The sequence below is a fragment of the Lathamus discolor genome, chromosome 6, assembly GCF_037157495.1.
Source record: "Lathamus discolor isolate bLatDis1 chromosome 6, bLatDis1.hap1, whole genome shotgun sequence".
NCBI lineage: Eukaryota > Metazoa > Chordata > Aves > Psittaciformes > Psittacidae > Lathamus > Lathamus discolor.
Window position 1 is genome coordinate 11,571,446 of NC_088889.1, and position 144,179 is coordinate 11,715,624.

Genomic DNA, 144,179 nt, shown 5'->3' on the forward strand with positions numbered 1-144,179 from the left:
TACAGCTGATGTGCTTCCCTCTAGAGCCTGCAGCCTTCAAACCCTTCACAGGAAAGACTTATTTCCTAACAAGTGCACTTTGTTGTGCAGTTCACTGAAACCAGAGAAAACAAGTATGTGTGTCTAGCATTTGTGTCAGATTGAAACCAGTTATAATAGGTAGGTGGAAGGCCAACACTTAATAGAACATTTATTTTGTAATTAAGTTAAAAAATATTATTAAATCATAGCTTGTGTTGGAAGGTACTTTAAAGCCCATCCAGCTCCAACCCCCCGCCACAGGCAGGGACACCTTCCACTAGACCAGGTTGCTCCAAGCCCCGGCCAGCCTGGCCTTGAACACTGCCAGGGATGGGGCAGCCACAGCTTCTCTGGGCACCCTATACCAGTGTCTCAGCACCCTCATGGTGAAGAACTTCTTCCCAATATCCAATCCAAATCTACCCTCTGTCAGTTTAAAGCCATTAAAAGGAAAAAAAAAAATAGTTGTAGCTTTCTCAAAGGCTTCTTACCTTATGAAATCTAACCGGGGGTTCAGATTGGCCTGTTGGCCTTTGCACAGCACTTCATCAAATACATGCAGGAGGGCAGTGGAGGGTGGGCTGCCGGAGGAAGCCTGCGGCTCTCAGTGCATGGACGGTCCCTGCCTGCTCGCAGCCTGGTGCTCAGATGCTCTGCAGTGTCTTGCCAGCAACATGCTGTGAAGCTTTTGAAGTCATTAAATAGTGAATATATCTGACACCACAATTAGAGTCACCTCCAGTGAATAATTGTGCTATAAAGCACAACTGTGAAGACTGCTATTTTAGAATATGCTGCATAGTAGTTCCTGTCACTTGTGCTGGATAAACTTTTCTCTGTAGGTACACTGAGTAACAATGCTGCTCTTTAAACAGCGGCATCCTACTGTTTTAAACAGGGTTGAAATATATTTGTATATTTTTTGCTGATGTAGTAGATAAATGCTGCGCACAAGTATCTCTTCTGTCCCTATTACTCCCTAACATTAAATGAACAAGTAACTACTGTAGCTTGTACATGAAGATGGAGGTTATACTTCAAAGTGATACAGCAGGGTACAAATTGCAAATAACGCTTGTGACAGGCTGCAATAAACTGAACTTAAAAAATCCCTGCAATATAGAAGAGCTGAAGCTGTGTTTCTGTTTCTTGTTTGGAAATAAAGGCAGCATTATGAACTGCGCAGTGACCTGGCCTGAGGGACATCGGAACGCTGGCCATTGTGTGCTGTCTCTGCAGAGGTGCGAATGCATGCCCTGCTTCTGGCATTTCCAGTGCCATTGGGTGTGTGGTCCCATTCCCCTGTCCTTAGCACAAGAGCAATTAGCCAAAACTGCTGCCTAATCACACTGTAGAAGAACACATTGTTCTATTGCATGGTTTAGAGGCATGAAACGGGAATTTGACTAATAAATGGCAGGTTAAATGAAACAGATAGATTGAGGGGATGCAGGTAGTACTGCCACAGCCCCTCTGTTCATGTTGCCTGTTGTAATCATAGCATCACAGAATGGTCTGGGTTGGAAGGGACCTCGAAGATCATCCAGTTACAACTCCCCTACCGCAGGCAGGGACACCTTCCACCAGACCAGATTGCTCAAAGCACTGTCCAACTTGCCCCACAGATGGGGCAGCCACAGCTTCTCTGGGCAACCTGTGCCAGTGCCTCACCACCCTCATAGGGAAGAACAACTTCTTTAATAAAAACTGGGACTTCGGTTTACAGAGCACAAGAAGATTTCAGGTGAGACCATGCGGAGGAGTCTGCTCTGTGTGCTGGTGTTGGATATGGTGCTTGGATCTTGATGTGTGCGCACAACCGCAGCATGCTGCTTTTGGGCTGTGGCAGAGGATGTGCCTGTGGCTGGACTGTGATGATTAGCACCAGTTCTGTGTGTGCTACCCCTGATGCAAAGTCTGTCTGAGAGAGTGAGGAGGTGAGGCAGGTGGGATGGCAATGCCTGGGAAGGGACCTCTTGGTTCATCAGCTGTTGCAGCTGCTGGCAAAGGTTGTGTTTCTGTTGCTGTAGTTAAAGGCAGATCAGCAGTTTCTTTCCAGCCCTCACTGGCCAGGATCTGAAATGTAAATGCTAAAATAAGATATAAAATGTGATGCAGGTGAAGGGAAGAGGTTTCTGGAGCAAGGGCATGCTAGTTTTGATGCGGTTCGGCTGTGCAGCTTCATCCCTAAATGCCTCAGAACACAAGGATTTTAGTGATACTGAAGGGAGAACTTGGTGAATAGGAACACTCAGAAATAGCCTCATGGAAGAGTGCATTTCCCTCAGTGCTGCTGCAAAGGGCCAGGTCCTGGCAGATCTGGCAGATGCATGGCTGTGTGGTGCAGCTGGGGCATCAGGAGAAGCACAGCTGGCTCTGCATGTGTCATGAGCCTGGTGTTAAACTGCTTCTACTACTTGCTTACATTCAACATCACTCCACAAATGCAGGTATGGGTGCCAGGCTGTGAGGAGCTGCAGGAGCTGCTGTGCTCACTGTGGTTGAAACAGGTGTGGGCAATGAATGCACACGTGTGCGGGGTCCTGTACCTGTGTGCTCAGCACACAGCAAGGCATGCTCTTTGACCAGGCTGCCAGCCAGGGATGAGGCCGAAGGAAATGGCAACAGCACGTGTTCATATGGACATCTCATGTCCAGGGGTGCAGCAGCTGACTTGGAGCTTCATGCACACACCAAGTCAGAGTTCCCTTCCTCTGCCCACACAGTAGCAAACCCCTGACATTCTGTTGAGACACAGGCAGGTCCCCTTGGACAGCTACTAGCCCTAGCACGTTGTGCGTGTCTCGCTTGTGATGGGTAAGTTGCTTGCTTTATTCTGCTCTGCTCTTTCTGTGTTTGCTTCATGAAACCCATCCAGATGCTAAATGTATTCTACCTTCACCCATGTAAATAAACAACAGCAGAAGCTGCTGTTGTGTGGTGGCAGATGGCGTTTATGAAATGCTGTCTCTGCTTAACATTTGCATGGTGCAGAGCAAACACTGCGGTTCTCAGTCTTCAGAGGAGGTGTGAGGTCAGGGCTGGGGCAGGCTCTTAGGTGCTCACTAGCCAGTGCTGCAGAGCACATGGTCAGGGTCACTGCCTGCTCAGTGGGACTGGTATCATGATCTGATATATGTCATGGTAAATGCCATACTGAGAGACACAGGGAGGCTTGAGGAACAGACCCTGGGGAGATGGCAGGAAGGGCTCTGGCCACTTGCCTGGTGTCCTCAGCTCCAGGGGAGAGGTGGTTTTGGTCTGAGGGCTGTGTGTGAGCGAGCAGATGGGTTATCTTGTGTGGCCTGTGCCAGTGGTGACTCGCACTGACTCCTCCTGCCCTGGTACCTGTGGTGCCTGGGCCAGTGGCACTGCTGGCAGCAGCTCTGCAGCTCCTACCTCTGCCTCTGCAGTTTCCCCTTCTACTCTGTTTTGCCTGTTTGAGTGTTTTTGGTGTTTTGGGTTTTTTTTTTGGCCAATACCTGGTGCAATTTGGAGATTAACAGGCTTCCTACTGTAGCATCAAGTACTTGGAATACTTGGCTCTGTCTCCACCGCCAAGATAACCTGCATTAACCAATGTCAAGCAGAGCTCAATTGCCCAGGGAGTTACACCAGCAGGAGTGCTGGTGTTTCTTCCTCTCCAGCGCTGGATCACCCCTCAGCACATGTAACCCCACTGCAAACCGAGCCCTCAGCCTGCAGAGAGGCAGCAGGAGACGGAGAGCCCTATTTTTACGTCTTGCCTGCCCATCGTGGCGGCATAGATGTGGTGCTGTGGGCTCGGCTCAGCCCACACAGAGGTATTTTTGTGCTGGAGGAATGTGTGGGTTTTGTTGCCGTTGCGTTTCTGGAGTGCTGACAGGTATGGCAGGCAAAACACAGCCCCCTGCTTGGGGGGCAAGGGCTTCATCTGGGGTTTGTCTTCTGTCAGAACCTGGGTTTCAGTGCCTGCTGAATGCTCTGCTCACTGCCCTCAGAGTCTACATCCCAGTTTCATATCTGGTGTTGAGTGGGCAATCCTAGGCAAAGCTGGCTGGAGATGGACACTTCTGCATCCTGTCCCCAAAAGAATGACCCCTGTCCCAACCCTGAGCAAGAGGAGTACCAGGCCCTTGGCCATAAGCCAGACTGGGTGTCAGCATTGCTCTGGCAGAGAAGAAAGAATAAATGGATGTCTGGGAATTGAATGCAGCCTGCATTGTGAGCTGAGAGCAAGAGAGGACTTTGGCTGATCCGAAACAGCATGTGTGTGATCCAAGCTAGGCTGCAGACCTGAAGAAAGCAGTGTGAGGAGCAGGGTTAGGAGTGCTGCATTGCGCAGTGGTGGGGGACATGGGCTGAAGGCAGGACTGCTGTGAGATCCCCACAGGGCAGCGAGAGGGCACAGACCATGGAGGCTTCGGTCCTGCAGGATGGACAAGCTTGCTTTTGCTCCCCAGAACACCACAGGGGCTGGGAGTTCTCCTTGGGCTTCAGGTCCCTCTGTGGCTCTATTGGGACATCATGATCAGCAATCTGTGAAAGACAGTCTCTCAGGAAAAAGCAGGCAGTTTAATATTTGGATTAAATGTAAACCAAGAAATGACATTTTGGGACTGAGGGCTATCAATTATGGTAATAGTCTTCAAATGTGCTTTAAGGAAAAAGTGGGGGGGGTGATTGAAAGAGGAAAGGAATAATCTGCTTGGTGTCTGTGGTGGGCAGGGAAGCACTGTGGATTTGCAGAGGGGGTGGCCCAGGGGAGAGACCTCAAATGGCCTGAGGTAGTGGGACTGAGGGCCTGGGGCAGCTTGCCTCGGGGGGACTGTCAGGTCATCAGGAACTTCTTCCATGGCAGACATCTCTGCCACAAACAACACAGGTCCTGCTAAAGCAGGGGGCTCTGAGGTGTTTTCCTGTGATTCTGTCATCTGTGATATGGAAAAGTACTTCCTTTTAAGCAGAAGTCTTCTAACTTTGGAGAGAAACCAAATGAACTGAGGGACTATTACCCCTTTGGTGCTTTTAAATAGCTATTTGCCCAGCATGCAACATGAAGATTAAGCCAGTAGATGAAGCCTCTTGTCCCACTGAGCCAGCTACAAAGTTTCCTTGAAGTAGATCTAGGGGAAAAGTCTTAAATCACACTGTTAATTCCTTTTGAAGGGAGGTATGGAAATGGTAAGTTCAGCTGATAAGTGAATGGTGGTTTTCTCTTCAGAAGACAAAGGTGCACATGTAGGAACTTACGGAGCTGTGAAACAAGACCCCACTACCCAAGTGCTTGTGTACCGGGCAAGCACTGCTCTTTGGCTAAAAAGGCTTTCCTTTGTCACGCTTACTGTTCCAGCTGTAGTATGTCACCTTGGGCTTGTTTGGAAGATGCTGACAGTGACTACAAGGAAACCATGTAGGAAACATTATGAAAACTGGGCATGAATCTTGAGGCCCCTTTTCTAAAGCGTAATTAAACTGTACTGACAGTAAGGTGGGCGCCTGTGATGCTCTGCTGTAAACCCTCAGAATAGTCATGGTCACCATGTGGTTGAGTTCCAGCTCGTATGACTTCTCCAGGTTGAAGGCTCCAGGGTTTTTCTGTCTGGATGGAGGTAAAGATGCCCTGGACTGTGCACGTGTGATAGCTTCACATTTCAACATACAGCATACGCCTATGTGTTCAGGTACCTCCCTAGGAGCTGCCTCCACTTGCTGTGCTGGGTGTCCTTGCAATACTGTTGAGGTCAGGTATGTCTGCTGCACCGGGGAGGAGCTTGCTGCCACTTCAGTCATTCTTCCCACTTGCTTCTGATGTCAATAATACCTGTGGAGCAAATTTAAGTGTCCTTAGTAGGCTCTTATGGGGTTCTTATCGAAAGGCATTTCCAATTCTTCAGGCATTTTCCTTCTGCTTTACATAAAGTATGTTTGTGTCACGAAACAACAGCCAGTGACTGCCACTTATAATAAAATACTGATCAGCATGCACAGCAGTGCTGCCCACTGTGAAGCAGTGCATAAAGACTGGAGAATACTGAGTGGGTGCTCAATCATGATAGTTTTCTTTTGCTCAACAGATTTCACAATGAAGTTGTCCAGGATTTCTGTTTTAACAAGCTCTCTTCCTCCTTCCCCTCAGCCTGATCGTTAAGAAGGATCCCAAAAAGCTCATTGTGTCTCCAGTCTGCAAGAAGCACAGTCTGGCTCTGGCAGTGGCTTGGCACTGCTAGCCCCAGGGTCCGAGCCCTTGGTGCCTTCTGGTTACCTGCCGCGTGCAGCTCAGGGGGCCAGGATGGAAGGCTCATTTTGAAAACCCAAACCCCTATGGTTCCTTAAACAAAATCAAAAAATAAATGCAATTAAGAATTAATGGAAACACAGAATCCCAGGTTGGAAGCGACCTCAAGGATCATCTGGTCCAACCTTTATAAGCAAAACATGTGTAGATGTCCAGAACCCTGTCCAGCTGAATCTTAAGTGTCGCAGTGCTGGGGAATCCACCGCTTCCCTGGGGAGATTATTCCAATGGTTGATTGTTCTCATTGGAAAAAAATAAAATTCCTCTTATGAATTGAACAGCTCTGATCAGAGGTTTGTAGAGGGTTGTACGCTTGTAATCTTTTTGATGTGGAGGAACTAGGGAAGAGTAAGGGATTTTTTCTGTTAGATTCCATCCTTGCATGGTGAAATAGTGGCACTCTGACCCAGGCACACACATTCCAGTTTCTAAGCACATACTGATGCTTTAAAGGAGACAAAAAACAAAAAAGGGGAGAGAAGGGGAAGAGCAGAATCTACAATATTTTAGCAGTGTGCTTTTATATTAAATCTTCATTATTTTTCTCCTGCTAAGTGTGCAGGGTACTGATTTGTTTGCCTGCTGCTGAGCAGGTAGATGCTTTGGAGCCTGGCAAAAAATGGAGAGACAGCTGATGGCCTGGCAGTGTCCAATGGAGGGAGGGGAGGGTTGTGTTGTGGACAGGGGTGTCTTGGTTCCACTCCCATCACCCTGCTGAGGTCCAGCCCAAGAAATGCGAGGTGTCTTAGTGAGGGAGGACAAGACCCAGCTGCTCTGCATCACTGTCTTGGAGCATCCTTGGTATAGCCTCAAGCAGATGCTTCTGAACTCACTGCACTTCCCTTCGCTCAGGGAGGCAGAGGTGATGGGGAGAGCACCAACCCACCCACCACCATCTCTGATCATTAACCTGCTGCTGCTCTGAAGCTGAGGCTGCCTTGCCCAGGCTGTGCCAACAACCTGTGGCCTGAGGACCAGGTTTCTCACTTGTCCTTTCTTACTAATAGCTGCCATTAAATAGGCTTTAGTTCATGCTGTGGCTATTCATATCAAGCCTCTTTCCCTTCTCTCCCAGCTGCAAGTCCATGTCTGAAGCAATAAAAACATTTAAGAAATAATAGCGTAAGAGGGACAAACATGTTTTTTTCTGCTTTTCCAGATTATCTCCATTGTGAATGTAACTATTTGATGTGGAAAAAGAAATTGTTGTTTTCACCAGCTTTCTTTTTCATCTCATCGCACCTTTTTTTATCCTTCCCCCCCCCCCCAAAAAAAAAAAAAAAAAAGGTTGTTTAGTTTTTCCTATTTGGTATATCTTCCTCTGCTTTAAATTTATCTTAGCATTGTTTATCTTTACACCCTATTCAGAATCAACGAGGCAGTAAAAAAGGGAGATTTACATGAGAATCGGTCTGTGTATTTTAGGCAAGGGTACTTGAAGCCTTCCTCTGACAGTAGCCTCTGGTATTTCAAAAGTGGGAAAACCAGCTCACTTGGTGTTTCAGTTTGTTTTCTAAAAGTACTTGCTTTTTTCCAGTTCCTTTGCTGTCTGGAACCTGGTCGAGTCTCTTATGTTTCTCACTGTTGTTCTTGCTATCAAAGTCATTGCAAATGTGGCTTACCCATCAAAATGTGTTAAGAAAGAAAATAAATCGCCATTGTTCATGTGTGGACTTTTGCCTTCACCATCTTAACTAAGGTAGAGTGAGGAGTTCCCCCAGCACCTCTTCTGGTGTTAGGACACATGGACTTGGCAAAAATGGTGATGGATGGGACAGGCAAAACAGGTGTTAAATTTGTCACCTGTACATTTAATGTCACATGTGGTTGCTGCAGACCCCTAACATGGGAACCAGTGTGCCATTGCACAGGCATTTGTCAGTGTGAGCACCAGGTAGGAGCAAGTGCTGCTGGAGGAGCAGGATAGTGCTGAGCATCCTCCCTCAGTGCTGGATAGGACAGGAGGAAGGACCTGTAGGAAGATGTGCGTGCTGGCAGAGTCGTTGAAAGCAAGCAGCTAGGACTAAAAGGGAGATTGAATTCTGCTTGCCTGGTTATGTTAAACACTTTACCCACGTGAGCAAGACAGGAATTATGTGTTGACTTGCGCATGCACCTGAGTACTGTCACATCCCCCTGATCTGGCCTGTCTGGTGATGAACTGACTTTCCACTAGTTGCTCTTTATCATTTTTGGGGAAGGTACTGGCTTCTAACAAAGGGAACAAGCAAGATCACTGCACTGCTGGAGCTGTTATTCTGCACAGGCTTCATTTTTTTCCTGCTGCATTCAAGCCCAAGACATGAATCTTGTGCCGTGAGTTGCCATATGGCCCCAAAGTCAGGCTGGGTGAGTGCAGGGAGTAGCTGGTGTGTCCCTCAGGGTATGACACAACATGGAAGACAGCATCTGGCTGCCCTTGGCTATACTGGGGCAGTCATCAGGGTTATTGACTGGTCTGAGACCTCACATGGGGTGGAATCAAAGGTAGTTCTGGGCTGGAAACATATTGTGATGGACTACTTTAATGTTTTAGTTCTGTTCAGAAACTTCTGGCATGCTGTTTGCAGTTATTCCATTGTAGAATGCTAAAATGCTGTGTCCCTGGCTGTTTATGAGTAAACTTGGACTAACAATGTTTCCTGACTTTGGAAGGGTGAAAAATACCAGAGGCAGGCAAATGTGTCAACGTGATGTTTGAGAAAGTCATAAATTCAAGCTGGAATGAAAAGTAATTTAGTCATCCCTTTGGAGATATTTTCCATAAGAGAATACATACCGAATATCAAATTTACATACAGTTGCTTTGATATCAATGGTACTAGACAGTATGAATTTCTTAAAAGACAAAATTTAAATTTATACCCTCTGCCTGAGTTTCTGGGTAGATCAGAGCTGGAGCCAGCACAAGGTGAGGCAGCTCTGAAGGCTTTGCCTTGGATATGATTCTATAATTCTATGTGACAAGCCAGTTTGCACTGAGTGCGTTCTTTGAAATGCTGCTGCCAAAATAGTTGGGCTAAAATTATGGGTACGTTGTGTTTAAAAGATTTCTAAACCAAAGAAAATTCCTAATTAGTCCAACAGTTAGCTTAGATGTAAAATGTGATGTTGTAGTGCTAAGCACCTGTGTGAAAAGCTTTCTGAACTCCTGTTGCTCATCTATCAACACCTGACTGATTATTTTCATTGTCTTACAATGGTAAATAAATGTTAAATAAATCCAAAAGGGCAGGCTGCTGGTTGATGCCTGCTGTGCTCCCATGCCAGAGGTTTCCTTTTTCTTCTGTGCTGTCCAATATCTCATTACTTTTGCTACTGCCATAAATGTGTACTGACCTGGCAGCCGCAAGTCCTGCACAGGCATTGGGTGGTGTGAATGGAGGTGGCCTGTGTGCAGCAACTGCCTGGCTGCTTGGGTGCCTGTTGCCTGAGTTTATTTGGGCTGTACTTTAACTTGCTTTTTATTAATGACTTGCTAGGGCTAATGAGGAGCTCTGCTGGCTTGAGTGACGCATCTGTAAACCCGCAATTGAGGCAGACAGGGTGTAGGTGGGTGCCAGCAACCTGGGGTGCCCATGGGTACCAGTGAGAGCAGAGCCCCCTTGCAGAAACACCAGGAAATTTACCTGAAAAAGTGTTAGCTGTATTTTTAATAGATTTTTTAAAATAATAGTTAGGTAATTTGGAGCGTGTTAATGCTCTTGTAACTGGACTAATAATAGCTGCTTCTCATATTTTGATTAGGCTAGTAAAATGGTAATTGGACTGGCAATAAATTCCTGGTACCTCAGATGCGTTACTCCCTTTTGCCCATAACAAGGTTTGGAGTATAACAAATGAAGTGTATATATTTTTATGGCAAGGCATAACACTTCCTCTGAAGTATCTTAGGTTTTACTAGCTGATTCCAGCTAATTGTCCTTGAATTCATTATGGAGAAAACTCTCTTCTGTTATTTGAAATGACTGAGGCTTTTAGACAGTGAAAGTGGTTGTTCAATGGCAATAACCTGTCAGAAATTCTTACTGCACAGTCCTGTGTTTAATATCTTGGCATTCCTCCTTTGTTTCTGCTAATGTAAGGCAATAATTATCATTACTGTGTCATCTGCCTGGAGTGGGGCTTGTCTTCTGAATGTCTCTTGGTAGAAAACTATCTCCATATTTCCAAATTGCTAGAATGATTGAGGTGGTGAGGATGAACAGCAGCAGGGCGAGATGGAGCCCTGCAGGGCCTGCATGCCAGGAGGGAGCTGCTTGCCCAGGACCACCCAGCATCCTCTTGAAGGGCAAGGATCTTTAACCCACAGCAGCTCTGATGTAAGTTACAATCCATTTGTTAGGATTGTTTTGTAAACATGTGAAAGTGATTGTTTGCATGATTATATACACACATGGAATACATAAACGGAAAATGCGATTTGCAGAGGTTGGTGTGACAGCTGTACCTCCTACTGGGGGCATATCTCCTCTTTGAAATGATTTCTTTTTTTCCTTGTTCACATTTCAGTGAAGAAATACAGCGTATTTTAAGGGTATGAATAATCAGTCATTCTCACTATCTGGTTTATGTTAAGTTATGTAAAGACTAAGAGCTTAGGAAAGTCATCTGCAATTTAAGGTTTTGTTTAATTCTTGTTAATTTTTGTTGAAATGTTTTGGATAGGAAAACAGATGCAGAGTAAAGTACACGTAAAGAACACACTGACACAAGACAGCCACAGAACTGATGTTTTGCAAATCCTTTAAAACTTTACACTCATTGATGTAAAACCTGTGATCAGACTGCCCCAAACTGTTTGAAAAATGCATCTCGGCCATTTGCATCTGTCAGGAGTGTAAGAGATTGCACAGTGATTCAAACACCATGGTGTCTGAGAAACAAAAGAGTTCTGGTCCTAAGAAAAATGGGAATTAATGAAGCCAGGGTACAGGCCATGGGAACCTGTGCTCTCTGAGCCCTGCTCTAGGGGCTGGATGGAGGGGTTGTATGCGTGCAGTGACTATTTGGTAGTCAGGATGGGGAGTAAAATAAAATGGACAGAAAATGCAATACTCTGTGTCTATGCCAAGACCGTGTTTAAGTGTTACCGTGGGGATATTCCTAGTGCTGCTGGAAGCAGCAGCTGATGCCTCGAAGAATCTCACTTCTGAACAGAAAAGGACTTCACTTCAACCTCAGGGGCCTTCATCCACCGTAGCTCATTGAAATAACAGAGAACTTGTCCAGCCAAATCTGCATTCCAGCCTGGGCAAAAAGCTGCGCTCCTCTTCCAGGGCCTGCAGCAATGTCCCCTCTGGACATAGGAGAGGGGTGTCATGGAATAGGTAAGTCTTGTCTCAGCTCAGGAGAGTTGCTGGTGCAAGCTGCTCGAGGTATTCCTCTAATGACCAGATAGAAGGGACCAGCCCTGCCTTGGAGCCAGGGCAAGAGCTAGCTGTGTAGTGGTAGTGTAGGACACTGAACATGCTATATGTGTGTTGAGCAGGGGGTGTACCTCAGCTGACAGTTGATGTGTTTATATTAACTTGTTAATGCCACAGGAGAGACTCATTAATTGCATTGAGAATTGATAGGCAATTGCTGAGACATGTTATTATCTAGAATGATGCTATACTAGCTGACATAAGGTTTCAAAAAAAAGAATGATTCTGGCAGTCATTCTCCTTTATACCTGTGTCAGTCCATGTGCAGTGCAGCACGTGCTGCAAACTGGCTGTGGGGTGCAGTGACAGCTCAATGGTTGGTATCACCGTGGTTCTTCAAATGCCAGGGGCAAAAACTGAGTGTCTCTCCCATGGACAGCTGCGGCACTGCTCTCTGCCTGTATTCCTGGTAGGGCTGACATCCTACCTTTGGCTGGTTCCCATGACAGCTCATCCAAAACAGAGGGAAGCTGAGGCTGGTAAATCAGTGAGGGTGTCATGGTTTTACACCAGCCAGCACCCAAGCCCCATGCAGCTGCTTTTTAGGACTTACAGAATCACAGACTGGTTTGGGATAGAAAGGACCTTAAGATAGTCTAGGTCCAGCCCCCCTGCCATGGGCAGGGACACCTTCCACTAGACCAGATTGCTCCAAGCCCCATCCAACCTGACCTTGAACACTGCCAGGGATGGGGCAGCCACAGCTTCTCTGGGCAACCTGTGCCAGTGCCTCACCACCTCAAAAGGAAGAACGTCTTCCCTATACCTAACCTAAATCTCTCTTGTTTAAGTTTGAACCCATAACCCCTTGTTTTAGCCCGTACTGCTCTGTTTCAGTTGATGATGATATTGCTGCAGTGCGGTGGCTATGCAGAGCAGCCTAGACCCTTTCTCCTTTTCCAGAGAGAGGAGCATGGGCTGCTGCGGCACTGTTGTCCTGTAGCAAAAGCAGGCTCTGCCAGGGGTGGCCTGGCAAGAGCCTTCATAATGGAAGGAATGAAGCTCAGCTGAGATCTCCTTCCCTGTCTGTGCAATACCGTGTGCCAAGATCCCAATAAATTAGTTCATTTTTAGGAAACACTCTGGTTTGTGTGCCTGTGCAACACAGCAGGTATGCTGTGCCATTATGGTAATGGTTTCATCTGAAGGCTTTTCCAAGAAAGAGAGAATGGAAAATGCTTTTCAGTACATACACTTCAAATGCAAGCAGCAACTTCATCCCAGCACTCAGATCTGCTCTGCTAAAACACTTATATAAAACCCATCCAACACAGGACTGCCTCCAAAAAGGCATTCACTGAGGACAGTGCCTCATTTAAGTACCAGCTGGAGACCAAATTCCTGTATAGAGATAAACTGAGCTCAGAGACTACTGCTTTGTAATGGCACTGCATTAGGCATAAGTGATTTTCTCCCTCTCCTCCTCCTCCTCCTCCCCCTCCTCCTCCCCTTCCCCCTCCCTCTCCTCTCCTCTCCTCTCCTCTCCTCTCCTCTCCTCTCCTCTCCTCTCCTCTCCTCTCCTCTCCTCTCCTCTCCTCTCCCTTTCAAACTGGGCAGTCTGATATGCTTTCTCTCCCTGCTAATCTGAAAACAAAGAAATTCAGCCTTTCCTTCACTTTCCAGAATGTTTTTTCCCAACATTACTCTGATATGAACCTGCTAAATGGTCCAGAGACCATCGGCAGACCACTGAGCATGACGTGCAGTGGGCACCATGGTTCTCAACACTGGCCATAGTGCAAGTGCAGACGCTGCTGCAACACAGGTAATGTGTTCTTGCACAGTCAGGGTGGTGCCGCAGATCTCTAAGCTCCTTGGCACCGCAAGTAGATCACTTCTGGCCACCATCCTGCCCTAGACTGGGCAACATGGGCTGATGCCTTGCAAGCAGAAGGGCTTGGGGAGCACATCCTGCTGCAGAATGAGCTTCACTCAGAACTGCTTTCAGACACACACAGGACTTCCAGCAGCCTGCAAGTGCACTCTCAGCTGTTAAGGAGAGACATGCAGAGGCCACACAGGTGAGCTAAACCAGCTAACCGCACATCTCCTGACTCAGCAATTACCAACCACGAAGGTGACTCTATAAAACTGGGTCCAGCTGCTTTTCCTCCTCTTAGTTCTTTAGGTCTTGCTTGGGTTTGAAAATCATAGTGAGGCTTGCTTAATCTAACATAATATGTTATGCTTGTATAGGAATTTATGAATACCTGCTTGCTCTTGGGCTATCTAGAAAGCTGCCTCCTGAGGCTGGAGAGGGCCTGGCACCTTTGAGGGATCAGGACATTCATGAGATAAATACTCTGGTGAATTACCTGGCTGCAAGCTCAGCACATACAAAAATAAATAATCCGAGCTCTGCAAGGTAAGGCTTCTCCTGTGTGTGAAGATGGGAAGTGTATGTGGGCTGGAAAGCAGGTCTTAATTCTCTGTGGTATCTACTGTCTGTGTGTGGAAGAGAGAGTGTCTACTAAAACTCACTTCTAGGTGAGTTAGTGCATCTAGTTCTGCATATGCAGAGAAGTGCTGCTTCTTTTACTCTGTAAGTGCAGTTCAGTTGCACTCATTGGCACAAGAAGGGGATTGTCAGGGGCTTGTCCTTTGGCAGTGCCAAGTTCCTGTCTTCAGCTCTACTATAGCATTCCATTATTTCTACTGCTTATACCTGAATTCTTAATCTTGGAAGACCCATTGGCTCTCCTTGCTTGAGGAAGCGCAGGTGTTATTCTCTTGGGCTAGTTGGTCCCCTGCTTGTTCTGTTCTGCACTGGTGGTCCTGGCGTCAGCACAGCAGCCCTGCACCCAGGACCACTTAGCACCTCCCTCAGCCACCTTTGGGTTGCTCTGGAGCAGCTGGTAGGGTCCTGTGAACTCTGGTAGGGTCTGTTGGGCAGGGAGATGTGGCCCACCCCCTGGCAGGGGCACAGGCAGTTACCTTGACAAACCTGCACAGGCTTTTCTGGTGGCTGTGCTGATGATTTCCATCTCTGTCAGGACTGTTGAGCCTGATAACTGGTGGTGGTGGTTATTGCTCAAAGCCTTCTCAAAGGAAACCATCTCTGCTGAAGTAAAGCTTTGCTGCTGAGCCAGGAAGCAGAGGTCTTGGAAAAAGCTCCAGCTCCTTTAAGGAGTGCTGTCTACCTCCTGCTGCTTTTGCAAGCCCTAGTGCTGAGAGGGCCCAGCTCTGCACAGGGACCATGGTGCTCAGTGCTGAAAGGCACGCGGTGAGGGATGGCTTCTGCCACAGCAAGTCACAGGCAGAACTAGGGATGCTGGAATGAGCTTCATCCTGCCTTCTCAACAGCATCATCCTGCCTTTACAGTGCTCTTGGTGCTCAGCTCAAAAGCTGCGCAGTTGTATACCAGGCTGGAAGGAAGTCCTCTGGTGCTCGGGACCAGCAGTATACCATGGGGGAAGCTTGAGGCCCAAACTGCCTGTGCAGTTGCCAGTTGCAGACCTGTGCATCACCCAGAAAGCAGAACTGCATCTCCCTGCTCCAAGTGGCAAGAGGTGTGAGGGTAAGGATCTAACACTGCCTCATTTCCCAGGTTCTGAGCCTGGTGAACCCAGCCCTTCCCCACTCACAGGCTGCAGTGCATCCCCCAGCTGTGTTGTAAACTGCATCTATCATCTGTGTGTGTAGGTTTTGCATACAAGGCTAGTAATAAGATGAGTGCTCCATCCCTGGCAGTGTTCAAGGCCAGGTTGGATGAAGCCTTGTGTGGGATGGTTTAGTGTGAGGTGTCCCTGTCCATGGCAGGGGGGTTGGAACTAGATGATCTTGAGGTCCTTTCCAACCCTAACTATTCTATGATTTTATGATTCTATGAATTCCTGCAGTAGGGAAAATACTCTCCCACTTACGTAAACAGGCACAATAGGCTCCAAACCTGAGGTTTAACTAGATCACCTCCTTCAGAAACCAGAGGTAAAAAAATCTCTTCTCAATTTGAAGACACCAAGTGCTGATCAAACGGTACTGGCCCTTTTCAGAGGATTTGTTTGATCCTTTCCTAAGTGGCTTAGTCTCCTTTACGCTGAATATACAAAATCTTTTCTTATATCCAATTAAGATTTCTTCCAGGTATGGGTAACACTTCACTGCATGTTCAAAGGATCTCCGTTCCCTGCTGCAGGAGAGCTCAGTGCACAGAGCAAACTGCCGCTTGAAGGCATGAGGAGGGTAGGAAGCACCTCACTTGTTTTTCTGGTCATTTTGTTGATTGAACAGAGCATTTCACAGAGGCACAGACACAAAAATAATTTGCTAGTCTGTGTTTTTCTGAGTAAGTACCTGGAAATCACAGTGTCTAGAGAAGCTGGGTCTGCTGGGTGATGCTGTGGGTGAACAGTGAGCAGCCTTGGGGCAGGACCTTCACCCTGCTCTTTGCTCGTGGTGCTTATGGAGGCACACTGGGGAGATCAGTGTGGTTTGTCTTCCAGCTGCCAGGTCCAAACAGGGTGTGCAGAGCCTAGCGAGTTGCCTCACAGGGCTGCATATGCTGTCTTGTGCCCTCACCCTTGCCTCTGTAGGGGTGACCACTACAGCATCCCCACAGGGCTATTGCACCCATGCAGGGCTGATCCAACATCCTTGTCAGCTGTGGATCACCTCTTGAGGGGGGAGATGGATGCACTAATGTGCTGAGTTGACACTTTTCAGAGAGATGTCTCACCCTGATGTCCGAGTGACAAAAAATGTGCCTGCGCTGTCTTTACTCTGCTGCTGCAGACCACACACAGTGGAAGCAGTGAGCTGAGTCTTCTCTTGCATCTTCAATTGTTTCCACTTGCATGGCTGATCAATTATATCTTACTAGTGCCTTTGAAGGCATTCTATTTGCACAGGTGTGATTGAAGATTAAGTTTAATATACAAAGTCGCAGCTCATGCTTCCCCTGTACCCAGGAAGAAACTTGGCTCAATTGTCAGAGCCTTGGAGAGGTTTGCAGAGTTGGCAGATAGAAATATAAACATCTTTTAACAGCTCTTTTAATCTAGCAGAAATAAAGCCTAGCAAAAGCCAGTCAGTGAAAGCTAAAACCTGACAAACTCAGACTAGACATAAAACACAGGTCTTGATGGCTGACTGAGATTAACCTGAACTGCAGCTCACCCTGGGGTACAGCTGGATCTCTGTCAATTGAAATCTTTACATCAGAATTGGATGTCTCTAAATAGCTGAGAGCTGGTGGGTGGGTGGGTTGGTTTGTAGAAGACAAAGTTCTGAGGCTGAGGGGACTTTGCTCCTTACCCGTCTGGGGATCCTTCTAGGAGCTCAGTGAGCAGTGACTGGTTTGGCAGAGTGGAAAAACCGGAGCCGGCTGTATTTTAGTGTGGTTCAGAGCTGTCATGACACGAATGCCGGTAGAGGAATATGTATCTTGACTTTTTATTGTTTCCCTCTTTCTTTGGGCTTAATGATTGTTACTGACCATCTCTTTGAAAGGTGGCTGAAATGCACAGTAGGATAAACTGGAGACTGGCAATCTTTCTTCTATGATACATCAGGCTGGCAGATTAACTACAGATGCAGGGTATTTGATAGCAAGTGAGAGATCCCAGAGCTGAATCCCCTGTGCTTCAGAAGATGGGGGACATCTCACATGAAGAGTGGTGATACAAGGCAGTTGGTCTTTCTTCCTAAGGAGACATCAGACCCCAGGAATTTCAACAGTCTTGCCATAATGAAGCTCCTGTTTCCCTCCTTGCAAACTTTTTCAGCCCTGCCATTAGTAGCTCACTTCATGGCTGCTCTTTCCCTTCCTCATGATTGCCTTTGATATGTCTGATAGTTTTGCACGTTACAAAACTGCATCTACTTTTTGTTATGCATGACCACAGTTTGTATTAAGTTTCTATTTATTAAAATTATTTCACAAAGTGCTATTGAACAAGGTTAGAATTTTGAGGTGATTAGCTAATATATATTTTTTCATGTCAATAGAAGCTGATGCATCACATAGTTTTCTATGTGATGTATTTAGATGGTGAGCAGTCAGTACTTGATACAATGTTTTCCTCAATGTAGGTGAAGAGTCTAGCCACTATCATGTATGCTGGTAATGGTGTCAATGAAAGGTAATCCCTAAGGTAACTGAAAATTGAATACTCCTAAATCTGAGATTGATATGGAGCTTTATATTGTTTAATATATCCTTAGGACTAAAATGTCAGGCTTGAAATTCTCGATGGGGTAAGTTCAAAGATCCTTAATCCTTCTAAAAGTGGGTTGCTTGGTGTTAGCCTGGTTAAGCGCTTGCAGATACACTAAATTCTATCATGGGGAAGTCTGTACTGCAAAGCTGGGTTTGCAGAGGGAATTTGCTACTAACTATTCCTAATAAAATTTTTCCTAATAAAATAAATAATCCTAATATTCCATCACATCCCTGACCTTCAGCAGGGACATAGTATCAGGAACATGATGCGGGTCACAGCAAGCTGCCAGCTCTTGCAGAGCAGAACCTCAGCATCAGCTGCGGACCAGGTAGCTGGCAATGTGTACTAAAATAAATCAATTTTAACACAGAGTGGCTGCTGAGAGTCCATTGCTCGGACCATTTCTTCCACTGTCTAGGCTCCTAGCTCTGCTGAGGCCAGAAATCTTAAAGTTAGGTCTTTAGTAAAGCTTCTGCCCTGACAAAAGAAGCAGCATGTGCTGCCTTTATCGGCAAGGGTGCCCTTGCTGTGGTTTAAGCCCAGCCAGCAATTGAGCACCACGCAGCTGCTTGCTAGTGAGCATCTCCAAGGTGGGATGGGGAAGAGAATAAGAAAAAAAGGTAAGAACTCATGGGTTGAGATAAGAACAGTTTAATAATTGAAATAGAATCATAGAACGGTTTGGGTTGGAAATAACCTTAAGATAATCTAGTTCCAACCCCTCTGCCATGAGAAGGGACCATCTTCCACTAGACCAGGAAAGTAACGTCCAGGAGGTGTAACTTTCCTGCTGTATTATGCTGATCCCAACAGTGAAATGGAACTTCCCTTGGAAGAAGTCCAAGCAGGACTTCAGTGAATATCCCTTCAGAACAACAGCCTTGCTGAAGGCTTGCACAAACCATCGCTGCCCTGACACTGTTGTGTGTTTTCTCCTCCTGTTTCAGTCTGACAGTCCCTTAGGGCACCTCTGCAGGCAGGTCCAGACAGTAGAGCCCAGGACTGCCCCAAAATACCTCACCAAGCGGTGGGAGCAAGCTGAATACAAATGCTAGCCTGCAGTACTGAAATGTCCTTTGGGCTTTGATTTTTCCCAGTCTTCAGTGTTTCTTTGTATAGGGGCGCTGTAGAGATAAGTACACTGAAATCCTCACTGTGCTCTCTGAAGAGCTGACTGCTGGGCTGGTGGCTGGGCATCACAGCTGGTCAGGCAGCACCGTTCTTGCCACTGCCAAAGGGCTTCTACTCTGCCAGACATCATGCCTTGCAAGCAAGGAGCTGTCTCTGTCTTTCACTGTGTTGCAGAAGAAAGAAAACAAGGTTTGTAAAACTAAGGACTGACCCTTTTTCCAGATGCAGCTTTTGCTTTTAGAGCTGTTGGACCAACACTGCAGTCCCCAAAAGTATCAATGGGGACTGCTCAAGTTTTGACTAACAAACATCTTGTGGAGATGAATTCACATATTTCAAGACTGCTGTTGCTGCAATTGCTCTCAGATATTACCTTCTCAGTGGTGTAGAGGTTAAGTGTACATTAACAGCTGCTTTGCTTTTGCACTCGCTTCAGAGCCTCAACTCTGTAGGAGTTTTTAGAAGAACTGACTTTTCTGCAGTGAAATTACAGAAGTGGCAGACCTCTTATCAGACTCGCTTTTAAGACTTATTCTTTCTACTTGTAAAATAATCCCAGTAAAGCTTCACTTACTGTCTTAAACAGTTGCAAAAAGCCCTCCTGCTTCCCTGTGGATTGTGCATTGTCAGCCTGATAGATGTGTGTTCATAATCAATATTAGATCCTGTCGTGTTCCTGATTGGATCTGAAGATGTCCTTGGTTTGCTCTTCACAACATGAAGTCAGTGGCAGTTGTGTGTCATGACAGCAGTCACAGTCAGAGCTCACAGGTGCTGAGGACTGCTGAGCCTCACAGAGAGCTTACATTTATTGCTGGTGTTTTATTTGTGGTATGTTATGATTTAGTTGCATTTATTTGCTTCTTCCCTTAGAGGATATCCATGATGAAGCAGCAATTTCTCATTGCTTTGGGGAATTCATATCTGCTTTACTTTGGTTTTCAACTGTTTATTTTGTACCTCTGAGAAGTCTCCATCTGACACACTAGGACAGCTTTCTTCAGAAAGGTTGTGTTGATGGTATTTGAATGTCCTTAATTGTGTCTTTAAACTTTTTGGCTTATTTTCCTCTCTAATCCACTAAATATGGCATTGGTACACAAGCTCTGTCTGGCTTTGGGACTTGATGAATTTCAACCACCTCAGCTAAGGCTGTGCAAAACCAACACCTCCATTTTCTTGCCACTGGTATCATTAGTGAATTGCACTACCTCATCTCCCCATTTAACCTAAGCCCTGCAGAGGTCTTTAGGGAGGCAGCTTTCCCCAGGCAGCCAGGCATTCCCAGGCTTTTCCTCCTCTTTGCACATGGCTCTCGATCAGAGTCGACAAGCTTCAATCCTGGTTTTGTTACCCCTGAGGTCTGCTTTCAGACCTGTCTCTCCCTCCAACTCAAGGGCTCTCAGCTTTAACCCTCTGCCTTGTCTGGATTTTCCTTGGGCACTGTTGTTCACAGAGACTTGGGAGCAGGGTGTATGACTTGCAAGTGTGTGAGAACTGCATTTATTGGGCAATAAAGAAGAGAGATGGCTGGTGCTGAGGTGGCCAGGGCTGTTAGCATTGAAGGGCAGAGAGCGGTGACTGCTGATGGCTGTGATTCATGTCCCTAGTGGGCTGGGGGCCAAGCAGGCACCCTCAGCTGGGCTCTGCTGCCTGCATGGCTGGGCATTGCTACCTTCACTGCTGGACTCATGCTGCAGAGCGGACCCGCCACAGTGGTGTGTCTTTTCATACTGGTGTCCCTTGTTTGACACTATTCATGACTTGGGAATTTCACTTCTGTCTTTGTTTTTGCTTTTACCTTCACAACATAAGTTAACACACTCTCCTGTGGACAGCCCAATGGAATTTTTGAAGTGAAGGTCAGCCAGATTAACACAGTGTACCTTCAGAAATGGGAGGGGGAGCTGCGGTGCTCCCAAGCATGCAGAAAAATGCATATGTGCATTGTGGTCTGTGCTACTGCTGGGTCCTGGTGTAGGTCTGCAAAACAGAGCAGGACTAGATGTGCAAGTGGCTGTCTCAGTAGGGTTTGCTTTCTGCCATGCAGAACAAGAAGATTCCTCAGTGGTCTCCCTAGCTGTTGAAAGGGGTATGGCCTATTCTACCTTTTCCTGCTGAGATGCTTAGATTGTGAGAAAGTATTTTGCCTATCAAATAATTTTTAGCAGCCATATGGCCTCCTTCTCTTGCAGTCCCCTTGATGAAAACTGCTTACAGCACAAAGCCCATGGTGTTGTGTGGAGAACATCACGGCAACAGCCTGGCCCAGCAGTTAAGTATGTGTTTAGCGGAGAAGTGTTGCCTGCCACAAAAGTCAGAGCTATGAGCACTGCAAGACTGATGGAGCACCTAAAAGGCATTGTGATGCCAAAATATGGACAAGTATGGGGCTTACCTGTTATCAGGCCAGTATTTTCTGTCTTTTATCACAGGGAGCATAAAGGGTTTATCTGTCTTAGACTGGCAGTTACCCTCCTCCTCTGGAGGCAGGAGATGGCTTTTGTGGTGTGTGGGTAGCAGGTGGGAACCAAGCAGGATGGCCATCAGCTGCACTAGAAGACCCTGGTCCTGCCTGGAAGGTGGGAGCACCCAGTGCCATGGGGTCCCTCGCTGGTCCTCCTGGCAGTGACTGTGCTGAGGTGCCCTTTGCTCCTGTGTCTGTTCAACACTGGGCTGAGACCTGCTCTTTCTCTGTTATCCTTTGCTGCAGTTTTGAAAGCAATTAACACTTCTTTTGAGAGCAGAGGCTTCTCAAAGCATTTACCATCTGGTATCCCCACATTAATCATACAAACTAGTTATGACTTGAGGTTTCCTGAGTAACTGGATTTCTCCATTTCAGATGCTATTATTGATAAGTCTGAAGTTTTGCAAGATACCGTATGTTCATGTCATTGCTTGAATGGAAGAAAGCAAATAAAACTAGTCAAAAACCCCCATGTCTGAAAACAAAACTTGGGCTCTTCTGGTTTTGCACTGAGGCTTGGGAAAACATGATGTCTACATTTCTGACAGTGTTGCAATTTAAGCTTTCATGACCCAAACTGAAAAACATACCTCTGGCATTATTTTAATATTGATAGGCAAAATTGTGATTCATCAACATCAAACTGTTTAATTCATTACCCAACAACTTCCATGCAATATGGGAATACATTTAAAAGAGAATGAGACCAAGTATTAATTATGCAGTCATAGCACAAATTAATAATTTTGTGTTGCAAAGAGCTGCCTCTGCATTAACACTTTAGAACCTGTTTACTGCTTTTATTTTGGCATTCTTTAGAGGCATAAGGATATGCTGTATTTAATGGTAGGTAGATCTAAGTGTGAAAGAAATAACGTATTTTTAATGAAGTTTTAAAGTTTTCTGTTTTCTATATGTGTGCGTGATTCTCACATGAATTGTCAGAGTTTTGTGCTGTATAATGCTTTTACTGCCTTTTCTAATATTTGCCTCAACCAATATTCATACTTGTGTCTCTGTATCCTGGCTGAAATACTGCCATCTCAAGTAAGACAAAGGAACACTGTGTTCCTTCAGAGCTGTGTGAGCACAGCTGTGGGATTTGAAGAGAGGGTGTGAGACAGCCAAGTAGGAGGGCTGAGGTACTCCAGGTAACACTGGGTACTTGACCCTGTCTCCTTGCCCACTGGTGAATGGCAGCTGAAGAAACATCACACTGTGCATCCCTATGTGCAAGCCTGGAGCAGAGCTGGGGGATGCAGGTTGTTCCAGGGGGAGCTAGCTTGTGGCTGTTGTAGTGAATGGGAAGAACCGCACGTTTTTCAGCAGGCCCCTATTGCTTCCAATTCGCAGTTCTCAGTTGGATGAGGGGTTATCCTGCAGCCTGAACATGCAGATGGGACTATTCAGACAGAAAGGAGCTGGCAGACCTGCTGTCTGTGATACTGAGTAAAGGCCTGTCTTCCCAGGGAGGAGCCACATATTGCAAAATAACTTGGAATGGTGGGTAAATACTCTCTGACCCCAAGGCAGAGACTGTAGTTTCATTTTTGCTGTATTGCTTATGTTCAATTTTTAATTGCTTTACAATGTGGCAATCTCCATAACAAAGCATGATACAAAAAATCTGAATCTGTCCTGAAGATAAGAAAGCGGCTGGGTGTTCTCAAAGCCAGAGCTTGAGCTGAAAGCCGGAATGAGTGCTCTGAGAGCCTGAGCCAAGGCAACTGCTTCCTGCGGTGCAACAGGCACAGAGCTGGGCTGGAGGATTCCAGCAGCACAGGAGCTTTTGGGAGCGAAACACTGCATAAGGCAGGAGGGATGCAGGGGGCCAGAAGGTCTCCCCCGCCCCTGATGGGTCTGAAGAGAAAGCTGAGCCCCAAAAGGCACACTCATCCTCACTTCACACCGTCCCATGAAAAAGCTACGAAGGGTGGCTGCCAAACTGAAAGAAACTTAAGGTCGGTAGTTTTAAGAGCAAAGATCTTGAATTCCATCCTGCCTTGCCTATAACATATTGCTTTTGGTGAGATTTAAATCAGAGCCAAATGTTACACACATTTGGCTGGAGCGATTTCTTCAAGAATGTTTTCCTAAATTAGGGACGGTGGTGATAATGCTTCTACTTCTTGGCTGTTGCCTGCTACTGGCTGAGATTTCATCTGCTAACAACCATGTTTCTAAAAACTTACAATCTGCTTTTACAGCTACTTCACAGAGTATGTGAAAACACTTTTTAACGTTACATTCATGAGCTTTTCCTTTTCCATGGTATAATTGATTTTTCATGTTGAATTACTGTGTTTCTGTTCCTTGACAGAGAGGTGCAATTTTATTAAACAGGTTATTTTTTCTCACAGATAATCTTTTCAGTGAGTTTACATATTTGAACCTGTAGTGCAAAGACTAAAAGAGATCTTTCCCCCTGAATGCTTGAGGATGCAAACAGGGATGCCCTGAGGGTGCCTTCAGCCCCTACTATATTTTGGCTCCATCTGCTCTTTTGCATGCTTCTGTGTGGTTTCTACAAATACATTTTGTAAATTCATTCCTTGAATATTTCCAGTAAAGGGGTCAAAACATTCAAAACACTTATTTGTGCCAGGAAATCCAATAATTTGGTTTTTTAGATTCATGAAGTATCCTTATTTGCTTCATCAAAGATGTTGATTTGTTATGTTTTAGTCATAGAACAATCCCTATACATATGTAGTGGCTGACTCTAACAAGAATATATATGTTTAACTGCAAGTCAGTGAGAGTTTGCTTTTTTCCTATTGATTTACCTATTCTAAAAATATATAGGCTTATTTTTAACATATTACAGAACATTTCTGCCCATGTATGTTTTACTAGAAACTAGTACTATGTGCTATGGTGTCATGGGTGAGAGCAAGATACCCTGAAGGGGGGTGGACAATGTCAACTGTCTGCAGACTGCAGCACGAGGACCAGTGCTGCAGGGACTAAGTGCCCTCCTCTTTGCTGGGGCTTGTACTTTGTGGGGTTCCCATCAGGGTCAAGGTGCTGGCCTGTGCAGCCTCAGCAAAGGAATGGGGGAGCAGAGAGCTTGGTCTCAGTGCTGGAGCATCTCCTCAAAAGCTTCTGGAGAGGCAAATCACTGCCTGCTCAGCAGCACTCCTGCCTGAAGAGGAGGATGAGATGCTCGTCCAGGAATGAACTGTGCTCTGAGAAATGATGTGGGAGATCAGAAACATCACCTACTTTTAACCAGGTGAGTTCCTGGGAAGCCCTTGCAGGAGCCTGGTGTTGGTGCTGTGGCAGTGGTGGCTGCCCTCCTAGGGCTCAACACTTATAAGGGTCAGGGAATACCAGAAATTTATGGTCCTTCACTCCCCTACAGTGTTCACCTTGGTAAGTGGGGTGAGAAAAGGGTCTGAAAGGCACTTGTATATGCATACAAGATGTTTGTATGGTAGCAGGGAGAATCACAAGAGCAGCCCATGGAAGTGGAGCAATGGCAGAGGAAGAGCCTTGTGACAGTGGCTGCAGCCTGGTAAGGCATTTGCTGGTACAACCCAGGCAGAGCAACCATAGTATTTTTTTGCTTGGAATTGATAAAACCAAATCAGATCATGCCTGCAGCTTGCTGGCATCAGGGAGAAAACTGCCTGCTACTTAGCTTGTAATTCTTCAGACTGCGTAGATGTTTCATGTAATTTTAGATACCCTGGTAATTGGCAGTGATTCATACCAGCTCTGCTGCTGGCTGCTTCCCCATCAAAACAGCTCCCTGCAGCCATGGTTTTCCCCCCAGCATTACCTCAACACAAGCTCACTGTAAGCCCACCATTGGTTATGCAGCAATGCAGTGCCATCAGCCAGGTTGCCCTATGCTGGCTATTACCTGGCCTGCGGTGCTTTGATAGTTGCCACCTTCCTGCCCCATCAGACCACTCTGGGGTTGGCTCTGCAACCATAGGAGGGATGCTCGGAGAAGCAGATAAGCTTGGTCATTCCTGATACAGGAGACTGTTGCCCCTGGGACCAGGGGTGGAAAGGGTGGGTGAGTTTGCAGCTGAGTCTGCTTTTCCTGATGCTGCAGAGGAACCCCTGGCCTGCTGGCTTGTCCAGGATGCCTTGAGGGGTGAGCTAGGAATTCTGCCAGGGAGGACACCTCTATCCTACTCACTGCTGTCCTCAGCCTTGGGAAGATCTGATTGCTGAGTGACTCCTTGGATCAGTCCCATGCATTAAACACAGTGAAACTATGTGGCTGGGGTTAGAGGAGAAGAAAGGATCAAAATTCAGGATGAAGCACCACACACTCTCCTGCACTTCTGGCAAGGGCAAAAGCAGTCAGATGTGTTGTTAGCCACTCAGCATAGGCAGGCAGAGAGGGAAATGGGTGGATACAGATATAGCACTGATGATGCTTATTTAAGCTCAGACAAAAAAGACAAGAGTTCAGAAGATGGAGCTGAGGAATGAGACATACAAATGGTGGTCAGAGATCATTATAGGGAGAAAAAGTTTTGGTGTTCAGACTCAGCTGGACAGGAGCAGGGAAGAGGCAAAGGTTATGTCTTTGTGTTAATAGGTACAATTAAATGCCCCTGACCTTAGGTCACAGCTGTACTCTCCTTTGCTCCCATGCACTGTTTTATTTTTTGATTTTTCTCTAGCTTTTTTCCTTCTCTTTGGTTGCTTTTAACAGCTGTTTGTGGAGCCAGAGGTCTCCATAGGGCAGAGAGAATGCAAGACCATACTTTGATCACTGTACGAAGCAGGGCTCTCCTCGCTCCACTAGCAGCCAGCAGTGGCTGAGGTGAGGGCTTAGCACTGCAGTCACTGCTGAGGTAAGCTATCTGCAGATGCTGTTGGTAGGATGGCTGAACCTGCTTCTCCCATTTCTTAAATTGCACATTTCTTGAAACACACAAGTTGTTTGAAGTAAAACAGCATACTGACTCAGAAAAATTTTCCTACAATTGTAATAATTCAAACCATAAATTTAAGCATACAAATGCACACAAAAGCAAAAAATGCAATGCTTTATATTGTGATGGGAAGGAAACAAATAATGCTTTACTTAGGTGATAGCAGAAGACACCTGGTATAGATGCTATAGAATTAAATAACACTGGCAAAGGGGACCAGCTTTGTAAGGATACCCTAGGTGTGGGGAAACAGGTTCTTTTCAATCAATTTCCTCTCCACTAGAAGAGCTAAAATTCTGTAGCTAAATCACGTCTTGTTTCAGCTGTTATTTGTATAATACCTAACCATTAACTTCTATTTTTAGTGATGTTAAGATGCTCATCTCAGAGGGGAGGTGGAGGCAGTCTGATGGCTCCTGCCAAGCAGGGATCCTGCAGCAGTTCAAGTGTTTGGATTTCCCCCACACAGCCAAACATTCACCTTCCTCCAGAGAAAATGTTTCTCTGCTCATCCTGTATAGGGAGGATGAATTGCACTTGTTCATAGCTGTTGTGTGAGACTTGTTCACCATCTTGGTGTGACAAGACTGGGTTTCTTTTGACATGAAAATAGTCAGTCTGGGTTTACAGAGCAGGAGTGAGAAGTGGTTCAAAATTATCATTTATTTCTGCTTGCAAATGAAAAAAAGTTGCCTTGTGGCAGCAAGACTTTTAATCAGTTGCATCTGGGGTAAAGCGCTGGAGCACTCCCCATGTAAAGAGACTTCTAGGTGCATGGCTTGAGAACATCCCTGAATCCCCATCCCTTGTGTCCTAGCTCAAAAGCAGAAAGGTAGGCTCAATGCAAGACTTTTGTATCTGCATCTTTGAAGCTGGGCCGGTGGTTCTGTGTCATCGTATACCTAGGAGACTCAATTGGGAAGCAGTGACCCCTGGCAAGATGCTACAGGCAGTTTCTGTTCCCAGCAGTTACAATAACAGTCCTTATTTCTGGCATTCTGCAGTTCAACACTGTGTTGCTAGTAGTGGTATTAGATATTCCTATGTGAATTAAATATTCTTGTGTGTTTTCTGGCATCAGTCTCTGTGTGATCCTTTGCTGTTCAGTTTTATCTACCAGTAAGATGTGCTGTGTGTTGCGACAGTGAAGTGTGCTGTCCATGGTTGCTGAACTGTGCCTTGTAGGTGAAAGAGAGATGAGAGCTCAGGAGAAGACAAGAGCCGAATTTATTCTGCAAGTGGGTGAATGCAATTTCGAAAGGAGGCATTTGCTTTTAGGGTGAGGTGTAGGTGTGACTTGTGCAGTGTTCAGATGCTTTTATGTGTATGCATTCTGCTCAGGTTCTGTTAAGTTGAATGAGAGGCAGGACATGAAAGGCAAAACAGGGAGAAATGGGCTGTTGTGTCTTCCAAACCTGCCACTCAGTCAGTCAGAAAGTCCAGGAGTGACAGGAGGGCCAGGGTAGTACATGACAGGTTAAACTTCCTAAACAAAGCCTTGAATTATTTTGTTTCTGTTTTGGCAAGCAACAGTAAAACCAAGCGAGACATTGAAAGCCTCATCTGAGCCAAGAAAATGTTTACAAATGCCCCTGCAACAGCCAAATCAATAAAGCTGTATGTTCTGTTCTGGCTTATCGAAGTCACAAGAGCCACAAATAGTTGCTGGTTGTTGGAGGTGTTTGTGGAGAGGCTGGGCTTTAGGGTTTTATGTTTGTTTTATTCTTCTTTTTCTCCCTGGTTTTTGTTTCACTGTATGAGGAAGGTGTTTATTTAAGGGGAAATGAAAAACACTGAAAACTGTATTTGGTGAAAGCAGGTTTCTACAGAATTCTCTTTTGTGAGAGTTAAAGTGTTGACGTAGCTGGGAAAATGAAAACAGTGATCACAAGGCACATGTTAAGAGGGATTGCATTTCAGGTAGCTGTGGAGAGGTCTAGATAACACCTTATTTGTGCTATTGCCCTCGCTTTGGGAAGCATGGGGCAGGAATGACTGGTGGCTGGTCTGTGTGGCTGTAGTGGAGGTTGTATATGTAGGAACATTTGGGACGTTGCAGAGCAGAGCTGGAGACAGATTAGTGGGAGCTGGAGAGGCGAAGGTAGCAGTGGGGAGGGGGGGTCCGCCACAGCTTTGTGGGAAGGAAGGAGCACAGCCTGCCTGCTAGAGAGGTCAGACCCCTCACCGGGTCACCTCCAAGCCCTTAGTAGACACCCTGTGCCGGGAGGCGTTTTTCATCTTTCAAGTATTGCAGCCTGAACTGAGAACCAGATCCTCCCAGTACATTTCAGTTTCTCCTTTGTCAGCTGTTGAGGGCTCTTTAACAAACAATGGGCAAGTGGGCGATCCAGGACTCTTGCCATTGGTTAGAGTTTGCAGTAAGGATTAACGGCCTAGTTCACAGGTTACTTCAGAGCAAAGTTGTGGCCACCTATGCGGAAGTTCTGCAGGAGGGAAACAGCTCCCTGATGCTGAAGAAGGGACCAATCAGCTGCCTTTGCATTGTGTGTAGAAACCAATCATTATAAAGCTTAAGCCCGGGACCAAGCTTGGAAGCTATAAAAGGCAGTGCTCTGAAGTGAATAAAGGTCAGAGAATGCACCAGTGCTCTTCCTCTGCATGTCTGAAATCCCACAAAGGTTGCCTTATCGAGTGTTTTCCTGGTAAAAAATGCCATCCCCATGTGCTGCTTACAATTGGCTGTGCTCTAGTGGCCAACCAAAGCTATCAGTGCACTCCCCAGAGACATTGAGATGTATTCTCTCCATGCCTGGCTCTGGGGCCATCCTCAAATGCCTCCTCAGTCATAGGCCAGGATGCTTGTTCCCCTCCTTTGCTTGTTTGCTGGCTCGCCACCTCATCCGTGATCCTCTGTGCTTCCCTTCCTCAGTCTCACTTTCCCATGGACAGGGTGCATTTATTTCTCTTTAAAACAATGGGTTGAGTTGTAGTGAGGCCACTGGTGCGTCACTTATGAACAAACCAAACCCAGCTCCAAACACAGTGTCTGTGTTACCAAAAGCCGTTCTACACTCTTTTGTCAAGGTTTGGGGCATTTGGCCAAAGCGTTGGCTGTTGGAAGGTGCTTTCCAAAGTCTCCTGTTTCAGTTCATCAGCACATGCACCAGAATGTGCACTTGTGTGAAGCAGTTCGTGTACTGGCAAAGCAAAGGGGACACAGGAGCCACCAGGGCATAATTAAACCGTAAATGACAAAAGTTGATTTACAAAGACATTGCTCCAGGGCAACTGGTGAGCTAATACCAGTCCTCTGCTAGAAAGGTAAATGAGGAAAAAGTGGGCACTCCAGTGTGGGTAAGTGACTAATTATAATCTCCAGATTTAATTATCAACAGTAAACTCTCAAATACCCACTGCAGACAAGTGAACCTCTGTGCCTTCCTTGTGTTTGATGTGCTAAGCATAAATATTCAGCTCAGTCTCTCAAGAAAACATGAGGTTTTACACAAGAACAACTATCCCGGATGATCAGGATTTATAGTTTCAAAATGGTCTGGTTTCAGAATTTGCAAAAGCTTTAACCTTTCAAGCATTTCCAAACCTACTTTAGCATGCAGGGAGTAGTGATGCAGAGACATTAACATTAAAACTTTGTGTGTCTCCAGTGAATATGCCTAGAATGAGAAGCATAACATATCCTTTTTCTTATTTCATTTTTTAATATTTCGATGCTGTTTGCTTCCTTGAGAGAAAAAATGAATATATCCTTATAAAATTCACAAATATTGCAAAACTTTAGATACTAATTAAGATGAATAATCTAATATGTAAATACCTGTGCATGATAATTCTACACTTCATCTGCCTGCTCACCAGCTGATGGTGGAAACTTGAGGCAGATTTTCTGAAGCAGTTCACATTTGCTTGAAGGTCATTTAAATGAATTTTCAGATTTCCTTTCAGTCTTCAGGCCATCCCATTAGTGACTGGAAAAAAAAAACAAGCAAAGAAACAAACAGTAGTAAAAGCAGGTTGAATAAATCATATGGCAATCCCTGGCAACCCAATGTCATGTGCAATGTCATCTGCAAGTGTGCAGATCAGACATTTATCTCTGCTTCCATCAGGTATGCCAAAAGAAGGGGACTAAAATGGATAGGTGGGCTGGCATTTCCCTAAAAATCCTTTTGTTGGCAAAGATGGCATCCACTGTTTGCTTCCCCTGCAGCAAGTTGAGGACCTGTATGTACCTAGTCTGGAATTGGAAAGGTGGAACCTCAGAAAGTGACTATGGCTCCTGTCTTTAATTGAAGTGGTCTTTATACAGAATTTCTGTTACATGAAACCTAGAAAACCAGACTGGGAAAAATGTCCATCTGAATATGTAAATAATTAAAATGTCTTTAATGGAAAGGCAAATCCAAAACCACTACCTGCTATCCTGATGTGGACATATTGCTACCTGCCTTTAGGTTGTTTGCAGCTCCAAAGGCTTAGCACTAATGCTAGAGTGCAGGGATTATGCTCGTAACAGGCTGCTCGGCTCTTAACTGCATTGCTCTTTTTTAAAAGCAATCTATGTTCAGATTTGGGAAAGGAAGTCTGGTATGAAAGCTGCTAGATCACATGCATCTGCTGCACTTGGGAACGATCTATATCTGTCATCATAACCCTGATGGAATCAATTGTGCCAGCAAGTATTGATGGCCACAGGCAGGAGAACAGATGCAGCATCGTAGAGATGTATCCTGATGTTGTCAACTAGTATGCAGGCTTTTCAGCAGTATTGTGCTTCCTATACCCTCTTTTGACATCTGAAGTGCTCCAGCAATGAGAAAGCAATGGCAAAGGGCAGACCTTGCTGCTGTTTCCAGTCTCAGACAAGTCAGGTGGGAGTGATCTCTGCAAACATCTGGTCTGGGGAGGCGTTTGAGTTTGACATTTCTTCACCTAAGGCCTGAGGACAACCATTTTCTTTCCACTGGGCAATATTTAAGAACACTTCTTAAGTACTTGTGCTTAATCTTCCCTTTCCTTGGTCCAGAAAGTCCTTGACATCTGGGTCTCTTGGCAGTGCAGGAAGAGTACTGAGTGGAGAAGCACTTTGAACTTTGCACCATGTAGTCTTCAAATTCCTCCTGACACTGGGGAGCAGAGTGCTGCATGGCCATTCTGGCTTCTGACCCCACAACTCTGCTCATCTTTGAGTTCAGCACTTTGGAGTGGATTGTTGAGCATTTGTCAGAGGGTGACACAACCAGTGCTATTCCTCTCAACATCTTCCAGCTCTGTGATCAAAGCAGAGAACTGTTTCTTGTTGACACAAGGAAATGATTTCTCAGACACTCAGCACTCTGCAGCCATTGTCGTGCTTCAGAAACAAAAGATTGCAAATGTGGGCAATGCAACGTCTGTAGGCTGTTACTTCTTCCAGCTGCTGGAAGAGTCTTACTGTGATTCAAAGATGTGTATGGCCGAGCTCACTCAAGGGATACATATGGTGAGCACAGAATCTACCCAACTGAACAAACTTTGGTACTGTCAGTTGAGCAAGTCTTCAGACTTCCTGTCACAAATCTGGCTGCCCAGACACATGTGTGAAAACTGCTCTTCGTTTCACGATAGTTTGGGTACACCAGAAGTATTTCATAATTAAAAATAGCATGGAGACAGGCTTTTCCTTTCACTAATCTTATCGCCTTCTGTGCAACAACCTGAGATACACTTAAAGATAATCAAAGCTGGGAAGTTTTATCACCCTATCAAGAGTGGATTTTTCACCTTTCCTCTTTAGAGCTGCGTCAAAGTTTACGGGGTTGCTGTTCCACAGAAGAGCATTTGGCATCAATTGTGGTTTGGTTGTGCATAAGTTGTTACAGACCACTATTAACAGTCTTGATAGTGGTTCTAATGAGAGGTTTGCCTCAAATATCGGCATAAAGAGAACAGTGGTACTGTATCAACTAACTTTGGCAGGAAGTGCATCAACCAGAACTGTACTTTGAAAATACAGCAGCAAAAATCTTCAAGAAAATGTCACAGCAAGATACCTTAAACCCCCACAACTGCTAATGAAGGGCAGTTGGAGTCAGGAAGGAGTGCAGCTCTGGGGAGATTTCAGAAGCATCTCTGTGAGGATGCTCTGGAGTCCCTGACTTTGGAGGGGAACAGGCACGTGCTGCATTGGCTGACAGCACCTTAGTCTCTTAGAATCAATCTCTTAGCAGTGGAGCTTAGGGCATGTTGTAGTCAAGTGTCTCCAGCAGCTATGTTGGGCTGTCTTCTTTTGTGATTGTGAAAATCATCGGGACAAGAGTCCAGACATCAGTGTCCTGGAGCAATATCAAATATTCAGCACTGAAATAATTATTCTGCTGGCTCACTTAACTGGTCCAGTCAAACGTCAGAGATGCCTTCTGTCAAAAGCAAAGTGATTAAAGTGATTTTTAAGGGCAGCTAAAATAAACTGAATGGGTAAGAAACCAATCACTGACATGATACACCATGCAAAAAACAGTGTGAAAGCCTCCAACACAGCAGAATTCAGGAAGCTGAAGGCAGTAGCTCTGGCAGAGATATTTTGAAACTGCCCGAGATTATGAACAAGGTTAAATTGATGCCGCATAGCAGGAAATGCTCTGAGGAAATGAGGCATAGTGAGTACAGGAAGCAACACCTGTGGCACCTGTAACCACTAATTACTGTGCAAATTGGACTAATTTCTCACTGTCTGCCAACTGAAATCTTAATCTTTGTGCACTGAATTAAAAGAAAATTCTATCACCGTGTAACCCTTCCAAGAAAAATGTTCTTCTTTGCACAGCTGCACCCTTGACCAGTAAAAAATTACCTACCTATCTTGAGATAAAATGCCAGCTATGTAGAAGAATTACAGTGGAAAAGCCTCTCTGTAGTAGGTTTGTAACTTAGTATTTGCCCTTAAATGGTTTCCTTTTTTACTCCATCTTTGTTTTGATGACCAGAAAGCTGGAATCCTTGGAGATTAAGTAAAGTCACTAATTCGTTTTTCTTTCCTTTTTCAGGAAGAATAGAAGTGTGGCATTATCCCCTGTCTTGCCTGCTCAGCCTTGGGATGGTGGAGCAACACGGTAGGTACAAGTTTGCTCAGGACTGTTGAAGAAAGTTCATTTGCTAGAGAATTTTCTGCAACTTTTTAAGCACTGCCACACCGCTGCAGGCCAGAGGCTTAAGAAACTCCTGTTTTCAGGCAGTGGATGTTCAATATGTACTGTATGCAAAGATGCTGCTGTGAGGTCAGTGTCAGGATGCTCATCTATTTGTGTAGGACAGCAGGGCTGCCCTTAATTTGCTCTACTGGATTGTTGAGGAAATAGATAAGAAGTAGTAATGTCTTATCACTAAGAAGTAACTACTTGTGTCTCACATGGACTAATTGAGAATTAAAAATAACTGATTCAGAAAGAGCTGCAAAATGCAGCAGGGTCTGAAAAACCTGCTTCTCAGAAAAAGGCTAAATCACAGCCTGCTGCAGCCTATTCAAGTGAGGGTGGTGTGGTAACCCCAGTGTGAGCTACAGCACAAGCAGCATCCCCCAACCAGCTGCTGTGAGCTTAATGTAACAGGCAGAACCCACAAAACTGGAAGAGAGTTAGGCAAACTACAAGTACTCTTAATCTGTTCTATACCAAGAGATATGAATGAATTCTTATGTGAGTTTTTTAATATGAAGCTGCATGTCATTTGGAGAAACAGTGTGTTCTGCCTTAGCCGGGTTTTTTGGATTTGGTGTAGGAGGCTCTGGAGGAAATTTTCTGGTCTGCCTTCAGCCAAACAAACTGGAAAAAGGGTATGAAAAAGGCAAGTGTCCAGTTCAGAGTGGACAAATGGAAAGTTCCTTCTTTTGGTAGAAATAGGATAGACTGGGATGGGACAGGAAACAATCACCTGAAAAATAAAGCTGGTGAATGCCTGGCTCAGTAGCAGCTCTTCAGAAGAGGATCTGCGCACCCATTCAATTTCTAAGATGGCCAGAATTCAGGAAAATCCAATTGGTGTGAGAAAGCAAATGTGTGGGGCCGAAGAGAAGCCCTGTCCATAAGCCAGGGGAAATGTCCCTTCCAGCACCCTCACCTCTGGCCAGGCCATGCAGGGGCAGTGTCCAGGCAGGCGACACAGCAGAAATGGAGCACAGGAGAGATGGAGCCCAGTAGCAAGAAACGCAGCCCATGGAGGTAACACTGATATACAAAATATTAGGTCACAGGGAAAGGAAAAGATATCATCAGCAAAAATAGGTCTAATGTTTCTTTAAATACACATGGTGTACACCAGACAAGTCTTTGTTCCTACTACTTCATGTCCACTCAGAATATTGTAATCTGTAATTATGGAGCAAATAATATGAATCTTTAAGATCCCTTCCAATCCAAACCATTCTATGAACTCTGCAGTGCTGGTGATCAGCTATGGCAGTTATCAGCACACCAGCCAGAGGCAAAGCTCTGAGATAAGGCTATACCTGATGTTCAGAGCTCAGTTTGTGGGGAAGATTGCTGTGGTAAGTGGAAGAAACAGTTAAACCAAACCCCAGGCTGCTCAGGAACCTGTGGGGAAATTCTGCATCTCTGGCTGAAAATCAAATAACCTGCTTCTCAGAAAAACTGTGCCTCAATGTGTTTCTACATGATGTTAAGTGGCACTGTTTTTGCTGTTTAATAAATCTCTCTAGAAAATGTCACTCACTATAAAATTATATATTTTGAATAAAAGCTAAAGTCTCAGCATGCATAATATATTATTCTTGTGTCTGGGCCCATAGCCTTTTATCCCAAATAGGAAATAAAACAATATCTGAATAGAAACTTCTCGAGTGTTCTGAAATTCTCAGCTGCCACCACCCACCACATTGCAGACCGCAGGATTTAAGCTCTCTTCATTGAATACATATAGTGTATGAATAAACTTGTATGTATATACATATCTATAAGCCCTAGGTGTGTATGTGCATTGCATGTGATGGTACAGTTGGTCTCTAATAGAGCCGTGTGTACAATGGACGCCCCCTAAAACCTAATCAGGCTTGCCCTAGGCTCCATGCAGGAGCAGAGCCCTGGACTGGCTGCAGCCTGTGATGAACTGCGGCCATTCCTCATGCTCAGCTGTGGGATGTTCAACATACAGATCTGGATCTCTGAATGGAGACTCATCCTCACCTGCCCAAGAAAACTTACTCACTACCTAATGACTGACCCTTGGACCCATACCCTGGTCCCAGCTGGCTTGGTCCCTGCTCGCCTGTAGTTACATGATCTGTGTTGACTGAAAGTGAGATACCAAGGGAAGACTTGCAAAGACCCGTCCCAAGAGATTCTTCTGAAGGCTTCTCATGAGACCCACTGCCATTCTCCTGATGAATGCTGCACTGATCACAGACAGAATGCTTGTAATTTCATGTTATTTATGTTTCTTTTTCAGAAAACCTAGGCCTTATCTGACCACATAAAAAATCCTACACCTGAGGTCACCTACTCCAGTACTTTCCCATCCTGTGTGTCCTCATCATTGCAAAGACTGTGAAGATTCTGTTCAGTGGAGATCCTTGGGGCGCATCTGACCTCTGGGAAAGCAAATGAGGCTCATGGATGGGTAAAGTCAATGTTAATAACTAGCACCTTCCGCTGATCTATGAATACATCTGTCTTGGTTTAAACTCAGCTGGCAACTAAGTACTGTGCACCTGCTCGCTCACTCTGTCCCTCTACAGTGGGAAGGGGAGGAGAATTGGTAAAAATCTGGGGGTTAAGAAAGTTTGATAATTAAATAAGGTATAATATAATTCTAATAATAATGAAAAGGGAAATAATAAAAAGAGAGATATTAAAACCCAACCAACCAGACAACTAAAAAGCCCCAGCAGTAATGCCCATTACTGTTATTTGTCACCTACTGCCCAATACTCAGCCCTATCTGAGCAGCAATCGGTTCCTTCCAGGTAACTCCCCCCAGTTTATATACTGGGCATGACGCGCTGTGGTATGGAATATCTCTTTGGCTAGTTCGGGTCAGGTGTCCTGTCTCTGCTTCCTCCCAGCTTCCTGTGCCCCTACCCACTGGCAGAGCATGAGACTGAAAAGTCCTTGATTGGGGTAAGTGCTACTGAGCAACAACTAAACCATCGGTGTGTTATCAGCATTGTTCTCATACTAAAGCCAAAACATAGCACTGTGCCAGCCACTGGGAAGAAAAATAGCTCTATCCCAGCCTCCCAGCCAAAATTAGAATAAGATGTACCCCTGGCCAGTGAAAAGGGAAGTCCAGTGTTGTCCCCAGCCTGTGGCCATAGGCATTGACCAGCAGTAGTAACCCAGCCTCGCCAATACCTCTGCAGCACATCTCCTGGCAGAACACCACTGCAGGAGGGAACCCCGGGCAGAGATGTCCCTGGCCACTACCAGGCCCTGTGCTAGGCTGTGCTGGAGCCACCTCCTTGAACCAGAAAGTAGGAGATTGGGTCACCCTTTTTTGCTGCTTTTCTGCAAACACAACCAAGAATCTGTCTTGAGATCTTCAACTGATGGCTGCTCTGCAGCAGGGCCTGACCCTTCCCCACACTGACAGCTTCTCGTCACATTGTAATTGGAAATGCTCATTTTGTTTTGTGTAGCATTGGAATTTTAAACATCTTGCTTATTCAAACTTTCTAAACTGTTGTTACCTTCTGAAGTGTTTTGTCTGGAGGAAACATTGAGGTTTATTTTCCTTGTAATCCACTTAATGATGAACAAACCCAAACAGGTGGTTTTCAGAGATTTCTAGACACAAGATGCATATGTCTTGCTGTCATAACAGTTTGTCTCATTATATGGGATAAAATTCAAGAAAGTTGATGTATTGCTTACAGGGGAAGCAATAACAGTATCAAATGATGTAGTCCTGTTCAGTAATGTTGTTATAACTTCAGGAATTTGGTTGCCTGAATATCTGAAAGTTCAACTGAGGCCAACACAATAATAATAGTATTAATTATTTTGTTATAAAATAAGCAACATCTCTGTGCCTTTTGTATCTTTTTATTGTTTTATAGCCTTAAGCATCTATTTACTAATGCTTTTGCTTTACGAGGTTGAAAATATAATGTTCCTTTTCTCTTCGTTTATTTTAGCTTTTTCTGTTTGTTTTCTTCTCACTGATCTTTTTTTTCTTTTTTCCTTTTACCCTGAGGCTTTCCAATACTTCAAGTCACATAGATCACCTGGATTATCACATATATCATCTGAATTTCTCTTCAAAATTTAGCTTCATCTGAAAATGGCAGTAAATGAATTATCCATGGCCTTTGAGGTGTTCTGCTTTTGCTGAATCATGAAGCTTTAAAGCATGCTCTCAGGGGCAGCACTCATACCTGCCTGACCCCCTGGGTTTGCAAACAGGTTTTTACATCATTTTTATTCATTTGTCGTACAGGTGCAGGTGTGAGCGCATGGTGGGGCAGTCCAGTGGGCACTGGCAGTCCTGCAGGAGATGAATGACATGGGCAGCTCTCCCTCAGCATGGTACAGCACTGGAGCGGGAGGTGAGGCTCATCAGGCACCTTCTGCGGAGCCTGGCTCAGCACGCAGACAGATGCCTGTACAGACCTTGCTACAGAGGGTGAGAGTCTTGCTGGGTACCACTGGGAAGCATCACCCCTGCCCTGTGCAGTCATGATACCACAAGGCTTCCAGCTACCTACCAGCCCTGCTTGAACAATGCAAACATTCATCTCTTGTGGTAAGGTAACTCACAAGCACAAAGGTAAGACAATACAATACCAAGATATGCAGCAGGGAGGCTGGCATGGCTGGGTATAAAGTGGTTTAGAAGTCCCCAGTGTACAAGGCTCAGATGGACAATGTACTAGGCAGATGTGTTAAAGGGAGTTTCTGCAGTGCAACTTAGACTTCATCTAGTCTAATAGTGAAAAGCAGATGCTGCATACAAATGGTTTTTAGCCTTCTTTACCCTGTGAATACCCTAAAATGTCATTACATGGAAGTGAAAATAATCTGTGGTGCCTTAGCACTCAAACCCTGCTCTTTCTGCACAGGGTAGGGAAGTGTGTTCCTGCTTAGTAATCACCTGAGTACGTGTGCTGTGTGCATCCATAGCATTACAGTGTGAGTCCCGTCACTGGTGCAGAAACACATGCTGCTCTGAACAAGGAGCAGTAAAGTTGCTGTGGCTGATGTTATTTGTCTTTTGCAGGCCATGTAGGTGATTCCTTCCCATGACTTCTGGGTAAAGAATGAACATGCAACTTCTGTGACAGCAAGGGTGAAAAGGCAGGCAGTAATGCTACCTGCTGGCTGTGATTCATTTGAAGCCTTGCTGCAAGTTCAGAGGTCTTACTCAAGCATAAACGCAAAAGAATGATTGTTTGACATTTAGTAAGCGGTAATAACAGAGCTATTGCAAAGGCAACCAGCTTGACAGACCCTCAGCCTGCCCATAATATTCTACAACTCTGCCAGAGAAACCTGTCTGATGAGCTGCTCCCACGGCCTGAGGAGAACAGCTGGAAATGAAAGGCTTTTCAGGTAGGCTACAAGGGGATCCAGCTTTACTGCAAGTGAAGTAATTATGTTTTAATTACTCTGGGGCTATAATAAAAAGAAACTCTGGCAATGACAATTCTGTAACCATTGTACTGAGGATTCAGCTGGCACAGCTCTGCAAAACAGGATTAATTAACTTTCTGCCAGAAGCATGCTGTAGTGAGTTGTCCTGTCTATCTTTAAGGGATGCTGTACCTCATCCTGGACAAGGTAGTTGCAGCTGCAGAGGGATGGTTGGTAAAATACTACTTGCAAGAACGTGTCCTTGGGTACCAGTCTTTTGTGGGAGCAGTGAAATATTGTCTAGCAGCATGCAGTACCTACAGTCTGCACATGAAAGCCAGGTTTTAAATGCACTGAAGAATGCCCAAAACATTAAAAATGGAGCTCAGGCTCATGTCTGGGCCTCTCACCCTCTATTACCCTTCTGTTAGGTGAGCCCAGGTTTCAGCCTGGTGAATGTACAACAGTTCCCATACCTGAGGTTGTAGGTTTGGGGAAGTGCTGCCAGCCCTCTTACATTTTCTTTTTTTCTCTATCTTTATATTGCAAATGTGAGTTGGGGCATAATTTACCAATGCAGATTAGAATAAACAAAACCCGAAACAGACATCAATACCAAAAGCAAAATAAACAGATATGAAAATTGGGTAACTGCCACCCCTTTTTGTCCTAGTTTTGGCTGGCGTAGAGTTAATTTTCTTCTGTTTTGGCTTTAGTCTGAGAACAATGCTGATAACACACCAATGGTTTAATTGTTGCTCAGTAGCACTTACCCCAGTCAAGGATTTTTCAGTCTCATGCTCTGCCAGTGGAGAGGCGCATAGGAAGCTGGGAGGAAGCAGAGATAGGACACCTGACCTGAACTAGCCAAAGGGGTATTCCATACCACAGCATATCATGCCCAGTATGTGAACTGAGGGGGATTACCTGGAAGAGACCGATGGCTGTTCAGGTCAGGCTGGGTATCGGGCGTAGGTGATGAACAACAGTACCAGGCATCACTTTTCTGTCTTGGGTTTCATTTCTCTCTCATTATTTCCCTTTAAAAATTACATATCTTATTATAATGTCCTGGGTTTAGCAGTAGCAGTCAATTTTTCTCCTTCTTAGTAGCTGTTGCAGCGCTGTGTTTTGACTTTCAGCCTGGGAACAGAGCTGATAACACCGATGGTTTTAGTTGTTGCTAAGTAATGTTTACCCTGACTAAAGACTTTGTGAGCCTCATGCTCTGCCAGGGACAAGGGGAGGCCAGGAGGAAGCAGAGACAGGACACCTGACCCAAACTAGCCAAAGAGGGTATTCCATACCACAGCACGTCATGCCCAGGGAGGTAACTGGGAGTTACCCGGAAGGGCACGGGCTCTCTTTGGGGGGGTCGAACTCGTTCGGTGGTGGTGTTGTGTTCTCTTCCCTTGTTATTTTCTCTTATCGTCATTATCATTGGTAGTAGCAGCAGTGATTTGTGTTATACCTTAGTTACTGGGCTGTTCTTATCTCAACCTGCGGGAGTTACATTCTGTCGATTCTCCCCCCCATCCCTCCAGGAGTGGGGAGGCAGGGGGTGGGGGGAAGGAAAGAAAGAGGGAGAAAAGGGAGGAGGAGTGAGTGGACGAGCTGTGTGGCTGGGTTTAAACCACAACATATAATATTTAACTTTATTTCAATTATTAAACTGTACTTATCTCAACCTATGGCTTTTTACCTGATTCTCCTCCCCCTCCCACCAGGGGTGGCAGGGAGTGACTGAGTGGCTGCTTGGTTCTTAGTTGCTGAGTGGGGTTAAACCATGACATTTTTACTTATCAGGTCAGGTCTTAATTTCAGTGCTTAGACATGATTAACAGGTGTCTTGATTACCATGCCAGAAATAAACCCTACTTTGCAGAGGCTTATGTTGAGAGAAAGAGGAAGAGGAGACCTGAAGCAGCACCTCTGCATGCCTGGTTTTGTCTCTTGGCCGGACCACAGTGGATCTGGAGAGGGGTTACTTATGCCAGGTAGGGGAATGGGTGCAGTGTTACCTCAGTGACCCCCAGTTTCCTGGTGAGTTCATCGCCTAGAGGTCTAGTGTGTTTAATACTGGCATAAAATCCTTTCAGGAACGTCACTGGGAGAATTGCAGGTAACAAGATTACAGCAGAACCAAGCGTTTGTCCTTCTGTGCTGTGGGACATGAGACTGTAAAGTCATTTAGTGCAGAAAAGATTTTTCATTTATTTGATAAAGAGATCCAAGCAGAAAGCCTCTGATCTCACATTCCAGAGGGTTGTCCTAATGATGGGAATTGGGAGCAGAGCAGTGCCCTGTAGAAAAAAATAAACCTGGGCAATTAAATAATGTGCCATCATGTGCGCCCATCAGGAACCAGGATGGGGGGTGAAGTTTCACTCTGTAAGCTTTAAGGGCAGATTTTCTGCTGTGAAGATGGTGAGGGGAGAAGGAAACGAGATTTTCTGCTCTTGAGGTTTCCTGTGCTGTGCTCGCATTTTTCCTAACAGAGAGGACTTCTATTTGACACAGCTGTACAGCGAACTCCAGCACCCAGTATTTCCTTTTTTTGCAGGGCAAAGGATGTGACTTGCTTGCTTGCCCTTCTTATAGAACAAAAACCAGTCCTTTCAGTTTTATGAAGAATTAAAAAGGATACTCAGCAGCCAACACTCTAGGACTGTCTGTACCCCATGGACAGAGTACTTTGCTGTGATATAGGAGACTCCCATCCAAATCTGTGCATTGTGCCAGGCAGAGCCCTCACCACTGGATTGCTCTATGGAGCTTTGGAGCAAGTGAGACTTCATTTGGAGATGGAGAAAAAAAAAGTGACATGATAAAACAGTACTTTTTCTTGGAAAATATTTTATTGCCAGACATTTTAACTTAAAAAAAAAAAAAAAAGGGAAAAAAATCCCTCCCAAAACCACCAAAGAATTTTACTTAAGACATCTAACCCCAGTAGTTATTTTGTAAGAAAATGAATTTGCTTTTCCCAGTGGAAGAATCTCAAAGTACCAAACTGATGATGTGTGAAACTGTAAGAGGGCACTTTGAGAAACATACCCAGACTCACCAGAATCCGTATGGTGCCTTTCCAACCCAAAGAAAGCTGTGTGGGAAACGTGCCCCATGTGCACCCGTGGCTGGTGCTGCTGAGCGGCACTTACAGGTGCTGGTGTGGGCACAGGGCTGCAGCTGCCGCATGCTGAGCAGATGGCTCTGAATGCAGCAGAGAGCAGGAGAGTGCTCAGGGCTGTGTGAGGCTCCCCAGGTCTGTGCTATGCTTACCCGACTGCAGCGGGAAGCAGATGTGCTGGACACCCTCAGACGAGTGCTTTACTTCCAGTGACCTTGCCTGACTCACTTCTAGTTTTGCTGGGGAATAGAAAGAAATAGGGTCTTTGCCAGCAGCTTTGCAGCATGAGTTCTGCCATGAAAATATGTATGTGCATGGAAGAGGTGAAGGACATTTCCTTGGGCTATTGTCTGCTGATGTCGTCTCATGTAGGAGGCATAATTACAAGCCAACAGAGCAGCACCACATCCCTTGGCTCATTACAATCACAATTTGTCCTGGCAAGCCATTTTCAATGCAGGAGGAGCCTGAAAAGCAGTTAGTGGTCAACACATCTGCCACTGATACAAAAGGTAGAGAAGATGTTGCATTTTGTGGTTTGTTTCTTTTTTCTTTTTTTTTTTTCCTGAAAAACAACAACAAAAATAATAACTTTCCTCCCTAGAATCTCACGACAATGTGAAACTCTGATCCTGTTACTTACTTGCTTCTCCCTCCTCTCCTTTAAAACTGCATTTTGTGGATTGGCATTTACAGGTGAAGTTCAGAAGCCACCAGTGCATCTCTTCCAGGGGGTGGCTCTGGTGGTGCATCCATGGCAGGCAGGGATGCATTGACCTTGCCAGCCGCATCCTCCAAGCAGAACATGATACTGAAGACTTCACCAACTGCAGCATTTTTTTCTGTTTCTCTCAGCAACAAGTATTCCCAGGAGCTCTAGTGTGAAGGCAGAGACTGAGCTGAGTCCAAACAAGCTGCTGCTCAGCTTGTGCTTTCCCCTCTGCTTCCTTCCCTCATGTAAAGGCTACCTGGTGATCACCTCAGTTCATTAAAAATGTTCTCATTAACCCATATTCTCTCTGGGTTTTTTTTCCCATGGATGGGAAATGGATTTCCTTCAGAAAGGTGTGAGGGGGCTTCTTTGTGGGTCTGTCCCTGATCACCTGTGCATAGCTGCCTGCAAACAGTCTGTTTTGGGAAGAGCTGTTGTCTTATCTTTAAAAGGTCTCCACTACTCTTCCCAACACCAAGTTTTATGGTGTTGGGAATAACTCTGCTTTTCCTCATCTCAGTTAAAGCACAATAATTCAGTCTCTACTTATCCTGTTAACTGTTCAGATTCACTGCCTGGGCTTTATCCACAGATTAATGGATTTATAGGTTATAAAGCCAGAAGGGACCAGTGTTACTTTCTTCTTAACAGAGGCCTCAGGAGGTCCCTCGATGAACTCCAGACTGAGCTAGAGCACTGCTGAACAACAACAACAACAATAGCAACAACAACAACAGAATCAATCTTGCCCTGGTTTAAAAATTCCCATGTCCATGGTAAGTTTGCTGGATTCTTAATTACTCTTACAAAGGAGAAGTGTGGCCAGCTGCTTGATATCGGTGCATCAGTTTCAACTAGCAGTGTGCTGACCTCCATCAAACCCTGCTAAGCAGAAAATTCCCCTTTCACCACATTTCTGCTCCTTTCTATAGAAAACTATCACATGTCCCCTTCTCTCTCTCATCAGCAGTTCTACCAGGACAGGGGCCTGTTGCCTTCGATGGTGGATTTTGGCTTTTTCAGCATTCCTGTTCCCGCAAAGTCTCCCTAGACTCCTGCACCTCTCCAGGATGGGAGGCAGCAGTGCCACAGGAGCCGGAAATGTGTTTAGACCACTCTGCTCTGACTCAGGGCACTCCTGCACAAGGATCATTTGTCCTTGTCACCAGTACTGCCCTGGGAGCTCCATTTAGCTGATTACCAACAATACACTGCCACCCATTTTAGCACGTAGATCTCCCAGTCTTGCTGACAAGTACCTTGTTTTCATCATGAGGCTGCATGTGGACATGTTAAAAAGATTATGTGACCATGCATTCCAGATTTCCCTGCCTTGGTTACTCAGCCTCTTTTGTCACTTACTGCTCCTCCGGTCTGCATAACATCAGCCCCAAACCCAGCAGTGGTCCCGCTGGGTTTGGTCCCTGGTCCTGCAGCACCAGTAGCCAGTGCCTGATGGCACCCCGCTCACCTGCTGAGAGCGTATGGCCATGGTGTCACCACATGGAGGGACAGGTAATGCCATGACACACAGGACCATTAACTAGAAAATGTGACTATGTCACATACCCAATGGATGAAAACAGCTGATTAAGAGGTTTCAAAGTGTTGCTGCAAGCAGTGAATGCATCATGGCTACTGCCTGGTCGCAGGGATACTATGGGGCTTGGGGATGCTAGACAGTGGTGGGTGCTGCTGAAGCTTCCTGTGAGACTTAAACCAGGAATCTTGTCCAAAAAGGAGGTAATTAGTTTTGCAAACCAGCACCAACTATATTTTCTTCTTTTAGTTCTCTCTTGATTAACTTCCATAACAGCTGTTCTGTTACTTTTTCCAGCATTGATGTTGGACTGACATGTCTATAATTATCTGGGCCATCTTGCTTATCCTGTTTTGTAATACTCATATACTTTCTTTCTTCTCACTTTATGCCAGGAATTTGCAGTGAGATTTTCAGCCAGCTCTTAAAAAACCCTTTGAATGTTACACTACACGGATGGACCACTCGGTGGATAAAGAACTGGCTGGATGGCTGCATACAAAGAGTTGTGGTCAATGGCTCAATGTCCGGCTGGAGACTGGTAACGAGTGGTGTCCCTCAGGGATCGGTGTTGGGACCGGTCTTGTTTAACATCTTCATCGCTGACATGGACAGTGGGATTGAGTGCGCCCTCAGCAAGTTTGCCGATGACACCAAGCTGTGTGGTCCGGTTGATACGCTGAAGGGAAGGGATGCCATCCAGAGGGACCTTGACACGCTTGTAAGGTGGGCTGATGCCAACCTTATGAAGTTCAACCATGACAAGTGCAAGATCCTACACCTGGGTTGGAGCAATCCCAGGCACAGCTACAGGTTGGGCAGAGAAGGGATTCAGAGCGGCCCTGCAGAGAAGGACTTGGGGGTGCTGGTCAATGAGAAAATGAACATGGGCCGGCAGTGTGCGCTCGCAGCCCAGAAAGCCAACCGTATCCTGGGCTGCATCAAAAGCAGCGTGACCAGCAGGTCGAAGGAGGTGATCCTGCCCCTCTACTCTGCTCTTGTGAGACCTCACCTGCAGTATTGTGTGCAGTTCTGGTGTCCTCAACATAAAAAGGACATGGAACTGCTGGAACAATTCCAGAGAAGGGCCACAAGGATGATCAGGGGACCGGAGCACCTCCTGTATGAAGATAGGTTGAGGAAGTTGGGGCTGTTCAGGCTGGAGAAGAGAAGGCTGCGTGGAGACCTCATAGCAGCCTTCCAGTACCTGAAGGGGGCCTATAGGGATGCTGGGGAGGGTCTCTTCGTCAGTGACTGTAATGACAGGACAAGGGGTAATGGGTTAAAACTTAAACAGGGGAAGTTTAGATTGGAGATAAGGAGGAAATTCTTTCCTGTTAGGGTGGTGAGACACTGGAATCGGTTGCCCAGGGAGGTTGTGAGTGCTCCATCCCTGGCGGTGTTCAAGGCCAGGTTGGATGAAGCCTTGTGTGGGATGGTTTAGTGTGAGGTGTCCCTGCCTATGGCAAGGGGGTTGGAACTAGAGGATCTTGAGCTCCTTTCCAACACTATTCTATGATTCTATGATTCTATGATACACATATCTTTTTCCATGCTGCGTGTAGCATACATAGCTTGATTCTAGAAAATTGTCATAGAAAGTAATTATAAAACCTGATGATAATTTGATAATTTAATAGTGGCAAAATGAGACTCCTCGTGTATATCATCGTTACCAGGGCCCCTCTTTGCTCTGCATTTTCTATCTTTTTATAGTTCCTGATGCCTAATGAGGTTTTAGTGGTCTGAACCAGGAATGTATTAATACATCTTCTAATATTTTGTCTGTGATTATTCGTTAGGGCATGCTTCCAGGTACCTTCCACAGCCTCCTGTTTCCTTGTTCATATCTGTGATTACTATATCCAGTGCATGTGTAACATCCAGGTTTTAGGAGGTGTCTTCTAGAAACCAGAGTCCCCAAATATAGGATTTCTGCTTAGAAGCCTGCAACTTTATTTTCCTTGCTTGTTACCCAAGCTCATGGCCTTGAGGCATAAGCAATTAAAACTGTGTTTTCTGCACGTTCTTTGATTGAAATTCTTGTGTCACATTTATTTGCTAAATGACTCCCCTTTGTACCTTCACTTTTCAACCCCAGCTTCCCCCTCTGCTATGCTCAGCTTCATTTCCACAATTGGGGATCAGCATTGTCCTCATTCTTAGCCGTCCTGCCCAGACAGATGAAGGCATTTTCCACAGATCCATGTCAAAATGACTGGCAGTCCTGCCCAGCCAGGGCTTCTGCTCACCTTGGTGAGCTTTTCCTACATCTTTGTATAAGACACATCACTGTCTTTGCCAAATCTGACATAAATTTCCTAGAGAGGCGAAGGACAATTAAGGACATTCAGACAATTAAGGAGCATTGTAAGCAGTCTCACACTTGATCTATATTGTTGAGGGACTATGAAATGTTTAAAATCTACATGGGAATCACGGGGATGGGGAGCAGGCACAAGGTTGGTTTTGCTGCATGGATATTTGATGGCTTGGACTTCGGAGTACTTAACTGTGCATCCTTAACATTTGTTCAATGTTACCTTTGTCGATTGAATGTATTTGAACTTTTAAGGAGTTAATTGCTTTTCACACTTCTGCTAGTATCTATCTCCTTGATCTAATAGAAAACTGAACTTAATTGAGCTTGTTCCAGGGGGATTAAAAAGATCTTTTCCACCTATTGTGTCTATGATTTAATGGAGTGTGCATGTGGCTATCTTCTTAACGTGTCACCAAACAAAGCCACGCTGGTACCTGTGTTTCCCATGTGTTGCACACACAGCTTCACAGAGCTGCTCTGCAGTGACAGTGCAACAAACCCTGCTGATTGCCAAACAGAAAATACAAATTCATTAGCCACCTTTAATGGTTTGCAATGTGAAGTTTAGCAGTCCAGCTGTGTATATGTATCAGATTCTGCTTCTGGACACACACTGAAGATGATTTCATGCTCAAAGTCATGCTCACACTCAAAAGTCACACTTTTGTCAACTTCAGTGGATGAACAGAGGCTGCTCCGGTTTTAATTACACACATCAAATAGCAAAAAACACATCAGGTGTTTTTGCTTTCTCTAAATATTGCTGACAGTTAGCAGAAAATATCTTTAAGAAGTGGAATATTTTGACAAGAATGTCTCTAAGCACTCTTACCTAAAGTGAGATAAAAATGAGTAGTTATTTCAGTGTTTAATATATATACAGGTAAATATTGCTCCCAAACATGTCACTGTAGGCCTATCTGACTAGATAGATGTAGATGCCAGTTCTCTATGTGTAGGATTTCCACCTGAAGCACGAGAAACTTTGGAAAATAAGGCCATAATATTCATTTGAAATCTTGGCCTACCCTAAACAGCTCTATGAATTATTCAAAAGCAAAATTGCAGGCTGCACAACACTGTGTCACTTTTCAATGCAACGCAGGGAGGCAGGAGGCTCCTAGAGTTTCCCATGGCTGCTAATTAAAACCCAGAGGATTTCAAGTAAACTGTGGAGAACAGAAAAGATAAAAGACGAACCCAAAAGAAGTTCTCCAGCATGCTTTAAAGAAACATTTTCAATAGAGATTTAAATAATAAAAGTATCTATCTGTAAATAGCCTTTGTACTGAACTATTCATAAGGTAAAAGAATACAAATACCTTGGTTGCCCGTTTTAAGTGAAAAAAAAAGTAAAAAAGAAAGTCAGTGTCACTTATGTTCTTAGCTGCTTTGGAAGGATCCAGGTGAAATACATACTGCTTTGTAAGGACAAAGTCCTATAGTTCTGGTGCCTTAGCACGCATCCTCCCTTGTCAGGCTTTTCTTCTCACTGCTAATTTCAGAGTGGGATAAGAAAGGTTAAGTCTTACCCAGAATGAAAGATATCATTGAAGCCACCAATGATTTCCATCTAGCTATGAGAAAGAGAATATTTAAAACAGAAGGGTGACTACTTAGGATGTGGCTGTTTGGAAGGTGTGTAATAGAAAGCCTGAGAGATCTGTGCTAATTTTTACTTTAATTGCATCAGAGACGTATAGCACACTGAGTGCTATTGCAAAAACCAGGCTGTTTCTAGATCTTTCTATTTTCTTTAATGAAGAGCATGAGTTCTTCCTCCCTTCTCCATATTCCCAAAAGAGAAAACTAAGGATCCAGAGTAATGCAAGAACCAGGAAAACACTGACAGGTTTCTATTACCCTGCTAAATGCTGGTCTGTTCATTCTCTTGAAATTATCCAGTTATTTCCTTACACTGATCAAGAAATGTATTTATTACTCAGCTGTCCCTGACATGCCTGTTGTGAGACCCTGGCTGGCAGCCCCCTCCCACATAGCGTGGCTGGCCCTTGGCCAGGGAGAGCCTTTAAAGGCCACCAGGATGTCAAAGAGCTGCTGCTGGGAGACTCACCAGGAGCGGCCCAAGGAGTGTCCTGCACTGTTGCCCATACCCCCTACCTGCAGCCCTGCTCATGCTTCCCTCCCTCCATTCGACCTGGAACACCTGGGCATTGTGAGCTGGCCGCAGGAAGTTGCTACCAACATCCACACTAGCAATCTGTCTGCAATGACCAAGTTGTGCATTGTGATTTTGCAGGATGTAAATTCTCCTGTTTGGAAGAGAGATGTGATAATGATCCTCAACTATCTCCAAGTGCACACGTTTCTTGTTGTGAAGATAAGCATGATGATTTGCTGCTTAAAATGTATTTTTCCTCTTTGTTTCAAAGACAACTGGCAAAGAAAAAGCACCCAAAAGACAGGAGAATAAATTGATATTTAAGATCTTCTTATCGAAAACTCAAATATACCACATTTCAGGTGATATTTTTATTTGTCATTAGTGGATTGTTTTTATTTACTACAAACTCTAAAAATAGAATAGTAAGAGTCAACACTGGAAAAAAGCCCCATTGTCTTCCTTTTTCTGAGGATATCTCTATGCACACCCTAGTTCAAGGTAATGCGAATTCATGACGAATTAAATTCAGATATTCCCACTTACCATTTTTATTTTTACTAAAATGATCAGGGTATTTATAATAAGCTTGCAAAATTATTACTATCATTTCTAAAACAAATACCAAATAGGTGCGCAGCAAAGGAGGATTGTGCATATCAACATATCACTGGCGAAATCGCAGGTTACGCATATGGAGCTTTCCAGTCAGTGAACAGATAAATATATTTCCAACATCCATGTAATTTTTTTTGCAAAAGCTGCTTTTGTGAATGCACTTTGTGTGATTTATACCTGTGAATTGTACATCTCCTCTGTTTCTCTCTCTGGGTATGTGGAAGCTCCATTCAAATGAAGCAAGGAAGATCTTTGCCTGTCTGAGGCAAAGAATTGCTTCCTACTTTTGCTCCTGCATGCACATTTCTCGGTGAATATGAAACACCCTTTATTTAAGTCCTATTTCTGCAGAAAACTATAGAAAAGCTGTGTTTTACCTTCCCTGGGTCACCGTCCTTCACCAGTTTGTACAGTGGGGTCTGCCAGGTTTGTGGGTAAATGCCTTCTCCTCCTTAGCCTGCTGTGGTCTCCTTCACTGGTCCCAAGTCCCCATCCTGCTGTGAAGCTCATTCTGGTGTCTCAGTTTCTTTCTGGTGGTGGCTCCACCTGATATTAGCAACAGCCTCCAGGAACAAAAATCTATTGGCATCTACATAAGGGTCTTTTTCACTCCATTTCCCCGACTTCCTCTTCTCTAGCACGGTATTATGACCTGCACAAGTTTTCAGTGTTAGGTTTTTTTCATTGCCTTCTTGTATGTGTAACTTGACTCAGTATATTTGTTGTGAGGTTTGAAAACTAACCACATGTGAGGTTCACCGCAGGTTTGTCCTCTCCAGTTTCTCTTGGGCACAAGTGCTCCCTGTATCCCTTTGCTTCTGTGATTTCTCAACTGATTTCACGCCTGTTGTCTCCTAAACCAATATTTATGGTGCTGTTGCCCTCCTATGATTCATCATTACTCTGTGCTTGTAGTCTTCCATTTCATAAAGTCACTTGGGAGAAAGCTGGTATGGAAGAAGTCACTAAAACTAGAAATGAACCTATGTTGAACTGAATTGATTATCCTTTAGTTATGGACAAGGACACACTAGGGAGCAGAAAAAGAGATCTGAAGCATGAAAAGTATTTAATGAGACACAGTTTTCTGGGCTATCTCATTTCCAAGCATTGTACATGGTGAACATTGCTCTGATTTCATCCTGGAGAGGGAGACGGAGTCCCTCCAAAACCAAAGCCCATTGTCAGAAACAGGAAAACTGCGGTGTCATTTGTGTTTTCCCTCTGCTAATGCTCCACAAGGAAGAGAAATTTGGATAAGAGCCACTGACATCTTCCTGACTACCTGACTAGGTGTAGTGGATGACTCTGTGTGTTCCTCTGCCTTTTAAAGTTGCCAAAGTAAAATAAATCTTTCTGGAGGTTTTATAACAGCAGCCAAATGAACATTTCTGCATTAATTCACTGTGGGCTTCAGTTGTGACTTGTGAAAGATGATGGGGTGAGCCTTGTGCTGGTGTAGCCTAAGGAGGTGTCCTGGGTTCAGCAGTAGCAGTCATTTTCCTCCTTCTTAGTAGCTGGTGCAGTGCTGTGTTTTTGACTTTCAGCCTGGGAACAGCGCTGATAGCACCAATGTTTTTAGTTGCTGCTCAATAATGTTTACGCTGACCAAGGACTTTCTGAGTCTCATGCTCTGACAGGGAGGAGGGGAAGGCGGGAGGAAGCAGAGACAGGACACTGACCCAAACTGACCAAAGAGGTATTCCATACCACAGCACGTCATGACCACTATATAAACTGGGGGCAGTTACTTGGAAGGATTCGATCACTGCTCAGGTCGGTCACTGCTGGGTATCGGTCAGTGGGTGGTGAGCGGTTGTATTCTCTTCCCTTGTTATTTCCCTTATCATTATTATTATTATTGGTGGTAGCAGTAGTGATTTGTGTTATTCCTTAGTTACTGGATTGCTCTTATCACAAGCTGTGGGAGTTACATTCTTTCGATTCTCCTCCCCATCCCTCCGGGAAGGGGGGAGGAAGGGGAGGTGGGGGGGAGTGATCGAGCAGCTGCATGGTTCTGAGTTACGGCTGGGCTTAAACCACAACAGTTCTTTTTGGTGCCCAACGTGGGATGTCTAGCCTTCCAGACCAGGGCAAAATTACAAGAGAAACAGCAATCGCTAGTGCTGGGTGCTGGGTGCAAGTCCTCACTGGCATTCCTGCATGGCATTGGGCCACCCCCGATGGCCTTCAGCAACAACCCTAGAACAGTGTGATCACACTGGTGGAGCTCAGTGCTGGTCCAGGACATAGACTGCTGATCCCTATCACATGTCATGGCAGGTATGGGTGTTGCAATGGTCTAACATTGCCCATGGCCTTCCTGCAGGACTGGAAAGTGCCTCTGCTTGAAAGCATGCTCTCAGCTGTGGGGAATCACACTTGGGAACACTGTTGCCCAAGATGTCAAGTAAATTCCTACCAACAGTAGGAAAAGCTTTCTTTTTTTATGAAAATCCTGGCACCAAAAATAATGCTGTTTCCACAAATGTGAGGAAATGTGCCAGAGACCCAGCCTCAAGACTTAAGAAGAGCTAAGGACCATGATTTTTTGTGTGGGAGTAGTTCCACCGTGGCAGGAGGCAACACAAACATCTGGAATGGAAAAGGCTAGCCACGAGTTCATCAGATCTTGCTGTCTGGAGTAGGTCCAGCTGGTGCCTGGAGAGCTGCCCATGCCAGTGGGACACAGATGGAATGCACAGGGCTGTGCAGTCTTGGGGAACTGGCAGCAGCAGGACCTAGATCCCAGCTTCCCCTGGGGATTTGCTGGGGCAAAAAGCTTGGCAAAATGGCCCTGTACGAGGAAGAACACTGGTGAGCTATCAGTGCAATTCCCTTCCACTCCTTCCCAGTGAAATTGGGTAAGTCTGTACGCTATTTAATCATGCCGCAACCATAGAATCATAGATCGTCATCATAAGATGATGTTCTCGGCTCCTTGGTGAAGCATCTTTAAGACACTATCCTGCAAATGTGAGAGCAGCCGTCTTAGATGCCTCCTGGCTGCCCCTTCCCACTGCTGCTGGTGGCACAGTCCCTGAAACTACTATCTGCTGTTTGCACTTGTGGCTGGCTGATCCCACAGAGCAGCTATGTATGGTAAACACATGGGTAAAACCTAAAAGTCATGCTCCTGGCTCAGTGGCTGTTCAGACAGACATGGCCATGCATGAAGGTTGCACAGTCCTCTTACACTCACCCTGCAGATTCAGGGTTTGCAGTTATCAAATTGACTCTTAATGAACGGAAAAATCAACAACAGCCGGTGTAGCCAGCACACCAAGCTTGCCACGCACCCAGGGTTTTCTTTGCACTAGCACCCTGCCACATAAATAGACTGCCGTGGGGGGTAAATTCACAGGACAGTGAGGGATATCTTTGTAAGCAAACAATTAATGCTGGACCTGGTCTCAGCAAAGCTAAGTCTCACTGTGTTCAGCAGCAGGAGGTTGCCTTCATCACTGGGATGCTGCCCCTGGATCAGATGCTGCCCTTGAGTCTCTGAGAGCAAGCTGCAGGGAGGCTCCCTGCAAGAACAGAACCTGCACTACTCATTTCTCATTTCAGTTTCTTAAATTAGTAGAAATAATATATATCTGCTGATTTAATAATATAAATTATATAAATTATATAAATATAAATAATAAAATTCTGCTAATTTTCTGTTTCCCATTTAATTTGAGAAACTCAGAAACAGCTCAGAAAAGTTTTGTGGCAAAAGAAGTATTATACCAGCATTCCCATAAACACCCTCAGATCTTCCATGACCAGCTTATCTTCTCTGAGGGTGGTTGCCGCAGGAATGGAGAAATTCACCAACGCTTGTGAGGAACATACCCCTGCAACAAGAGAGATGGTAACACTGACATGTCCCTGGCCATGTGTTCCAGGACAGGCAGCCTGTCCTGGGGCTTGGGACACTGTTAAGAAAGGCTCCCTCCACTCCTGTCATGGGGGTCTGACATGTCCCACCTGAGCATCCCCACAGATCCTCACAGCTCAGGGAAAGACCGCCTCAGGAATGCAGTCTGTGCCAGGGGAGCAGCAGCAGCTTCCACCAGTGCCCATCTCCCAACCCGCAGTCAGTAGCTGGGTGCCTGCACTGCTGCACCTTTCCCCTGCTGTAGGTGACACCTGAGGCTCAGCCCTTTGTGGGAAACATGTCACACTGCCTTTTATTTAGTGGTTCCTACTGCTGTTCCTAGGCTTCTCTCTCCTTTTGCCTTTGATGGGGATTTTTATAAGTTTGGGGACTTTTTGTAAGTTTAAGTGAGGGTCTTATGGCTTGATGCTTGGAATATTTGCCTATGGAAACTGGCTGATAAAGTGCATTTAAGTGTGTAAGTGTATTGTGTCCCCAGCATAACTTTGAATGTCAGCTGCTGTTGCAGAGCACTGAATCTTTCCCTTTATAACGTGGAGGAAAAATGCCTGCAATCCCAGAGGTTTAAAATCCCATCTTTTCTTGCAAGGACTCAGAGAAGCTCAGTGTAATTCTTTTCCTGTTTCTCCAGAGATGGGCAATTGTATGGCCCATTACTAAGATGCTTAAGCAAGCGTTTACAGTGAAAAAGAGCACTGTATAAAACTAAAAGGTTAAAAAATAGCTTCAGGGGTTTAATCTCCTTGTAGAGGTGATAATCACTATACGTTTTACCTCTGACTTACACTTTTTTTAAAGGCAAGGCTATACAGATAAGGTTATAAAGCATGCAATAGCATTTGTAAGAAACACTGATTTAAAACGACAATGGTAAAACATATAAGGAAGCAAACAAACCTGCATGGCTTATTACATGACATAACTATTAAGGAGAAAAAGTGGAATAATCTATTAGAAAAAATATTACAAATATTTTCAGTTGGAAGTAATAATAATAGCAAAATTGCACATTTATATTTTATTTGTTGATTTTTGCATATAAGAATAATAGGCCATCAGTGAATTATTGCAACTATTATATTTAATATGAATCCTAACAATCAATAAAAGGTGAGGAAAAAAAAGCCACTGCTGCTATACAAGAGGTCAGAACATGCATACGGCGGCTGCAACATGACATCTGTATCTAGTGACAGTTATTCTGCTAACGGAGCATCAGACAAATATCCCAGACTTTCAATAAAATGAGCACCATTTAGCTAGCAACAGGGTCAGGAATCTCCAGATAACAGCGGCCTTTAAAGCCTATGTCATATTAATCCCTGGGATGGCTGCTTCACCGCACCTTCACAAAAAGGCTTTTGCCAACATAGAACATGAAATACACTTCACCTACAAGCTCGAAACTGCAGCTGTGACATGTAATTTGTTCTTGGCTCGTTTTTATCAATGTGGGTATTTTTGTCATTATGAACTGTAACTTGGCTGATCACATTACACCTTCATAAATTCTCCTGTAAGTTCGAATGCATCATTTTTCCTTCTCTGCCTAAGCAAGGCTGATGTCAGTCCAACAGCTTCAGCAGGTGCAAGGCACCATTCAGGGTCACAGGAGCTCCCTGTGCCTGGGAGATCTTTTGAACACACTGATGAGGAGGATATGTAGCCACCAATATAAAAGACAAAAAAAAAAAAACAACAAAACAAACCCAAACACAAAAAACCCCAAACAAAAACCAACCCAGAAAGTCTTAATGGGAATACTCAAAAGCTCTTTTTAGAACAGTTTATAGATCCAGATAGCTGGTATGGGTTTTTTTGCAGGCCAGCAAGCCTGTAAGGGCTGTGTAAGAACAGTTAAAGCCTATCCAGATAGCTGTACTTGACTTTATTTCACCATTAGAAAATGCTATTAGGAAATTTAAATTTGAAATGCAAAAGATTAACAACCAATCTCCCTTTCAAATGTAACAAAACAGAAGAATGATGGTTTTGCCCTATCTGTATAATGATTAGAGGAAGAAGCAATGCATTCAACATACCAAAAGAGCACTTTGAAGCATCTGCCCTGATCTCTTTTTCTGTGAATCTTCAAGATGCCTGTCCCTGGCTTCTTTGTTGAAAATACAGCTCGGTGTTGCCACAGAGCACAGAAGCAGCTCCGGTGTTGCTGAGTGAAGGCTGGTGGAGCAATCTGAGCCTAATGGTTTAGGAAGTGGTATTCCCAAACTGGCTGTCAGCCACATTTGAAGAGTCTTTATGATGCCTCTGACAACCTTTAAAGCTTTGTTTATCTACCCTACAGAAAACAAAGTAACTGGGCAATTCTTATTTTACTTTTGCTGGCATTATTTTATTTGTACTGCCAGTATTTATGAGTACAACTTACAAAGCTTTGGACGGCTCCACAGCAGCCTCGGAGGCTGCATGGCTGCTCCAAGCGCTGGGCAGAGGCTCTGCTGTTCCTGCAGAATTTTGACGCAACTTTCTTCCAACCCAGCAGTAGGTCTTTAGGGCAGTAGCTTTGTTAGGTCACTAGTTCAGATACAACAAGTGCTTGGTACTGCTGTGACACAGTTCTTTTCTAGCTGTACATCTGGTATCATCAATTAAGTGCTTTTCTTACTTAGATCTTGTTCTGAAATGTCCTCATCCATGAAATGTCTTTTCCTCAAGAAAGATTTGCACCAGATTGAAGAAGCCAATTCTCTCAGTGGGCAACAAATTAACTTTTAAGGCTTCTGTAGTGGGAACCCTGGAAACATGCCACCTCCGGAAGGCAGCCTTGTTGATCCAGACAACAGCTTAAACTAATGCCTTTGAGAATCCCATGCTTCATGGGACAGCATCCCAGGCAGGGCAGGACCCAGCTCCAATACTCATTGCAACCAGGCAGTTCCCTGCTTCCTTCTCTGCATTGATGGCAAGGGATATGAGACAGCTGGTGTAAGGCGGTGATGGTGCATGGAGGAGTGGAGGCAGCCATGGTGCGTGGTGCAGCTACAGCCAGCCAGGCACAGGAAGAGCTGCAGCACTCAGCTGCCATGCTGGTCCCTGCTGTCACTCTTCCCAGGCAAGTCTTTGCAGCTCCAAAGTCCATGCACAACAGTGACAGAGACCTTAAGCTGGTGTGCATGCCGTGTTGCTCTGTCCCCTCCAGCGGAGCAGTGAGGACTGGATCAGAGACAGGTTTCTGCAGCTCTCAGAGAGTGAAACAACAGTGCTTTTGTCCCCTTGTCCTTGTGCCTGAGCTAGTTATAGAGATTGCTTTTAGAGAAAGTGCCTGTCAGCAACTCCGATATCACTTGCTGTACATTTTGATGCCCTGTGTGGTCCTAATTGGTTTCACAGGTACCTTACACTAAATTACCTGTCTTACTGGCTCTGGAAGTAAAAATGTGCAAAACTTCTGCAGCTAGAAAGAGAATGATGGATTGCAAGCTTCCTTTTGCAGTTCAATTACCTGAAGGATCTGTGGTTTTCCTGGTAATTTAGAACAATTATCCTTGTCTGTAATCTACTTTCTCCATGCTTTATCGCTCCTGTCCTGGGGTTGAAAAGGTGGCAAGCTATCATTCTAAAATGAAAAAATTTCTCAGTGAAATCTGGAAGCATGTGACTGATTTGTGTGCTTGTGTTGGACAGAAGCTGCCTGGGCCCATTTATACCATCGCCACTGAGGCTGGCACAGCCCTTTGTGCCGTGACTTGGCAAGGGGAGAGGTACTGCTGCCTGGAAAGCCTTGCTTGTGTTTCCATAGGCTGGCTGAGGAGGTTTGGTGAGGAGGTTTTGCTGAGTGACAGATGTCATCCTCAGCACCGAGCTGTGGCCACTGCTGAATCTGCTGAGCACCAATCTCCTGTCACTGGAAATCAGCTCATCTTGCTCGGGAAAGTGAGGGATCATTTGGTGTAAAAGGCTAAGAAATGGTCTTTAGGAAGGGGTAAGGGGAGGAAGAAAGAGTAAAGCAACTCAGGGCTGCAGTTCTGAGCCCTGAGATAGCTGTCCTCTGCAAAGGGAAATGGAAGCCAGGCTGCAGCATTTCCAGACTAGTAATAGCATTCCAGCAGGGAGGGAAGTCTCCAGCAGCGCCTAAAGGAACAGTGAGGAAGAGACCCTCACACAAGGAGACTGGTTTTGTAATTCTCAATCAGCGCTATAGACAGTACAATCGCACTTCTTTCAAAAACATTAGTGAGACAATTATTAAATTCAGCACGACCGTATAAAAATGTTTGGGTGATGCTCCAATTTCAAAAGATCAGGAACTTTCATTTATTTGTTTGTTTGCTTATTTATTATTGCACCACCTATCTCTCCCTTTTAGTGTGGTGAGCCAGATGGCAGCACTAAAAGAAAGTCAACAGCAGCACTTCAGGGAAATTAAGTGTGTTCATTTAAAAATAAATAAATAATCCCTGCAGTCCATTAACCAGAGCTTAAGGCAAACAGCCTTAATGATTTTCTTAGTTAAAAGGAAGGAAACCATTCTGAGCGTCCCGGAGGATTCTGGAGCAGACGATTTACCCCCTCAGTGCCTACAGTTGTCCCCTCTGTTTCCCTGCCCCAGTGCACTCAAACCCACCAACAAGAGCAACCTGTGTTCCTGAGCACGCTGGGCTTTGGGGAGGCAGTGCTGGTTCCCAGCTAATAGCCGAGGTCAGCGATGCAGCTGAGACAGAGGAGGAGGAGGGCAGCAGTGATAAATGAATAAATAAGTAAGTACACACATAATAACTGAATAAATAACCTGTGCTGAGTCTGTGTGAAACCAGAAAGTGTATGTAGGAAGATGGAAGTCCTGGATGTTTATCCAGGCTGAAAGCTCTGTTCAGAAAGAATGTAATCCTTCCCCTCCTGGGTACAAAGCATTTGGGCTGGGAGAGACCACACTACTGCAATTACTCCAGACTATTAGGGAGCAAATTCCCTGCCTCTGCTCCACGGCTCTAGGGCTGACACCAGGAGATGAGGGTGATGGAGCCATGGTGAGAAGCTTTCACTGCTGCCAGAGTCTCTGTGCCAGAGGATCATGATGCTTGGCCAGATGCCAAGATTTTCCTGAAGGTTTTCCAATTTTCTTGAAGGACTGGGGACAACCATGTGAAAGATAGCACGAGGGGCTGAGCAGGGAAGCTGGATGGAGGGAAGGGATGTTGCATGGAGTTAAACTTTTTAAACTTGAAAAGTATATAACATTATGCATGATAATAGGTGTTTTGAAAAAGCCAGGTGGCTTGATTTTGAAGGACACATTGAAGAACATTGATTTGAAAGATCAAGAGAAAGATTTTTTTCTCTGCGTATGGGGTTTTTAGAAATCTGATTTTTTTTCTTGGTTCAGTTCAACATCCACCACCACCTCCTTCCCCCTTTTTTTTTTTGATAATAAAGTCATTCTCATTCAAAATGAAAACTGAAGAAATAGTAGCCCCTTGTGACCAAAAAGGCCATTGCCTTCTACCTGAGACATGTTTATTCTTAGTGTGCTGCCAATGGCTGTCTCATGCAATGACGGTTTCGCTAATAAGGCTTTTAGTCCTGATGGCTCTGAGGAAGATCTCGCTAGGAGAGCAGGGGTCCAGGGGCACAAGAGGAACAGAAGCAGGGATCACACAGGACACGCTCTGAGGTGTTTTCCTGCAGCCAAGTCCTGTGGGTACATCTGGGATGGGTCCTGCGGCACTGAGTCCCATTCAGGAAACCTGCCAGGAGGATGCTGAACTGTTGGGAGATGAACACTCACATGTGTTTTGATATGTTGAGATAATGCATAGTGTTTGCAATTATCATATCTTCTGCAGGGGAAACCTCCAAGTAAATGCCATGGCATGTACAGCAGTACAGATTTACTACACTGAGCTTTTGGAATGTGCCTCCATTAATTTCTGCTTGCATATGAGAATGCCTGACGCCAACTTCCGACAGTCCTGGTAGTTTGATTAAATATGGGCTTATTTTATAAAATACAGATTTTTATACTTCATATTTATTATTTTTGAAGTCTGTAGTGGCAAGATAGGCACAAATCTGCTTTAGAATTACTTACTTTTTTCACCCTCAAAACTATAAGCCACTAACTATGCTTATGTCAGCTGTTCTTACTGGAAGAAGTGATGGAAGATATATGATGTTGGGGCAACAAAATATTTTCTTTTTTTAGTTTAACTTACCTGTCTTTGTACCCTCTTTGCAACCTCCTAACTGTGGCTATTTCTAATTGTGACAGTGTTAGAGAGAAAAAACCTGTTACTTGTTTCTAACTGGAGATGGGTACTTTTCTTTAAAGGGGGACCTCTCTTCTCTAGTAAGTCCCCTCTTCCTAGAAGACACCTTTCTGAGAATTTCCTGGTTGTGCTGGATCCCCCATGCCCTGAACATGATGCTTTGAAGGCAAAGACCTTGCACTTGGCGTAGATAGGATCATAAAATGTGATCTCAATCACTGACTGGGACCTCAAATTCAAACCCCTGTAATCAGCAGCAGTAATGAAAATTGCTCTCTTATGTTCCATCCTTTTTTCAGCGTTAACATTGGTTATCTGCTTCTGGATCTGGAAAGCTTCAAAACTTCTGAAGCTCCCAGGTCAACTCCCTCCCACTTCTGATCTAGAAATGCTTTCATCCTCAATGTTTTAAAAAGATACGGTGTGACTGACAACCGTTACTGAAACAGGTATTTTGTGGTGAGGGTCAGAGATAGGTGATGGTGGAAGGTGTCCACTTACCTGCCCTTGCAGAACAGAAGAGGGCATAGCTGTCTGCTGTGGCCTCTTCTTTGGAGGAATTGGGCAAGATCTGCTCGTTCGTATTGTACCTCTGTTGCTTCAGGTTCCTCAGAAACTTCTTACTCCCAGTGCAGATGGATGTGCTTTATGTTCTGTCCAATGACTTTCAATGAATCTTCAAACTTGCTCTTACAATAACTAATATCTGGTTTAAATATTTTACCATCTCACATCTTCCTCTATACATTTGTATGCATTTTGTTACAGCTTCTGTTGAGAGGTCTTCCTGTTCCCCATGGATAATGTATCTTATAATTCTCCTTTAGATTTTCATTTTATACAGCTCTGAGAATCAAGTGGTTTTGCTGTTAATGTGAGGATGTGGTTTGACTTTTCCAAGATGATTAATTAATAACTGGTTAGGTGGACTAAATAAATTGAGCACCGTCACCCTGCCAAAGCCAAAACTCAAAACGAACACAGAAATTTCAAAGGTGGTAATTTTCACCTGTGTGTTTTTGCTTCCAGCCCTCCCCTAAATGTCACTTGGAAGGAACTACGGCAGAGCCTCCTCATGAGGGATTTCCAGGCTGTTACTTGAAGGAGTAGAGAAGACTCTGGGCAGACGTTATTGCAGCCTTTCAATACTTAAAAGGGGCCTATAAAAAAGATGGGGAGAGCAGAGCTTGCTGTTATAGGACTAGTGGTGATGGCTTTAAACTAAAAGAGGGGAGATTCAGGCTGGATGTGAGGAAGAAATCTTTTACAGTAAGGGTGGTACAATACTGGAACAAGTTGCCCAGATGGGTAGTAGATGTGCCATCCCTGGCGACATTCAAAGTCAGGTTGTACAGGGCTTTGAGAAACCTGGTCTAGTGGAAGGTATCCCTGCCTGCAGCAGTGGGTTGGAAACCAGATAATCCTTAAGGTCCCTTCCAACCCAAACCACTCTTAGATTCTATGATTCTAATAAAAAAAAAAAAAGAAAGAAAATTAATTCTGTACAGAGGAGTACCAGTTGGCTGTAGATCAGTCTCTGGAAGCCTGGGAAGGATGGCTGCCCCTGGGTGTGCTTGTGTGCTGGAAAATGATGAGACAATAAAAGGTGAATGGATTTCTGCTGTTTTCCTGAGCTGGATCGGCTCTATAGGGCATGGTGGGGGCAAGGGAGTGCATGCATGGGTCCTCCCGCTGGGCAGGAGGAGGGAGGGGGGCTGCGACAATCTGGGCAGGCTGTGCCATGTGCCAAGTCCATGCCCTGAGAGCAGGCTGGCACTGAGATGTAGAGAGCTTAACAACTGAATGGCTAAGTAACAAAGGGCATGATACCGTGCAGCTGGTGGAAATGTAGGCCCCCAGGGCACAGCAATCTCGTGGTTAATGTTTACCCTGATTTGCTTAAGAAACAGGATATGCATCTTGCTGAGATAAGAGCAACGGTATCTTGCTGGAATAGCACAATGGTCTTGCTTGGGCAAGCTGGGACATGTCGAGACATGTTGAAACAAGAAGTGGTCACAGTTACCTGGAGACCCCTGCATCGACACAGGCTGACCAATGATTTTGCTGTATCTTATCAGACAATGTAACTAACCCTGCAAGCTATAAAAGTGGATGTGTCTTGCTAAATAAACGAGGCTTGCTGACCATGAGAGCATGAGGCTTGTCTCCCGCGACTCCAACAACTGGCGCCCGAACAGGGACACTTCCCTTTGCCTGAAGGAGTTGCGTTGGGTGCAGGTCTCGATTTAAAGACGGCTTCTGCAGAACGGGAGTGCTACATCGGTGGGCTGCTCGTCTCCTGCTTTGGCCCAGAGTGCTGCATCGGCAGGCTCTGCTGCTACGCGCTGCCGACGCCTGGAGGGTGCAACGGATCCGGTAAAAATGGACAGGCAAGCGGCGTATGATCTTTTTACTGCCTTCCTCCGTCGTCGGGGGGTAAAAGGCTTAGATTTTGATAAGGACCTCCCTGCCCTTCTTTCCCATGCTCGGTCCCTCGGTATTTTTAGTGACCCCCACTCTATTCACCAATTATCGGAATGGCGCCGCTACGGCGATAAATTATGGGACCTTACGTTAGACGATGATAAAATTGCTAAAAAATTATCCAAATTATGGCGCTTGATACATAACGAACTCTTGATGGTACAGGCAGAAAAACGTGCGGCCGAAAGTGCCCGTTTGGCACAAGATCAAAATCGTCACTATGATCCTTCTGCCCCTAATCCGCCGACCGTTTCGACAGTCGAGATACCCCCCCCCCCCCTCCTCCCCCTCTTCCCTCTCCCCCGTCTGCCTCTATTATGGAAAACGGACCATCTGAGTCTCAAACTCCCTTCCTTTGTCTCTTAATGCCACGGAGCCGTTCCCCGGAGCCCTTTCGGACCTCGCGGAGGCTATGGCAAGTCAGAGACGGGAAGTTTGGGCTGCTCTGGCACGCCACGGAGTCGAAAACGGAGATAGGGTCCTTGCCGACGCGGCACAAGACCATGTTGCTACTTCTATGGCCTTTCCTGTTATTTTTCACCCTCGACCAGGCGGCGGTCATAGGGTAGATATCACTCAAATGGATTGGAAAATATTGGCACAACTCCGAGCTACAGTCTCTCAATTTGGGGTTACTAGTGAACCGGCCAAGCAGATGCTTGATTACTTATTTAATTCAATGATTCTCCTGCCTGTAGACATCAAGGGTATTGCTCGTTTAATTTATACCCCTCATCAGAAACTTACATTTGATGCAAGGTGGGGGGAGGAAGCGGCTGCTTCAGTAGCATTACCTCGTGCCCAAGGAGACCCCCTTTTTGGAATTACAATGAATGAATTACTAGGAAACGGTGATTATACTCGAACAGATGCCCAGGCTGGTATAGGAGTAGAAAAATTAAGAGAGGTCATGCGGGTGGCAAAAAAAAAAAAAAAAAAAAAAAAAAAAAAAAAAAAAGCAATGGACAAAATTCGGGAGCCGGGGGGGCCCCCTATGTATATGAACATTAAACAAGGCCGAGAGGAACCCCTTGGGTCATTCATTGACAAATTGATGCAAGCCCTTTCTAAAGCTGGTGTTGCGGAGCACATGCAGGACGCACTCCTAAAGCAGTGTGTTATACAAAATGGTAATCAAGTCACACGCTCCCTTATCGCTACCGCTCCTGGCAACTGGGTAATTCAAGACCTCTTAGATAAAGCAAATACTCTCCCCTTAAGCAGTCAAATTTTTGTAGTGGAAGCCCTTAACAAAATTGGTGAAGGCCTTAACGCCCAATCTAAAGTTCAAAGCCAAGTTTTGGCAGCCCTTGCACCTCTTCAGGCGGCAGTTGCGCAGACTCGCCCAGCAGCTCCAGCCACCCGAATGAAGTGTTTTCGATGCGGAAAATTAGGCCACATTCGTCGCGACTGTCAGGCCCCTGGTGTTTGGACCCAAGTGGATCCCTGCTCGCTGGACTCGAGCTGCTCAATCGAATGAACAGCCCAGAACTCCGTCATCGTCATCGTCTGCAGCTGATCCTTCGCCCATTGCTGGAACCGCTTGAAAGACGTTTTGGGATTCGCTTTTCTTATTCGACTCAAGAAGAGGCAGAACTCCATTTGTTTTGGGAACTTATGAGAACATTTGATCGGATTTTGTCTCCTACTCGTCATTGTTTAGCGTGTTTACAAGATTATCATAGAGCTTGGATCAAAATTAAGTGTGGAAATTGTCACCAAAAGGTTTGGGTGTCCCAAAGCCAATTACAGGCACATGGTGCTTGTGTAAACTGTACCTGGAATCCCCATCATAATTACAATCCTTATAGAGCACTGCTGGCGGAGGCAGGTATAACTCCTCCCATAAATCTACCCTTAACGTATCTATTAGTCGAGAATCGGGAAGATCTGGAACAACGATATTTGAAATATCGGGTTCAGGAGATTCTCTCCCAGATTCAAACCGCACTAGCCACAGTGCCTCTAGAGATTAAGTGCGGTAAAGATGTGGGTATTCCGCTTTTGTGGCAAGTTAAACCTGAAGATTGGGATCGTACTTGTCGCCGTTTTCGGCCTCAATACAGGAGCTTGGGACACTCTAAACAAAATAGAGGAACGAAAAAACATGTGGGTCACTTGGGCTGAAAAAGTTAACCAAAGTAGTTTATGCCTTGCTCTTGCTAAAGCTTCTGACCCCTTTAGAACCTGTTTGATAGGCGTCCCAGCCAATTTTACCTTTCAGCTCAATATAAGAAAAAATGTCTCTGAAATCCAAGAATTTAACCTGCTTGGTTCTGCGCCTGCACAATATTGTTTTCAATTTGACTCTTGGAAGGACCCTTTTGGGCTTCCACATAACTCAGTAAATGTTTCCTCAAATAGGCCTGGCTTGTTACCCTAACAGAAAAAATTGTTTTGGTGGTGGTTGTAATATTATTAGCAGTATTGCTTTTGCCGTGTATTATGCAGTGTTTACAGAAAATGATATCGAACGCTTTTAATCATAAAATGGCTATGCTTGCTGTTAAAGAAAACGGGGGAAGTGTAGAGAGCTTAACAACTGAATGGCTAAGTAACAAAGGGCATGATACCGTGCAGCTGGTGGAAATGTAGGCCCCCAGGGCACAGCAATCTCGTGGTTAATGTTTACCCTGATTTGCTTAAGAAACAGGATATGCATCTTGCTGAGATAAGAGCAACGGTATCTTGCTGGAATAGCACAATGGTCTTGCTTGGGCAAGCTGGGACATGTCGAGACATGTTGAAACAAGAAGTGGTCACAGTTACCTGGAGACCCCTGCATCGACACAGGCTGACCAATGATTTTGCTGTATCTTATCAGACAATGTAACTAACCCTGCAAGCTATAAAAGTGGATGTGTCTTGCTAAATAAACGAGGCTTGCTGACCATGAGAGCATGAGGCTTGTCTCCCGCGACTCCAACACTGAGAGGGATGTCTTTTGTCCAAGTATGTGTCAGTCTCCAAGATGAACTGTGTTCCTTCAGTGTCTTTCCACCTTAGGGCTTGATTTAATGCCTTCACTGCTTAAACTTATGTGTTTCTAGCATGCTTCAGTACATATTCGACATCAGTTGAGGTGATTTGACAAGAAGATATTGAGCTGGAAAGCTTAGCCATTTTTTCTGGATATTTCAATCAGTCTACTGAAACATATTACCTTTCCCTACAAACCTGCCCCTTTTCTGTCCCCAGTCCATCACACCAACTGTAAGGATACCATTGAGGAGGACATCTGAAACCAGAAAAACTCTTCAAAGAAGATCCTTCTTGTCCGAGTTGTTGTGGTCCAGTCCTGGGCAGCAGTTTGTCAACACTTCAACCATCTTCTTTTGTCACCCACACCCTATTCCCAGGAGACATCAGAGGCAGAGGAGATGTCCAACACTTCACTTTCATACATGCACACAAGTATTCAGAAAAACAAGAGTTTGTTCGATGTGAACTTGATAGCAGAATTGATTAATGCAGTGTTGATACAAGTCATCAAGGCAGATGAAGGAAGGTGCTGAGGTCCTGGGCTAGGGGAGTGACTTGAAGTAAGGGGCAAACCTACCGGGACACTTGGTCTCCAGCCACCTGCACCTTGAAGCACTCTGGAGCAGAAAGATTTGACTGCTGAAGCATGTTTCTGCAAAACAAGATGAACAAAAAACCTCTTTGAAGAGAAATTTTACAATACAAGCTGCTCTGCTTTTGCTGCCTACAACAAAGTTAAAGAAAATTAAGTTTCCATGAAAACCTCACAAAGAGAAAGTTGAAAACCACAGAAAGCTCTTAGAAAACACATTAGAAAACAAGTTTTATTTAGCCTTATCTGCATTTAAAATTTTAAACTTAATATTTTATTACACTGAAGTGCACAGTTCATTTAGATTTAAGGTAAACACTGTTAAATGTCAAACATTAATAGTTTTTTTTTTTTGGCAAAAATATTGGGTAGATGAGTAAGAGCCTTGGAAAGTATATTTTTTTACAGATAAAGATGCAAGACTTGATATGCATAATTGCTTTTCAGCAATTTTTAAGTGATGAAGTAATTGAAAAAATTGCAGCAAGTTAAATAATTATATGTAAAATAAAATTAAAGAAATGAATGGTTCATTATCTCTTTTAAAAGCATATTTTTTTTCCTCCAGCAATGAATGTGTTTGATCTTACCCTCATTCTGATTGAAATAAAGTGCTTTCTATCTAGTCCATGACACATGGCTTCTCTTACATCTTCACAAATTTCGATGAGTGAGTTGTGAAAGTAGATGATTAACAAACCAAGGTGAGATTTAAAGAATGTATACTTCTTCCTTCGCAAGTGATCATTAAATCTTCAGTCAACTGATGCTTGTCAGTTTGATAACGTAGAATGCAACAAGCTACTCTGCCCTATTCCTGCTACAGATGGAAACCAGTTCATCCCTACAAGCTAGTTACAGGGGGTTGTAAAGGGGGAAGTCAGCAAACCTGTCCCGCATACTTTGCCTTTGTTTCACAGCCCCATTTCACAATTCCCTTGCACATTTTGTTTAACCAAGAAAAGTTGTTTTCCTGAAAGGCTTTTAAATCTCTTTTCTTTTTTTTTTTCCTTTGGTGGGGGGGTGGGGGTGGGGAGAGGAAGGGGCTTTTAAGAATGACTAAATTATTGCTCTTTGCCCCTATTTCTCCCAGTTTATTTATAAAAATCTGCAACGTGTAGCAATCAGTACCTTATCTCTACATGTTTTCTGTCTGCTTTGCATCTGGTCCTTCTAGAGAGCTGTGCAGGAGAAAATCCTCTGTTTCCAGGAGTTTTGGGCAGCTTTAAGGACATGCACTGCAGTTCTGATGGTTCACTTCTTCCACAGGATGTGGTCTCCAGAGGCTTTGCTTCAGCTTCGCTTTGCAGATGTGTATGTAGAGATGAAAATATCTGACACGTAGAGGCAAACCACTGGGCAAGCCAAATGCAACATAGAAGTCCTCTGTGGTGGCCGTGGACTATGCCACCACAAGTCGCCTGCAAAAATGCTTCTGCAGATGCCGTGTTTGAACCATGCTGCTGGTTGTATTTCCTTGATTAAGTTATTAATTATCCTTCTTTCCCCCAGTTTGTTTTGAGGACAGTGGTGTCCTTCCTGTTTGCTCTGTGTTGTGTCCCCCCCCAAACCTCACCTTCACCGTCCTAGAGCCAGGCCAATGCAGGTGATGTGGCCAAAGCTCATAATTAATCACCTTCTCTGTGTGATTTTCTGTTCCAAGAATGGGCTGGCCGTTATGTCATTGTTACTATCATTATTTTGTTATGGCTGGGCATTATGTCGTTGTTATTATCATTAATTTGTTATTGACTCTCCTCCTGTGCCTAGAACACACTGGACTTTATATTAACATACACTGATTTGTACAGTGTAAGTGGTGGCTGAACATTCTGCCTAGCATTGGCAGGTTTAGGTCAGTCTTCCCTGCTTTTGAAGTAATGTGGTAAGTCGTATCGGTCCCCCGCAATTCCTGGATTATCTCCTCAGAGCAGCATGCAGGCATGCAGACCCTCAACGGGCATCTTCCTGAAGAGCTATCTTCCAACTTCAGATTACAAATGTCTTTGCAAATATTTAGTTTCCTTTGCCAGCATGATCTGCTAGTACCTGAATGTCATATGTAAAATGGTGAGTGCTAAAGGAGGTTTTCAGGTGTTATCATCTGGACAGGTAAGCTGTACATCTTGTGTACATTGAGAATTCCAGGAATATCTGCTCATTCCTGCCCTTTATAACCACATCCATCAGGATAACCCCTTCTGAGGATGCCACCATCTGGTATCTACAACTGGTTTTGACTTACAACAGAAAGCTGCTGTGCTTGTTTCTTTCCTATGTCTCTGGCCCTGTACTTGCTGCCAGATAGAACTACTGGCAATAACCATCTGATTACAGGTACTTCTGCAAATGGTACCTGTTACTACTTGCCCAAGTGTTCTGCTAGCAGCTTTCCCCACAATTTTTATGTTATTCATCGTAACATTTTTTGTGTGTTTTCTCTGCATTTTGACTCTATTCAGCGTTGATCCATCAGTGTTTTACCTGAATCTGCAAAAAACTGCTTTTTGTATGGACTGTATCTGGGCTGCCCACCAAATGTTTATCTCCATAAATTCTTCACTTGTGCCTTTTTATATTTACATTAAAATACTTTTATTTATAAAACAATTGCAATTTATAGCTCAAACAGTCTTTGTCAATTTCTATTTAAAATTATGGTTTCTTTCTAGAGCTGTCTTCTAGGGACATTTCTATCTTTTTCAATGCATCTTCATGTTCTGAATACATACTTTATAATGAGATCCTTCTAGATGATATCCCCACAGCAGCTGGGAAACTGATGATGCTTGCAAAGATTTGAGCTTCAAATGTTTAACTGTCATTAATTTGAAGATTATAGTCAGCGAGCTTTGTAGATTATAATGTATGATGCAATTAGATTCTACTAATGTAATATATCTAATTTTTTAATAGATTATTTGTCTTTTTTTTTATTTCCAGTACTTGAAAAGAAAAGGATTTATAATCCTAAATACTAGGTCAGGTGGGTTAATTTACTTCTGTGGTTACAGTGGGAGCATCCTCTGTCCAGACTTCCTGTTTGCAGGATTTCACTTAGTCATAGAGTCATAGAATCATAGAATAGTTAGGGTTGGAAAGGACCTCAAGATCATCTAGTTCCAACCCCCCTGCCATAGGCAAGGACACCTCACACTAAACCATCCCACACAAGACTTCATCCAACCTGGCTTTGAACACCACCAGGGATGGAGCACTCACAACCTCCCTGGGCAACCGATTCCAGTGTCTCACCACCCTAACAGGAAAGAATTTCCTCCTTATATCCAATCTAAACTTCCCCTGTTTAAGTTTTAACCCATTACCCCTTGTCCTGTCACTATAGTCCCTGACGAAGAGTCCCTCCCCAGCATCCCTATAGGCCCCCTTCAGATACTGGAAGGCTGCTATGAGGTCTCCACGCAGCCTTCTCTTCTCCAGGCTAAACAGCCCCAACTTCCTCAGCCTGTCTTCATATGGGAGGTGCTCCAGTCCCCTGATCATCCTCATGGCCCTCCTCTGGACTTGTTCCAGCAGTTCCATGTCCTTTTTATGTTGAGGACACCAGAACTGCACACAATACTGCAGGTGAGGTCTCACAAGAGCAGAGTAGAGGGGCAGGATCACCTCCTTCGACCTGCTGGTCATGCTCCTTTTGATGCAGCCCAGGATACGGTTGGCTTTCTGGGCTGCAAGCGCACACTGCCGGCTCACGTTCATTTTCTCATTGACCAGCACCCCCAAGTCCTTCTCTGCAGGGCCGCTCTGAATCTCTTCTTTGCCCAATCTGTAGCTGTGCCTGGGATTGCTCCGACCCAGGTGTAGGACCTTGCACTTGTCATGGTTGAAAGTAACCAAAGCCACCTTAGATAAGTGTCTTCATTTAGGCACAATTTTTCACTATGTGTCCATGTGGGCTAGCTGTTTTGGGGCACTCCAAGATGCCTACTTTCTGTACTGTCTCCCTGTGCCTGGTTCCCCTCAGAGGAAGTGGAGGAAACACGAGCAGATACAGACAATGGTGTCCACCTCTGGCTTCCTTCATGCCTGCAAAAGCTGGGGGGTTCTCAGACATCCCCACATTTGATGATGATGAACTAACTGTAGGAGGAAAATCTCCTCCCAGAAACATTCCTTTTGAAGCTTCTCGCTTGGACTTCCCACGGCAGCCTCCTTGTTCAGGCAAGATTCCACACCAGCCTGGGATCCTTGGGGGCTGAGTGGAGAAGACAGAACCCTCCAGCCCTTTGCTCTGGCTTGTCCCAGGCTGCACTTTTCTGCCTTTGGTGGGCTTGCAGACCTGCAGCTGGCCAGTCCCTGTGGTCAGCATCTCTACAGCTTTGGAGGGAACCCTTTTGTCCTACTCTTGCTGGCTTTATGTCACCTGGAATGACCTGGGAAGCTGCACTCAGACCTCTCCTCTAAACTTTAGCGGCTATTCTGTAATTTCCCTGAATAAAAAATGGGATTTCATATAGTCCACAATAACCAGCTCTAATAACCAGTAGATATTTTTCACACCTACTGAAAGTCAAGCTTGCTGTCTATTGGTGGCACTGTCTCCAGCTTCTCTAGAACACGCTTTTTTCACACAGTCACACCTTGGAGCACGGTCCTTCAGTTTATTGTAAACTTTTCTTGCCTCTTTACTCTCAACTGAGAGAATCAGAAAAAAAACCAGTATTCCTTCTATGCTGATAGATATTTTTATTATTTGTAGGCACAGTTGTATCTCTGCTTGGAAGAACACTGTAATATAGAATCATAGAATGGTTAGGATTGGGAACGGCCTAAATATCATTTAGTTCCAACCCCCCTGCTATAGGCAGGGACACCTCCCCCTAGATCAGGTTGCTCCAAACCCCATCCAACCTGGCCTTGAACGCTGCCAGGGATGGGGCAGCCACAGCTTCTCTGGGCAACCTGTGCCAGGGCCTCACCACCCTCACAGGGAAGAACTTCTTCCTTATATCTAACCTAAATCTCTGCTGTTTAATTTTGAAATATATTATATAATGTATTGCACCAAATTCCCTGTTACAGACAACAAACACATTAACTTGCATGAAAGTAAAATGAAAAATACTAAGTAATCTATTAAATATCTTATATTTCACAATTATGTTTCAAACTTTCAAATGTAGCAGCACTAAAAACTCAGAGAGTAACCAATACCATTAGAAAGCCCAGCAGCTGGGAGTCTCTGGTTTCTGACACAGGTGGTGCATTGGTTTCTCACCCATAAGACTTCTTACTAGGTGGAGTATCACTGACTTTGATTCTGAAACTGATCTTCTCCCTGTTCTTAGAAGCATTTGTTAAAAGCAGGGTAAACACTTCTCTGAAAAGTGAGATATGAGCTGTGGTCTTTGATGAAGCCCATACTGTGAAGAGGCAGCTGAATACTTCATAATGAGATCTACCTGGTCATTTAGAGAATCATCACAGCTGGGAAGTAAGAAACTCCCCAGTTTTCTTCTCCCTAAAAGGGGCTGTCTTGGTGGCAGGACAGGAGAGAGAATGGCCTCAGCTGCCCTTCCATGTGCCACAGGGCATCTTCCAACCAGTCACCTTAAGGGAAGTTCAACCATTTTTTTTACTCCTAAGAGTATTACAACCGCTGAATGTAGATACAGCTCGAAATTAGCATACTGCATTCAGGTCTTACTCTGATTTGCATAAGAAGTTCAGAGATAATTCAATAAATGCCATACACATTCTCAGAAAAACTTGTTGAGATTTGAGTGGATTGAACAATAATTTTATCTGGTGTTCATTGTATTAAACATTCCAGCAGTGTATTAATTTTTAATTGATGGAATTAATTTTGTAACTATTAGCATTCGGTTCTTCTGGAATCCCACTTCTCTGTATATATTACCTGCTCCGTTTGTGCCTTTTGACATCACTGTAAAAACTGCATTCCAGGCAGTTCTGCTTTTTATTGTATGTAACCAGCTCTGTCTGACACCATGCTGGAAGTCAATACACTGTTAAAAAGAGGGTTAATTGCTGTGTTTGTTTTTCTCTGCCTTGGATGTTGGAGAAAATTTCCTGGCATGAGTGGCTGGAGAGATGGCTGCAGCTGCATTGCACTACTCTGCACACCCTTGTCTTGTGGGTGACCTGATCTCTGTAGTCTTGCTTCTCCTTCATTGGCATGTCTTTCATCCCAAAGTGCGATGACCACTGGGACTGCATGCCTCTTCCTTTCGCATCTGCTAGTGGGTGCTTTGCACATATAATGATATTGCATGCATTAAATGCTTAAACTGATGTGAAAATATTAATGGACCAATGGGCATAACACTCACTCAGAATTGCAGCTGTTTTTAAAAATGAATGAGTGAAGCAAAGGAGTGACCAGGTGACCTGCTCGAGCCCATGCAGCCTGGCACAGAGGAACCAGAGAGAGAACCCAGGAGCCACTGGGTGAAGGCTTGGTGCTGCTGGCAGCGGCATGGCAGGGGGGAGCAGGCTGCACTGAGGGGTGGAGGGAAGGAGAGAGCTGAGCCCTGCCTTCAGCCCTCTACAAGCCTGGGAATTGCTGGGAGCTTCTTTCTGGGATGAGATAGGATAAGGGGTGATGGGTTTGAGCTGAAAGAGGGGAGATTTGGGCTGGATGTGAGGAAAAAATTCTTTACTATGAGGGTGGTGAAATACTGGCACAGGTTGGCGTGACTACTCGGTCTTGTGTTGAACTGGTGCATCCCACCAGGATCTGAATGTCACAGGGTTCAAAACATTCCTGGGGAAGGGCAAGGGAGAAGAGATGAGCTTTGTTTATAGTGGCTCAGGAGTTCTGCAGGGCTTTGGGCAGGTATCTCTAGCAAGAATAACTTACGGAGAGGACCGTTTCCACCTGTCTTGGACATTGCAAAGGCTGGGCTCACCCTTAGCAGTACTGGGGCCCTCACTGTGGTTGTTAACATCCTCATTTGCACACCAGGTAGAACAGATCAATAGCAACTGTTCTCATCATTGCTTACCAAATGCAACTTACTGCTATGGCATTTTATTGTTATTGTCATTATTACCATGCTGCATGTGAGACTGAATTTGTCAGAAAATATAATCTAGTTTATTAATCACCTCATGTCCAGTCTTCTGGAATCATGTCTAGCATGACCTTTCAAGATTACAAATCCTTCCCCTGATTTTATCGTGGACATGGTAGTCTACAACACATTAGTTGCAACTAATAATTATTTAATATTATTAGCTAAATATTTTATACAGCAATAAGATGCAAATATTATTAATATTTTAATAGCAAACAAAAATATATAATCACTATTACTGTTAATCATCTCAAACGTAAATGATCTTTCCTTGATGTGAGAGTTTTATCATTTTCAGTCCCAGTAAAAGGAACTGCTCATGAAGTTCTTCCCTCTGTGAACTCTATTTTGTTATTGTTTCGTGATTGTTTCCAGCAAAACACTCATGAAGTTAAATTACAGTCACTGACCCATGGCAGCATGTTGAATGTAATGGTTGTGTGAACAGACACCCCCCCGGCATGGTCGCACTTTCCTCAGTGCAAGTCAATCCTCACCCTCTACATAACTATAATATGTAATATTACATAATATTCAGATGAAAAATCTCAATTTTGTTAGAAGTCAGTATCAATCAATATTATATTTTAATATTATATTCTTTTCTTATCCCTATTTAACAGAGAAATTATTTCTGAGGATTGCAAGTTTTCCCAACAATTTTCAGGGATAAAGCCAGCTGACCCTTAAGACAGGAGTTATTTGCAGAGTACACCTGCCTAAGAAGTGACCTTACAATATCTTCTCTGCCAAAGTCTGCATTAAGCAATATCAACATTTACACAAGAGAAGTAGATTCAGCATCAAATATCAAGCATGGCTGCTGCAGAGCCATCAGCAGTGGCTCCAGGAGCATGCTGTATTCTTCCCTGCACCTGCCAGCTATGCTGCTCCAGGCATCTTGACGCTTGTGGCTCTGCTCTGCATTGGGTGCCTTTCACATCGTGGCTGTCTTTCACATCTTGGCTGTCTCTGCTGGCAGCACCAGGGCAGGGGCTGGTTACCCATGATGCTCCCAGCATGCAACCCCAGAGCCCCCCAGGCTTTCCAGTGGCAGCTCTGGCAGTGAAAGTTTGGGTATGGGCTTGGCTTGATTGTGATGCGCTGAACTCCTTGTGATGTGCTGAACTTGTCCACCCCTTGTGATGTGCTGAATTCTCGATATTTAAAGGAGGGATTTAAATAAAAATAAGAGGCCTGATGAGAAAAATTTAGAAAATGCAATTTTCATCTGGATTCCTCGTTTTAAGACAGAATTTTAAAGTATATTAAAGGCTTTTTTTATGTGAAAGAACCTGAGGTATCTACCTTCAGCTGCTGCTCTCTTGTTCCACATGATCCCCAGTACAGTCTGGGAAAAGGTAAAAGGACAGAAAAACAGTAAATCTTTTTTTCCCTCAAATTTACATGCTTTGCTTCTGCTTTTTTCTTGTCTCTGATATTAATTGTTTTTCTTAGTCCTTCTCCACCTATTTTTCCCCCTTTTCCTCTACTTTTTCCTCCATTAGTTCTGTGATCTGGTTGGCATGGCTCCTGGCAGCTACTCTTTGCTGTCTTTACCAGGCATGTTGACCTGGTAAGATCTGCAATCCAGGACCTGCAGAGAAGAAGAATCATTAAGAAGAAGAACTTTGAGAGATGTGCAGAAGCACACAAAGCTGCTTGCTGGTAGAGTTCCGTTCTGGGCAAAGGCTTCCCCATCTTGTGTAGTGATGGGCACTGCCTGTCAGCTACACCACGTGAACGTAGATCCCTTTCTGCCCTCCTTTCCTAAAGAGCATTCTGCATCCCCTCCTGCATGAGGAAGCAGAATCTGTGAAAACATCCCAAAACCACCTACCACTATCTGCAAACTGCTTGCCTTTTCGTCTTGAAAAAACTGATATACGGGCAGGACGAGCACACCTCAGTGAAGGTTACTTCACAGATCTGTGTAAGCAAAGAAACACATTTTAAGCACAGCTCAGTAAATGCACAGGCTACCTAAACAGCTACAAATTTAGATGTACCGTCTCCTCTCCATCTGCTGCTCCCTAGAAGTGCACACACCCCACACTACTGATCTTGAGCTGTTGATGCCTGAAGAAAGCCTCTCGTTCTCCCTTCCCTCCAGCTGCGCCTTCCCTTCCCGTTATAAATACTGCTTTATCTAGTAGCTTTTAACAGGTTTTCTGGTCTGTTTTGCTGTCCCTCCTGCTGTCCCTGTGGGTCTCTGGTGCTCCCGCCTCTTCTGGCTGCAGGCAGGCAGGAATAGGCAGGAGTGTCTTGGGCTGGTGGCCCTCTGCCAGCCGTCAGCACAGGGAAGATCCTGTCTGCACTGCGCAGTGCAATTATAATTCCACTCATGTCCTCAGATAAACCAGCAGTTTGGCACAGACACACTCCAAAACTGTCAGGGCGGCAGTGCCCAAGAACGGCGCCGTTCCCTTGGTGTCTGGCCAGGAGACAATGGAGTCTCCAAGACAGAAACTGCAGTGCTGTTGCGAGGGGACACCCACCATGGGATGCCCTGGGGCGACTTGGAAGGGGTTTTACTACACTAAGCTGTGCTCTACTGCACAATAGGGCTTCCCTGACATGCTGTATTTGTGATGTTCTACTTTGTGATAAGCTGCTATTAAGTAGAAGAAAAGGCCTAGGTGACAGTCTTTTATTTTTATGCTTATTTCTGATATCCATTGATGAATTAAAATACTACTCTTATGGAGATATGGAACATATGCACATGAAAAATGAATACAAAATAAGTTCGTTATTATCAGTGTTATTACAATGAATATTTAATTAACTCATCATACCATCACACTTGCAGTGAAATGTTCTCACTGATTATAAAGTGCTAAATCCCCATTAAGTGATATAAATGAAAAATGAACACCTACGGACATACATATGACAGCCGCATCAATAAACAAGGAATTAATTGTCTCTAAATTATAAAAAGAATTCTTTCTTTCAAAAAATATTTCTTCACTGTCATTTCTTAAATTTTCTGATACCATCACACCACTAGCAAAAACCTTGAGGAATTCTGGCAAAAGAAACAGAAGCCTTTATTAAGTGCTTTATGTCCATGATGCCAGACTTGGGACTCTTTTCATTCATAGTAGTAAAATCTGTAAATATTCAAACAGAACATAATTTTTCTTGAAAAATAAATGCAAAATCATAGTTCCTGATTATAGGGGTAGGAACCGTATGGCAAAATTAGTACTGGGGAGCAGCTGTTAAAAATGAAGGTTTTACTGGAGTTCAGCTCTGTGCTTCCAACACTGGTGTGAGTAGGAACAGCTCTCCCAGCTGGTCCTCCACACTCAGCTCCTTTTGTGACAGACCTCCAGGACAGTAACCTCTTCAAATAACCAGCTCCAAAGACTGTAGAAACCAACTGGTAGAGTCACCTCTGCTTTACTGGCTCCCAAATCTGAGAAAACAAAGCTAAAAGAAAATGTATGAGTTATCAAAATTCATGTAAAAAATATGTATATAAAAAAGTGCAAGTATCCTAAAAGGTGCAGACACCTCCCCCCCTTAAAAAAAAAAAAACAAAAACAAACCAACACTTTTCTATGAAGATGGACTTTGATGTGTGAAAACAGGCATTTCTGGTCACAGGAGTTTGGTTTGGCAGTGCCTGGGGCTGTGCAGAGATGGAGCAGCACCATGCACTTAGGTGGCATTGTTCTGCAGGGCTGACATGGAACGTCAAACATTAGTATTTCCAAAACCTTTCAGACCTAAGCCCTAATTGTCAAAAAAACCCCATTATTTCTTGCTTGGAAAATGTTTACAGAGCCATAGACTACTAATGAATGGTTTATTTCCAGGCTGCTCTTTTAAGCAGGAGCCTTGCCTTTCTTGCGGTCAGCTGTGAGCTCCTCTCAGAAGAGATCAGCCACACCAAGACCCACCTGCCACACCGAGAGTAAGCCAAGTAGTATAACCAAGAGCAGTGTTATGATGATGATGATGATAGTTTTCACCAAAAGTCTCACTAAAGGGTTAGGAGCATCATCAATGACAAGATGACTGGAGAAAGCTACAATTTTTTCCATGATAGGAATTCACATGTGAATTGAGGAATGGATCCGTGCGAGACTTGACTTTACTTCAGGATATGTATTAATAATGCAAAATTTCTCTCAGACTGAACTTAAGTTGGTTCTCCTTGGGAAAGAAAGCTTATCTCACTATCCATGTAACCATAAAAAAATGAATAACTGCCCCTGTGCTTAATGACCCAGCAAGGAAGGAGAAAAAGGTGCTTTTACTATTTCTCAGTACCCAGATCTTTGTAAAAGGTGTGTGTGCAGCTTAGGCTGAGGTTTGGGAGCTGACCACATTGCTGCAAGAGAAATGTGGAAAAGAGCAGTAAAGGGACTGTGTTTTGGGAAGGAAATGAAGTTGCAGCTAAATACAAAAGAGTTTTCCAATTGCTGGCTGTAGCTGCTGCAGCCAGTTGCTGACAACACCATACCTCCAGGGGTTTGGCATCTTTAAACATGTCACTGTACTGGTCCTAACTGGAGGACCGTTGTGGACAGAGGAGCAGCAGTGATGTGTAGCTGGGCTGCGTGAACCCCTGACCCCAGGGTAACCTTTGCTGGCTAATTGTATGGAGGAGCGTAGGCAGTCCCAGCAGGCAACTGGATATGGTGCCACCAGTGCGTCCTCACTTTTATCTTGAAGTGAAGCATCATGTCTTCATATAGACATTCTTTTGCTCATGGTAGCAATGATGAGTTGAATTGTTTGCACCTTGGAAATTCCTTATGTTGGTGAATCCCAACCTGTTGATCTGCACTGTGCTGTGCTCTGACTAGAGTTCCAGCCAGTGCTGCATTGCATGGCATCCTCTGCATCCGGAGGGATGTGATATTGTCTATGATCCCTTTTTTCCTTATTGTGTTATCTCTCTCCAGTAAAAGGCATTTTAACCAAATACCTTGCAGGGTTGATTGCCTTTCTTACTGGGAGCTACAACAGCTAGCACTGCTGCATTGCATTCATGAACAATTAGCCACTTGCATACTTAACCCATCTACTGCACTTTACTTGGACATGATGGCTTCTGTGCGGACATCTCAGGAGAGTGATATTTGTCCCCACCAAGTCCCCAGGCTGGGAAGCCAAGGAGCTGATGCTTACTGGCATGTTTGTGCTCAGCTCGTCTTTGAGTTGGGAAAGGATTTCCCTTTGGGTTTCTGGCTGTCAGTCAAGCGAAGGAAAGATAACATCATAGAATTTCTCATCTGCAGTATTTCTGTTTACACAATGTCTCAAAGAAGAGGAAGATGGGAGCAGCCGATACAGTTTATCAAAGGGAGCTGTCCCTCACTGGCTGCCTGACCCTCAACAAACTGTCATCTCTCTGGGTCTAATCTGACCTTTATAGATATGAAAATAATACATCCACCTCAGACCCAGTGTTCACAGGTTTGATTTTCATGGGCATTCAGCTTCTGCTGCTCTCAGTTTTTGCCCTACATTTCCTCCACATGTAAGAACAGATCTATGAGAGTGTTTGTTTACTGATGACTGGCTCTGTAATTTAGTCTGTTTTCTCCTTGGGAAAAAAAAAAAACCACTTTACAGATTAACAATCATGTTAACAGCTTCTGTTGTGTATATAAAAGTACATCACTCTTGTGGCTTCACAATTCTACCATAATACCCGTATACTGAGAGACATGAATAGCAGACTTTGATGTTGATTTGTTTAGATTTTTCTGAAATTGAATTTCTTGCTCATGAGAAAAAAGGAAGTTTATTTTTCTCTACACCAGATCAGAATCAAACGCCTGCATTTCTCTAGATCTAGCTGATGGAACAAGCCCTCATTCTTCCAGCCTGTTCCAGTTCTGCGGTTGATTTTGGGAGTACTCCTACCACAAGACAGCACCCAGAAAAACAGCATTTTCTGAAGTGGGCTGTGAGTGGGTGGTGATGGGAGGATGCAATGCAGGAGCTCCCCAGAGTTTGCTGTGCACGTGTGGGTAGAACCCAAGGCAGCAGAGCGGGAAGGATGGATACCCTCTCAGCACAGAGCTCTGCTCTGCTGTGGACAGCTTAAAAAGCAGTGAAGAAGGGATCTGGGCAGGGACACCAGCACTGGACAAAGCCCTAGGTGCTCTAGATGATGGAATGGCAGTCCTGTACTGAAAAAAGCTGTTCTGAACTGTTTATCCTGAGAAAACTGGCGATGTTAAACCATTAAGCCACCTCCATGCAATGTAGTCCATTTATCTTTAATACAGCCTCTCTGTTCTGTAGTCAAAAAAGGGGACAAGAGAGGCACTTTAAGGTGCACAGGCAGCTTTTCCTGCCTCCCACCAGCACCAGCTGTGACCTGGATAACCCCCGGGTGTAACAACATTCACCCTAAACTGGTACTTCACTGCTATTGAAGAATAAGAGAAGGCTGCGTGGAGACCTCATAGCAGCCTTCCAGTACCTGAAGGGGGCCTATAGGGATGCTGGGGAGGGACTCTTCATCAGGGGCTGTAGTGACAGGACAAGGGGTAATGGGTTAAAACTTAAACAGGGGAAGTTTAGATTGGATATAAGGAGGAAATTCTTTCCTATTAGGGTGGTGAGACACTGGAATGGGTTGCCCAGGGAGGTTGTGAGTGCTCCATCCCTGGTAGTGTTCAAGGCCAGGTTGGATGAAGCCTTGTGTTGGATGGTTTAGTGAGAGGTGTCCCTGTCCATGGCAGGGGGGTTGGAACTAGATGATATTGAGGTCCTTTCCAACCCTAACCATTCTATGATTCTATGATTCTATTCTAAATACTGCTCTTGTGGAGGAAATTAACAAGAGCCCCTTACACGGGAGCTCTTCCCACCGGTATCCCTGTTGTAGCCGTGCTCCTGAAGCCTTGGGTTGTACATGAGGGTGCCGCATCCTCCTTCACAACGTGTGGGATAGGCTCCAAGCCTTGAGGAAGGCAATGCCTGTCCCCAGGGGAGTGCTTCTGCCCACAGACTGCAAATCCAGCCCTTCTGATGCCTCCCTTCCAGTAGCAGGGCCAGGCATCCTGAACTGTAAGTCCATTTGTAGACCCTGTGCTTCTGTGCTCTTGGGCATGGCCTGATGCTGCAGCTTTTAGTCACATAATTAACCCCACTCTCTTCAGCGTGAAGTATCCTAGAGTGCTGTTTGAAAGCTAAAGAATCTGATGGAAAGACTTTTAAAGGCCTTCTTAAGGTATTTTTATGTCTTAGCACATCCTGACAGTTGTGGTGCTGTATAATTCTGGGCTTTGAGCAATCTGGTCCAGTGGAAGGAGCCCCTGCTTGCGGCAGGGGGTTTGGAATGAGATGGTCTTTAAGGTCCCTTCCAACCCAAACCATTCTATGATTCTCCAGAAATCCTAGAAATATAATTTACCTACAGGTCTCAAACCTGCTACCACCAGAGTTACACCTGCCATTTGAACTGCTTCTGGGCTGTAGATAACCAGGCTTCTGGGCTGCTATACCTTTCTGAACCATTCTAGCTTCTGCATTTATTTGTAAGTGGGTCCTTCCCAGTGTGATGGAGGCAAGGTAGCCCTGTCCATGCAAACACCATGACAGCTGTGAAGAGAATGAAAGGCAAAGTCAGTAGGACTGCAAAGTATTTTTTATGAAACAAATTGATCTCTTGGTAAAGATACATGCATAGGTACCTACACACATGTCCAAAGGCACACACTTGTAATTCTAAATTTGCCAATGTGAATTTTTGAAGAGGAGGTTCCCATGGTGCTGGTGCTCATGAGGAAGCCTTTCCTTGTGTTCCTCTACACCCAGGCAATGTCAGGCTGTCTCATGCCCCTGTCACCCCATTTTGGACAAGCAGGATGCTGCCTGCTTGCCCCCAGCCTGGTGGTGTACCCATGTTCTGTGTTCCAAGAGCTGCCAGAGACAGGAAGCTGCCTGAGAGGAGACTGTAGCCAGCACTGCTCAAGAGCTTGGTCCTGGCCACTGATTGTCCTTTTCTTTCCACTTCGTTTCCCATACTGATTTGCTCTCTTTTTTTGCAAGGGCTACAATACAGAAATGTGATGCTCAACGATGGGCAGCATTTGCTAAATGTTGGGGATGAGGAATGGGAGGAGGTTATGGATCCCTGAGCATCAGTTGCTGGAAATGCATTTGCTTGCTCCTTCTTCCTGCTTGTTTTCCCTTTCTGATCCCTTTCAGGTGTCGTCCATGGATAACTTAAGTTTGAACTTGGTCTGAAACCACAGCCACTGCCCACTGCTGCCCTGTGAGCATGCAGGTGATCCCTTTCAGGTGTCGTCCATGGATAACTTAAGTTTGAACTTGGTCTGAAACCACAGCCACTGCCCACTGCTGCCCTGTGAGCATACAGTGAGGCAGAAGACTGTGAGAGATGGGTTGGAGGAGGTATGCCTAATCTTCAGATTTTTTCTGGGATGATCAGTTATTGCTGGTTCCTTTCTAATTCTCCTCTCTTCACAATGATGATCCTCAGTGTCCTGGGTTCAGCAGCAGCAGTCACTTTTTTCTCCTTCATAGTAGCTGGTGCAATGCTGCGGTTTTTGACTTTCAGCCTGGTAACAGCGCTGATAACACCAATGTTTTTAGTTGCTGCTCAGTAATGTTTACTCTGACCAAGGACTTTTCGAGTCTCATGCTCTGCCAGGGAGGACGGGAACTGGGAGGAAGCAGAGACAGGACACCTGACCCAAGCTAGCCAAAGAGGCATTCCATACCACAGCACGTCATGCCCTGGGTGTAATTAAGAGTTACCCGGAAGGGCTAGATCACTGCTGGGGGCTGGGTGTTATCAGTCAGTGGGTGGTGAGGTGTTGTATTCTCTTCATTTGTTATTTCCTTTATCATTATTATTATTATTGGTGGTAGCAGCAGTGATTTGTGTTACACCTTAGTACTGGATTGCTCTTATCTCAACCCGTGGGAGTTACATTCTTTCAACACTCCTTCCCATCCCTCCGTCAGCAGGGGGAAGAAAGAGTCGGGGGGGGGGCGGGCAGGTAGACTGCATGGTTCTGATTTATGGCCTGGGCTTAAACTGTTACACTCAGGTAAATGAAAGTGCCATCACAGACATGATAGAAATGATCCTAGCTTCTCAGGCTGCTAAGTGAGAAATCAGCTTGATGAGGACTATTGAAGTACATGAAGCCAAGGCTTCCTCCTGCCCACACATGCTTCTGCTCAGCCTCCTTTCTTCTGTCTTGAAGGCAGCAATGTTGCTTCCAGTTTGTTGCGCACTATTTTTAGGAATGCAGCTTTTTAAATGAAGAAAAAAAAAAAAAAAGAAGAAGGAAAAAAAAAAAAGAAGAAGAAAAAAAATCCATTTAGCTATTATAGTTTGCCATAGTGGCTCATTTTTGTATTATTCCACCAACAAACATAAGGCTGTAAACCAGGCTTTTCTTCTCCTTTGGTGGGATTTCAAAGTATGGTGATATGCATTATTTGGAAGCCAGGCACTGTTTATCTTGACCTAGAAGGATTTGCCATACAGAAGCATCATTCGAGCTGTCCTCAGACATAGCTGGGAGACAGGGATAACAGAGCCTTTAGCGTTGGGCTTAGTCTGGGAAGGCTTGGTCGCCCCTCCCCACCATGCTGTGGAAGCCCTTTGGGCAGGAACGCTGGTCCTCTGCCACCCCTGCCTGCCTGCTGCCCGTGGCTACGGTCCACACTGTCCCTGCAGCTCCTGCTCTACCTGCTGCAGGCACCTTGGAGAGGAGTGGCTCAGTCAAAAGCTCTGCACTCCCGTAGTGGGCCAGGGTCACATCCGTCCTCTCCACAGCCCCTGGAGACACCGCTGGGGTGAGTGCCAAGCCCAGCTCCATGTAGGGAAAAGAGCCTGTTTCGTGTCCCCAGGCAGGACAGCACACTCCTCTGAGCAGGGACCACCAACCCGGGTGGCTCTTACCTCCCCATCATCCTCAGCAGCGACAATCAGTCTCTGCAGCTCTGTCATGGAAATGTATGTCTTCTTGCGGCCCCGCCTGCCCCCCCCCCCGCCCCATTTTTATGAGAACCCAGACTCAAGCAGCTTCTATAGCAGTTTTGTCTTTGGTGAAATTAAATTCAAGAGTAGAAAGATAAAGGCAATGTTTGAGGAGAGGGACTGATGTAGCAATTGGTCCCCATGGCTGACATGCTACAGATCTGGTGGAGAAAGATGTTCAGAAACAAGATTCTTGGAAAGAGAGGAAAATATGAAAGTAAATAGGGAAAATAGCTTTAGAGACCTGTGGGTTTTGTCTGTGTTTTTCTACTTTTTTTTGTTTTCCTAAATTTCTAGGATATAAAGAGCTAAGAAATAAGAAAAAAGTGACTGAATAAAGATATGGAGGTAATTCAAGACTGCACCACCAAAAAAATCCCTACTATGTGCCTCAGTTGTTCTCTACTTTTAATGAAATGCACCACAGTTATAACAAACATGCTGCAAAATGCCTGACAGCTCTGTTAGGTTATAAGTATGTGATAGCTTTCAATAATGCTCTTTGTGTTATGTCAAGATAGCACAGTAAATAACTTATGTTTGTATAGTGTTTATGCAGTTGCTAAAAGTGTTCAGAGATATGTTATATGAAAGTAAAAGTATTAAATGAAGAGGAAAAGTAATTCCAGAGCAAACTATATCATGATAAAGAGAATCAAGGTTTCAGTAATAATACTTAATGAAATCCGAAGACAAGTGTGCTCATGTGTGAAAGCTACAGAGAGAGATGGAGAAAGCAAGCCTAAATACCTCTATTTTGTCTCATCCCTCAGAATTTCAGGAAGAAAGGAAGCTGTTGGATTCCTGTCCCCAGGCTGCAGGAAAGGGAGGTTGGGTGCTGTGGCATGTGCAGGAGTGTTTATTGCAGGAAGATATCTGCCAAGTTAATTATAAAGATGAGGTCTTCCTCCTCCATGCCAATGGCTGGTCCCTGGCCTCAGAGCTGCTTTGGCCTTCACTGCCCTGGCTGTGCATGACCCTGCCATGTGTGCAGATCAGCTGTGTTCATAAGCAGTCAGAGGTTATTCCTGCAGGGAAGACAGATTATTAAACCTCAGCTGGTATTCACTGTGGTCCCTTTCTTTCATCAGCTCTCCTCTCCAATATTGTATTTCTTATTCTTTTGGGAAAATGGTGCACTATTTAATAAGAAGAACAGGTTGCTTCAGTACACCTGAGTATTGATGATTGACTCGCAGGCTTTTTTCAATAATTCAACTGGAAGATAGGCCCTGTGTATCCAAAACACGCCTGAAGAGTGCCCCAGAGAAGAAAACTGAGTTTGAAGATTTTCCTGTTGGATGCTGGGTGGTGAGATACTCCTTCCAAGCCAGCTGGGAGCAAATCCACCTGCCTGTCACAGAACGAGGTGGTTCCACCTGAGTCTCAGATCATTTACTAACCAAAAGCTAAACCAAGAAAACAACACATAGCAAGTGAGCAACAATAACCAGCACACTCACTGCAAACAGAGTGTGGCAAGGACAAAGACAGACTTGAAGGACAGTTTTGAGCAGAGTGTGGACAGTTTTGCGTGTGGACCATATATATCACCTTGTGTTTGAAGCTGACTCCTGCAGAGAAGCAGATTTTCTCCAGGACTTGTTTCTAAGCTGCGTTTAGTATAGTCATGTGAAACCTTAGCAAGCTAATGTTATCAGGAGAAACCAATTGTTCCTGCCAGTGTTCTGTCTTTGCCAACTTCTGGGTTGGTTGCAATTGAGCTAATCCTGATACAGAGGAGAAAAAGAACACAGCAAAGCTCTACTAACTTTTCCCGGTGAGGAGCTGCCCAAGGAACAACTGAACCCATGAGGCATGTCTGGCAAATGGCACCCTTATTAGTAACCTCCTCCTTGGATGTTAGGCCAGCAGCATCTCCTGAATGTTGTTCCAACAGCAGGAGATGATGATCCTCCGCAACACTGACAGAGTTGTGAATGCTCTCTGCAGCTACAGCTGCAACCCACTCTCCCGTCCCTTGAAGAAAAACATTGTCCTGTTGCTCTTCTCCTGTCTGCTCTTGGGTACATCTGCTGCTGGTGCATGTTTCCTGTTGCTCCAGAAGTGACTGTTTTAATATAGGTTTTCAAGACTCTTCTATAAAAAGACAAGGTTTCTGCTGACTTGTGCACTTTTGCACTCATGTGTTTGCATGAATTTTGCACGCAAGGCAGTGCTGCAAACTAGAATAAAACAAGGGAAAAGGATGGCCTACAGGCCAGTGTCTGGTTTATCCCATCAAGTACATAGAAGCAATCTTCATATTGGCTTAGGGGTGCTAACACATGCTGGTAACTGAGGGAATAAGCAATCTGCAGGCAACACATGAAGAAAACAAGGATGGATGTTTCAAGAATGCAATGGAGAGGATATATCCTGAAGGATTAAGGGAAAATGATTGTTTTATCTTTTCTGACATTAACAGCACAAGCATACACACATGCACCAAATCCAATAGCTAGCTAGAATTTATTTCTCATCCTTGTTTTTCTACAGGTGTTGAGTCTCTTCCCAGGTTCTATTAAGTCCCTGGCAAAATTTCCCTCGAGTTCAGCAATAAATTAGACCCTTTATAAATTACATGCCTCTGATGCCTCCTCAGAGAAAAAAAACATAAGCAGGATACAGTGCTGTGCTTGTGCAGCCAGGAACTCTGAGAACCATTCACTCCAACATCACTTCAGCTGCCAAAATGCACCCAATCAGTATCAGGATATGTAAATCACCCAAACCAGGTGGATTCTTGCTCTTTTCATTCTAATGTTTTAAACCTCAGTTTAATGTACTGTTTCTAGCTATGTAGAAAGAACAAAGTTATAGCAAATCCAGACTATAGTTATTTGTAGCCAAGAGTCATACAGTTTAGAAGGCATTACAATGTTGGTGTTTTGGTTTTTTCTTTACATTGATGTTTTTTAAATTGACATTGCACTCAGAGCATTTAAAAAGATGACAGCCTGAAAGCGCATACATTCTGGGAGTCAGCTGAACTGTTCACTGTGAGATATTACACAGCCTACTAAATGGCCATTTGTATGTTTTCTTCTGTTTGTCCAGAAATAGAGATTGGTTGTGGCCCCATTAAAGACTTAAATTTTCTGATGAGAGAAACTGGAAGGTAGCAGCTCTGGAGGAACCTCTGTTGGGGAAAGGGAAGTGCGAAGGAGAGTTTCTGAATTGTGTCAAGGAGCTCTTAAGAAATCAATTGATCCTTTATGTGCTGATGCCCATCTTCATCCCCATTAAGTCCTGGATCTTTCCTGCCTCTACAGTTCTCTATAAATAAACACAGAAAAAAAAGGGTCAAAACTTGGTTATTTTGATAGCCTTTACATTTTGTTCTTCCCCTGCCTGATTAGGCTTCATCTAGGGCTGGATAGTTTTAATCTATTGTTCTATCTTTAGTATAGCATTCCATGCTAGTGGTTGAAATTCCTTTGTGGCTGCTGCTAGAATGGCCTTAAATTTGAAATCATATTAGGAAGAGTTAAGCTGATCAGGTGAAGGAGCCCAGGCTTGAAAAAAAACCAGAAAAAGCAGCACAAAACAAGAGAGAAGATGAGTAAACTGACAGAATACAGAAAAAAAAAAAAAAGGCATTTGGGCAGAATAAAGAAATCGACAGATGATATTGAAAAAATAAATTAAAAAGAATGTCCAATACAGAGCAGCCCTGCAGAGAAGGACTTGGGGGTGTTGGCCAGTGAGAAACTTAACATGAGCCGGCTTCAGTGTGCGCTCGCAGCCCAGAAAGCCAACCGTATCCTGGGCTGCATCAAAAGCAGCGTGACCAGCAGGTCAAAGGAGGTGATCCTGCCCCTCTACTCTGCTCTTGTGAGACCTCACCTGGAGTATTGTGTGCAGTTCTGGTGTCCTCAACATAAAAAGGACATGGAACTGTTGGAACAAGTTCAGAGGAGGGCCACGAGGATGATCAGGGGACTGGAGCACCTCCTGTATGAAGATAGGCTGAGGAAGTTGGGGCTGTTCAGGCTGGGGAAGAGAAGGCTGCCTGGAGACCTCATAGAAGCCTTCCAGTATCTGAAAGGGCCCTACAGGGATGCTGGAGAGGGTCTCTTCATTAGGGACTGTAGTGACAGGACAAGGGTAACAGGTTCAAACTTAAACAGGGGAAGTTTAGGTTAAATCTAACAAACAATTTCTTTACTGTGAGGGTGTTGAGGCACTGGCCCAGGTTGCCTAAATAAATGGTGAATGCTCCATCCTTGGTGGTATTCAAGGCCAATTTGGGTGAAGCCTTGTGTGGGATGGTTTAGTGTGAGGTGTCCCTGGCCATGGCAGTGGGGGTTGAAACTAAATGAGCTTAAGGTCCTTTCTAACCCTAACCATTCTGTGGTTCTATAATTCTATGAGTTATCAGGCATAAAAAGGAATAAATAATTCAGTATTCCACAAGAACATTTTACTATAATATGAGCACAGTTTTATCATAACAATGTTTCACCATAACAATGTAGAAAAAGCAGAAGTATTTACTACATTTCTGCTGTTTTGAAGAATATGCAGAGGAGAGGTAATCATGTGTTAGAGAGAAAAATGTCATTCCTTTTCATCAGTGGCTGGGAGAGAAATGCATTTTCACAACAACAATGAGGTAAAAAAGAAATAGTTTGTATGTGAGCACTAGAACTTCTCAAATTGTTTCCTGACCTTCTGTTGGCTTTAGATAAACTGGCATTTGAAGAGTCCTGAGAAGACATGAAAAAAAATAAAATCCAACATGTCAAAACAGAGCAGACAGCACTGAGGTAGGGACTGGTCAAGGAAAAGGTTGGTCAGCAAGAACCAGCCTTGTTCCCATTTGGCTCAGAGCCATCTAGTTTTGGCAGTGAAAAAGAACAGCTCCACCCGATTAGCAGTGATTCCTGTACCTGAACACACTCATCTGGGTATCTGTCCTTAACAGAAACCTGTGCCAGGCAAAACAAACCCTTCTAAAGCAGACAAACTTCTGCATGCAGGTGACAAAATGGAAGTGTCCTGGGTGGTGCACGCACCAACCCCCCTGCCATGAGGAGTTACATCTTTTGTGAGAACGACCTTGGGATCCCGGACACAAAGCCTGTCTGCTTCCCCATCATCTTTGCAGCTCACCACAGGAGCTAGTCTACCTCAGTGACATCCTGTGCACTGGGGAACTGTTCTCTGAAGTACCCGATCACTGAAGATGCAAAGAGCATCTTTCACCAGCCTTCAGTCTCCAGGATGTTCAGTGCATTTTGGCACAGTTCAAAATTTCGCCTCGAGTTCTCTTTCTGCTTAGCTGGTTTGATGATTTCTTTAGTTATTTGTACAGACAACTTCACACTCATTTCTTCTACAGCCCCTGCTAAGTCTCTGTCTTCTTCCTTATCCTTAGAATCATAGAATCATAGAATCATAGAATGGTTAGGGTTGGAAAGGACCTCAATATCATCTAGTTCCAACCCCCCTGCCATAGGCAGGGACACCTCTCACTAAACCATCCAACACAAGGCTTCATCCAACCTGGCCTTGAACACCGCCAGGGATGGAGCACTCACAACCTCCCTGGGCAACCCATTCCAGTGCCTCACCACCCTAACAGGAAAGAATTTCCTCCTTATATCCAATCTAAACTTCCCCTGTTTAAGTTTTAACCCATTACCCCTTGTCCTGTCACTACAGCCCCTGATGAAGAGTCCCTCCCCAGCATCCCTATAGGCCCCCTTCAGGTACTGGAAGGCTGCTATGAGGTCTCCACGCAGCCTTCTCTTCTCCAGGCTGAACAGCTCCAACTTCCTCAGCCTATCTTCATATGGGAGGTGCTCCAGTGCCCTGATCATCCTCCTGGCCCTCCTCTGGACTTGTTCCAACAGTTCCATGTCCTTTTTATGTTGAGGACACCAGAACTGCGCACAATACTCCAGGTGAGGTCTCACAAGAGCAGAGTAGAGGGGCAGGATCACCTCCTTCGACCTGCTGGTCACACTCCTTTTGATGCAGCCCAGGATACGGTTGGCTTTCTGGGTTTACTCACTTCTGCTTTTGCCCTGTGATTCTGAGCATCTCTCTCAACTTGTTTTTAATTGAAGTCCTCCAGGAGCCTGGTTCTTGCCCCAGCATTGAGCTAAGTTCACTGTTCACAGGCTTAGTGAACTTATGGGGAGCATGTAGGTTCCCATACTGCTGGGTTTGTGCTGAGCCCTGGTGCTAGCTGACAGTTCAAGTTATTCATCAAATGTTTCTCTTCAAACGGAAGTTGCAAAATCTTCCTGTGCTTCCTCCAGCTTTGTAGCTGACATGTCAAAAGTCACAACAAAAACCCCATGGTATCTTCGAATATCTAACTGTATTTGTTAATAACATTGTCAATAACCCCCTGCTGAACATATGATTTCTGGTGTTCTTCTGGGAGATTCCATAGATGAAAGTTGTTTGTGTGTTGTGTGTTTTATTTTGCCTTTTTGTTTGTTTGTTTGGTTGTTGTTGTTGTTTTTTTTTTTTTCTTTTTAATTCAGGACCAGCAAATCAAATGAGGGCCAAAGTATTTGGATTTTCATGATGACACTAACAAATATCCTCTACAAGCCTTCCATTAGCGGTGGTGTCAACCCAGGTGTGGTGTAAGTTGCTATGCTGGAAAGAAGGCTTTCGCCCAAAGCTCTGGTGTTGTAGAGCCCTTATGAAAGAGAGGGATAGATCCAGTTATCAAGATGTGGGCCACATTTCCCTGTGTTTCTTTGCCATGAGCTTGTTCTGACCAAATCCTCATGTTCTCCCGCATCACCTCTGAGGTCCTTGCAGTACTCACCTATGGATCCCTGCTTTGCACCAGCAGCTCTGGGGCTCAGGAAACCCATCCTGCCTGCTCTCAGAGCTGCAGCAAGTATGGCTCCTGCCATCCCCTTCAGCTCTGGACCAGATCAATCCAGGACAGGATCAGCTGCTGAGCCAGTACACAGTAATGCATGCTGGTAGTCACAACAACCACCTCAGTGCACAGAACTGCCAGAAGCATTCTTATGTTGCCCAGCAAAGGAAAGATCTAAGTATGAATTGACATAAGGTGGTAAGATTCAATTTAATTCAAGAAATTTATCTTTGAAAATGAAAAATATCCCAAATGTTTCTTGGACTCTCATGCCCCTCACAGCCATGGCCATAAGACCGTAGGTACGCACCTGCCCACCAGAAGCAGCACTGCCCCCAAGGGATGTGCTCAGCACACCATGCTCATTCCTCTTAACAGGTCTCTGCTGCTAGAGTATCCCTAAAGCAGCACCCTACTGACCTGTCCTGGGTTTAGGTCACTTCCTCTGTAACTTGGGCATTGCTTTTGGTTCCTGGAGTCTGCAGTGCACAGCTTTCATCCTGCCCCAAACACATGCAGGACAAGCTCTCAGCTCACCCTTACTCTTGCCAGTGATGGATGATCCGGGCAAGCTTTGCTGCTTCTGACTTAATGTGCAAGTCCTATATATACTCTGGGGCTGGCCACTAGAGATCACAAGTGATCTCAGATATCAGCCTCCATCCACAGCAAAGAGTAGGTACATTCACAGTAGAAAGGCATGTCCTGCAAAGTCTGCTGCAAACACATTCCATGCTGCTGCCATTGCACTGGGTGCTCACCACTGAACCAGACCCTCATGAGATGCTGGAAAGCAGGATGACCTCACTCAGGCTTCCCAACAGCCCTCAACTAGAGCTCATTAACGGGTGAGGGGTTCCCATATCATAATAGCCTCTCTCAGTCTTCGGACATCCTGCTTTCTCCTGATGCAAGAAAAGTCAATTGCAAGATGGAGACAGGAACACTTGTTAACCAGAAGTCAATTTATCAGTCATGATCTTATGCTGACAGTTTAGTGTCTGAAAAGCAATTTTAGTTTCAATCAAAAAGAATAAAATAACAAGTTTAACGTTTGAAAAACTCATTACTGGAAACTTTATTAAACTTTAGGCTAACAAGCCTGAATTACTGCTTGAAAGAGCAATTGTTTTTGTTAAAAAATGCAAATCTAGAATGATTTATAGTATCTAAACCAATTATGATAGTGAAATGCAGCATTAGGTATTCCACACTCTTCCCCCCACATTTCTTCTTTTTCACATATCAGTGCATCTAACTAAGTGCAATGTCATTACCACAGAGCGTTTAGTAAAGATTCTGTTATGGGGATTGAATTAAGCATGCTCTGGGAAGCTTCCTCCCTCAGATGACACTAGCTGTCTGTTTTTCCTACACCCCAAAAGTACAACAAAAAGATTACATTTCTGATGACTTACATTTCAGGGTGGAAAGGAAGTCAACAAACAAAATACAGTTGAGAGCATCCTGTATCTGCACTGGTGCAGAAAACTGCCAGTTGCTTGCCTTCTCAGTAGCAAACAGTGCAGCTCTTTTATTTACTGATCAGCCTGGAAACAGCACCCTTACCCACCTCCTTTCATGGGGTCAAAGAGGGTTTGAATGCCAAGTCTTGTGCAATGTGCCAGGAACACCTGCACTTTAGCACTGAGAAGCTATTAGTGGCCTCCACAAAACAGGAGAACATGGAAATGTATTTATGGATCTGACTTGCCTTTTGCCCTACTAGAGAATGCAAAAGCACCAGCGCACAGCTAAGTACACAACTTGACATTCATTCATGTCAGCAAGCATGTAGAAGTTAAATTTCTTTTTTTTCCCTTCTAAACATACACATAAATACAGTTATAAATTCAATCTATGTTCTAGAAAAGACAAGGCTCTTGTGACTAGTTTACCCAGAAATGTGCTTAAATATTGATGATTAATGATGAATACTTCAGCCCCCTATTTTGACACTTATTTTTAAAGGCTTGCTCTAAAAGACATTGGGCAAGTTGAAATTACAGCACTTGTAGCCTCTAAGAGAAAATGTATTTTCATAGCAGCACAGATTGCATGCTAAAAGGCTCCACATGGGAATTCCCTGTGCTTTCTTCAGCACTTACTGGACTCTGCTGTTTTGCATTAAGGTACCTGAACTTGTGCAGAGCATTTGACAGTCCCACATGACATCCTTTGTCTCTACATTGGAGAGGCTTGGATTTGACAAATGGACCACTTGGTGGACTTGGGGATGCTATATGATGAGAAGCTTAACATGAGCCTGCAGCATGCACTTGCAGCCCAGGAAGCCAACCGTGTCCTGGGCTGCATCACCAGCAGCGTGACCGGCAGGTCAGGGGAGGGGACTCTCCCCCTCTACTCTGGTTAAACCCCACATGGAATTCTGCATACAGCTCTGAAGCTAACATGAGAAGGACAAAGACATGTTGGAGCAAATCCAGAGGAAGCCACAAAGATACTATGAGGGATGGAGAGCCTCTGCTATGGAGACAGGCTGAGAAAGCTGGGCTCACTCAGTTCCTCAGGGGTCGGTACTGGGACCGGTGCTGTTTAATATTTTCATCAATGACCTGGATGAGGGAACTGAGTGCACCCTCAGCAAGTTTGCTGATGACACAAAACTGGGAGGAGTGGCTGACACACCAGAGGACTGTGCTGCCATTCAGCGAGACCTGGACAGGCTGGAGAGTTGGGCGGGGAGAAACTTGATGAAATTTAACAAGGGCAAGTGTAGAGTCTTGCATCTGGGGAAGAACAACCCCATGTACCAGTACAGGTTGGGGGTTGACCTGCTGGAAAGTAGTGAAGGGGAAAGGGACCTGGGGGTCCTGGTGGATAGGAGGATGACCATGAGCCAGCAATGTGCTCTTGTGGCCAAGAAGGCAAATGGCATCTTAGGGTGCATTAGAAAGGGAGTGGTTAGTAGGTCAAGAGAGGTTCTCCTCCCCCTCTACTCAGCCTTGGTGAGGCCGCATCTGGAATATTGCGTCCAGTTCTGGGCCCCTCTGTTCAAGAAGGACAGGGAATTGCTTGAAGGAGTCCAGCGCAGAGCCACAAAGATGATTAAGGGAGTGGAACATCTCCCTTATGAGGAGAGGCTGAGGGAGCTGGGTCTCTTTAGCTTGCAAAAAAGGAGACTGAGGGGTGACCTCATCAATGTTTACAAATATGTGAAGGGTAGGTGTCAGGATGATGGAGCTAGGCTTTTTTCAGTGATATCCAGTGATAGGACAAGGGGCAATGGGTGTAAACTGGAGCATAGGAAGTTCCACGTTAACATCAGGAAGAACTTCTTTACTGTAAGAGTGACAGAGCACTGGAACAGGTTGCCCAGGGGGGTTGTGGAGTCTCCTACACTGGAGATATTCAAGGCCCGCCTGGACAAGTTCCTGTGTGATGTACTGTAGGTTACCCTGCTCTTGCAGGGGGGTTGGACTAGATGATCTTTTTAGGTCCCTTCCAACCCTTGGGATTCTGTGATTCTGTGATTCTGTGATTCACTCAGCCTGACGAAGACTCTGGTAAGGCCTCAGAGAAGTTTCCAGTGACTAAAGGGACAGATGAACAGCATAGAACCTACTACCCAGCAGACTTCTTTAACACAAAAGGATGCCTACATCAGCTGCACACTTCTATTGCTCCCTCTGTGAGCTCAGGTGGGTCTGCAAGGTGTTTTCGCTTTTCTTTTCCACTCTTTGGCAGGGAGTTAACTTGTGCCTGCTGCTGCTCTCAGCATCACACATCTCACATGTGGCTGGGGCAGGAGACCTTAAATCACAGCCCATTGCTAACTTTATAGCATACAGCCTTGTAGACTAGTGGTAATAAAATGTTGCTATCCATTACCTGGATGAGTGTGAGATATCAAAGTAATTTTCTAACTTTATCATCAGTGTAGAGATGTAGGCTCTGTAGGTAGACAGTACTGTAGTCCTATTGAAATATAGTTATGTTGCTGGATTTAGTAAGTGAAAGTACTTGGATTAAAATGACTTTTTTTTTGTGGTCAAAATACAAAGATTTGTATGTTCCTGTCTTGATACCAGCTTGCTCTCTAAGCCGTAGAGTTAGCCACAGTTTTGTTTCTTAGACAGTAGAAGTATTCTCATTTTTGAGCTCACTAGCTAATATTTATTTAGCAACTTTTTGTTTTTCTTTTCTGATTTCATGTGTTAAAAGAGAGAACTTAAATAGGAACGAGGCTGCAGTGGGCATTTCTGCTGATGTGGGGAGTCTCAAATTGTCGGCAAATGTAAACTATAGGTATTAAAATAAGAATCTACAAAGTGAGAATATGCGGTGCTTCACAATGGCAGAAACTCGATAGCTTTATTTAGTTAATTATATGTCAGTGTGTTGGTGGAAAGAAAAATTGTCCTTCAATTAAATGTTTTTTAAACATAAAAAAATGAATAAACTATTTTCAGATAAGATACTGAAAGTAAATCTCGATTGGTTCAGAGATAAATGTTGTCATGCTGAGTTGGTGGCCAGCAACTGTTCTGGATCATCACAAAGTGTGTGGCTTTATTTGATACTCTCAAATATAAACTATGTACTATTGTTTTGGCATTCATATACTAGATGGATATTAACCTGTGAACAGTAGAGGATGTATTAACTCTAGCTGATGCCTTTCTTGGGTAAACTCTGTAATGGAAACTTGATAACCCAGCTTGTGCTGAATGTGAAAGCCCTGAAATCCATTGTTCTAGCTCTGAAAAATAACTGTAAATGCTCTGTGCTGCAGATCTAGAATTCCTTCAGTTCTGTTCATGCTTTGGTCCTGCCATTAGCACAAAAAAAAACCAAACAAAAAAACCCAAACCAAGCAACCCAACAAGCACAACCAAAACACTCATACAAAGGGCAATCCCAAACCCTGAAAGATGTTAAAACAATTTTCTCTGCTCATACCATATGCCCATTTTGGAATTCAGTTATCAATGTGGTAAAGAGGGAAGCAAATTAGCACTTTTTCATTGGTTTCCTGATGATTTATTCCATGCGTGGTGTACAGTGGTTTGAGTCCCTCCAGCTGGATGTTTTCCCCTGTTTTGGCTCCTAGGTATAGCTGTGTGTCGGAATACGGGTGGCTGGGTTTGATTCAGTGCTGTACTCTGTCCTTGCTACCCTCCTACCAACAGCTTTCAGTAAAAACTTAACCTTGAACTCCCACAAACATGTGTCGAGGTTTCAGTTTATTTGTTTATTTTTACTTTGTTTTATTTGTTTAGTTTTATTTGGTTTGTTCTTCTCTTAACAGCTTTAACACCTGTTGATTAAAATGATGGAAAAAAAAACCCATATATATATATATATGGGGTGTTTCCATCAGGTTGATTTAAAGCAGCACTGACAACATCATTTCTCCTTTGTTTGGTACCAGTGATGTAAAGCCCAGGCATACAGGGATAAGGTAAAGACGATACTCTGTCTTCTCTTTCTGCAGTTACACCAGCCAGAATGGTGACAGGACCTTGGTCCTGGCGATGACCAGCTGCCTGAGACTGTGTTTTAGAATAATTGTGTGAGGCTCCCTATGGAATGACCATAATAAATAAGCCTTTTGTCCAAGTTCCCAAGAGTACGAAGCCTCTCACCTTTCCTGAGGTCTTTGTCTGGGCATTTAACTTGTTGGACAGACTCTACCTTCTATCCATTTCCAGTGTCCTTGGTGTTGTTCCATCATTCACCCTTGTAAAACACCCATGTAACAAAGTCTGATTTTGTAGATATTTTTAACTGTAACAGCCAGGAAATCCAGAAGCCTGTTAGAGTTGGGGATAGTGAGAAAAGGACACCAGACAGGGAATCACAGAATCACAGAATCCCAAGGGTTGGAAGGGACCTAAAAAGATCATCTAGTCCAACCCCCCTGCAAGAGCAGGGTAACCTACAGTACATCACACAGGAACTTGTCCAGGCGGGCCTTGAATATCTCCAGTGTAGGAGACTCCACAACCCCCCTGGGCAACCTGTTCCAGTGCTCCGTCACTCTTACAGTAAAGAAGTTCTTCCTGATGTTAACGTGGAACTTCCTATGTTCCAGTTTACACCCATTGCCCCTTGTCCTATCACTGGATATCACTGAAAAAAACCTAGCTCCATCATCCTGACACCTACCCTTTACATATTTGTAAACATTGATGAGGTCACCCCTCAGTCTCCTCTTTTGCAAGCTAAAGAGACCCAGCTCCCTCAGCCTCTCCTCATAAGGGAGATGTTCCACTCCCTTAATCATCTTTGTGGCTCTGCGCTGGACTCCTTCAAGCAATTCCCTGTCCTTCTTGAACAGAGGGGCCCAGAACTGGACGCAATATTCCAGATGCGGCCTCACCAAGGCTGAGTAGAGGGGGAGGAGAACCTCTCTTGACCTACTAACCACTCCCTTTCTAATGCACCCTAAGATGCCATTTGCCTTCTTGGCCACAAGAGCACATTGCTGGCTCATGGTCATCCTCCTATCCACCAGGACCCCCAGGTCCCTTTCCCCTTCACTACTTTCCAGCAGGTCAACCCCCAACCTGTACTGGTACATGGGGTTGTTCTTCCCCAGATGCAAGACTCTACACTTGCCCTTGTTAAATTTCATCAAGTTTCTCCCCGCCCAACTCTCCAGCCTGTCCAGGTCTCGCTGAATGGCAGCACAGTCCTCTGGTGTGTCAGCCACTCCTCCCAGTTTTGTGTCATCAGCGAACTTGCTGAGGGTGCACTCAGTTCCCTCATCCAGGTCATTGATGAAAACATTAAACAGCACCGGTCCCAGCACCGACCCCTGAGGAACTCCACTAGTCACAGACCTCCAGCTAGATTCTGTGCCATTGACCACAACTCTCTGCCTTCTTCCTTTCAACCAGTTCTCGATCCACCTCACTACTTGATCGTCAAGCCCACACTTCCTTAGCTTATCTATGAGGATGCTGTGGGAGACAGTATCAAATGCCTTACTGAAATCAAGAAAAACTACATCTACCGCTCTACCATCATCCCTCCACCTAGTCACTTCCTCATAGAAGGCTATAAGGTTGGTCATACATGACTTCCCCCTCATAAAACCATGTTGGCTGTTCTTAATGACCCCCTCATCCTTGATATGCCTAGTGATGGAGTCAAGAAGTGTATTGCAACATCTGTGATCATGCAGAGGGTTGGTCCCCTACTCTGTGCCTAAAAGTTTGGACTCTATAGATCACGAGTAAGCCCAGAGGATGGAGGCTGCGGCACAGGAGAGAGCTCATCAGCTGTGGGGGCTGTCTATGGGTGGCCTGAGGGATCCATGGTGCAAATCCTACAGGAAGAGGCTGGCAGGGGTGCACTGGTGCCCAGCTGGGTACTGGGCAAGGGTTTCCTTAGCCAGCAGGAAGCAGGAGCAACTTCCCCACTGCCGAGGGTCTCAGATGCAGGGACCCCATCCTCCGCCTGGCTTCCACCAGCCCCATCAGTCCTCTGATGCCTGATATGCCATAGAAAGGCTCAGAAATGATGTGGCACGGCCGCATCAGCATGGGGTTCAGCAGATGCTCTACTTCCGAAATTGCTGCCTGTACTCTCTTGTCTATGAGAAAGCAGTGGTAGTCCAGTATTTGGTCCCCTTTCCTCCCATTTGTTTATATTAAAAAATAATTACAGCAAGATAATTTACTGAGTGTCTTAAAACTAAATAAGATTGTTAAGAGAGATAATGCTTCATCTTGACAGGTGTTCTGAAGGTGATTGTAAGCTATGTCTTTACCACTTTAAATAAATTATAAGAATTAAATATTCATGAAGTTCCATTGTTTGGCTTAGTACATTTGCTTCCTGTAGCATAATTCATTCAACAATTTTGTACAAACTGTGTAAGTATGTATTAATTGCTATAACATAATTTACAGATTTCCTCCCATATGGCTGATTGGAATAGCAGATACAGCAAAACATCAGCCAGTGACATTTGCTAATAAATTGTGTGCCTGAACAAGAAAAGCTGTATTCTCATTAACTCATACTCCGCAAATTTTTGTGATTGCATCATGTAATTTGTTTTCAGTCAATGTTTAACATAACCCCACACGCCACATCATCATCAGCATACATCCAAATTGCCTTCAGTTGGTATGCAAAGATATACTGGTTTATCTCGAAATGTGAACTTTTGTGCCTCTGCAAAAACAGTTATTATTTAAAATAATTATTATATTAAAACAAATTGCCTGTTCTGTGGCTCAAATGCTATAGTGCCAAACACCTGGAAAGGACAATTTTGCAGAAGGCTGTCTTACAAAAGACAAAGGTGACTGTACTTTGAGCTATGCCCATACTTGCAGCATCCCTGGCTCAGCTGCAGGCAGGGACAGACATGGCACCAGCTGCTCCATAGCTATCATGGGAATAAAAGATATTTGTGAGAGGGAGCAACTGCAGGAGTCTTGCATCCCTCCCTGGTCTGAAGCCACTAAATAAGAGCCTTGCTCCCTGTTTTCCATCCACACCCATCAATAACCTCCAGGCTGCCTGCTGCGGGTTTGTGGGGGGAGGCAGCTCATGGGGCCAGGTGGGCAGTGGTGCCCAAGAGACAGTCATCTGTCTGCAACAGCTGGAGGGTTTGGAGGGTTTTATTCTTTCCAGCTCAGCAAATACAGCCCCTGAAAACACTGTCAGTGACTGTCAGTAACACAGACACAGTTGTGTGTGGTTTCTATATCTGTTCTGAGTCATTTAATTCCAGACCAAATGCATTCTATTTCCCATGTTAAAACAATGTTTCTCTCTAGGAGACAACCCTCTCGCACTGAGCCCAATCACACCTCTGCTTCAGCATGCAGACCTCTGGCTCGGCAGCTGTTTGCTGGTGAGGAGGTAAGGTTTAGGGTGGCCGTGGGTCTGATGTGCAGGGGACACCCCTGGTAGGGATGGGAAGCTGGGGAGCTGGGTGGTGTTGGTAAGCATTGGTTGGTGTTGTGAAACCAAACCCAGTCGTAATAGTCCTGGCCTGCCTGCATATGGCATGCCCAGGCAGCAGACAGACTCATGCTTCCTAAAGTCTTTCCTTACTTTAGGAAGGAATGCAGGAGCAGGAACATAAGTAAATTTCAGGACCTTGATGGGCTTTTCCTGCCTTCCCCTGTTATTCAGCTCTGCTGAGGCACTCCTGTTGCCAGGGTATGTGAGCTGCTTTCAGGTTATTATTTGCTTCGACTTTTCTTCTTTTTCATTCATCATTTGCACATATATTGTTTTACTATAAAAGCCAGGGTAGCACTAGCTCCTTTTTTAAGCAAACAAGGTCTGCAGAGCATCTTTGCTGAGCTACATGTGTTCCTGTCATGAGCTTCGAGCTCAGCTCTGAGGCTGAGTCAACATGGCAGGTAGGGACGCTCGTGGCCCAGGCTGGCTGGTATGCAAGACATGGCCCCTTTTTGACACAGACAGTGTTCTGATCTGTTGAAACAGAGATTGTGTGCACCTTGTAGCTCTTAGAAAGAACTGGGATATTTTATAATGGCAGCAGGGCATGATACAGCTTTAAATATAAACTGAAATGACTGCAATCAAAAGGTGTTTGTGACAGCTTTGATGTTAACGCACATTCAGTATCAGGAATGCAGGTACCAAAATGAATGTGTAAGTAAACCGTATAAAAAGGGCATTTGAATATACGTGTGTGTGTATGTGTGTAAGGACAGTTTTCACACAATCTTCTGCAATACTTTGTTGATATTTGCACTAGCTAGTCATGCAGTCAGTTTTAATAATTCGTGTGATTCCTTCATGCTCAGCTCATGTTAATGATATGTATTGACTTTCACATATTGGAAATTGTGCATGAAATGAGCCATTTTAGTCTAGTAGAAATGGTACTGTGCAATTATTACTTTGCTACAGTATGAAGAGAGAGTCTCAAAAATGTTCCCTTTGCATTCGTGAGCAAAGTAGCGGGTCCTTGCCCGAGAACTACATTCCAGCATCAACTTATTGAAATTCTATTTGACTGTTTACAAAAAAAAAAAAGAAAAAAAAAGAAAGGTTTCCTTCATGGCACAGCCTGAAGAGTTTCTCTTTGAACTTCAGCAGTCCTGCGTGTGCCTCAGTGCAGCCGATGTTATCTAACAAATAAATAACTGGAAATATTAGGCTGTAAGAAAAAATGATGAAAAGTGCACAAACCAGTCACTATGCTATTGCCATTGGTACTCTGATGTTGTCGCTGGTATTTATATAAACTGTACTAAAATTAGGAAAATCAAGATTTTTTTAGTATGCAAGCTATTCCAATATTTCATTTTTTTCTTCTTCTGTCTGGAAAAGGGTCAGTAGAAATAAATAAAGTGATTAAAAATAAATAAAAGTACATAGCATGAGTGTTCCAGGAAAGTGTTGTAAGATGCAAAAGCAGCCTTCGTGTTTCTGCGAAGCACACTATCCATTCTGAGTCCACCCCCACTCAAAATGTTCTCGTTTCAGCTGGTTTGCTTTGGGTTTAATGCAGGTTTTGGAGATTTTCTTTGCACAGTTCTTTTTGTGTTTTCAACAGTGTTGTGTGGCTAAGTGCCCATGCAATTTCTTGTTTTCCCAGCAAATGAAAGGTTGAGATGTGCTTTCTTGTCTGCTGTAGTGGTACTTGGGACTTTATCCACCAGCCAGAAATGCCCTGTTGCTAGAGGTGTCTGTGGAGGAGATATGGGATGGGAAAAAGCTCTGGGACTTGTGTTCACTGTCTTGACATGAGATTTGTGATGTTACTGTTTTGTCTAGGTTTGAGCTATGGCTACATTTATGTGATATATATAATACAAATGTATTATTTACATTTAAACATTTATGTGTACATTATATTATGCTGGATTTCTCTTGCCTCTCTACTACCCTTGCATTCCACTTATTACCCAAAAGGTACAGATTTTCATCAGCCAAGAGGTGTATGCCATGCAAATTGTGGTGTGTAATTCTCACCATCCCTTGGTACCTTGTGTGCTGAAGAATGTAATCTGTCAGGAAGAAAAGGATGTTTTTGCATGGCAGGTTTTTATCTGCTTTGTTCATTGCTTTAAGATTAGGTGTGACAGCTTCATGCACCTGTACCATCATTTGTTTTGCCATGTTAATGCTCGGCCTGTAAAAACTTAGTTCTTTTAGCACTAGGAATCAGACGCTATGCTTTCCTCCTCTCATGCCCCTCTGCATTCCACATATTCATACAGCATGTGCATGTTTCTTCAAAAAGAGAAATAAATCCAAATCCATGAATTAAAGAATGTGCATTTGCCACTTATTCCATAATGTGGACCAGTTATAAAATAATATGGCATACTATTACCATGAACAGTAAGATTATTTTTGCATTAAAATGTTAATGGAGCAAGAATGCGTGCAGAAACAAGCTCATATTGAACGCACCCTAAAATATGTAGCAGCAGCCTCCCTGGGCTGGTATGAGGCTCCCTAAAGCCAGTTAGCTGTGACAGTGACTCATGGCTGGTTTCTTCTGAGCTGCTGAGTCCGTACAAACCACATACATGGTCACTGAGAAAGATAAGACAGAGAGGGAGCAGGCACAGCTCCTCAGTGCAGGAGGTCCTGGTCCCTAGTCCCTCCATCCTGGGGCCCTGAGCAGCCCTTGACACAACTGCTTTTTGTCTTTAAAACTAACAATTACCATATTATTTAGAAGAAAAGGGTATTGGAAAGTAAGAGGTACTTTCCCAAAGCAGTCTTGTGAACCTAGATATGAGTTTTAGGATTTGTGTTTTGCATTCTTCCCCCCGGCCCCAGCCAATCCACTCAATGGTGTTTGCCTCTTTTCCGCAACATTTTCAGAGCACTATGTGTTGTTGGTGAGTTTACTGATGGAGGTATTTTTCTCCAAGATACTGGAAACAATGCTGCAAACACTGGTAAGAATCAGAGCAGGCCTAATGGAGCTTAAGAAGTAGAGGTGGAGAACAGAGTGATATGGGACTAGTATGATGAAAATGGAAGCAATAAAAGCCATTTTATTTGCTGACTTAGGGTACTTCTGTAGATGAGGTGATAGACTCCCTTTTCAGCCTGGGAGGGGATTTCTTGCTGTGTCTGAATCTCCTCTGGATTATGATCATTGAACAGCTTCAAGTAGAAACTTAACAAAATAACACAAAATGAAGCTATTGCCTCATTCAGAGATACCTAAAGGGGCCTTTTCCTTTGTGTTCCCCTCTCTGCCAGTGAAAAATGTCCTAGCTCATTCCCATCCCCTGCATCCCTTGCCAATGTTTTTCCCCATACTGTGTAAGGGTCCTGATGCATGTATATATGAACGCAGAAGAAGCTGTGTGCTTGTACTGTGTGCCCACAGTGAGTCAACTGCTTCCTCTGATGCCAAGTGAGCCCCCATTCCTCCTCTTCCTGGCATGTCTTTGGTTTTGGGTGCAGGTCTTTGTTTCGGGTTGTGGGCACTGAACACTGCAGCCAGAAGGGAGACCCAGGCACAAGCACCCACCCTCCCTGTGGGTAGTTTTTCAGCAGAGAGCACATCCAGTAACTCCTGAAATTGGATAATAAATAATTGAATTTTTACCAGAAAGCATTCTTTCACTGCTAATCACGAAAATCCTACCTTCTCGCTTCAGAGCATCTGCCCCGTGCATCCTGAGCTGTGCTGCGACTGGAATAATTTTGTGGCAAAACCACAGTTGGATTTCAGCTGGACTCCATGGATTACATGTGTTATAATTTATTTCTTGAATGAGCAGAGGTTTTGTAGTTCTTTTATAGCCTGACACAACTTGCAGGTTTTGTTTGAGCAAACAGGTATACTTGGGGGTAGGGTAGTCTGCATTATTCCTTGCACTTGCAAGAAATGTGTCTCTCCTCTGCCTGCCTCCACTGCCAGGGGTTTGCTAGCAGGGAGGAAGGTGAGACTCTTCTGCTAAGCTGAAGGGTTCTACCCCAGTAAGCAAGTGTTTGTACAGGGCTTTGCCTTCAGACCTGATGTGCACTTTTGGCACAAGCAGAGTATTGTGTGATATGTGCCAATGGCAGCTTGGCTCGTGTGGGAGGCTTTAAGCTGAACTTTATGTCAGCAGCAGGAATGAGTAACCTGAGTGAAGGCTGAGATCTGATGTCACTTTTCTTTTATTGTTCTCGCAGGCTGACTTTGAGAGGGATCTGTTCTGGCATCGTGACATGGGATTACCTTCACTGTTACTTGTTGCACGCGCTAGTACCCGTCCCTAGGCCAAGGCAACAGAGGGCCCCCATGGAGCAGGGTTAATTCTAAGAGGGAAGTAGGAGGAAAAATATATGTTATTCCTGACTGCTAAACAGATTTGGAGGTCACTGGAGATGATGGATATGAATATGTCTTCATATGGCAGGAACAAATCTCTTTGCAGTTGCTCCTGTTGACCAAGGGGACCAAAGAGGTTTACAGCAGACCTGCTTTTCAGAGGCATGCTCTCTGAAAAGTTCAACATCTAAGTCCTGGCAGCTTCTTCTGATGATGCTTTGAGAAAGACTTCGAAGAAGATCTTGTTCCTGCATGGTCCCCAAAGTCGAATGGAGTTGAATGGCTTTTGGTCTACCAGGACATATTTCCATCACCATTTGGTGGATAATAAAGAAAAAAGTCAGGAAGACTGTTCTCTACTAGGAAGTTAGTGGGATCAATAAGCTTACTGGAGGCAGCTGCTGGATGCAGTGATGAGGCTGCTCTGGGACCAAGGCACAAAGTTCAGGCACAGCAGTCCCCAGAATGGAGAGATATGGCCGCACTTTAGAGAGGGACAACTATTGCAGAGCCAGGTAGAGAGTAAAAGTACAAATGGTAGAGCTGAAAAGAGCTTAACCCCTAATTAGTCCCAATAACTAATATTTAGTGCATAAAAGAGCCTTTTAAAACCATGCCATCCTAGAACACATATGTGCATTTCCTTAGCCTTTAAATAGCTTGCTGGCTATGTTTATATGTCAATTTAGCTTACCATGTTTCCTTTTTCTTTCTTGCCTTATTTTTTTTAAAGAATTCTTTCTTTCAATAGCTCTTTCACATATTTCATTAACATTGTGTTTTATTAAAATCTCTTTGCAGTGATTAGAATTTTAAATGCACACTTAAAAAGAAACCAGAGATTAAATGGATGTTAATAGAATTTAAGACACTCCATTAGCAACTTTGTGCCATATTTGTAAAATTCATGAAGTAACATGTTTAATTATTTTCACAGTTTAACCCCAGCCAGCAACTAAGTAGCACATGGCTGCTCACTCACAGACACACGAACGCAAACACTCACACCCCCGGTGCGATGGAGGGATTGGAAGAAAGTGAAATACCTGGATTGAAATAAAAGCAGTTTAATAATTGAAATAAGGTAAAATATAGCAATAATAGTAATACTAATAACAACAGCAACAACAGTACTACTACTAATAACAACAGAGAGAGGAATAAAACCCAAGACAGACAAGTGATGCCTGGTACAGTTGTACATCACCCACTGACTGATACCCAGCCCATCCCTAAGCAGTGATTGGTCTCTCCTGACCACCTCCCCCCACCTCTCCATGCACCAACACCCCCCCCCCCCCCCCCCCCCTTTTTATACTGAGCATGATGTTCTATGGTAGGAACATCTCTTTGGCTAGTTCAGGTCAGTTACCTCGCCTATGCTCCCTCCCAGCTTCTTGTGCCCCTCCTCACTGGCAGAGCATGAGAGACTGAAGAGTCCTTGATTGGGGTAAGTGCTACTGAGCAACAACTAAAACCCTGGTGTGTTACTGGCATTATTCTCAGACTAAAGACAAAACACAGCACTGTGCCAGCTACTAGGAAGAAAATAAACTTTATCCTAGTCGAAACCAGAACAGTGATGTACTCTGATGAAATCCAGGCTGTAGACTACTAGCAAATTAATGTCAACATTATATGTTTAGTTCAGCTTTGAACAACGCACCAATCTTCGTCTTTTCTGGCATAAGTCATTCATCAACACTTTCAAAGTCATGCAGATCCGCTTATCAGCAAGCTACTGATTAGAGAAGATATCATAAAGTTTGTCTGCCTCTCCCTAAATCTGTCTTTGCATATTTTCTCTGTTTTTCTGAATGCGTATATTCATAGCACCTCAGGAGCCTCATTGATGCATGTTCGTGCCCTTGAAGAGACTCAAAATAGCACAAAAATAAAAGTCCAGCACACGGAAGAAAGTGATGCAATTAAACCCTAAATATATCTTCTCTAAGATCCCAATAAAGCAGTTGAACTCCCTGCAAACCTTCACAACTCATGATCTAGTGTTTCTTTGCCTTAAAACTTGTCTTCTACTATGTGATCCTGAGTTTTCTACCCTCAGTTTAAACCTTAATCTAAATTTAGGAGAGATTCAGGTACTGGTGCTGTAACAGGAGAAAGAACAGGCACCCAGCTGAGATCCAGCCTAATGACATGCCACTGAATGAAATCAGTCTCTGCCCATGATAATAATGATTTTAAGCAGGCCAGCTCCCATCATTCCCAACTCATTGCATACAGTTACAGTCTGGCTGTGACTGCACAGCAGGTCATGCACCTCATTTGTGCACCAGCTGCTGTCAAGCCTGGGAGATTCCCTCCATCAGCAGGTGGAAAAGTGACTGAAAGCGGGGATTTGCAAGTGTCCCCTGGCTGTCTCTTTTCTCAGCAGCTCCTCCTCCCAGCCAACTACTTCTCCATCCTGCCCAGGGCAGCTGCTTCTGGCAGCAGAGGGAAAGCCAGGTTTCGGGCAGCAAACAGGGCATTCTCCTTCCTTCACTTCTGCACAACACAGAGGGATTGTGGAGGAGTTGGCTGGGCTCCAGCTTTGGGGTGCAGATTTTGGGTCGTTCTTCACAAGATGGGATGGATTTCATTCTATACTTCCATGAATAAAAGCCTCAGTTACCTGATGTAATTTTGAAAATAGAGCAGTATGAAGGTAATCACTTCAGTTCTATCTTTCAATATTTTTTTTTCCTGTTTTTATATCTTTGTAATTCTGCTCTCAGGAATAAGTTTGTTCTCTGTGAACTGTGAATTTTGGTCTGGCGGTTTAATGCTGGGTTTGTAGTCACTATATATTCTCCTGAACCTGATTAACAATCTTTGTGCTACTGTTGCCTGGAAGTTATCCAGTATAACAATTTCACTGGAGAATGGGTTTTCATCAAAATGTATTACAGGAGTGTGCCAGTTTCAAAAACTTTAATCAGAAAAGCGATCTCAGAGCCAAGAAGGTATTTTCTGCTGAAAAGAGATGCTGTGTTGAATGCAGGTGTGTTCCCAATTCATAAGCTGTTTTCACATTTTTCTTCCTACTTGGCAAAACTACTGCCTGAAAAGTTCAATTCCTCTGCAGGATCTTCAGCACAGCCACAGGTCATGGCAGCAGTAGGCATCACGAACGGGTGAGTCTGCCCTGCCTAAAGCAGTCCAATGTGACTTGCCACACCAGAAAGATCTGGCCTATTTTTAAACAAGGTTTTAAAAATTGAGGAGAAACCACCCAACACAGCAAGCAAGTCTGCTGAGCCCAAGTGGTGAACGCTTGGTGTAAACACAGCACTGTCACTCTTGGGGGTGGGTGGCCACAGACACCACACTGGAGCTGCCCTGGTTGTTATTTTTCTCCTGAAACAAAACCACTGTAGGTTTTACTTCTGAGCCACTGAGCGGCTTTCTTCCAGCTGTGTTGAAGAAACAGCTGTTGCTTGTGTGGCAGTCATGAAAGTGGGTTGTCAAAGCAGGAAGGTGGGCACGGCTCTGCCTGGAAGTGTCACCCTGTGTCCCCATGTGGGGTGATCTCCCTGCTGGCACTGGCAGTTCTTGGTGCAGTGACCACCACTGGCTGCAATTAGTTACACCAGCATGGGGAGGTGCATGTAGTAGGTGTACAGGGGCATCTTTAATGGATGTGCCATGTCTGTCAGACCTCCTGGGTGTCACATTTTGCCATTTCAAGTGTCATGCCTGTAGCAAATGGCCAAGTCACTCAGCTGTGTGGTGTGAATTTCTTATTCAAGGTCTAGCTTGCTCTTTTTCTTTATTCAAAGTCCCTCACCTCTTAGGTGTTAGGTAGTTTGAGAACTTCTCAACCGAGAAGATCCAGGTTGTTCTTCCCCTGCCTTATTTTGATCATTTTGAAACAGTCAGGTGCTGACCCGTAGCAGATGCTTAACTTTTAGCACAGGACAGTTCTACTGAAACCCGAGTTACTGCTTATGCCTCTAAAGGAGGATCACATAAAAGCATTCAGCTGAAGTAAAGCCTTACTGCACAAAATCAAATGTGAGTTCAGGGACAAAACTGAACTCCAATAACTTAAAATGAAACTAAAGTAAAGCACTTTGGGAAACTTCAGGGAGACCCCTTGAATGGTGGCTGTGCTCCTGCTCAATCTACTACAAACCCAGCACATTTCTTGGTGCACAGTGGTACAGTGCTCATGTTTTCAGGATCAGCCATGAGTGTTCATTACTTTGGCTTTAAGTACTCTATTCTATTTTGTTCTATTCTAGTCTAGTCTTGTCTAGTCTAGTCCATTCCATTCCACTCTATTCCATTCTGTTCTGTTCCACTTCTTTCCATTCTGTTCCATTCTGAAGGAGTGATTAAGGCCAGGAGAGCCCCTCAGACATCTCTGGCCCAACCCTCCACTCAAGTTCAGGCTGACTTTTGCTCCGTCATGCTTCTGGGCTTGGCCCAAGTCTGACACCGCCTGAGCCACATTAAAACTGGGCTCATGAAGAGAAGGGCTCCCAGCCTGACACTCTTCAAAGCATGAGGTTTTACAAGAACCAGGGAAGTTCCATGAAAGTCTCTGAATAGATTCCAGATTTTAGTTTCCAGTTGCTACTCTTCAGAATGAGTCGCTTAACATTTGGGTTGTTTTGCTGTATTTGTTCCCACGCATTACCTTCTCTGCTTTCTCTGCTTTCTGTACTTGTAGGACTCCTGACTAGTGGTGATATCATTCTTTGGTTTTGCTGTTGAAGAACATTTTAAAATAAAAATCAGCATCTCAGCCAGATAAAAATAATCCTTGGTTTAGTGCCCATGGATTTATAAGTATGACTACCTCTCTCTGTTACGGATGTTAAGCCTGATGTATTTTTAAAAACTCTTACCCATGGAGATCACTGAAGATGTGTTCCCCTCTATCAAAGATACTCAGTATGGAGCATTTCAGAATTAAAAAGAAAAATAATTAAAGCCACAGCAAGATTTATTACCTGAGTCGAGTAACTGTCATGTGAGGGGATGGTTCCCTTCAGTGCTGTCTTGCATTCAGAAAATCACTGTTTTCTGAGTGCAAGTGGTGCTCCAGGACCCTGATGCAGAGAAGCTCTTTCCAGTTGAGCTTGCCCAGTTTCACATTAAATGCACCCAGCAACAGCCTGTATAATGTTATCTGTTGATACGTAACTGCAGCAGAGATAAAGATGTCTACAATCTTATTTAGCACAAAAAAGTCAGTCTGTCAAAAAATTGTCTGGAGAGTAGGTGGGGCACTCTAAGGCCATTGGACATTGTGCTCCTCTTCAAACTCGGAGGAGCTTTATTAAATCCATTTTTAAAGAGGAATTGTTGAGATAACTTATATTTAAAGAGGAATTGTTGAGATAAGTTTAAAGAGGAATTGTTGAGATAAGTTTAAAGAGGAATTGTTGAGATAAGTCACTAGGAAGACTAGCTCCCCAGGGACTGTGTGGCAGCTGCATAAATACAGGCAGGAACACCTCGCTTTCATAGAATCATAGAATGGTTAGGGTTGGAAAGGACCTCAAGATCATCTAGTTCCAACCCCCCTGCCATGGACAGGGACACCTCACACTAAACCATCCAACACAAGGCTTCATCTAACCTGGCCTTGGACACTGCCAGGGATGGAGCACTCACAACCTCCCTGGGCAACCCATTCCAGTGTCTCACCACCCTAACAGGAAAGAATTTCCTCCTTATATAATACATTTATGTATAACTGCTATATGGGTTTTTTTCTTTTCCCGCTGCTCCTGCTGCTCATCTCCAGCTGATGCCCTAATCCTCTCTTTGTCACTTAATTGCTGGCTGTTGAAATTGTTTCTTTGAGCCTCTGTCAACCCATACCTATAGCAGTGTTTGTGCTTTACGAGACCCATGCTGTACTACCCAGAGTGTTCAGGGTAAACCACCCAATGCCATATTGCCTCTGCAGTTTCCTGCAGCCAATCTGCTGTAAAATGGGTTACAAGCCTGGAAATCAAGCAGGCATTGAAGAAAGACATCTTTTGAGAAAAGCTGACTTTTCTGGTCAAAAGCCGGGTTGTAGATGAAGGTTTGGAGTCCCACCTGCCTCACTGCCCTCACTTGCTTTGCCCAGCACAGTGGTAGCAGGACCTCTGGGATGTTCTGGGGTGGTCTGAGAGAGGTACACATTATACCCTGCTGTTTGAACTGGCTCTGGCTGATCCCACAGGGATTATGTTTTTGAGTGCAGACATACCTTAGTGGTCAGCCTTGTCTTAAAGCATCCAGGGCCTCTTGCTATGAAGTAAAAAGCCAAAAGCTGAGGTCTGATGGTGACCCAAAGAAGCTAAAGGGAGAGCCATGGGAAAGTCGTGGTTTCTAGGGGGTGGGAAGTACATCCTGAAGCTTGATGAGCATGGAAAAAGCTTGATGGGGGCTTCATTGGGCTGAGTGTGAGAAGGCATAACATCTGCCGCTCCCCATTTCTCATTTTCCGTTTGTGGAGCCTGCATTGTCGTGTCCTACATCCCCTCGGGCTGTAGCATGTCTGCCAGCTCCAGCAGATAGGGAAGGATCTGCAAGGAAAAATGGATGGATGGCTTCAGTCAAGAACAAGCCTGGTGACATTTTATCTGACAGTGTTTATAAGACACAATCATTAAGGTTTACCTCTATGCAGTTGTTGGTGTTTGTGTCATCATGTTCCACAGCTGGTTTGGTTGCAGACCAGCCAAGGAGTTGTGAGGGCTGTTCAGCTATGATAGTGTCCCTTGGATGCCTTGGAGGCTCTTAAAAACACCTCAAGAGCGAGCCTTGACAAAAGCCCAGGGATGTCCACTACTGCTGGAGAAGGTTCTGCAGGTGAGTAGGGACAACCAGATGCTCCTGACTGACAGTGGTTGAGCCCCTACACTGATTTCAGCAGAGCCATTTACATCATGCCATTTACATCAGCTGGGAAATGGCTCATTGACTTAATTGGGACTATTCCAGTCTAAATCACTACAAGATACACACTGTATTTGTTCACTTCCTTCTTTAAAGATACCAAAAAAAATAGCACAGAAATCAGGTGTCTAAGACAATAAATTTCTCATAAGGAGTCTTTTGAAATTTGGGCCAATGTTGACTCCTTAAAGACTTGTAATGAGTGCATTCCCTGTAGTCTTTGTAGGTTCCTTTTCGCATTAATACTTCTTTTTAAAAGTAGGGCTAATACAATCTGTCTACAGAAAGAGAAAAAAACTTTATTTCAACATAATGTCATCAAAAATTCATATTTTACAGATAAGTTTATGGCTGAACGGGCTTTATTTTTTTGAAGATTATTCTCTTCTGTTTCATAAAATTAAAGGGCAGCAAAGATATCAAGTGCTTTCTAATACTATCAAAAAAGTTGACTAGCTTAACTGACATTTTTAAATAGGATTAATTTAGCACTTGACAGAGATGAAAGATTGATAGGATAGGAAAGGCTGCTGTAGTTTATGAGCGTGACAAAATGCAGGCAGAAACAGCAGTAGGCTTCAAATGTCCTGCTGTTCTCTTTTAGTGTGTCCTGAACAAACTCTTGAGACAATAATTCAGACTCAATCTTATTTTGTCCTGAACCTATATGAAATAGAGAATGACAATCATTAACAATTTTGCTGAGCTAGTGGATAGTTATGGACTAAGAATCCTAGTGCAATATTGAAAATGCTGAGGCCATCACATTCTCTTGAGTGATCTGAAGAGTGTAGAGGTGAAAGTCCAGCATCTAAGGAGAAGCATATTCAGAAAGTAAGAAATATTATTTTCTTTTCCTGCACAGGTGATCATCTCCTGAGCTAATGCCTGCTATTTAAATACTATAATAATGATTAATATCCTTCCATTTTTCACAAGGACTCCTTCCTATGAATGATGGGATTATTGTATATTTGAGCTATGTCTGAAATAACATATAATCCTCAGAATTTAAACAATTGTTAAAGATAGGACAGTGATAAGCAAAGCAGATTTTTTTCCTTTTTCTGTTTTTTTCACTTTTAGAGGAAAAATCATAGCTGTAATGTAGAACAACCTAAAATATTCCCTAAAGTTCACTGTAGACAGAATAAATGATCCGTCCTTTAAGAGGTCATCCTATCTACACTTATATCATCTCTAACTTCATTATGTTTTATTCTCAGGTGTAGAAAGATATTCTGGCTGATCATTATTTTTCAGGCATTGCACAGACCAGCTCGTCTTTGAAATAGGTTATGAATGAAGCCTTGGGTGGGATGGTTTAGTGTGAGGTGTCCCTGCCCATGGCAGGGGGGTTGGAACTAGATGATCTTGAGGTCCTTTCCAACCCTAAGTATTATTCTATGATTCTATGATTCTATGAAGAGGGAGCTCTGTGGTGAAGCAGTGGGGTACCAGACTTCTAGGGGGCTGCCCTTGCTTCCTCCTCAAATAGAGGAAAGGGCAATGAGGAATTCTCCAATCAGCTTGTGCCTGTGAATCATTATATCCTTGCTTAGGTTCATGCAGCCAGAGCCAGCTTGCGTGCCTCACAAGCAGCAAGGGGCAGACCTAAAGGGCACCCATGCCCACCAGATGCAAACACGGTGATAGCCAGCAGGGCCACAAGGCGTACCTGCCCTCAGAGGGATTCACAGGCATTGGCGAAGGGCTGCATTTATTCAATAATGCACTTGAAGTGCACAATTCAAGTGGTGATCTTTAAAGTGCTCAGTGATGTACAACGAAACACTGCGGAACAACTGTAGCTAAGTGGCTTCTGGGGATGCTGCTTTTAAAATACGAGTTTAGTTCCTTTTGTGTGGTATTCCAGGTCACTGGTCCTTTGTTCCACTTCTGTGAACCCTTGTAGGAATGACTGCTATTTCTCATCCTTCTTTGATTTTTTCCAGCTTTATTTAAGAAGCTACTGTCTGTACATCATTTAATGAGGAGAATTTCCTCATGCGGGAAAGCTTCCATCTTTTTCTTTTAAGTGTCCAGGTGGATGTTTTCTCAGCTGAACAGGAACCACATATAACTGTTTTGTTTGTTTAATTCTTAGCAGTTAATTTTCCCTCCTTTGGTTTAGTGTGCAGTGACAGCTTCATACTATCTCTGCTGGAACTGCTTTCAAGAAAGTAGAGTAAGACTTAACAGAAGATTCTGTGAAAAGTGCATCTCACTGGAGATGTCTCTGTCTTGCTGGAGATCCTGGAGATCGTCTTACGATGGTATATGGCTGGTGTGAGATTTTAAAAAAGAACTATTAAGAGTGGAAAACCAAGCTATTTCGTGAGTCCTGAGGAAGAAATAAGGATGGAGGTACTGGGAAGGTTTGAAGGAACACTTTAATTTCTTCCTGCCCTTTGGAAAGACAGAGGAAAAAGGGGGAAGATAGAAGGCGAAAGGAGGAAACTGCTGGCCCTCTCAGAAGACACTGGAGTGCCAGTGGAATTTGGTGATGTCCATGGTGAGGAGCTCCCTTCTCCTCACCTCTGGCTCCTCACGCTTCACCACTGCTATATCTGGTTACATCTTCACTGCTCTGGGAAGAGTGGTTTTCTGGTTCATTCACATGACCCTGGTAGGCAGTGTCTGGCACATTGGGTAGCCAGGCAGGACCTTCAGTGCCTCCAGCGCAGACCTGTTGCTCTTCCCCTGCAAGTTGGGAATCAGTGGCTGCCCTTGGCAGGGGCAGTTTGTACCACCCTCCCTGGCTTTCAGCTGGATGTGGGTTTGCATGGAGAATGAACAGAGGCCAGATGCTGCTTCAAGGCTGTTTTCTATGATTATTCTTTTAGTGCTTTAAAGGGAAAAAGCGTTCCTTGGAATCTAAAACCCAAATCATAACCATCAAACTTAGATCTCTTGGATCTTTCTTTCATACCCAGGTAAAAGCTGCCTAAAATCAGCTTATTTACTGTTCTTTCTCACTTCTCAACATGTCTTCATAGTCCAAAATGTAAATTTAACCCTCACTAGCAAGTTTAGATGGACAGATTACACTACATCCCTCAAAATGTTCAAAGCCAGGTTGGATGGGGCTTTGAGAAACGTGGTCTAGTGGAAGGTGTCCCTACCCATGGCAGGGGCTTGGAACTACATGGACTTTAAGGTCCCTTCCAATCCAAACCATTTTGTGATTCTATGATTCTATGATCCTCAAGCTACATGCTGTATATATGTTCCAAGGAAAACAATGCCATTTATATGCAAAGTTGTTTCAAATATGTCTCTGTACTGAGTTTCATTGGTTCTCACAATCTAATGGGCAATATGTTGTTCTTTACCCTGCTTAAGGCCAGTTATCATCCATCCTCCTGCAGGCATGGCACTGGTCAAAAGGCTAGGAATCAGAGGAGAGCAGATGTACTGCTGGAGTGCTATTGCTGTTTTCTGCACACAAATATTCGCTGCACAGCTATTAAATCAGAACACATTATTGGTAACACAAGCTTGTGGGCATGATGACACTGTCTAAAAAGGGTCTCTGGGTTCGTTTCAGTCAGGCTGACATAAGTGGAAAAAAATGTGACAAGAGTTTACTTTTCTTCCCTGGTGCTGCCGCTTTCCTGCAGATTTCTGAAAAAAACCAGAATTTGGCCATGGTTACAGCTTTGTTCTGACTCCTCTTTTCAAATTGCATTGATTACCCTGGATATGATTTTCCTTCCTATTTTCAAGAGAAAGTCTGCTCAGTAAATTATGCAATTTTAGTTTTTACCCTTTTGCTTTGCCTGTAAGAAGTATTAGCAAATATGACAGAGACAAGGGCAATTTCAGAATACATGGACTGTTATTTCAATTTTGTCTTTTATTTTTATGCCTGATTTTGTCAGAGGGATTGGGATTTCTATTCAGTGTCAGCCACCATTGTTTGGAATAGCAGCAAATTTTCATCATTCCTTGTATTGTTCTCTGCTTGTGTGGTTTGTTTTGGGGTTTTTTTGGAGAGTTTAGTTGTGTCCCCGCAGTTTTTATTATGTTTAGGTCTCTTCAAATACTTTTTTTCCATATTAAATGCTAAACAGAGGTAAGTTGCTTGTACAATTCTCCTAAAAATGGTAGAAGAAAGGTGTTGAACTGCTGTTAAAAATGAAGCCATTAGTAAATGGTTGTGGATTTCAATTATGCTTTTATACTTTTTATCTTGTTGAAGAGTTCTATCCATACAAGCCCTTGCTGAGAGATTCTAAGCTCATTTTCTTTGTGAGGATCAACACCATTACTCTTATATGACTGTTTTAGTATTTTATATACAAAACCTCCTCCACTACACTGACACATTCAGAATTTTCTAGCACAAAAAATTGAAACAGAAAACCAGGGCCAAAACACACCTTTTTGTATAATCTTCTATTTTTCAAAATTCACTTTTCCTTCTGTATTTCAGTCTTAGGTTTCTTTACTTGATAATTTTAAATTGTTAAGTAAATTTTCTGGTTGAGAATAAAGGTTTTTCAGTAAAGTATAAGATGCCAGCCTCCCGGAAAGGTCTCTCCAGGGGGACTGAAATTGTATTACAGTGAGATAACGTGTCTAGGAGTGAGAAAAGTGAATAAACTTGATCCCTTGAACTTTCATAGCTCTGGAGAGCACAAAATGCCACAGTATGAGGCTTGCTGGCTGCCAGGGCAGCCCCCTTCCGTATATTCATCTGGAGGATTGGGACATCAAACACCTTTCCTTAGATCCTGTCCTTCCTGGAATGAGGTCCTGAGTCTTGCAGCAAGTTGTGAGTTGGGGGAAGGAACAAACAAGGCGTCAGTTGCTGCTGGGTGTTTGCAGCTGATGTTAAAGATGATGCTATTCAAGGGAGATCTTGGGGTCTTCTGTAACACAGTATCAGTAGAGAATAGCTAGAGTGGGGGCAAAGACTAAACAACAGAGGAAACAAGCCCATAAAAGACCCCTGAATTTCTTCCAGACGAGGCTTTGTTCAACACAGGCACAGAGAGAGGGCAGAACAGAGAGGACAAGTGCTTCTACAGAGCTTCCAGGAGGCAGCAGGTTTGTCTGAGGGGTCAAGGTCAAGGATGGAGCTGCTATGCCCGAGCCTGCATGAGAGCCCGGCAAACAAAGGCACAAACCTTAAAGGTTCCCAAGACGTGCAAAAAGGAAGGAAAAAAGAAGAGGGGTAATTTTTGCTCTGGCTAAGGCTGCTACAATGAACTGTAGCTGCTTCCACTGAAAACCATGGTAGGCATGAAGTGTCTCTTCATAAAGCTAATCACAGTAAGTGAAGCTTTTGGAACTGAGAGAAGATGTCACAGCCATTAATATGGCTATTTAGTAGTTCTCACAAATAGTAAATAAATCTCCTGCTCCACCAGGCAGTCTAGAATGAATCATGATTTGTATTTTATTAAGTCAATGATGTAAGCGCAGGTGTGAGATAAGAATTGTTGCAAGATGACTGTGGTCCTTTATAGCTGCATGCGGTGCGTTCTTTCCCACGGTTATTATTGCTGTGATAAAGGCAGCAGTGATTATCTGATGATCCGTGATCCAAGCCTTTCTTGAATCTGGGACACTTTTCGCCACAGCTTGCTTCGCACAGATTTCCTTTGATAGCTTCTAATTTCTGTTGAACATACAAAACCCAGCTCCCTGCTACACTGTTCTGAACATATCACACTCTGTCACTGGCATCTTTTCTGGGGAGGATGTCAAACACAAGGTCAACATTTCCTTCAAAGTTCTGCCAGTTTATTTCTATCTGCTATCCTCGGAGGACAGGGCTGGTCATTCCTCCACATGTGATGGTCATTTTCTTGCTGCCAGCCTCTGCCCCAGCAGAAGCTGGCATCCTTGCAGGGAAAGGGAGCTGTGCACACATCTCTCAAAGCCTCTGCGCTGCTTTCCCTGAAACTTATTTCAAGGTTGTTAAGTTGCCTTAAATTTCCTTCTAATCTGAAATGGGCTTCCAAGTTATCCAGGAGCCCATGACTCTCTCAGGCTCCAGTTTTCATCCGAGAAAAACATGTTAGTCTCCAAAAGGTATTTTATATAGTTTTCAATTCAAAAGTCTTACAACCTGCCTCAGGTCCGGAGCCTGGCTTATTGGCACCAATAGGTGCACCCAGCTCTGTGGAGATCAAAGATGACTTTCCAGCATGCTGTTGCCTGGGACTGTGCTTTCCAAAGTGTGAAAAGCATGGCAGGGTTTGCCTCAAGGTGGATGCAGCCTGTTGAGAACAAGAGGAGGAGCAGTATGCAGGTGGGCAAGCTGAGCCCTGGGTTGGATGCCACTGCATCACCCAGCATGGCACCCTGCAAGCTTTCAATGTAATAATACTTCTTAATGGGATTGCTGTAGACAGCAGTGGTTTGTGGAGGATCTGTTGAATCCATCTCTCGCTGGCATTCAGTGAGTTTGTCTGGCACATCTCTGCTGAGCCTCCCTGTGCCTGTCATTACCTGAACCCACGTTCTCTGCTTGTCAGCAGCATTTACCATGCTTGTAAAAGTCTGTCAACAGCAGAAGAGCTGTGGCTTTCTAAGCATACTGCAAATTTTCATCATTAACCTTTCAGTTCTTGGCATAATTTTCCCAGTGAAGTTCCAGGTCAGTGACAGGAACATGAAAATATGGATTTAGGAAACAGGTAGGTAGGATGTGCATCAGAGGTACAGTGCTCCTGCACAGCACTAATACAGTGCTACAGGTACAAGTGGTAAAAACACCAGAGATGCAAGTAACGGGTGTTAGTTATTACTCAGTGCTCCAGGTAGTGCTGGGTATCTGGCATATGAGCACTGGTAGTTCATCTGAAAGATGTCGCACAGGCAGATCATTATTTATCCCTTGTGTAACTAAAACTTACTTGTTCTAAAGTACCTACATTTTTCTGGATGCTCTTTTCCCTGGCTTCAGGCATACGACAGCAATTTGTGTGCCAGAGTGCATATTTCTTTTATATGTACACACAATAAAAATAGATGATCTACTTTTCCCCAGCATTGCCTCATTGGCGTCTGCCAGCTGCATGACTGTGCACCTTGTCCCATCATCCACAGCCTAGACAGGGATGTTAAACAGCACCAGCCCCAATACCAGCCCCCAACTGGCATCACTTCTAATGGGGCACTACTCTCTGAGCCCCATGGTCCTGGCAAAGCTTTTCATCTACCATGTCACCTATCCGCCCAGGGCACGCCTCTGCAACTTGATCGCAGGGATGATATGGAAGGTGAAAAACCTCACTCAAGGAAAGAAGTCATCCACAAACATCATCAAGATAAGGCAGATTTTTGAGATATTTAAGAACTTAGATTCCCCCACCTACTGGAGACAGACAGTATTATTGTGTTGGCAAATGGGACTAAAGAGGCTCTAAGGTTTCTTTTAATATTGGATGTGTTATGAAAGCTCATTGCCAGGATTCATGTCTTGTGTACTTCTTTAGTTATTATTTGATTTTTATGTTGACCTATTTTAAGAGTCTCTTTCTCTGTTCCTCCTAGTTCCCTCTGGAAACCCTTTTTTAGTACTCTGGGAAGGAACCCCATCTTGACATATAGGAATATTTTCTCCTCTTCTGTGAACCTTCTTGCTAAAGGAATCTGATAGAATGATTAGAAAAATATAAATATTTAATTATGAAGCACTAAATCTGCTGCTTTCCTAGAGGCATGTTTAGGAAAGAGTGTCCTGTCCTTGACTCGCTCATGACACCAGGTTGGCTGCTTCATTAAAATTAGAGTCGCTGGGCAGGATGTTGTAAAGCCACTGCTCAGCATTCATAAGCTCAGACTACATATTAATACTCAGCATTGTGCCATGCTATTAATTTACTAGAACACTAAACTAAGTGGTAATTATTAGCAGTTCCCATTTATTATAGCCATTATATTTTTCATGTCCCTTAAACATTAATCGTTCTTTTTAATATGATGAGGCTGGTTGAGCAGACGTGAAATAAATGGTATAGGTCTGTGTTCAGTAAATGCTTTTTAGTTTTTCCCCTCTTTTTTATAACCTACCTATGCAAACACACCATTTAAGATTATTCTGAGTATTTAATAAAATCTCATGCCTAAGTGTCACAGTCACAAACAGTCAGAGACCTTAAAACAAATTAGGGGTGTTATGTATTACAAGTACTTTTTCCCTGCACAGCATAATCCAGTAGTAGAGCAGTTCCAACAGGAATCGCTGGAGGAGAAGAAAGTGCATACCATTACAGTGACCACACAGTATTATGTAGGGAAGTCCAGCAATTAACTGTAATGATTTTTGGTAGGCTGGAAATCTCTATTTGGATCTGTATTGCTGGATATCTTGGGTAGTAGCATTCAGCTATCCAGATTACAGTTACTTTTGAAGATTACACAACAGCAAATAATGTAATTCCCTTAATGCTGTTTTGTTTCCTCATCAGGAAAACAAACAGGTAAGCAGCCATTTGGATACCAAGTCACCATCCCCGATAACCTCAAGTAATTATAAACGTTTGCTCTAGAATGCACTGCAAACATCCCCACACAGATGACAAGCCACTGGTGGACTTTGGACCTTGTAAAAGTCTGATATTGAGTATCATAGTGTTTCATGGGCAAGTTCAGAGGTGTCACCCATTCTTACAATGTCAACATGTATGCTTGATTTTTCTTCCCCCTGTGTTTTAAGGGAGAAGAATAGCATTTATGTAGCAGAAATGTTTGGCACAGAAGTTCTGTCCTCAGAAGGTGTTGGTTTAAACAGAAAACTTAAAATATGATGTCTGTTAAATATATAGACTATTTAAAAAATATAATCTTCAAGTGTAACAATAAATTCACTAAAAAAAGAAAAAAAATCCTGTTTGTGCAAAGTCCCCTCTATATCCATTGTCTTCTCTGAGGAGGAATCAGGGAATGAGGTCAGGAGAGAGCTAGCCCCTGCCTGCACTGGGCAAGCACAACTGTGTTCTACTCTGGGCGTACGAGCTGTATTCACAGACACGTGAGTGCAGACAGACAGATGGAGGAGGCTGAGCTGGGCATTGGGATGACAGAAAATGGCTTCAGCTTTCCAGTCTCACACTTATGATCAACCTGCAGAAATGATGTAGAAGAATTTGTGTAGGACGTTCTTTGACTTTTCACTGCCAAAATACCAGAAAACATTTGCTGTTGTTTTTGTTTTTGTTTGTTTTCTTTTTTGTTTGCTTGTTTATGTTTTCCCCAGATGTCTGTATTTTGTGTTTAGTGTGATCAGAAGAACGTACGTTTCCTTAATTCCCAGAGATGCCTGAGAGAGATACTGAAAGCTGGTGTGCATTCAAGCCTGAGCTGCTGTGTGTATCTCTCCTCTACACAAGATGTTCTCACTGTCTGCACTGGATTTAATCTTTACAGGTTTGAAAGTGAGAGAATAGGATAGCACATCTTCTGCTGTAATTTCAGCATCAAAACCGGCAAACTTCTTGCTTCCCAGAAGGTATTTCTCTATCTGGTGCACAGTGCTTTGAGCAGTCATCTATTGTGTTGCTTCTCTCCTCTGCTGATTCTGATTTTTAGACTGGACAGCAGAAAAATGAACCATTGTGGTTGAATCATAAAATCATAGAACCATAGATCGAGCAGCCCAGGTTGGAAGGGACCTCAAAAGATATCTGGTCCAACCTTTCATGATAAAAGGAGGCTAGAGGAAATTTTCTAGCACCTTGTCCAACTTCCTGTTGGAAACCTCTAGTGCTGGGGACCCAACCATGTCCCTGGGGAGGTTAAATGTAAATGAGTGTTATCACTGTAAAAAATTTCTTACTTATATGACGATTAAACCTATTTCAGTGCAACTTGTACCCATTGTCCCTTGTTTTCTGTATGGAGTATCTTGTGAAGAGAGAGTCTCTGCTCTCTTTAGAGCCACTCTTCAAGTACTGGAATGCTGTGATGAGGCCATCCCTGAGCCTCCTCTTCTCCAGGGAGAAGGGACCTCACTCCTTCCAATGGAGTTCCAAAAGGAACGTTTGGTTGTGATTACCATTAGGTTCTGGCCTAAATCCCTTATTTCTGCAATTCTTTATTTTTCTTCACTTAGTTGTTATCCTGTGTTGTTTTGTGGTTTTAATTTTTTTCTTTTTTCCTTTCTTCTTTCTTCCCCCCCCCCCCCCGGGCTACTATAACACTCCATGATGTGTGTCTTTAGGAAAGTAGGAAATAAAATGCTGAAGTGGGTTCTGGAAGTGCCCACTGCAATAATTTGCAAGTTGTCAAGTTTCTGACCATTTGATCCTATTAAATATAAATGCTTGGGTTGTTCTGTCCTCTAGTGTGATGCACAGGAAGAATCACTCACTGTTCCTGGAGCAGGACTAATTTTGTTAATACCCTTAGGAATCAGCCTATTTAGTCCCTTGTAAAACACAGTGCAATCCCAAAAGTGAAGCCTCAAAGCCTTCAAGTCTCTTCTGCAGCCAATTTCAGACTATAGAGAATCAGAAAATAACCATGTAAGCAAAAGGTTACTAGGCAATTTCTGATTGTTTCTATTTCTGCCTGCTTAGAAAACCAGGAAACAGGATTTACTTTTGAACAATTGCTTTAATAAAGGTAGTCAAAGTTTCACCCTGTTGGAAGATGGGTACTGTTTGAACTGGGAAACCACAGATGCAATAATCCAAAACACTTGACCTTGCTATAACATTATCTGTTTCTGAAGCCTTAAGTCATGGCAACTGCAGACACCTTGAACTCAGCAGCACACTTATTTTGATTGGATCCCATGTAATCTTCACTCTTGTTCAGTTTCCTATTGAGAATTAGCATTTATTTTTTAATGTGTTGTGATTCTGGCAGTTTGAGCTTACAGGCAAATGGGTCTCAGGTTATATAATCTCCTGTGTGCTTCCTATGTGTAAAACAGGACTTCTCTCTCTCTTTATATACTTGTATTCCATGGGGAGATGAAAGTGCTGTGTGTGCGTGCGACCTAGTGGCAGGATCGTCTAGAAAGGAGCCACGGTTGTGGGTTGGGCCTGGCATCCTCTCTCTCACCATAGGGGCTGTGACCAAGAAAAAGGATGACAAGGAAATTTCCCTGCTCTCTCTTGAGCTGTGACTCCCTGGGGCTGTGGGGCGCCATGATGCATTATACCTCCTATCCTACCTGACAGCAGAGCATGGTTCATGTGCACCCAGCCCACAGAAGCAGATGCAAATATGTGATGTCGTTCCCCACCACTTTATCCCACCCCTAGCACTGCAGCCTCTGTACTGTGGAGCTGGACTCAGTCCTGCTGAAAGCAGGTGCCTGGTCTGCTTGGCACCCTTGCCTGCTTTGATCTGTGCAGGGTCTGTCTGAGCCCCAGACACACCTGTAGGTTCCTTAGTACTGTATTCTCAACACATCAGATTAGTCTACCACAAATGTAATAATCTGAATTGCCTTCCCCTCTTCTTCCTTTGGGATTCAAGCAGAGAGGAGACACTTAAGAGAGTCCTTGACCTTTGTGGGTCTCTTATGAATCATTAACCTAGTAGATGGATGCGGGCGAAATGCTGCAGCCTGGCAGAGCAGCTCTTGCATTTCGTCTCTATGTATCTCTAATTCAGCTGCTGTTCTGCTCTTTTTTTCTGGCAGTGTAACAATATTGCACACGGTGGAAGAGTAGCAAAGGTCAGCTTTCCCATATATCTGTTCAGTTTAACAATCTCTACCCTTTATCCTCACACATTTACATAGTGTGCGTATAATGGAGGCAAAAAATTCTGCCTTCTCGCTCCAGAACCTGCAAGTGAGTTTGTCACAGTGTCTGCTTCTTTAAAGATATCATGTTGTACTAATGTGTAACCTTTGGGAATCACTGCCAACAAGTTATAATATGGCAGAGCTTTACATTTCATCATTATTTTTTCCTTTTTTTCAATGTTGCTTTTTTTTTTTTTTTTTTTTTTTTTTTTTGGCTCTTAGGTTGAAGAAAACTCTTCCCTTGTCACAGGGCTTTCACAGAGTACCTCCTTGAGGCAGTTCTTGCTGCCCAAGCGCATAGCTACATTGGACTGAAGCTTTCGTGTTTGTGGAAAATATTTGTGGTGCACTTCAATGATGGTCAATCCATCAGTCATAAGGAATAACCCTCCTGTGGAAGCTTCCTGATGAGAAGTCAAATTCCAGAGCAGTGTTTGCATGGTTTCCTTTTCGCAGGTTTGCTAACACACCTGATTCATCAGGCTGAATTGGTGGTTACAAAACAAAAGCCCCCATTCTGAAGGTCCAGTGGGTATTGGTACATCAACACTGTCCTTCAGTCCCTGGCTGGCTGGGCCATCCGCTCTGTCATGTGTCACAGTTTGCAGAGGGCTGTGGCAGGTCACGTTGGGTTCTCCTGGCCACCACTAGCTTCTCATAGCACTAGGTACCATCCTGCCTGTCCTCCTGAGCACAAACCCAGAGCTAGCCAAACCCTCTGTCTGTGTTGATACAGACCACCAGAGCCTGCGAGAAGAGCAGTGTCTGTTACAAAGGCCCTTGCATGTCAGATGCACCCATGAAGCAGCTGTGCCCTCTTGAAACACTCAGTGTGAGGTGAGAGTGCCTCTGAGTACATGCCATTGTTACACATGTGAGAAGAGAGCTTTATATAGATAAAAGAAAGATGTTCAACATTTCCTTACATGTGACTAAACATGGAGTGCTGTCTAGATGTGAAATCACTTGGGGATGCTCAGAAAAAAGAAGGTGAAACCAAGAGAAATGAGATAAAGAACACAGAAGAAGGGACAGAAATGTGGATCTTTCCAGCAGCAAGATTAATAATGCATTTCCTGCTCCTGATCTGAAAATGGAGTATGGCTGCTGCTGACAGCAATACCTCTTGAAAACAAGAAAAGTTTTCCCATTTATTTCCTCCTTGATAATTCCGTGCACCAAAATGTATTACCCACAGTTGCTATTATGGCCTGTGCAAATGGCTGAAACCAGAGAAAGACAGATTGTAATGTTAATCCTCTGAAGTCATTCTCCTGGAATTCAACATCAGTTTTCCACGGGATAGAAAAGGTGGGTGACACTTGAGTGAGGGTTTGTGTGAGAGTCGTGATAGACAGGCACTCACAGATCAACCTTGAACTCCTGCTGCTGCCAGCACATGGATGAGCTCAGCTGTAGTGTCACCAGACAGCAGGCTGAATTCAGTGGGTTTAGAGGCACTACGGTAGAGAGTTTCTGCTTCTATCATTAAAGAAGTCACAGTGCATTATAATGTTTAGAAGGAAAGCAAATATAAATTTTTATGTGCCAAAGCTTATCCAGAAAGTGTGAAAAGTAAAGATTGAAGGAGCCTTAAATTTTAAGAAAAGCTCTCTTAATCTCATCTCTGGACCCAAGAAAACCTCATAGCAGGAAGATCATGACAAGTGCTGGTGATGAAGTTTGCTGTCCCATTGGAAATGCTCTGGGGAGGCTGTAGAAACTGTCCTGACCTGGCCACCCACCGCTGTCCTCTACACTTGCACCTATCACAGGCATCTTTTATGGATTCCCCAGTCATTGTCATAAAGAGGAGCAAATATCTGTTCCACAGGCTGGGACATGCACTTCATGCCCCATTGCAGGTCTGTGCATCAGAGGCTGCCTGGGCAGCTCTGTGCAGCTGGAGATCCCAGGGGAAACTTACCTTGAAGCAGCAAGGCAACAACACTGAAAATCTTGGGTTTGTGCAAAACGCAGTCTGGTGAAAATCAGCAAAGACTAATTACAGGTGTATGCTCTCAGTGTTTGGTTTGTAATTATTTTAAGAGTTGACAAACTGTCAGGAAATCCCAGAAAAGTGAAATACTGTGGTCCTGCATCTTGCTTCCTGTGCTCCCACCCACAGGAGCTCCATGAGACCTGGAGATTTAGGAAAGCCAGTCTATGCCAAGGTGCCTACTCGGATCTCTAAATATCATGGCATCCTGCTAAGGGAGGAGAGCTCAAACCCAAGCAATGACTCCTGTATGCAATGAGCTGCTGTGTGCACCTCAGCACAAGCAATCAGGCTTGTGTGGGCCAGCAGCTGCAGGAGGGACACGGTGGTCACTGCCTCCTGCGAGCCCCTGGTACCCTGATGGCTGAGGGGATCAGAACTTAAATCTCTGCCTTTGGAAAGCAACTGAACTTCAAGAAGCAATGGCTACTTTTGTTTGCTTGTTTTCATGTCTTTTTTCTTTTTTCCCCCTTAAAACCCCTTCTGATGTTTCAATTATGGAGTCCACAGACACAGGCAATTTTAAGTACGGGTCTCATGGAGTGTAAAGGCAAATGAGAGTGCGACTGGGTTGCCAATTGTCCACAGTATTTACTCAGTTTTAGCCTGACCCTTCAGCCCGGAGGGGCACAGGCCTTGCCTGGTCTGTCCCGGGATATTTGTCACCCAGGGCAGGGAGCAAAGGACATGTCAGGAGGCAGAGGAGAGCTTTTCTAACCCCAGGGTAACTGCAAAGGTAGTTTGGTCTCTCTGATGGGAGAAGAAGAGCAGCATTTCACAACAGCTGTGTTACTGAGTTATTCAGTACAAAATGTGTGAATTCTTAAGATTTGCAGCATAGCCTTGGAAGAAGTGAAAAGGCTCTGCTCCCAGATGAACACAGACTTCATCCTCCTTGGTCAGGAAAGTATCCATACAGTTCACCTATTCCCAGGCCCTGCTTCTGTCTGGCACTGTGGGAAGATTTTTAAAAATGGATGATAAAGCTTGGATCATTATCTTATTAAGAACCTGTCATGGGGACACTCAGGTGACTCCTGTGCTTGTGTGCGAGTTATGCTCAGAGGAGCAGTGCTTTCCTGTACTCTGCCCTGGAAGATAACCCTTCCTTGAGCTTCATCACCCTGATGCACATTTCCACACTGGTAGCTAGCTCATTTGTGTTTACTTGCTTTTTGATATTAAACATATTCCTTTTACTGGTGGTTTCTCAGCCACTCATTACCCCCAGCCCACAGGACCTGGATGCTAGCCCGCACCCTGCTTCCCAACTGGTGGGCTCACTGACTCTGGGGGGAAGAAGATAAATCACTTTTCCTTAGGAAACTTTTACAGCCACAGCCATGAATTCTTATTCTGGGCCACTCGTGCCCTGTGTTAGCAGCCAGTAACTATTTTATCAAAGCCGAATGGTCTTTATGAACACCCAGTCTGCTCTTGGGCTTTGACTGCTCCACCAAGTTGATCCCAGTAACTCCTGCTGTAAGCTGTTACTGTATGGGAGGCAGAGTACATACTTTCAGATGTCACACTTGACATGTAATCTGTAAGTAACGGTCTCACATAAGTTGTCTCAGCAGTCAATTACAGTCTGCATTATCTTTTTTTTTTTTTTTCTCTCTTCTGTGTTTTGGTCGGTTGGTTTTTAAATTTCAAATTCAGTCTTATTCTGCTTTTACCTGCTGGGTTAGAGAGTCCTCCAGGATCAGGTATCTCCTTCCAGCATGGAGCTGACTTTCGTTGGTGGGTTCTGTTTCTGTGTTCATACAACATGATGAACTGTTAAATTACATGCTGCCAGTCTGAGTAACTTGATAAAACTGACTGAGGAGGAAGATCTGCTTTGTGTTAGGTGTCCTTGTTTTCCTGGAGAGTTTCCTAACAGTGTCACAGTGAGAATAAGATCGCCTGCCAGCAGGTACAATGCAGTGTACAGTACAACACTGACGATCATCCTGTGCTAGGGAAAGAAATCCAAAGCTGGATATATTTAGGTCTATCACTTGAAAAATGCCTACGAGTTTGTAAAATGTAGTGTCTTGAAAAGATCATTAATTTCAAAATTCTTAGATGTCCTGGGTTCAGCAGTAGCAGTTATTTTTCTCCTTCTTAGTAGCTAGTACAGTGCTGTGTTTTGATCTTTTGGCCTGGGAACAGTGCTGATAACGCCGATGTTTTCAGTTGCTGCTCAAATGTTTGGTCTGGCCAAGGACTTTCTGAGCCTCATGCTCTGCCAGGGAGGAGGGGAGGCCGGGAGGAAGCAGAGACAGGACACCTGACCCAAACTAGCCAAAGAGGTATTCCATACCACAGCACATCATGCCCAGGGTGTAATGGAGAGTTACCTGGAAGGGCTAGGGACTGCAGGGTTTGAAGAGGTATCGGTTGGTGCTCGGCTGGGGGGAGTGGGGCGAGTTATTGGTCAGCTTGTGTTGAGGTGTTGTATTCTTTCCTCTTGTTATTTCCTTTATCATTATTATTATTGGTGGTAGAAGTAGTGATTTGTGTTATACCATAGTTACTAAACTGTTCTTATCTCAACCCGTGGGAGTTGCATTCTTTTCGATTCTCCTCTCCGTCCCTCCGGGAGCAGGGGGAGGGCAAGAAAGGGGAGGAGTGAGTGAACGAGGTTTGTGGTTGGATTTAAACCATGACATTAGAAAATAAGGAAAATAAAAACAAAAAACAACAAAACAACAAAACCAAGAAGAACATTTCACAAATGCAATTAATCATAGAATCATAGAATCTCTTCTTTGCCCAGTCTGTAGCTGTGCCTGGGATTGCTCCGACCCAGGGGAAGGACCTTGCACTTGTCATGGTTGAACTTCATAAGGTTGGCATCAGCCCACCTCACAAGCGTGTCCAGGTCCCTCTGGATGGCATCCCTTCCCTCCAGCATATCAACCGGACCACACAGCTTGGAGTCATCGGCAAACTTGCTGAGGGCGCACTCAATCCCACTGTCCATGTCAGCGACGAAGATGTTAAACAAGACCGGTCCCAACACCAATCCCTGAGGGACACCACTCGCTACTGGTCTCCAGCCGGACATCGAGCCATTGACCACAACTCTTTGTGTGCTGCCATCCAGCCAGTTCTTTATCCACCAAGTAATCTGGAATTACTTCATAGGGAAGCATCACCATTGATGTATTCAACAAAAAATAATTAAAACAAAATCCAGACTAAAAATAAAAGATGTTATGTAATACAAATAGCACTGATTAAAAACTATAGCCTCAAGAATTCAAAGCCTATGCAGATAAATCATGGACACATGTACATTTTGCAGAGGTCAGCCTTTAACAGTCCTAGACATGAACATATTTTTCAGTGGAAAAATTCCCTTTTGAATGCCTTCACTCATCATCAATATTTTAATAACGCATACTTCAAAGAGTTTTCCTGTGTGCAGATTTATGTCCAGGCCTGCAGTGGCAGAGCGAGTCTTGGGGGAAGAATCAGGTCTCAGATGCTCCTCAGGGCTCTGCAGCACCATGGTCATGTACAAGCCACCTCAGGTGTGAAGAGCTGATTCAAGAAGTGAAGGTGCTTGTGCAAAGAGGAAAAGGCCTGAAGAGAAACAGGAGATAATAAAACTGTTAGCAGGGTTGCTCTATGTGGGTTTTGAAGCAACACAATTTAGCACAGGGCATGCAGCACAGGGCATGCACAGTGTGGCTCTTCAGAGCCCTATCTGAAACCAGTTTCACACTGGTTTGAGGGTGGGTTTAGACATTCAAGGCCCGCCTGGACAAGTTCCTGTGTGATGTACTGTAGGTTACCCTGCTCTTGCAGGGGGGTTGGACTAGATGATCTTTTGAGGTCCCTTCCAACCCTTGGGATTCTGTGATTCTGTGGGTTAATGCAGCAGGACCTGACTTACAGGCTGCCAGTTTCAGAGAAGTAATGTTCTGCATTAATCCCATCATAACCTATGACCACCACCTCTTGAGAGGATGTAAGTACAATGAGGAGAGGACTACAGTCCAGCCACAGCTTTTGAGGGGAAGTTTGCAAGGCTGTTGGCCCTTTTTTCTCCACCAGCTGTACAGGAGGATTAGATGGGTACCCTTGTCTGCCTGTCTGCATACTGCTACAGCTGCACCTCATGCAAACTGCCGTGTTCTTGGAGAACAGGAAAGCTGTGGCCAGATACACACATGTCCACAGAGGTATGGATACACATGCACACACATAGAAGCATGGGAAAACAGAATGAGGATAGACACTTCTCATCCCTCTTATACAGAGTTGCCCTCTTTTACACTCTTGTAACCTGCCTCCACTTATCCTCTCTTGCTGACCCATCATGACACCCAGCTCAATGAAAATCAGGATTGCATGAGAAAAGCACTCTTTTAAGTCTTTTTTTAAGCTGCTTATTTTTTAATTAAGCAATTAAGTCTTTTTTTTATAAAAGTTAATAGAAAAGCCTGCCCAGCCCAGGAAACCCTCAATTTGGTGTCTGAAATACAGTGACAGGAGTGGCCTCATGTTTGCAGTGTCCATGATAGCTCAGTTCCTTGGCAGATGATATCTCCCCTAATCAGAGTGAAAACTCAAGAAAAATCCCATCTCAGCAGTTTCTAAGTTTTCTCTAGCCAAGTCTTGCTCCAGAAACTGAGTGATCTAGTGACTGCATGTCACTTAGCTGCCAATTGGGATTAAACCATGACAAAGAGCTGCTTCCCAACCACACTGAGGGCTCCAGAGTAACCTGGAAAGAGCCTGGGACCAGTCGGATTTTAAGGTCCATGCTGCAATCTGAAATTTGAACAAAAGTCAGTCACCTGTGCTTTATTAGCTGAATTTGATGAGAGGTAGTGGTGTTCCCTGTGTAGTGTCCTGCGGGGAATCCTAGGGTCTTGGAGACAACCAGGGACACAGGGATGGCACATCCCCAGTACTTGGGACCCTGCATGAGAGTTTATCTTCCACCTGACAGGTGACCTCTGATAGCAAGGACTTTCCAGCTGATACTAAATTGAGACAATCTGCAGAACTGGTTGGTACCAGTCACCCATGTAAACTCCAGAGCTTCTTCACTGGCAGCTGGATGTCCTTGTGAGAGAGAGTACCTCTTTTCACCCCCATCTAGAGATGTCTTCTTCAGCCTTGGAATAGTCTCCTTGTGTAGAAATGCTGTTCTTTTGTTTAGCTTTTAGCTAATACAATTGCTGTTTTCTCAGGCTGGATCACCTGGCAGGCACTGCAAAACGCTCTGCACCATTTTCTACACAGCAATCAACACTTGCATTGCCAGTACATGAAAATACAGTGGTAGAGCCTGTGCTTTCTTCATCTGCACTCACTGTTCTTTGAAATGATCTATTGTTTAAGACAGCACTAGTGGCAATTTTTTTGTGCTGTGCTGCGTTGGTCCCTGGTGCTGTTTATCAACAACACAATGGCTTTAAATGTCTTGGCAGACTCTAGGTCCTGGTGTTAGTGAGGTTAAAATAGAGCCTGTAAGAATGGTTCAGAAAAAAAGACATCAGAGAAAAAATTTGTATGTGGGAAAAAGAAGGTATGAGAGCAATTGCAGAATGAGACTGTGAACTGTTCAAATGTTCAGATGGGGATTATGAAGAAATAACAATCAAACCACAGGGATCCAGGAGTGTACCCTGTGATCCTGTGATCCTGTACACTCCTGGATCCCTGTGGTTTGATTGTCTTCTCATGGACCCCAGTAAAAAGCAGAAGTTTCTGTGTCCTCTGATTGCTGTCCAGGAACTGTTTGAGTGTAACTGTGAAATATCTCTTCATAAGAGAAGTCCCTGTTTATTTGGTGCTTTTTAACCACATCAGGAGTGTTGCATCTAGCTGTGCAGTGTAAGGGGTTTGGATGGAGACCCCTAGACTCCCTTCCCACATGTATAGTTCAGTTTTTCCTACAGTATTCCATATTTAGTGTTACCAGAACTGTTTTTCTGGTTTGCCACTCATTTCTTTAACAGAAAGTGGAGACCCTCTAACCCACTGGATTACCCAAGGTAAAAGAGACAAGATTTTACACTCACAGAAAGCAGGAATAGGAGGACATGCTCTTGCTTAGATGTTAACTAGCTTTTACAGTAAGCTTTCAATCTTTACTTTTACTGATTTATTTCTTCTCCTCTTCCCTACAGAATGATACTGTAGTGAAGCAGAATATCCTTGCATTCCACGTGCTCAGGTCCTGCTCACCATATGGCAGCAGTGTGTCAGGACATGCTGGCTGAGGAGCACGACTGCTTTCCCTCGCTGCCCTACAGCAAGGGACCTCTTTGCAAACCATGCACAGTACCTGCTTTTTGTAAAAAATATCACAAACTCTTAGGGAAAAAAGCAAACCACCACAAAACTCTGTGGTTTTATTTACTATGGATTTGGTTTCAGGCATTTCCCTGCTGCATACCGGTGCTCCTGTACCTGAACGCTTGTCAGTGGTAATGATGTGGGACTAATCCCTCTTTCCGTGGGCAGAGAAGTTTAACCAGAATAATTCCAGCAGCAAGTTCTCATGATCTTGACAGGACATTGATGAAATGTTGAATTCAAAAGACAAAATGTCTAACGCAAACCTATCACAAGCTGTGCAATTCAGAGCAGGAACAGACCACGTTAAATGCTCTGTTCAACTCAGCTGCTGCTCAACCATGTTGATAATTTCAGTCCAGTGGATCTCTGGATTTTACTTTTCAGGTCACTGCACCCAGTCCAGAGAATCAATATGAATTACCAGTAATCTGTCACAGGTTGATAAATGACATTATGATGTACAACTGCCACTAATCCTTGCATTGTCCTTGCTTGTTGGGTCAGTGGCATTTTTTCTAATCCTTTGATGTCACAATGATGTGTTATTCTACAATAAGTAATCTGCTGCCTTCTTAGGAGGTTAAGCAAACAACAGCACCATTGGCAATATATGTTTATTGTAAAGAGATATGTTGTTGCAGTGGCTGGGTTCCTTACATTTTGAAATAGTGGTCACATGCAACATAAAAGCAATTATCTTCCCATGTGGCAATTCTAGGTTTGTTTCACAGACTGCTTTCATGTCCCCAGTGCCAGACCCTGCATCCCAAGCCTGCCGAAGGCATGTGCCCATGGATTCAGTTGGCCCAATGGCTGCAAATATCTCAGTGCTGACAAGGGGCAGATGCTCCAGGCTTTGACCTTCTCTGTCATCCTAGGTTTACTGCTGGAGGGGAGAGGTGAGCTGGTTGAGCCTCCTCCGAAACCAAGGCTGGGCAGGGATTTGGGTAGGAAGGGCATCCTGCTAATGCTTTCAGCAGTGGTGGAGTGCTGGGTTGTCCTGGGGTTTTGGTTCTACATGGGATGCTCAGCTGTACTCAGTGCAGCAGCCTCTCCTGCATGCACCCATCCTGCAACACTACATCACTTAATGTTCAATAACCAGCTTCAAGAGCCTGCTGATATTGAAGGACTTGGAAGATATTTAACCTGAAACTAGAGTTCAGCTGTATGAGACTTCTTATTAATAATGAATGGATTAATCTGATAGGGTCATAATCCTTGCTCCATCATGCAGAAAAAGAAATGGGTCTACTATTTTCTGCACTGCTCTTTTCTCAAGTACAATCACTCCTGCATTTCTGTGTACTGATAATATACTTGCTTTCCTTTTTCACTCAAATTCCCTATTTATTTATCCTTCCTCGGATAGAAAGTGCAACAAACAAAGACGTGAAGTAAGAGCTGCAGCTCTTTACTACTTCTGGTCCACACAGCCTGTGGACATGGCCCTTTTCTGGTGCTTTTGTTGCACTTGTATCTTTCAGGCCCACTTATCCTTTCTTTTTTGTCCACCTTTCATCCCACTGGACATTTAAAGTTTGAGCCTCTCAGCTAGGGCTAATGTTCTTTATTGCTATTGTTAGCCACACAATAAAAATAGACACAGGTTTATTAGCACTTGTTACAGTGGTCAGTTCAGCGGCTGCTGGCTCCATTAGCAGCAGTGCAAGAGCTGACCTGAGCCCAGCTGAAGAAACTGTTGTCTTGTGGGACTGAAACAAAAAGATTCATTTTGCAGAGCAAGATTGTAGAAGCAGTTTATTATCCTTGTCCTCACGTAGTCTGCAAAGGCAAAATGATGGGCGGATGTAAAAGTTAACAAGTTCCTGCAACCTTTCCTCCTGGGATTTATAATTCTACTATCAGTTTCCCGTCTTGACAGAAATAGCTTGCAAGATCATTGTTGATATTATTTTGTCATTGCTCTGGCCAAACAGAATTGTAGGAAGTTCCACATTTTGATAGTGAAGTCACAGTGAAGAAGAAGAAATATTTTTTCAGATGTGAAAACTGTTTAAATCACAGATTAAAAATTCCTAGTCCTACCCAGGCCAGTTTCTGATTTCTACTGGTCTGCAACCATATTCATTGCTATCCCATCATGAAGTCAACCTGTGACTTACCTGTTCCTCCCATCTGGACTGCCTGCCAACTGTCAGAGCTGCTCCTTGCCCCATGTCCTGGAGGCAGCAAGTGCCCCGTGGTCAGGCATCAGCAGGGCTCAGGCAGGAACATTCTCCATCGCTGCGTCCCATCACATCTATGTCCTGTCAGTTGCTGGGTGAGTGCACAGAGCAGTTGCAGTCCTGCTCACACAGGGCAAAAGTGCTGTTTTATTTGCCATGAGCCTAGGCATCCACAGTTTCCCTTGCTGATGTGAGGATAAAAGTGATCTTCACCTACAGATTCCTGCAACTGGGGCTGCTATGGAAAACATGCTTTCATCCTTGGTGTGTGCAACACAGGTGACCTGGAAGCAGGGAAGTTGATCGGCTTACCTGGGTGCTGTTTCTGCAACCAGTGCATGGGCTGAGCTTTGGGTCTGCAATAAGAACAGGTCTGTCCTTTCACCTCAAGTTTCATCACATTGTTCAGACTGGAAGACCTGTTACATGGTCTTCAGAAATTGTAAATAAAAAAGAAAGAGGGGTTGTGATATTTTTATGTGTCTTAAGGCCAGCAACAGCAGCCTCCTCTCCCTGTGTTCTGTCTTTAGCATCACTGCTTCATTTGCACAGCTGCTACCTAATGTGAGTAGATAAAAGCTAATTCAAATGGTCCCAGCATTGACAGATGGAGGCATGCTTCAGTGTAAAATACACACAGTGGACATGGGGTACAGACTAGAATCTCAGAATGATTTAGGCTGGAAAAAACCTTTAAGCTCATTGAGTCCAACTGTTAACCTGACACTGTCAAGTCCATGACTAAACCATGTCACTAAGTGCACATTTACACGTCTTTTAAATATCTCCAGGTATGGTGACTCAACCACTTCCCTGGGGAGCCTGGTCCAGTGCTTGACAACCCTTTTGAAGAAGACATTTTCTCTACTATCCAACCTAAAATTTCCCTGGCACAACTTGAGGCTGTTTCCTCTTGTCCTATCATAGAATCATAGAATCATAGAATAGTTAGGGTTGGAAAGGACCTCAAGATCATCTAGTTCCAACCCCCTGCCATAGGCAGGGACACCTCACATTAAACCATCCCACAAGGCTTCATCCAACCTGGCCTTGAACACTGCCAGGGATGGAGCACTCACAACCTCCCTGGGCAACCCATTCCAGTGCCTCACCACCCTAACAGGAAAGAATTCCTCCTTATAGCCAATCTAAACTTCCCCTGTTTAAGTTTTAACCTGTTACCCCTCGTCCTGTTGCTACAGTCCCTGATGAAGAGACCCTCTCCAGCATACTTTTGGCCCCCTTCAGATACTGGAAGGCTGCTATGAGGTCTCCATGCAGCCTTCTCCTCTCCAGGATGAACAGCCCCAACTTCCTCAGCCTGTCTTCATACAGGAGGTGCTCCAGTCCCCTGATCATCCTCGTGGCCCTCCTCTGAACTTGTTCCAGCAGTTCCATGTCCTTTTTATGTTGAGGACACCAGAACTGCACACAATACTCCAGGTGAGGTCTCACAAGAGCAGAGTAGAGGGGCAGGATCACCTCCTTCGACCTGCTGGTCACGCTCCTTTTGATGCAGCCCAGGATACGGTTGGCTTTCTGGGCTGCGAGTGCACACTGCCGGCTCATGTTCATTTTGTCATCGACCAGCACCCCCAAGTCCTTCTCCACAGGGCCGCTCTGAATCTCTTCTCTGCCCAATCTGTAGCTGTGCCTGGGATTGCTCCGACCCAGGTGTAGGACCTTGCACTTGTCATGGTTGAACTTCATAAGGTTGGCATCAGCCCACCTCACAAGCGTGTCAAGGTCCCTCTGGATGGCATCCCTTCCCTCCAGCATATCAACCGGACCAACTCGTTATCATCGGCAAACTTGCTGAGGGCGCACTCAATCCCACTGTCCATATCAGCGATGAAGATGTTAAACATGACCGGTCCCAACACCGATCCCTGAGGGACACCACTCGTTACCGGTCTCCAGAGTTATTTGGGAGAAAAGACCAACCACCACCTCACTACAGCCTCCTTTCAGGCAGTTGTAGAGAGTGATAAGGTCCCCCCGAGCCTTCTCTTTTCCAGACTAAACCAGCCCAGCTTCTTCCGCCGCTCTTTACAAGACTTGTGCTTCAGACCCTTCACCAGTTCCATTGTCTTTCTCTGGACACACTCCAGCACCAAAATGTCTCTCTTGTAGTGAGGGGCAAGACTGAACATTGTATTTGAGGATATGAAAAGGCGTTGACCTGAACTTTTGCTCTACAGCCCAGGGTGATCTCAGAGTCTCAAAACATTCCTGGGTAATCAAAAAAAAAAAAAAAAAGTATTTGCATTGCAGTACAGCAAACAAAATCAAACTATGAAAGAAAAATGTATTTCAGCAGAAGAGGCATTTGGCCTGTCCCTGGTCCTGTGCCACCCTCCTGTGACTGGGGGATGCCAACACAGTCCCGAGGCTCTAGGCAGCCATTGTCATTCCCAGCACAACTGGGCAGAAGGGAAGGGCCAGCAGCACCCCCCAGAGTGCCCCATAGCTGTGAAGTCCCGGTCTGTCGGTGTGTCTGCAGCCTGTGCATCACTGGAACATGATGGCACTCTGAGTATCTTATCGGAGGAGCTGTGTTTAAACATCAGTAGATTCCTCATGCAAAGGGGGTCTGGCACATGCCAGATAAGCCTGGAGAGCTGCAGCTCCCAAGTCACCCTGGGCAGATGTATTTCTTTGTCCCTTGTGAAGAATGAGAAATTTCATCTCTCTCTTTTGTTACGCTGTGACAAACAGAACTCTTTACTGGCAATCCTTATGGTTGTCAAACAAGGGAAGAAGCAAGGCTGTTTTAAAAGCAGGTAATTGTGTCTGTTAAAATGAAGATGTATGAAAACAGGCTCCTGCTCTGCACTCTGCCCGTCCTTTCCGTCCTTCATCGTTGGCAGAAGTGAGAGCCATGAGGCAGAGGAAAGCTCTGTAGTCCCTGTGTGTGGTTGTCAGGGTGGTATTGCATTACCATAGAATTTCACTTTTATTTTTCAATTTTAAAATGAGGAATAAATCCACCATGGGCAGGAGCCAGGTATCACCTCACCTTTCCTGCCCTTTTGTTAGAGCTAAGAAAGATATTTCATATCATAGAATCGTTTAGGTTGGAAAAGACCCTTAAGATTACCAAGTCCAACTGTTAACCTGGAACTGCCAAATCCACTGCTAATCCATGTCTCTAAGCACCACATCCACACATCTTTTAAATACTTCCCTCAAATTTTGGTCAACACTTTCTGGAAATTGCAAGAAGAACAGCTGTAATTTTTTATTTTTTATTTTTAATCTACCCAGTCTGCTCATTTCCAAAGGAGATGTTATGCCTTAGCTTTTTGCCTGGGGACTCTCTTCATGGGCACTGAGGATGTCTGTTCCTATTAGAAATGGTGCAACAAATTGAAATTACATGCAGCATTTCATCAAAATCTCTAGGCTGGAGAAGGATACCCATGTTGTTTTCTCCATTGCCCTTTTTTAATTTGTTTTGGTGAGATGCGATGTAGAAAGAAGAAAGTGATCCTAAAGGAATTATGACTCATGGAGATTAGATAAATAAGACAACTATAAAAGCCATGTTAAAAAGCAGTTTTGCATACAAGTCCTAAAAATTGTCTAGTGGTTTGTAATTCCATAATGTGAATGCGAAGCTATTTCTGAGACAAAGATTTGGGTAATAAGTATGCACTTGAATTTTAGTTAAGAAAATAATATGTCCTAAGGGTAAGTATTCTTGAAATCATTTTGCATGCATGCCATGTTCCTTTTGAAAAGAGGAGCTGCTACATAAACTAAGAAAATGAACAAGAGGATGCACTCGGAGCACGTGATTCATTGCTGGGGCTGGCTGCTCGTTGGAGGGTTACCCTGGAGGAACCCAGGGGAGCACTGTGCCTGTGGCCCCAGTGCTCAACGTACAATGGGAACACGCAGCCAGTGACCTGCCTGCACCCCACCAAATACATGGCCTGGGAATATTGGAACTTAGATAAAAGGATAATTGATCCTCAGAGAAATTATGCAAGCAGTTTGTTCATCAATTTTATTGTTGAATTTTTGTTCAAAAAGAAAAAAAATAATTTGTGCTCTACTTAGCAAATGTTATTGTTATTCCTGTAATTGTTTTTTTGGGAATTGGAAAAAAAAATCAAGTGACAAGAGTTAAATGGCAACTGGAGAGGTTGTGATTATTACCTCAAAAGGGAAAGGAGTCCCGGGTGACCCTTCTTGTTTGGGGAACTCTGCTATTGACTGCATTTTATACATATCTCAGTAAAATACCTTAATTGAAACATAAACTTGAAACACAAACTTCCTTCCAGGACCCCTGATCTGATGAGCCTGATGGGGATATCCTGATGGGGATCAGCCCAGGAGAGGGAAGGGCTGTATCCACTGCATGCCTTTCACTGCCAAAGCACGTGGGCACAACACAGCTAGGGCTGCTTGGGCTGAGCTTTTAACGTGCCTGGACAGGGATGTGACCCAGGTTGGGGGCTGTTGTAGGTACAGTATTTCCCTTCAGTGCAACTCTGATACATGGAGTTGGCACTGAGGTGGCTGCAGTTGTGAGATTTGGCATGGCAGGATGTAGAGGGTGACCTGCACTCTGCTAATGAAGAGGTGCCACCCCTCATCTGATGATGCACGGAGCCCATGCTGAAGGCAGAAGCCCAGGGGAGCAGAAAGCTGCTTATGCTCCAAGCAACACTGGGACACCAGTATGAAATAAAGGACAGGAGAGAAACATCTTCTCTTCTAGATCTTCTCCCTACTGAGAGACTTCTCGTTTCTCACATGCACTTCATTTCTGCTCACCCAATCACAATCTCTTTGATTACTCCCAGTCCAGTTGTCCCTGCTACTGGTGGAGATGTCCAGACAGCCTTTGAAGGTGGCCTGGGCTGGCCAGCTCCAGTGCAGCTCTGGATGCTGATTATGCCAGGGAGAGCCTATCTGTCCTGTCCTGGATCAGTGCTGGAGCTTGGGCAGCCCTGGCTGGGGAGCAAAGCATGAGCAGGAGCCTGCACTAGTCCTGGGCTGCCAAGGAGGTGACTGGGCGAGCAGCACTTGGCACTAGCAGAGGTGTTAGAAACAGCATCTCAGAAACATGTAGCCAGCTGTGGTTTTATTTCTGCGGGTTTTCTCAAGTAGTTAGCAGCTGGACATAAGAGCACCTGCTGTACCAGGGAAAATCAATGTGATTATTGTGCCACTGGGCTACGTCCCACTATGATACCCTGGACAGGCATAAGCCACATCATTCACAGATAATGCTGCATTGCAGGAGAAGGGGAAATGTGGCTGGAAGGGAGTGTGCTGGGGAGAGTAGTACTAACAAAACATAAAGCAAACCCAGATCATCTTTTCCTATTAAAGCAATAACAAAAGACAACAGAGGTTGACATGACTCCGTAATTAACAGGAAGGTAAATGGTTAAAAATTAGTGGCTGTTAAAGAGGTGCTAAGTAAACAGCTTACTGGCCTGTGTGCTTGCTGAGGTCTGTGGGCCAGTTAAGCAGCTTGTGCCTGTGAGTAGGTGACCTTTCCTTCAGACTCTGAATTTACTTATTAGTAGACCAGAAACTGTACTGCCTTATGGGTGTAATTCTCAGGAGAGCTGCACTCTGACTAGAAGACAGCCATGCCAATTTGAGGAGCCTGGGGACTTTGTGCTTGCACGTATCCTTTGGGAAGGGTGGGTGCCTCCCAATTAGCTCGTTTTGAGTTACCAAGTAAAAATGAAGTATTTCCACTACTTTCTCTGCTTTGCTCCAAGCAGAACACTAACCTTCGTCTCATCTGCCAAAACCCACGACTGAAATCCTGAAGCACACAAAACACATGTGAAAGGTGCTCACAGTCACATCACAAGGAGTAGGGTGTCAATGCCAAGTGAGGGCAACTGGCTTCTCCCTGCTCTGCTCCTGCACGCCCTGGGCTGCTGTGAGCCCATTCAACCAGCAGCAGTGTGGCAGATGTTGGCCAGAACCCCCCGTGCCCAGATGGAACAAAAGTCAGCATGCAACATGCTCCTCCTCCTAAGGGGAGCAGGGGTGAGCTCCGGCAAGGCAGCCGTGTGCAATACCCGTGACCTGCCTTGGGCTTTGTGAAGTATTTGCCCACTCAATAGTTTGCGCTGCACAAAATTAGGAGAGGTATGAGGTATGAGGTATGAAATATGGGGATGCTGAGTGTGTAAATGGACAGTTTGGAGACCAAAGTAAGGTTGAGCTTTGTGTACAGAAACCTTGGCTGTCACACAGGATGGACTTTGCCATGGCACAAACCACCATCTGCACAAACCCTCATTAGTAATGACATTAGAATACACAGGAAAGTCACAATAATGCTAATAATACAGTTGAAAGTGTAGCATGCGAAGACTTTTCTCATTCTTTAATCCCATCTCAAGGGGCTGTGTTCATCCTTGCCCTGCTCCTCTGGGTTTTACAGTCAGCAGCTTTGGACAGCATAACACTCTCCGTCATCAGCATCAGGGTCCTTTGCTGGGAGGAACATGATGTCCATGCTGATGATTTTTAATTCCTCCTCCCAGGATACATTTGGGGTAATTTTCACAGGTTTGTTACAATGTTTTTACACCTTTTCCCTTTCTTTACTGGTCTTCATTGGCCTGCAGCTCCAGGTTATGCCTATTATGTATGGTGTCTTTTAAGTAGGCTAGATATGTTTTCTTTGTTTTCTACCCCTTTGTGCTACCCCTAAAGCTAGTTGTCATTTTGCAGCTTGCAGTGAGTGAGGGCATTAGTACCCTTAAGTGGTGGGGAACACAGGCACTAACCTCTGTGTGCAGGCCTGGCTTGGAGACCTGTGTGCTCTGGTAGAAAGTGCAAGGTCTATCAGGAGCAGGAACATCTATGCTGATATGTGCAGGCACTTTTCTCTGGGTACTTGACTCCTCTTTAGGAGATATTCTGAATCTTTATTACATTTTGATTCTAATTATCAAAGAGAAAAATCCATGGTAAGCTTAAATAAACAGATTGCGTGCTCTTTTTCATGTATTAATTGCTATGTACACCACAAGCACTTCAATGATGTGAGGTATCTCAAACTTATTTGCACAAAACCTCATTTCTAGACAACCTATCTGAATGGTTGAGTTTTAAATGTTTAAAAAATACTTTTATGTATGTTAAAATATTAACTGTTTCAAATGCAAATATATTTAGCCATCAAATTAAAGTAGCCACTGAAGATCTTGATGGAGCCGACTCTTCTTTCAACTCCAAAAGTGGGTAATTCCTCTTCTAGCTAAATAATTTTCAGCACTTTGAAGAGCGCATGCAGAAGAAGTGCCAGGACAGAGTGATGATAGGAATATAGACTGGCATGCTGCAAACTGATTTTTCTCCTTCAGCTTTGCACAGTAGCCAAGAGGAAAAGGATGGGGTGGAATGGGGGTGGGATGGAGCCTAGGGGCCTGCAGGAGTCGTGCAGGAGAGGGCAGTTTGGCACCGCCTGCATCCCTCTACAGGGGCTGAGTGCTTGCGCTGTTCTACAGCAGCCTGGATATGGGGCTGGAGAGGTTTTGGGCAAAATCCTTCTAGTTTTGATAGCTGTGACATTCACCCAGACAAGGAGCCTCCTACCTACACTACTAATGCATCACAGCAGCTCAGCAGCTCTCAGGACTATCCCCTGTGTTGCTACAGACATCGAGGTCTTGATTCGGTCACCAGTCCCCCTTCTGAGGGATGTGTGGTCCTGGGAAGCACTTCTGTCCTCAGGTGCCCTTTCTGTCAAGCAGGACAAGAGAATAAGTTCCAGTTCTGAGTGTCTATTTAATATGATTAGGATAGTAATGGTTTACTTGGTAGGTTTATTTTATTTTATTAATTTTTGACATTCAACATTTAGCCTGTTCTTTCCATTGTTCATATTTGTAACTCATCTCTTACCCCAGGCTTAGGATGAATGAGAGGAGAAAGTGATAAACCAGAAAGGGAGCAGGAGGACTCTCCTGCTTAAAAAGCTGCTTAGCTGTTCCAGAGTTCAAGGATTCCAAGTGAGAGAAACAAGACACGAATAGAGAACTCACAACTAGTTTATTAATATAGGAAGATATAGAGACATTAACAGATACAGTAAAGGATACTTCTGATGTTTGGTTACCTTACCAACCCCAAGGACCATGTGAGGAAGATCAGGAAACCAGCTCTGAGAAACATCATCACAGTGTGAGGTGGAAGGCTCAGCCTTAGCAGGTGTCCCTTCAAAGGCAACACTGACCTGGGTGGTATGAGGTTCTGCCTCCCCCACATTGCATGAGGCTCAGGCTTTTATACTGACAAAAATGCACACTCATCCCGGTGCAGGGTGCTAGGCTACGTCAGAAGAAGTGGCCAGCAATATCTAGGAAGTTCCCCAAGGGTCGAGACTTTTCTGGGGAGTTCTAAAGCAGAACTTTCCCGGGAGGAACCAAAGTGGACAAACAGTACTTTTCTGTCTTCTTGTGTTTCACCATGGACCATTACCTATTGTCCCTGACACACTAGCTCTGGCTGCCAGTGAGTTAGTAGAAAAAACTATATTTAATAGATCTCAGAACTCCCACTTTTCCAGTCCAAATGCATCCAATGTTGCTTGATCATAGCTAAGAATTATACATTTATATTTAAAGCTAGCTTTGTTGCAGTTGCATTACAGCTGTCTAATTGTTGAAGCTCTTGAAGAACTGCTGGTAATCTTGTCTAAAACCCCATCTTTAGCCTGAGAACCTGTGGATCTGAGAGGAGCATCCATGGAGGCAGTCTGGCTGTGCTGTAGGAGCCCAGGTTTATGTTGGGGATTTTAAGCACAGACTTTGGCTTACAGGAAGTTTTTTTGTCTTTTCAAGTACAACAGCTGGAAGAATGAGCTTGTAGCATCCATGCTTTCCCAGACACTGCAGCTGAAAAAGCTGATGCTGTAAAGGACTTTGGAGCTGATGGGAAGAGCACAGTGAGGAGAACAGGAAGGTTGTTCTGCATCTACAAGTGGTCCTGAGGTAGTGGTAGGGAGCTCAGCGCTGTCCTGGAGGGTGCCTGGAGGGCACGAACCAGGAAGCATTCTCTAACCTTCCTGTCATGCAGAATTCTTCATGTGGATGGAAATGGCAGAGAAATGTGGCTGTTGTGTGGGCAAGGCAAGCTGAGCACCTGGGGAAAGGGACTTGCTGTCAGTGGTGGGAGTGAAGACCCAGGAAAAGCAAAAAACAGCTCCTGTGCTGGGGATGGCCTGACCCTTGGCACTGAGTGCTGGGACTCTGGTGTAACACTGGTAAAGCAGGACAGCAATGCAGGACATGCATGTTGATGTTCTTACACAGTGCACCTTGTACAAGGCTGAAGGGGGTCAGAGGGACCTGTGACCTTTCCAGAATGCTCCAGAAGCAAATGCTGCCCTGTGAGGGCCACAGTTCTGCATATGCCATTTCTGAGTGCAATTCCTCACAGGCGAGCAGGCACGAAACAGGTGAAGGATCACAGAGTCCTCTTTTTCTTTTTTTAGTTTTTTTTTTTCTTTCTTTTTGAATGGAAAGAAAAGCTGCAGTGTGCAGGATTTCATTCCTTTCTCTTTCTTGTCTGTATTGGCAAAAGTAATGAAAATCTATCTAAGATTTTCATTACTTTTAATTTTCATTACCAAGATAGAACAATCAATCTAAGGCTAAAATGGAACCCACATAACTGTCAGTTTTTAACTGAATCTCATTTTCTCCAGCTAAGTAATATGTTTTAGCTGTATTATGGATTCACTCTGGGTGATTTTATAGCTTACACTATGCCGAGAACAGGCTAGGTAGCCACAGAGGTCTCATCAAAACTATTAACGTGCTATTTTTGAACTGTGCATACCAGCAAATGAAGTTCTATAACTGGATGATTTTTGGAGTCCATATTAATGAACCCAGTCAAAGTAAGCGCCACTGTTTTCCCAGGTGATGAAAAACCCAAATGGTTTCTGTTGTTAGAATCCCGAGGGTGACAGTACCTGCTTGGTACTGTTCCAGCCCCTCCGTCCCTCCAGGAGACAAATATCAGGCCAGGAGAAGTAGTTTGTAAGTGACAGTTGCCCCTCAGGTCATCTGCTGGATCACCAGGTGATATTGATCAGTCATCTGTATCACAGAAAGGGAATGCTGCTGTTATGAATATTTGTTAACTGTCATTTACTTTAACGTCCTCTCTTCCATGAGGTGACATGTTTCACTGTGAAGTGAGAATATTTATCAAATTAAATTTTCTAACTCACCATTACTCATCTTTGCTTTCAAACCTCATGTTCTGATTTGAGAAATGAGACAGTCAAATGGGCTGCAATGTCTACCTGCTGTTAGAACTTGGCCTTTTAAATATCTCAAGTGAAAAACTGATTTTCAGTTGAATTATAGCTCATGAGGTGTGGGTTTGCAACAATTCCATGTATTTATCTCAATTTATCAGAAGTCATCAATAAATAAATAGGAATAACAGACCAAAACACATGTGTTTCTCCAGAAGATGTCTCAGTGGTTACTGAAAAACTCTGTGGTGTTGTCATAGTCAGGACAGACTTACTGGATCTCCCATAGACTACAGATCATTACGAATAGTCTGGATAGTTTGCAGTGCTTTGATATAGCCAAGTAAGGCTTTATTGTAAAATTGATGTACAATTAGATTTGATATCATTACAATAGGTTGTTTTTTCTATAAAAAAGCAATTTCTATCCTGCAGTTGGACTACAGAACTCAAGGAATAGTTAATACAGATACCAACTTTGAACTATAAAGCTTACTTTTATGTAAACATAATTGCAAAGGTTTCTACCTGATTTCCAAGATGCGAGGGCAATGAAAATGTCTTAATGTGTCCTGAATTGTTTCTTTTTTATTATTCATTCAGCTCTGGCGCTTGTACATTACTTTCTCATGATACTTAAATATGTAGAAAAGACAAAGCTCCTTCAGAATAAAGTATCAAAAATCTGTATAATTTATTATAAAAATGACAGTAACACTCTCATGCACAAGCCCCATCCTTATCCTTCTGTCTGCTAAAAGACGGATTATCGCAGCGGAAGGGTCCTGGCCACTGGTGGGTCACATCCTCACCCTGACCAGCACGGTTAGGGGTGCTGCACACTTGTTGCCTGTCCAGGACGGGCACCAGGCTCCCCTGGGATGTAATGGCTCCTGCAGAAACACCTTTATGACTATATCCTCTATCATAAAGACCACATCTTGGCCAGTGTAAGTGATTTAAGTGTTCAGCTGTGTCAGATGGAGGTTAATGGCTCTTTAAGGATGAGAAAATATTTTTTCATCCTCACTTCAAGCATTACACTGTTCTGCTTCTTCTGAATAGAGAAGAGCAATGCCTATTACATGTTTTACCACATTGCTCTAATAGTAATTCTATTCTGTGCTTGAAACAGTTTTTTCTTCTACATATACTTTAAAAACAAATCTTCTGTATTACTCATTGTAATAAATACTGAAATAATGTTAAAAATATGTATTTCTTATTGTTAGGAAAAGAACTGAACAGTCTGTACTTGTACAAGCAGAGACTCGTGTTGGAGGGCTGTTGTGCTCGGCTAGGGATGTTGCAGGTGCATCCCATGGGGCAACAGCACTTTTGGGCCCAGGCACAAGGGAGGTCAGATTGGTTGGTGCTCCCAGGCAGAGTCAGGAATCAGAGCCATTCCCTTACTTTACTTGGTGTCTCCGTGTGAGTGGTGGGAGAGCAGCTCAGTTGTGGCAGGGACTTGCACACCTTGTCAGCATCCACCAACAAAGGTCTTGCTGCAACTGTGACAGAAGATGCTGCACAGGAAGCTCCTGCAGTGCTACACCTGCAATGTCACTACCCAAGTAGCTGATGTGCTTTCTTCTATTCAAAAATAAAGGGGCCATTGCAAGAAACAGCCAGAGTTTCTTAAGGACCAACACAATGCCCCTAACTTCTGTGAGACAGCCCTGGGTCCAGGGGTATTCAAGCATTTCCTGGAAAATATCTTGATACTGAAAAGTTTTCTGTAATTATAGAGACTCGGAAATTGTGAATGATAGCACTCGCACATCATATTAATGCCTCCTGTATGATACAAACCTGATCTATAATAGCCTTTAATAACAGTCTTTATTCCTGTTGTCCTACAGAATTGCAATATCACATCAGGCAGCAAGGCTTTTGTAAGTATGGCTTAAAATGAATTGATTTGAAATTAAAAATGAAGACAGCCATTCACTTTTCATTACTCACCCTGTTTTGGAAAGAAAAGGTAAATCAGTGTCTTTGCTGCTTAGCAGATCAAGGCGGCTCCAGATGACACGCACATCCCCAGGCTCTGGGAAATGCCTGTGTACAAGCTCTCC

At 44.3% G+C, this 144,179-nt stretch overlaps 2 long non-coding RNA genes across 6 annotated transcripts; both read left to right on the forward strand.

The window, feature by feature from the left end:
- The first annotated feature begins 13,867 nt into the window (after window positions 1–13,867).
- On the forward strand, window positions 13,868–15,904 carry LOC136017310 (uncharacterized). Of its 2 annotated transcripts, none has more exons than XR_010613892.1 (3): window positions 13,868–14,092; window positions 15,050–15,245; window positions 15,801–15,904. It is a non-coding gene; the product is annotated as an uncharacterized LOC136017310 (long non-coding RNA). The 2 variants fall into 2 exon arrangements; XR_010613893.1 differs by having other exon boundaries at window positions 15,812–15,904.
- A 7,121-nt stretch (window positions 15,905–23,025) lies between these two features.
- On the forward strand, window positions 23,026–44,936 carry LOC136017532 (uncharacterized). Of its 4 annotated transcripts, none has more exons than XR_010613951.1 (8): window positions 23,026–23,451; window positions 33,396–33,461; window positions 35,809–35,979; window positions 36,326–36,479; window positions 37,798–38,909; window positions 40,816–40,927; window positions 43,424–43,548; window positions 44,708–44,936. It is a non-coding gene; the product is annotated as an uncharacterized LOC136017532 (long non-coding RNA). The 4 variants fall into 4 exon arrangements; XR_010613950.1 differs by having other exon boundaries at window positions 36,425–36,479; XR_010613953.1 differs by lacking the exon at window positions 40,816–40,927 and having other exon boundaries at window positions 36,425–36,479.
- The last annotated feature ends 99,243 nt before the right edge of the window (window positions 44,937–144,179 follow it).